Source organism: Chelonoidis abingdonii, chromosome 1 (genome assembly GCF_003597395.2).
Source record: "Chelonoidis abingdonii isolate Lonesome George chromosome 1, CheloAbing_2.0, whole genome shotgun sequence".
Lineage (NCBI taxonomy): Eukaryota > Metazoa > Chordata > Testudines > Testudinidae > Chelonoidis > Chelonoidis abingdonii.
The window spans coordinates 61,049,478-61,183,403 of record NC_133769.1 but is presented as its reverse complement, the minus strand read 5'-3'; the positions used below and the strand labels follow the sequence as shown (position 1 = coordinate 61,183,403).

Genomic DNA, 133,926 nt, shown 5'->3' with positions numbered 1-133,926 from the left:
CTAGGCCTCTTTGCTGTGCGCATTGGCTGCGTTTCCTGTTGGGGAAGGGGGTTTTCGCTGCTCATCAGCATTGGCTTGTTCGGCTGGAACTGCTCCCGACAGGATGTTGGCATGTTAGAGGAAACATTCGAAATTCCTTGTTGAACCATTGGCCTTAGAGCTGCCCTGGAGCCACAGACGGCTTGGAACAGCCTTCCCTGCTCCACCCCTCACGTGTCTCAGTGGGACGAGATCTCGATGCATCCCGCTTGACCAAGAGGCAGACAGCTGCTGAATTGACAGCTCTGGGCTGGCCGGTGATTCCTCCTGCCCCCAGGGATGCTGCTGTCCCCCTCCCCACCCCTTTTGCCTATCCCTTGTTAGTTGACCCTTTGAATCACTTACTGGCATTTCAGGAGGGCGCTGACTAATGGCAGGGCCTTCCCTGGGGAGGGGGGAGCTTATTGTGTAGTCACAGGCTCCGCCCAGCCCCCCTCCCAGCTGGCCGGCTATGATTTCATGGGCTGTAACTTCTCTCCCATCTGTTCCGTATCAGCATATGTAAGGAACAGGTGAGAGAAATGAAGGACAGGGCTTCGGGTCTGGCTCCTGCCAGCTAGACCGGAATGTGAGGGGAGCTGGCTAAGCCCTGCTCTCAGAAAGTGCGAGCCTGCACATCTCCTTACTGCTCCTTTCACTTTGAAGTCTGGAAGCAGAGCCACCGCGTATTTGCATCCATCGCCAAGCACTGGTGCCAGAGGGGGCACCCACCACAGAAGCTTTGCCCAGCCATATCGGTTTTGGTGTCAGGGGAAGGTGACCATTTGTCTTGGGGTTTGAAGCAATGGGGAGTCGAAGACAGATCAAGCTTTGGGAGCTCGCGTGTGCTGTGTCTCTCCTGCTGCTACCAGCAGGGAAAGAGACGCTCTGCAGGGTGGGACTTGTCAGGGAGGTGAAGAGATCCTGGGCGATCACCGGCAACAGACACGCAGGAGGCCAGTGAGTGGGCTGTGTGGAGAACTTTCATGCCCCGACAGAGGGGCAGACCCCCACTTCTCCACGCTCTGGGTGAGGCTCTGCTGGGACACTGCATTCTGTCTTGGGCCTGCATGCGCCAAAGCAGGAGAGGATTGGTCCCTTTCCGTTGGTGGTGGTTGAGCCAGCTGTGTCAAGTGTTGAGGGTACACGTTCCAGAAAGATGCAGAGAGGTGGAGGGAATTCAGCAAAGATCTATTAAAAATAATTAAGGGGTCACTCCAGAGGGGTCCGCTTGAGCAAGATAAAACATCCAAGCGGGCGGGCTGGATTGCTTGGCAACATAATTCACAGTTTAGGGCAGGGGCGCAGAGGGGAAAGAGGTCTGTCCCTGCCGCCACTGAAACTGTGGGGTTTATGCCAATGGGGGAGTATGAGCAGGGCTGGGTCTGTAATTAGGAGCAAAGAGATGAGATTGAATAAAGTCAGAGGGACCAATGCGTGTGGAGCAGGTTCTGAAGGGAAGGAGGTGGACGCACAGCTCCTGCGCTTGCGGGGATACAATAAATGGACCTGTCTCGCGAGCTTGGCTTTATAATAACTAGGAGCTGGGCAAGCTGCTTCCCAGCTCTGCTTCAGCCCCTCAGTCAGTTCCTGACTGGAGCCCCTCCTTATTCCAGCCCTGGGCCCCTGTCTGCTGCTTGGCCAATGCGCTCCTCAATGCCTGACTCTCGCCCCATGCTATTTACCAGTCCAGGTGTGTCTAATTCATATTAAAACAGCCTGGTATTTGTATGTGGTGATTTCAGGCGCTGTTCTTTCTTTCCGTGGTGGCTTTGTTCTGGCAGCCGTCACTGTTCTCCTGGGTGTGTTTGAGCGCATTGCGCTGCATCTCTGTGCCTGCCCTCTGGCTCACTTGCACGGACCAGTTGCGGGCCTTTGCAAGATATGGAGTGCCAGGCAGGAGGCCAAGAATCCTTCCAGCTCTGCATAAGTGTTTAGCCCTCACAGACCTTACTGACAGATGAGGATCACTGTCCGTCCCCGTCTGCTGTTCCTCATCCAGAGCTTGCTAGCACGTGTGCAGATACAGTATTGATTAGAAATGGCAGCTCATGCTCTTTCTTCCAGTGAGCTTTATGCACAAGTGGCCGCAACTCATCCCTCTTGCTGGAGCTGTGGGAGCTGTTGCCATGTTTAGGCTGCATAATAGACCCAGGGAAGGAGAGGAATGTAGCCTCCCCTCCCATACTCCTGTGTCCCTCACCATCGGGTTTGTCAGAGGCAGAGCATAAATCAGAGGCAGCCGATGCTTCATCAACCCCAAGAGGCAGGAGCCAGGCAAAAGAAGCTGTGCGACACCCTTCTGAGGGGGAGGCTGCCATTGGGTCCTAGCGTCCTACCGCTTTAGTGGGATCTCTTTAGAGCCTTCAGCTCAATGGGTCCCTCTATCCAGTAATTTGTCATTCATCTGTAGGGTGCCAGTTGGACAACAGCAGCAGGCCAGTAAGGTGTCTGCAGGGCGGTACAAAGGAGGGCCTGTTGAATTTTCAGTCACTGCAGAGAGTCACGGGTCTAACACGATGGGGATTTGGGAAAGGATGAGCACTTTCATCCATTGCTGCCATTAGCAGCCTGGCACTGGATAGCATGTGCTGCTACAGTGGCAGACAATGATCACTCAGGTACAGAGAAGCAGTGGTCTCTTATGCACATTCCTGTTCAGCTGCTGTCATAGCTTCCTACTAGATTTAAACTTAGCGTTCATAAAATTGAGGAAGCTGCGAAATCTCCAAGCTTAATTTACAGCTGGATTGATATCGCTGCCACCAGCCAAAATTCCAGTGTTTTGCTCACTCTGGTCTCCAGGACCGTTCCCTGGGGGACCAAGACTCAGAGTCCGAGTCTCACACAAAAGGGGAAAACAAGCTCTCCCCTTGTCTCCTCTTTTTCTCCCCAGCTCCCCCTCCCTGGGTTATTCCTGGGCGATACTGTACTTAAACTCCTTGAATGGAAACAGAGAGGCAATTTACCTCCCCCCTCTTCTTCCCCTTGAGGCTGCACAGATTACCTCGTATAATCTAACACAAGGAATTTCCTTCCCTTCGTTCCTTAGCCTACGCAGAAAAACTCAACAGGTCTTAAAAAGAAAGCTTCATATAAAAAGAGAGAAAAACCCATAAACATGATCTCTGCACAAGGGTGACAATACAAAGGCTATTGTCTTAAAAGAAAATATGACTAAACGCCTTATTCAAAGAATACATTAACATTCCAGCAAACTACACACATGTAAAATACCAAACCAAAAAACCATAAAAGCCTATTGTTTCTTCCTTTGCACTCACAACTTGGAAACTGAAGATTTGAAGCTTGAAGATAGAAGATCCCTTCTTCATACTCTGAGAGACAGACAAAAGACACACACCCAAAATTCCCTCCCTGAGCTTGAAAAATCCGGTTCCTGATTGGTCCTCTGGTCAGGTGTGTGGTTCCCTTGTTAACCCTTTTACGGTGAAAGAAAAATTAACCCTTAGCTATCTGTTTATGACAGCTGCATGGGGGCTCTCTGGCTTTCTGAGCAGCCTGGCCTGGACGCTGCTGAATGCAGGTCCTGACAGATGGACCAAGTATTCGGCTGCTGTGGCAATCCTTTGGCTAGCTCCTTGAGTTTCCATGGATGCGAAGAGCACCTCTCTTCTTCTGGTAGCAAGCTCCACCATCGGGGCATGCACTGATCTGGCATTCAGTTGGATCCCTGTGCAGGAGCATGGGAGTGTAGGGTTCTGCTAGAGATTGCATCTTTGAAGCACTCTGGGCTGGGCTTGTGATTGGCGTATGTGGAACATTGCCAGAAGGAAGTGGTGGGCAGTGGGTGGGAAGGAGAGGGGAGATCAGTGTGTTCCTGAAATCCAGGTTTTAAAATTCCCACATGATCCCAGCCAATGGTTTTCCACCCGGCCTTTGTTGGTCTTCAGATCAGTGCAGGGGCCAGAGGGACATCCCTTGAGGGAAAGTGAACCTAGGATCGCCTCTGTCCCTGGCTTGATGTGGGCTTCAGGATTGAAGGGATCAGGCTAAGTTGGAAGGCTAGGTGTTTCTCCACCCCTCTGTCAAAGCTATGGCCTGACATCAGCTGCACCCACCTTGGAAGGAGGGAGAGTGTGAGATCAGCTTGAAGGTGGCCATATGGTCTCTGTGTGGTTCCCAGCAGATATGGGCCTCGGCAAATGGTAGTCCCCGAGCCCAGGACATGTGGGAGTATGGGTCAGGGAGGATCCTAGGGATGACTGCTTCCTCCCCACTTCCTGTCTCTGTCAGGCTCCAGCTTGGAGTGTGCTGTTTTGCTTGGAGCGTGGGGTGCCAAGCAGTTTGTTTCCATTTCCTTTTCTTGGGCTGTGTCTTCACACCGTGTGACTGACTCCCTGTGATGAAGCTTGGGACTCACTGGGATGGCCCTGGTTGAAATGGGTTGAGGTGAAAAGGCCACCCCCATTGAGATGGAATGAGCTTGGAGTCTCGAGCTCTGGAGAGGCTTCCCTCTGTTCGGAGGCATTTGTGTTTCCTATTATTGGCTGTGACGCTGGACTAATTTGCGCCTTTTCAGCGGGGATAGCCCCTGTCCCACTGAAGGGAAAGGAGAGGATAGGGGGGAGCCATGCGGCTGTAATGGAGGTGGGTGTTTCAGATGCAGTGGGTTATAGACATCGCTCGGTGCAGGAAGGGGCAGCTCTGGTATCCAGGCGCCTTTGTCTGACTCTGACCAGCACAGAGAATGATGTCTGCGGATTCGCTCAGGTTCCCTCTCTGAACCGCTGCCTGTTTTAGGAAACCTGTTCCCCCAGTGGATGGGAGTTAGCGGCTTCTTTGGGCCCTAATTGCCTGAGGTGCTTTCTGGCTTCGCCTTTTTTTTGTTTTTCTCAAGTTAGGCATTGCAAAGAGACAAGGGCTGCTGGGTGTGCCAGGGCACGGGGCTAGAAGGGGGGATGGAAAGGGCAGTTGCGTGCTTAGGGTTTTGGGGACAGCAGGCGAATGCCCTTGGATGTAAAAAAAACTTATTGCTGCAACTCGCGGGGGGTCCAAAAGAGGGGACTAAAAGTGATGAGGAGAGAGGACTAAAGTGGTGAGGAGGTTCCCACTTGCAGAAGCGGGGGTTGAGGACAAGCCCTGGAGAGAACAGTGGAGCAGTGAAGTTAGGGCTCACAGCGAGCACTGCTGTGGGGGATGCACTCTGGGAGCTAATAGTCGTGGCTGCCCCTTTTCTGGCCTCTCTTTGCTGACCTGTCTTGGGGAGGTGGTGAATGGGTTGTGGCTGTGGCCATGCTGAGATAATGGTGTGTTCTTACCTGGTTTGGTAGATCACGTTAGAATAGCGTCAAGCCATGGCATCTTGGCTGTTTAACCTAGGTTGTCATGCGTGGTAAATTTTTCCGCAGCGACTACGTCGCCGAAACTAGTGAACCATCCCCTCCCTCCCTCCATGACCATCCGTTTGAGTGTCTTGGCTTCCCGTTACGGTTGTTCACGGCACGCTGTGTATCCTGTAGTTTATTTTCAAATGCTTTTGGCATTTCCTGTTCTTTAACAGAGCTCTGATAAAACAGATTTGTCTCACCAACAGCGATGACATCTGCTATCTCCCGTAAGGTTCATGCAGGAGCTACTTTTGCATTTGAACTGCATCGCCACCCGCGTGGTGATCAGAGCTGGACACGTGAAGAGGAAATGTCACTGTAAAGCCCTCGGGGATTTCCCTGTTTCCGGCACTCCGCATCCGAGGTTCGGATTGCGGACCAGAGCGGTTCAGTGGGCACTGTCCTCCTAGAATAATAGGGAAAGTTGGTTAACAGAAGATCCAGTGTATCAGAGAGCACAGGTGCTCCGTTGTCAGTATCACAGGGGTTGCGCCCTGCAAGAAGCGCACCGTTGCTTCCTCCTTCCCTCAACCTTCCTGGGCTACCGTGTCAGTGCCCTCCCCCATTTGTGTCATGAAGTATTAAGGAATACCAAATAAGAAACAGAGACTTGTTAGTGAGAGAAAATGATTGGGGGAGGCACTTGGAGGCAGGCCTCCCGGGGTTATGACAGTCCAGGCAGAATGGACTCTATTTTTAGACACCATAAGGAGAATTGACTCCTTGCCAAGCAAGTCAATCCCAAATGTGATTGCAAAAATTTCAGCCCCAAGTTTAATGATTAGCTTGTTATTAGCTGTTCTGTCCTATCTACTGCTAGTAGTAGCAATGTTGCCCTCAATGTTGAGAAATTGGTGGTTCTCCTGGTATGTAGGCAATCCTGCAGAACCATCTACCACAAAGAGGAGAGAGGGAGAGGAGCAGATACTGCTCTTCACTGCTGTAGCATCCCGTCTACCAGCAGCATTCAGTACACATAGGTGTGACATAGGAAGTAGTCAAGGAATGATTTCTTACCTTTTTTTTAACTGTTGTGGGGGGGGAAAGAAACTGAGAGCTGTTCCCTGACCACGCCAGACACTGTGTTTGACCCTACAGACATTGGGAGCTCTCAATAATGCAAAAATTTTCAGAGACTGCTGTGGACTGTGGATAGCTGGAGTCCTCAGTACCTCTCCTCCCTTCAATTGAGCGTCCATTTGAGTCTCTGCTTCCCGTTACGGTTGTCACACACGCCTGGTATCCTTGCAGTTTTTTATTCAAACGCTTTGGCATTTCGTGTTCTGTAACGGAGCTGGATACAACAGATGTGTCTCCCCATAACAGCGATCAGACCTAGTATCTCCGTACGGTCCATGCTGGAGCTCTTTGTGGATTGAGACTGCATCGCCAGCGTGCTGATCAGAGCTCCACGCTGACAAGCAGGAAATGTATCAAAAGTTCGCGGGGCTTTTCCTGTTACCTGCCCGCTGCATCCGATGTTCAGATTGCTGTCAGAGCGGTCACTGCGCACTCTGGGATGCCCCCGGAGGCCAATAACGTCGATTTCCGTCCACACGAACCTTAATCCGAGTTATCACTATTGAATTTAGCGCTACTCCTCTCGTTTGGGAGAGTTCCGAAATCGTTTAAGGAGGCGGTTAACTCGATATTAATGACGACGTCGTGTGACGAATACAGCGTTAAATCGTATATCGGCCATTTAAACCGATTTAAAGTCGCAGTGTAGACCTGGCCTAAGAACATAAGAATGGCCATATGGTGTCAGATCAAAGGTCCATCTAACCCAGTATCCTGTCTTCAACAGTGTTCTTTGCAAGCGTCCACAATGCGAATCAACAAAATCGAATTGCTTGCGCTCACAGTCGGCATCCAGAGTTACATCAGCAACTCTTAAGGAACAGCGGGATCTGCACTGTGGAGTAGCTGTTCCTCAAGCACCTATCCCATTAGATTCCCACTTCCCGATGATGAAGAAAGCACATGCTTGATGGGGCAGAAAAACATTGCCGGGGGTGCGGGTACAGCCCTACCCTCCCTTTGTGAGCAGCAGACAACCTTTGGCGCCTTTTTCGCGACGAAGTGCCAAATTGAGCACGGCAACTTAGCACAGCAATCATGAGACCTTGAGTCAACAAACGGTATCACTGACGTTGTTCAAACACTCGAAGTATAACTCTCAGTAGACTGACTATACAAAACTGAAAACCCTGATGCAAGGCAGGGCGAGAGAGAGGAAGGAAGCTATTCCGCTGAGCGACGCAAAGGGACAGAGATGACAGAAGATGGTGACAGAAATTCTCCATAACGCTCGGCACCCAGCAGTTATTAGGAGAGTCACTAGAATATTAACGGGCGGACCTTATCTACCCATATGGAACGCCGAATTTGACGTGCAACGGGAAACAAGCACAGACATGGTAGGCGAAACGCAATTGGTTTTGACGGATGTTGGGACGTATTCCGCAGGTGGCTGACCGAACTCTTCGCATGCGTAGAGCACTTTCTCTAGGAAACTTTGTGACATCGCTTTCCCGCTGCCTGAAACGACCATAATACAACACATAGAAAGCGCCCTGACAGGGAGAAAGTGAAAAGTGGACAAGTAAGCCTCTGGAAGCTTGCAACGCCAGACAGCTACCGTCAGATCCGGATATCATTTGGAGTGAGGGCACATCTACCTTGGGAGACTGCACAGTGAATGCAATAGTAGCCACCAAATCCAAATCAGCTTAAAGATGATCTAGCTCCGAAAAAAGCAAGCAAAAAGGTTAGTGAAACTGCTGGGAAAACGTCAGACGTAGAACTAAGAGAATAGGCTTTGCATGTAATGCCGGTATTTAAACAAACCGAAACTGTGGTGATGGCCCATAGATGGAACCATATCCCTATCTTAGGGCCCCAGAACACCAGAAGGAGAGCACCAAATTCTACGTCGCAACCGCAAGGGGTTACTTAACTTCAATGGAAGTCGCTGCAACACACGCACTGGTGACACAGGGACGTTTACCCATCCCAAAGTGAGAAAAAAAACACGAAAAATTTGGCCCAGTGAGAGCCGATTCATTGACGCTCGACACTCCGTCATCATCAGGAGCACATCGTTGCTTCTATTAACGGCCCATAACCGCAAGACATTACCACTTCCAGACCAAAATACCGCTTGGGAATTGTTCATGCTATAGTATCCTGGTACGAAGTACCCTACTCCACATTGATGCCAAATAGATCAAAAAATAGGACGCAATCCAATAGAGACAGCTCTGGACAGTGGTCAAGGACGACTGTTACAACTCACACGACGAAAATAACGCACAAAATGAGCAGCACAAAATAAAAACCAAGTGCACTCGCACCAAAAATGGTGGAATAGCAATTAAAATATAAGTAACATGTTGCATCTAGAAGCATCAGTTTAAAGAGGCATCAAGCTCGTGCAGAATACACCCTTAACATATACCTCCGCTTCCGACCTCAGTAAAAACAATGCATACAACCTCGCCCATTGCTATATGCTGCTTGCAAATGTAAAAAATACCCTAATTCTCTGCTCTCAATCTTTTGTAGAGACTAAGGGGGAGACATTTATGCTGGGTGGGAGGTCTGAGGCAAATTCAACCTGGCCGCTGAAGTACGCAGCAGACAGAAGAACGGGCGATCTAGAAGAGCACACCTGGAGGCGAAACACTGCGCATCAGGAAGCTTGAACACGAGTTTCAGCACTAGGCCCAGGGTCCGGTTGTGAGTCTCGTTTGCTTCCCTTTGATGACCCTCCGCAGACTTGATGGTGACTTTTCAGTATGTAAGGCAACCCCACCCTCCCCCTTTTTCATATACAGATGTTGGCCGAAGAAAATTATAATTCTGATTTGTTTAAATCTTTATCATTAAAGTAATTATGCATCTGTTACAAATTTTATGAGTTTTTCCTGTACTCGATTTCCCTGTAGCCACCCACCCTCCCCGCTTTTTCGATGTTTCTTTAGTTTACAAGGAACTATAAAAAAGGCAGAGATTAGAGGATGTACCCTGGCTGCTGTGCTTTGGAAGGAGGGGGAAGGGAAAGGCACTTTAAGCACATCTGTAGGTAAGTTTACAGCCTTTTCTTGACCTCTCAGAGAGGTGCCGGAGGAGTAGCGCGGACTGCAGAAAGCCTCCTCCCACGAGCGATAGTCTTACCGTCTCGGGTCGAGGAGCGATTAGGAGTAGGGCTTGCAAGGCGAGATTATACAGGAGGCTGCGCGGCACTTCTGCTGTACTGTGCTGCTCTTCCTAGTCCAGGCGTTGGAGGATTTCGTTTGAGAACGCAGCAGATCCAGCGTTTGCCTCTCTCAACGCTGGTCTTCCTGCCTCGCCCTCTCCAGATCGTTCACTGGATCTTCCTGTACTTTAGCTAACCAATCCTTCAATCATTCTGTTCTACTTCTCCCTCTCATTGCGTACTTCCAATATAATTCAGTGAACTTTATCTCGGATACATATCTTCTTCCTCCGCCAGATATCACAGCAACGCACCTCGTCCACGACTGGCATAGGACTGCAGAGCACGAAAATGTTTGCCAGCTTGCATGGGGAGAAGGGCAACCAGAAAAAGACGGTTAAGTATGTGGAAAGATACCTTTTACAGAGCATATATATACTCTTTACGCTAGACTACTATCCACCTATACAGGCACATGTGATCTCTCTCAAAAATAATACAAGGTATGCCATTTTGTATCGTTTAACATATTACCGTGCTTCTGTAGTCGCACTGAGTGTGACGCACCCACCACACCCCAGGACGCCACGCCGATAACCGAGCCAACCAGATACGTCCCAACGCCCAACAGCGACGATGGTAAGTGGAGAAGCTTTAACATTTGACATTTCTCCAGCCCGTGATTCAACTATTACTACAGTGATCTCATAATTGATGCCTTTGTCAACTGATTACAGAGGACCCTGCACAGACCCAAACCCCCCTTTTTTCAACATCCATCAAACCAACAGCGAATGCTCCCATCATATAACAGAATCGCATGCATAAGTGATCCTCTACAATCAAACCCCGCAGCGCGTGCTGGGCTTAGCAGCGAAGCTCTGGCTATGCCAGACGCTAAATCCGTCGCATAATCCTCCCATCCACTCCCCCGCATCTTGGCCGTAGCAAAATCGCCATGTTTGCCCCCACTATTTTACATTCCTGAATGATTTCTTCAACACAAACAAAGAGTAAACATATGAGAATGCCATATCTCATTTCCTTAAGAAACTAGGCACCGCAGGGCGAGGCCGACTCGTTTGTTATACGCAATAGCCACTTTCAGCCTGCAGCCTTAAATGCTGCCAAAAGTCCCAATGGTATTAGCAAATCGCCATCGGCGCTATAGAAAAGTACCTACTATGGCGGGACGGCAGAAAGGCTGTCTTGGCCAAAGAAATGTTACATCAATATCGCATAAGCGTTTTGGGTTCTCAACGACTCGATTCATAGAACATCTAACATTTGCGAAGGATATTTCGATACCTATCCCAGACATGATTAACGACAAATTTATCCAGTGTACCATAAGATAATTGGGCTGCGAAACATCTGCAGCCAAGAAGCCTGGGTGTTCACTGCCGACTCTACAAAACCGATCTCTGTTTTAATACCAGGGTGTTGGGTGACAAGAATGCGGCCACTTACCCGCAGAGCCGCTCAGCTGTCCATGGCATAATTCACTGTCCTGCGGACAAATCCCTCACCCATCCCTTCTCAGCCCTTGGAGCGCAGGGACTGCTATTCTTGAGGTCTCTCAAAAGATCCTGGCTGTTGGAAGGGTTTCGGGACTGGCTGTGTTGCTATCACCTACGTTCATCTCATTCCTGAAATTCGTCTCCATTTCCCTCGGCTACCATCCTCAGAAACACTTTGTATTTCAATCCAAAGTCCTGAATCCACGGACAGGGGTGGGGCACTGTGGTAGTGCTGAACTCCCAAATTGCATGTTAGGTTCAGCGCATAGAAGCGGAATGTTTCGGGCTCAAGGGAAAAGGGGGGGGGGCCCGTTGTTGTTGGGAGGACTTTCCCGGTTTTTTTGGCTTTTCTTTTTTCTGGCTTGTTTTTTTTTCTGGTAACCCTGTCTAAGTTCCTTCACTTTCACTCGGCATGAGGGAGTCTCTGCTGTGCCCTTTATCAGCATAGACTTTGAAATTCTTTTTCAAAACTTTTTACATTTCGTTCTTTTTGGGAACCGCCAGTGCTGTGAGCACTGAGGTCCTCAACCCACATAGCGATTAGATCGCAGCACTCCTGGTGTGGTCCAAGGCTGGCTCTTCTTCTCTCGATTTTCAGGAGACTGCATTGTGACGAGTGAAATGAGCTCTGTGTGCGTCACCTGTGTGTGTTGATGACCGTCATGGGTGGACAATTAGGAAATGGAATTCAAAGTTCGGGGATTCAGGGCTTTTTCCTGTTTACCTGGCCAGTGCTCAGCAGTTCTTGCCGCTGCGTTATTCCATATGCGACAGTGTTTTCCTCTGTCGATCAATTGGTTCTGAACCCAGAATTGGGTTGTGGTCACTTGGGCAGAGGTCAATCGCTCCCTCTGGTTTTCTTAATATTGGAAAGTTAGTTGTCCTGCCTTGTGACTGTTCTATGTAGCCATGACTCGTCCCTGCCTTTCAATACCCCCCCCCCCCTCCGGTTTAGGTCACGAATGAGTCTATGCTTTCTTATTTTTGTATTCCTCACGACTGACATGACAGGAAATGGTGGTGTGGGCCCTGCCACGGGGGTAGCGTGGCCGAGGGTTTGGGAGAGAGGGTGAAGCAAATGTTTGCGTTCTTGCCGGTGGCGGATCCCTGTTAATTACAGCCACAGAGTAGCTGCGCTCTTCAATACACTTTGACTTTTCCTTCAGAGGAGTAGCGTGTTAGTCTAGATCATGTAAAGCAGAGATCGCCTTTATCTATAAGGTGCTACAGGAATTCTCTGCTGCTTTGACTCTTTCTGATTCAGGACTGCTCTATTTTTTAGACAGCATAAGGAGGGATTGGACTCAGGTGGCCAATTGAATCCAATCCCAGTTTGCTTTCTGTCTGTATTTGCACCCCCGGGTCTGATTTTAGCCAGGGGCACTCATTGATAAGTAGCAGCACAGTTCAGAGAAGAAGGAGATAACCATACATGTTTTACCAGTTTTCTCTGGCGTAGACAGTTACAGGAATGCCTGGGTAACCATCTTTGCTTTCATGCAAAAGCATTGATGCTGGTGTGTAGTCACTCGAGTTGTCACCTCTGTCTCCATGGCATCTAGTACACATGGTGACGGGAAAATAAAACAGCCGCGGTCTCTATGCTGCCGTGCTTTGTTTCTCAAGGGCAATCCAGAGAGAATGTGTGAAGGATTGTCTTGTATGATGTTTTCCCCTAGAGCAAGGAATGGACTGACGACATTTACCAAGACCCCCCGTGACCATTAACATTAGATCGGGCGGGGGATCATGGAGGCGTAAAGGGGTGTGAGGACTCCGCTATCCACGTCACGTATTTGCATTATGGTTACACACCGAAGTACTCTACCACCTAATTTGAATTCATATGGTACTTATCGCCGCCCAGTGTTCCTGTCAGCGCTAACAAAGCCAACCGCTATGGATTATTCATCATAACGGAACGCCCAAACACCACACAATACTTTACTCAGTTTCTTCTTTCCCACGCTACCACCACCCAGAGAAAGATGGACCAAGTTAATACCGGCTGTATTGAAATACACGTAATCGACTGTAAGCGAAATGGTTCCCTCTTCCTGTATGATGCTACTGTTAGCGAGGCAGATCATGCGCCGAGCTGAGAGTTGCACCCAGGCCCAGCACCGTTGCATAACCAATGAAGTGACTGGAAATAGAAGCAGTGTGGATTCGTTGCTCAGTCGGTAGTTGAAGAGAATCTGCTATGCGCTGCTCTCTGCTCCTTACTAAACAAGTGTGGCTTGCAGTTATGTATAAGATTACTACTGTATGATCGGAGAGAAATGTTATCTAATGCGTCTCGCTTACCGTTGTCTGGCTTATCCACTCTTAGTAATGCGCGCAAAGTGTTTACCCTGGTGTGGATCTCTTTGTATAGAGTGAGGCAAAGGTGATTTATAACTCTTCCTTAACCGATTTTATAACATCGGTTTTGTAATATCGGTTTAAACTACTTCGAAATAATCGTGCAGTGTAGACGTACCCTTAAGGCTGAGCCTAGCTTGCTTTAAAATGTCAGCAGCGAGCCTGTGACAGGGACAAACCTCCCACATCCCTCAACTAAGGAATGAAGTAACAATCACTGTGAGCTAAAATTATCCATGAATACCTAGAAATGTACTCCCTCAGGTTCACAATACTAGAAACCAACATACTGTAGCTTTATCATGCTGCTCTAGTATAACGTTTCATGTCATCCTAGGGAAAGTGCAACAAAGGCTAATGGAATAGTGTAAAAATGTGTATCTGAAAAGTTCAGTGAACTAGCAACTGGATTTATACTGGACTGATATTATTTGTAGTAACAATAATCATTTTAGCTTAGCTTTGTTTCCTGTTTGCAAAAAGATATGACTAAAGTTTTGTTTATAGAAATGTTCACAAGCAACAAATTTTGGATCCATAACCAATACCAAGAAATAAAATCAGATTTATAATTCTGGATAGAAGTTTATAAACATTAGGTCATCTAATTGGGAAACAGAAAAAATAACATGAATTAGATGATCAGTAATGCATAGCAGATTTCTAATTATCAAATAATCAATTGAATACCAGCTAACAAAACTGATTGAAATACAAAATATAATTTTTGTGAACATTTTCACACAGATATTGTCCTTGTATTATGAAATTTGAAATTTCAATGAAATTTCAAAACTTTTCAACCAGCTGTAGTCATTACAAAGAATTTGCAAACATTCATTGGTCAAATATGTTCATAAAAACTAATAGACAATTTCTAAACAACAAATAAATCTGTAAAAACAGTGAATAATTTTCAGAGAATTCATAAACCAAAAAAAAGACTTCAATTTGCCAAATACATTGTTTACAACAAAGCTCTCCTAGCTCTAGCAATAAATAAGACTGTCTTTAATAAATATGTACTAGTTAGATTGCATTTTAAGTAACTTTTTTTCCTCATACAACATCTTGATACATGTCAGCATGGAATTTCCTTCCAACACCTTTAATGAAGCATCAGCTTGGAATTTCTTTGCAGGTCTAAACATATGATATATTTGTAATGCATTTTTTTATTTTGTATTTATACAGCACAGGCCCCTGATTCAGGAAAGCAATAAAACACATGCTTAAATCCAGCCCTCCTCAGGGAAGTATTTAAGCACACGTTTTCCAAAATAGGGTTGTTTTTTGAGTTAGGGCCTAGGCTCTGATCTGTTCATATAAGTCGTGTACTTGATTTTTCCCCTCAGACTCTATGCTGCAATGGATTTTTCCCATCTAAAATACTCAAGGTTCCATTAGACTAAAGTGACCAGATGTCCTGTTTTTAAAGGGACACTCCCATATTTAAGCCCTCCTGCAGGTGTCCCAACTTTCTTAAAACTGGGCAAATTGTCCCATATTTTCTTTCCCCCCACCATCAGTACTGGCAGGTCCTGCTGCTGGATGGATCCCTGCTCGCCAGCTGCCTGCCCACCAGCAGTGAGTGGATGAGGTCCAGTGGCTCCTGCACAGTGCTGAAAGGCTGCTGCTGGCCACATTCTGGTCTGAACCCTGGCAGAAATATGAAAGGGGGGGGCATGTGACCCTGCATTCTCCCAGGAACACGCAGCGCCAGGTGCCAGGAGAGATTGGTCTGTCCTGGGGCCCAGCCAGGCATGGAGGGCGGAGAGTACCAGGCAGGGAAGGTTGGGTTGGTTGGTCACCCCCACCCCCTGTGGACGAGAGGTATACGGGAGTGTGGGTGTGTTACCTTTCCCCATGGGGTTGTGTATGTCACCCCTCTCCATGTGAACCCTAAAGACTTAAAGATAAAATAAACAAAAAGAATCCAGTATTTTTTTTAACAGGGGCTCAGTCAACTTGATGGTAATTTGAATGTTTGTATTGCATAGTTCTGACTGATTGCTGTTGAACTCGCTTGAATGGGAGTAATTTTACCAGGTGTCCCATATTCAGCATAGGAAAATAAGGTCACCCTACATTAGACCATAACAAGGAGTAGCTCTATTTCAAATTATTACCCATCTGATTCGCATAGTCCACTTTTTCACTTTAAGTACCATTCCTTTAAAGTTGACACATAACAATCTGCAGATCACCTAATATAGGTGACAAAAAATAACCCAAGTGATCAGAGACATGCTATGTGTTGCTGATTAATTTTATAGACACTCCATTTAGTTTTAAAAGCCAGCTCCAGTCATTAACAGTAGCAAAATTCTTATGATCCCTGTTGGTCAACCACTATGTGTTAATGACAACCTCAAGCTATGACAGGTGTTGTAGTCAATCAGGGTACGTCTTCTACTTCTGCAGCTATGCTACATCACGTTTTTTAGCAAGCCAGGATATGACCGTGTTTAGGGTGAAGAAGTATAGGTACCACTTCCAAATTTAAAGATAATAGGATTTTTAAAAAGCTAAATTATTGGGGAAAAAAACCACATTTCCTTTCTTTACCTCTCCCATAGATAAGAGGCTGTAATGTGTGTTAACACTTGTTATCAACACTATGGGTGAGATCCTGGCCCTACTGAAAGTCAAGGGGAGTTTTTCCATAGACTTCAATTGGGCCAGCATTTCACACTATGGGTGGGTGTCGGCATTTATTATGGCCATTATGGGCCCAGTTTTGCTCTGTGACACTAGGGCAAAGCCAATGGAATTACTCACTGTTTCTTGGTTTATCTGAAGTCTGAATTTGGCTCTACAATTGTATAAATGTTTTTAAATATTATATAAGATTTTTGTAGCAAGGCAGATTAAGAGTGAAGTGCCAGCTTTAACTTTTGAATTTCCTACTTTTGCCATTTCCCCCTCAACTTTATCATTATCAGTAATTAAACTGGTTATATTATATGTGTTATTTCAAATATGCTTCTAAGCTTAAGTTCAAGTTTCTCACTTGACTTTCCTGTATGATGACATTAGACCAAATGTTGAGTTGTTTTACCTGCCAATGCAAGAACCAGAGGCAGCTTAAAAACATGTAAGTCTGCTTCACAGAGGCAAAACAGCCAAGAAGCCACACATCCAACAATCAAGATGCTACTGTGCACTCAACCTTCATCCCTTGTGTTTTATGACAATCTCTGAGACACATCTCTAGTTCTGCATGAAAATGGGATGGAAGGGGGAATGTACATGCCAGGAGCATGGATTCACAGAGTAATAAAACCATACAGGTGGGAGCTGGGGGGCACATTCATTGTTCTTCTTTATGGAACCCAATAGTGTTCTGTATTTGGTGGGGGGGGGGGGAACAGATGACAGTCACATCATCTGATAACACTCTTTTCATTCCTCTAGTATCTCAGGAGGATGTTAAACAGCGTGACTTAAGTTAGACATTTTTAAAATCAGTAGGCCCAGATAACTTGCATCTATGGGTATGTCTATACTGCAATTCAGTACCCATGGCTAGCCTGTGTCAGCTGACTCAGGCTCATGGGGCTTAGGCAATGTAGCTGTTTAACTGTGGTGCAGGCTTTCAGGGGCGGAGCCTGGGACCTCAGACCCTGTGATGGGGAGGCTCCCACAGCCCAGGCTTGAGCCCAAGCCAAACGTCTGCACTGCAGTTAAACAGCTCCATAGCTCAAGCCCTGCAAGCTCAAGTCATCAGCAGCAGTTGAGTGGGGGTTTTGTCAATACCCATGGTACCTATATCTCGGATTTAGGTGCCTAAAGTGGCAGTTAGGCACCTAAGTCCCTTTGTGAATCTAGCCCAAAATAAATTCCACCTAGCAAGGGACATGGAAAGCAATATGAAGAGGTACTATAAATACATCAGGAGCAAGGAAAAGATGAAGGAAAGTGTAGGTCCTCTACTTCGCAGGGAAGGCGAGCAAAAAAATGCACAGCATCAAGAAGGCTGAGGTGTTTTATGCCTCTTTTGCTTCAGTCTTCACTAAAAAGGTTAACTGTGGCCAGATGCTTAACACAATTAATAGCAACAACAAGGGGGAAGGAACACAAGCCAGAACAGGGAAAGAACAGGTTAAAGAATAAGAATATTTAGATAGGATTAATAAAGTCAATTTGGCAGGGCTGGATGAAATTCATCCTAGGGTATTTAAAGAACTAGTTTAAGAAATCTTGGAACTATTAGTGGTTATCTTTGAGAACTCATGGAAGATGGGTGACTGGAGAAGAGCAAATATAGTACCTATCTTTTAAAAAGGCAAAAAAGGGAACCCAGGGTATTATAGACCAGTCAGGCTAACCTGATACCTGGAAAAGATACTAGGACAAATTATTAAACAATCAGTTTAATAATATGTACCTAGAGGATAATAGGGTTATAAATTATAGCCAGCATGTATTTGTCAAGTACAAATCATGCCCAATCAACCTAATTTGCTTCTTTGACAGGGTTACTGGCCTACTGAATAGCAGTAAAGCAGTAGACATGATACATTATGAGTTTAGTAAGGCTTTTGACACATTACATTCTCATAAGCAAATTAGGAAAATGTGATCTAGATGAAATTACTATAACGTGGTGTAGCAAAATGCCAACTCACCAGTGTGGCACCTCCTGCTGGTCATTGGGGAATTAGCTCGATTCCAGCCTCAGAGCACCTGCTACTGGCCGGTGTCTTCCTACTGGAGCCTGCTTTCTGTAAATCTCCACCACTTCTAGCACTTCAGGCCCTGCATCCCTCCCAGACCCCAGTGCCCCTTACCACAACAGTGCCCCCACACTCTGGGCCTCCCCTCCCAGAGGACCCCCAAACCTCTATACCCACTTTGCCTCAGTGGCTACTGCCAGTCATCATCATCTAGCCCTTCAGTGGCAAATTGCAGTCTGTAATGGCCACTCACCACTGGCAAGGGGGTTGGACCTGCTGCCTTTTTAGCCCCAGCTGCCTCCCTGCAGCCCTACTATCTCCCCTGGCCTTTAGTAAAGCCTCAGCCTGGGGGCTCACCAGGCCAGAGCGCCTCAGCTCTGACTGCCTTTCCCCAGCCCTGCTCTGCCTCAGGTACCCTGCTTGCTCTCCCAGGCAGGATGGTCCTTTCTGCTCCCCAGCTGAAGCAAAAGTCTCTCCTCCCACTTTCTCAGCCTGCCCTCCCAGCTGTGCCTTAATTGGGTGCAACCACACCTGTGGCTGATTACCCAACCAGCCTCCCTTGGCTGCTTTTAACCCCTTTCTAAATGGAGCGGGGTGACCGCCCCGCTATAGATGGGTACCAAACTGGTTGAAAAACCATACTCAAAGAGTAGTTATCAATAATGTATTGTCAAACTGAGAGAACATATCTAGTCAGGTACTGCAGTGTCTGTCCTGGGTCTGGTACTTGATAAATTGGAGAATTGGTCTAGACTCAGTGAGATGAAATTCAATAAAGACACGTGCAAAGTACTACACTTAGGAAGTCAAAAATCAAGTGCACAAATACAAAATGGGAAATAACTAGCTAGGCAATAGTACTGCAGACAAGGACATTTCAGTGAATCACAAACTGAATATGAGTCAACAATGTGATGCATTGCAAAAAAGCTTGACATAAGTCTCAGATTTATTAACATGAGTGTAATATGTAAGAAACAGGAGGTAATTGTTCTGCTGTACTTGGCACTGGTAAGACCTCAGCTGAAATATTGGGCACCACTCTTTAAGAAAGATGTGGACAAATTAGAGTCCAGAACAATAAAAATGATAAAAGATTTAGAAAACATGATATTTAAGAAAAGGTTAAAAAAACTGGACATGTTTAGTCTTGAGAAAAGAAGTGAGGGGGGAACCTTCAAATATGTTAAGGGCTGTTATGAAAAGGATGGTGAGCAATTGTTCTCCATGTCCATTAAAGGAAGGACAAGAAATAAGTAATTGGCTTAATCTTCAGCAAGGGAGAATTAGGTTAGAGATTAGGAAAAACTTTCTAACTATAGTTAAGCACTGGAACAGGTTACCTAGGGAGGTTGTGGGATCACTGGAGGGTTTTAAGAACAGGTTAGACAAAAACTTACTAGAGATGGCCTAGGAATACTTGATCCTGCCTCAGTGCAGGGGCTGGATTAGATAACCTCTTGAGGTCCCTTTCAGCCCTACATTTCTATGATTCTATTTGAGGCGGAGGGAATTGGAGTTTTGTAGGAGCTGAGGTGAGGGATTTCTAGTTTTGTGGTCTGACTTTTTTTGTGCAGAGAAAGTTGTTGTTTTGCTACTACTATATATGTGTCTTTGAAATACATTTTTAATTACTTCCCAGATTGCCTAGGTCTGAGATAGGCAATCTTTTATGTTTTATATATTGAAACTGAAATAAATTAATGAATAAATATACATTTTCTACTTCATTCTACTCTCCAGGCCTCCTGCCTTTAAAATAGAACAATAATTCAATTTCCTGTGATGTTATAAATTGTATATTCCTTTTAGAAATGGTATTTCTGAATATTAGGAAAACATTCCTGAAAGAAGAGTCACTCAGTGTCTCAGCCTTTCATTCTCAGAAGGCGATTAGGGTTGTTGCATATCCATTGGTTTTGTCTGGCTCACCATTTGGTTCTCTTAGTTCACAGACCAAAAGTGAACTCTGACTACAAAAATAAATTCTGGACATTTTGAGGGGGGAATGTCCCCATCATATCTGGGTTGTTTTTAACATCTTTAATAACAATAGGGTGCTTCAAATGCTTTGCATTAGAACTTTGTGTTAAAAAAGCTGAATGGATGCCAAAATCAACTTCATTGTTAGAGGAACAGAACCACTGTGTCTAAGCCTTGAATTATTCTGACACAGAATTACTCACCCACCATTAAATATTCATTCTTCTACTCCTAGTATTTAAGTAAACACTGACATAAGCATTTAAATTAATCAGACTATAAATATTAGTTTATATAAATTATATGATAGATTTTATCCTCCTGGTTTATACTTTAATAGTCATCATATATCTATATTTTACAGCGAATAAACATGCATATAATAAATGTTCCCTCTCTATCTGTCATGTGTGTAGAATTAATGTCTGCTTGAGGTCAAGTTTAAAACATGTAAGTTCAGTCTCTCCCACCTTCAGGCTATTCCTTTTTCATTCTGTACCCTCCTTCATTTAATCTACTTCTTTATTCATTCATTCCCTCTCCCTTGACTCACTCGCCCTTCTCATTCATTCCATATCATTGTCTTAAAGAGAAACAGAGGGAATCAAAGGAAGGGGAGAGAACGAGAGAGAGAGAGAGAGAGAGAGAAGGGAGGAAATGAGGCTCATAGACTCTCAGGGAAAAAAATATAAGAAGTTTTTGATTTGCACATACAACAGTGATGGATCATAAATCATGGAACAACAGGAACCTAATATGTAAAAGACCTATTGTTTCAACATTCATATTGGTATATTACCTCACAGCTGGTAATGTTATGAAATTTTCCTCATTCAGGCTGAAAATTTCCATGCTTTGACTGAAGGTGAAATACTGTGCAAAGTTTAAGCAAAAACAATTTGGTTGTTTTTAGCATGAAGAGAGTGGAACCAATCCATTATTCTTGAAAATTAGTACAGCAGCAAGTTCCTAAAGTCTCAAGATTTTTCTACTGATTTTCCCCCAAATATTTTTAAAACAAATCATAGGAAATTCCATGCAGTAAGGTAAGGGTGTATTATAGCTGCAAAAACAAATAAAAAGTCAGAAGTGAGGAAATGTCAAAGTTAATGTTGTGTGTGTAACTTTTGCTCTGATCCCTTGTTCATATGTATTAAGATAGCCTTTACTTATGTGATCATATACTACTTCTAAAGCATTAGAAGATATTATCATACTTTTTCTACCGTTACATGTCAACATTATAAAAAATAAATTTTGATTGGAATTCTACCAACCCTAAATATGTACATAAAACAGTGAGGAACAATGGAGAGTATACTATCCACCCTGCCACAATGCATAGATATTATAGTTTTGTGTAAAGTGTGGTGGTGTTTTATAAAATGTTAAGACAGCAAAGTCAAGCACTGAAAAGTTAGGAAATGCTAGAATTAAGGCTGCACATGCACCTCTAAGTCTTCCCCTTTATGTATGCATTTGGATACCTTCTTTAATTAAATGATCATATACTAGATTTTCCTCAGCAAAATGTCTACATAGTTCAAAGGGCGAATGTACATGTTGTTTACAAAATACTTGACTCAAGTGAAGAATTCAGTGTTTTTGTAAGGGCAACTTGTCAGTACAGACTTTAAAAATGTTGACCTAATCAATTACGGTAATTCAGCAGTGTTAGCCTACCTGTTCTCTGATACTAAATGCTGCCAGGTATTACTGATAAAAAAAATTCTGTGTTAACCTTCTGCAAGTTGCTTCAGGTTAAACAAATCCTGGTTCATAGGTAGACACTGAGTCCCTGTGTTCTCTTCTTGCTATTGTTGTTAAAGGAGAAATTCATCACATAATGGTTTAACTTGTTATTTACTACTAAATAAGCCACTAATGAGTAATATTGGACAAAACAATGCTGACTTTACTCTTATGAGTAGTTCAGTTGACTACTCATCTGAATATGGTGAACAGGATTAAGTCCATTGATTGCTAACCTTCTTTTTAACCCTACTTAAATGGTAGACTCTTTTTTACAGGGAACATCTTTTACTTATGGTTGTACAATGGGACTGGAATCTGTAGACACTACTTCAGTATTATTATTGCCACTGATGATGATAATAATAATTATTAAAAAAATCAAATTAAATTATATTACAATGAGTAGAAGTGGGAAATGTCTAAATTTGAATCCTTAAAACCCAGAAAATTCAGAGTTAAACATGAACTCTGTCCTTTACTCATCACATACCGCAAGTTCTTGCAACAGCTCTTACATAACCGACAGCAGATGCTGCAATACATAAACAGAGCATGTTGAGTTACAGAAAAAAAGCTGACGCCTTAACTCTGAATTTCTTCACTTTTGTGCATTTAGTTTAAGCCACTAATAATAAATTAACTTTGTTTTTGGATGGTTGTTTTTTGCACTAGAGAGTAGTACTATGCCATGGATACATTTTCCAGTGTGCAGACATTATCTAAGTGAAACTGTTTGCCCCCTAGGCAAAGGCAAGTGTAAATTCACATTGCTGTGATTATTAAAATGAAGTCTCAACTTCAGTTTTTAAGAAATAATTACTCAGTGAAAATACTTTCAGAAAAAGAAAAATTAGATGCCATTAAAGGGCCCCACAACACCACCAATGCCAAAATATCTTAAAATAAGAGTGACTTTTTCCCTTTAAAATTTATTATGCATAAATCCTGCTGGTTCACTCAGAGCTTATTTTAATATTTATTTATTTATTTATTTATTTAAATTATCTTACTTGTCTTTACAAAGTATGTATGTGTGGGTCAAAGTATCTAATATATGCACACATTTGGGCCAAATTCAGAGTGATGTGCAAGATGGTAAGTCAGGCTCCAAAATGTTAACTTAAACTCCATTATATTTACTTAAATGTCTTTAAACTTACTCCACCGGTGCCTAATAGAATCTAAGCAAATGTAACCCACATGTGGAGGAGACAGAAAAAGGTGTATGTATACTTTAACTTAAACCAAGCTTAAGTCTACTCCTGTAGGGATGCTGCTAGAAACTCGGGATTAGTACCTCAAGCCTCCAAAACAAACACTGCCACTATATGGTGTCCAACACAAAAGCACCTTGGTGCATACAGTCCAAAGATCCTCTCAGGGGAGTACAAGCATTTCCACTTGTCAGCTAGTATTTTGCTACTGTTCCACCCAGATCACATTGACTTGTCTCTCTGCTTACTTCCAGCAGCAACATCACAATCAAAGAGGTTGACAATACTGAACAGGATTTTTAACACTGCTTTTCCTGGAGTGGTCACCGTAATGGTATCAAATTACAGACAGGAGAGGAGGCAACAGGGGACTGTAAATGGCAGGGAACACAGTCCTTGATTCAATCTCTCTCTCTTTTACAGTGGAGTGTATAATATTAGGAAACGTAAAAAACCCCAGGATTTAGTTATTTTCTTTAAGGGTAGATATACCACTTCGAAGAAAGTTATTCACCATTCCTCAGATAACAAAGTTGCAAGATATTGAAGATATTCCGTCTCACTGAGGGGCCATGGAGCCAAACCTGAATGGCACTGTGACCCCACATGCCAGGGCACAATGCTCAGAGTGGGAGCTGGGCCCACTCCTGAGGAAGGAGCCATAACTTCTGAGTGAGGGTGGGGCAGGCTCGATCATCCTGATATCTGCTGGGAGAGCAATACTGAGCAGTGCACAGACAATCCAGGAAGTTTTTTGGAAAGTGTAGGGGACAATTTCCTGGTGCAAGTGCTGGAGGAACCAAATAGGGGCAGAGCTCTTCTTGACCTGCTGCTTACAGACCAGGAAGAATTAGTAGGGGAAGCAAAAGTGGATGGGAACCTGGGACCCAGTGACCATGAGATGGTCGAGTTCAGGATCCTGACACAAGGAAGAAAGGAGAGCAGCAGAATACGGACCCTGGACTTCAGAAAAGCAGACTTTGACTCTCTCAGGGAACTGATGGGCAGGATCCCCTGGTAGAATAACATGAGAGGAGAAGGAGTCCAGGAGATCTGGCTGTATTTTAAATAATCCTTATTGAGGTTGCAGGAACAAACCATCCCGATGTGTAGAAAGAATAGTAAATATGGCAGGCGACCAGCTTGGCTTAACAGTGAAATCCTTGCTGATCTTAAACACAAAAAAGAAGCTTACAAGAAGTGGAAGATTGGACAAATGACCAGGGAGGAGTATAAAAATATTGCTCAGGCATGCAGGAGTGAAATCAGGAAGGCCTAATCACACTTGGAGTTGCAGCTAGCAAGAGATGTTATGATTAACAAGAAGGGCTTCTTCAGGTATGTTAGCAACAAAAAGAAGATCAGGGAAAATGTGGGACCCTTACTGAATGAGGGAGACACCCTAGGGTATGTCTATATCGATATATCGGGGATCAATGTATCGCTTCTCATCTAGACACGATACATCGATCCCTGAACACACTCCCTGTCAACTGCGGAACTCCACCTGGGACGAGAGGCGGCAGCAGAGTTGACGGGGGAGCGGTGGCCATCGATCCTGTGCTGCAAGGATGCGAAGTAAGTCAATCTAAGATACATCAACTTCAGCTACGCTATTCTTGTAGCTGAAGTTGCGTATCTTAGATCGATTCCCCTCCCCCCAGTGTAGACCAGGCCCTAGTGACAGAGAATGTGGAAATAGCTAATGTACTCAACACTTTTTTTGCATCTGTCTTCACGAACAAGGTCAGCTCCCAGACTACTGCACTGGGCAGCACAGCATGGGGAGGAGGTGACCAGCCCTCTGTGGAGAAAGAAGTGGTTCGGGACTTTTTAGAAAAGTTGGATGAGCACAAGTCTGTGGGGCCAGATGCGTTGCATCCGAGGGTGCTAAAGGAGTTGGCAGATGTGATTGCAGAGCCATGGGCCATTATCTTTGAAAACTCATGGCGACTGGAATAGACAAGTGTAATTAGAAGGAGGAAAGTATGGGAGGGAATATGCAATTCTAAATATTATGCATAAAGTAGTGGGCATGGTTTTTGTAAAGGGAAATCATGCTTCACCAATTTACTAGAATTATTTGAGGGAGTCAAAAAGCATGAGGACAAGAGCAGACGTAGTGTACTCTGATTTTCAGAAAGCCTTTGACAAGGTCCCTTGCCAAAGGCTCTTAAGCAAAGTAATCTGTCCTGGGATAAGAGGGAAGGTCCTCTCAGCGATCAGTAACTGGTTAAAAGATAGGAAACAAAGGGTAGTAATAAATGGTCAGTTTTCAGAATGTAGAGGTAAATAGTGCTCTCCCCCACAGAGCTGGCTCCAGGTTTTCTCCTGCCCTAAGTGGCAGGGGGGGAAAAAAAGAAAAAAAAAAGCTGATCGGCAGCAGCAGCTCAATCACACTGCTCCACTATTCAGCAGCAGTTTGGCAGCGGGTCCTTCACTCTCTCCTTTCCTCTTCAGAGGCACTTCAGCGGCAGCTCAAAGAGGAAGAGAGGGACTGCTGAATTCCCACGGAAGACCCGGACGTGCCGCCTCAATAGCAGGCGGAGTGCCGCCCCTTTGTATTGGCTGCCCCAAACTTGTATTGGCTGCCCTGCTTCCTTAGCTAGTGCCTGGGGCTGGCCCTGCTTCCCAAAGGATATGTACTGGGACTAGTACTGTTCAACGTATTCCTAAATGATCTGGAAAAAGGGGTAAACAGTGAGGTGGCAAAATTTGCTGATTATACAAAATTGCTCAAGCTAGTTAAGTCCAGAGCAGACTGTGAAGAATTACAAAGAGATATCACAAAACTGGGTGACTGGGCAACAAAATGGCAGATGAAATTCAGTGTTGATAAATGCAAAGTAATGCACATTGGAATACATAATCCCTACTATACATATAAAATGATGGGGTCTAAATCAGCTGTTACCACTCAAGAAAGATCTTGGAGTTAGTGTGGATAGTTCTCTGAAAACAGCCACTCAATGGGCAGTGGCAGTCAAAAAAAACTAACAGAATGTTGGGAATCATTAGGAAAAAGATAGATAACAAGGCAGAAAATATCATATTGCCTCTATATAAATCCATGGTATGCCCACAATTTGAATACTGTGTGGATGTGGTCACTCCATCTCAAAAAAGATATATTGGAATTGGAAAAGGTACAGAAAAGGGCAACAAAAATGATTAGGGGTATGGAACTGCTCCCATATGAGGAGAGATTAATAAGACTGCAACTTTTCAGCTTGGAAAAGAGACAACTAAGGGAGGATACGATAGAGGTCTATAAAATCATGACTGGTGTGGAGAAGGTAAATAAGAAACTGTTATTTACTCCTTCTTACAACACAAGAACTAGGGATCACCAAATGAAATTAATAGGCACCATGTTTAAAAACAAACAAAAAGAAGTACTTCTTTACACAATGCATAGTCAACCTGTTGAACTCTGCTAGAGAATGTTCTGAAGGCCAAGACTATAAGAGGGTTCAAAAAAGAGCTAGATAAGTTCACGGAGGATAGGTCCACCAAGGCTATTAGCCAGGATGGGCAAGGATGGAAAACCATGCTCTGAAGTGTCCCTGACCTCTGTTTGCCAGAAGCTGGGAATGGGCGACAGGGGATGGATGGTTCTGTTCATTCTCTCTGAAAAACCTCACATTGGCCACTGTCAGAACAGGATACTGGGCGAGATGGACCATTGGTCTGACTCAGTATGGCTGTTCTTATGACAGATCTTCATATTCCTGACTAGGATTTTGGAAAAAACAATGGAGAGACTGCCTTCCAAGGAATCCATCTCAGGTTTTACGCTAAACTCATAGCATGCTGGAACAGAAGGATGTGAGTTTAGTTAGTGCTATGTCAATACTCATATAATGCAAAAAGGGTCAGTAAAGTGCATAGTTATGTATTTCACTGGGAGTCTCAGTGTCTTGATTTAAGAAGTTGCCCTGTAACATAACAGCATGGGAACTTGCTTTAAAGCACAGCTCTTCTCTACAAACTGACTATAAACTTCTTATCCTACTATTCGCGGAGAATTTGTTTGTTTTGTGTATTTAGTGTTACATCTATTCATTTTACTGACAAAAATATGTGTTATTGCTTTTCATTCTTGTCAGTGCTGCAGAGCAACTCAGTCAGCTGGAGTCTGTTTTGGCATGAGCCACTAAGAAAACAGCTTGACTTTCAGATCCCAGGGTGAGTTTTCAGGGCTAGCAGTCAGGAAAACTGTTTTTATTTATAAACTGAGAAAAGCTTCGTAAGTAAGTCACTGAAAGAAAATAACTATGGAACCCTGCAATGCCATTTTATAGTCACTTTCTGGATGCGAAGCAATGTTTTATGTAATTTATTTTGAGTTATAAAAGTTTTATTGTTTGGTTCAGCCAAGAAAACATTTCATTTCAATAAGGGTTATGGATGTAACTGAACTGTGCGATGTTATTACTTTATTTAAAAATATATTGTAAATTATTGTACTGATGATATATATAGAATGGTTAATTTAGTGATGAGGAAAATGGTAAGAGTAAATGAAAACAAATTACTTAAAATGCTTCCAGTACCTGAAATAACTAAATTTTTATTAACTAACTTTACATTGGATTACCATTTGGAAACTGACTAGCTATCTCAAATAGCTGGTTGGTGCAGGAACTGCCATTTTCTGTGTTTGTGCAACACCTAGTATCATGGTGGTCCCAATCTGGTTGGCCATTAGCTACCTCAACATGAATAATAAAAATAATATACCTCACTTTGAAGCTCATATAGTATATGCATCATCCATGCTGAGGAATCTTAGAAATACCTACTGTAGGAAAGAGAGCTCACTTTCTTAATATTTTGCAATCAAAAGAAATATAAAAAATACAGTAACAGTGATTACTTTTGTGGGTGTATGAATTAAAATAAAAAAAAAATCTGTCATATGTTCCAAAAATCTAAAATGGTAGCTATCATAGTAATGGTGAAAAAGCTGATACTGCTTTGAACTACATAGTGTCTGAAATTTAATTTTAACCTACCTAGAGGTACACTATTACAAAGTATTCAGATAACATGTTATAGTTACCTGAAGAATTTCCTTTGAAAAAGTTGAATCCTAAGGTGGTGAATTCTTTTTCAGAAAGTGAATTGGAATTGAATTTTTGAGAAAAAACATGCATAAAACTATAAAAGAATAACATCATGTTAGATCAAATGATCTGTGGAACAGATTGTTTCCATCAGGGTAATGCAGGTGGAGGAAAAGCAGAGAGGAAATATATTGTTGTGAGGAGAGAGGATATTAAAGCAAAGGGATGCGACTTTTCAAGGACTGGAACTATTCAATTAATATCTACAGCAATACATACTAAGTTGTCATAATGGATCTTAATGGCTCATTATTTAGGTTTCATTTTTTGAGGTAGGATGTGTGGGGCTACTTTTAAAAACACTTAGTGTTGAACGAAATACTTAGTTGAGTTTATAGCAAGAAAAAAAGGGCAAGCTATGTCATGGAGATTGGATTTAACTATCCCCATGCTGTCCGAATTCAATCACAAGAGCCTGCTCTGCTGTTCATGTATAACAACCAAAGTGAAACTCAGGGCTGGATTTCGGGGCAGGTGACCCAAGCGACAGCCTAGGGTGTTGGGCTTGGAGGGCGCCAGGGCCAGGGTGCTGTTTTTGTTGTTAGCGACAAAAGGGAAAATAGAATGTTTGAAGTAAAATGTTTCAGGTATTCCATATGTGGATTTATTTATCACTAATCTCCTAGAATGTTCTGGACCTTTGTAGAATCTCGTGGAACCTTCCAGACTTTCCTTGACCCTTCTAGAATGTTGTCAGCCATGACCTCATGGATATATAAGGGGCGGGGGGCATCACCAGTAAGTCAGTGAGATATAAGAACGAAGTGAGAGCCCAGCTGTGATATTGTGAACCTTGTTTTATTGTTTTATTGTGAAAGTATACTTGTGTTTTAAGACTAACAAAGGTCATATTTAATGAGATACCAGAGATATCTATGTAACCCCTATCTACTCAACAGTATAAAAAAATATTGTTATTTCTTTCGCCATGCTTTACACATAATGTTTGATGACTTTCTAAGACTGCAGAACAAAGACTTTTGCTCTCCCTCATACTGCCTGTCCCCTTCTCCTCCCGTAGAAAATAAAAGATGCCCTGAAGCAGATTTTCCTGAAGATAAGGAATGGACATGTAAGGAAAGTGCTGGAGGGAGGCAGGCACTGAAAAAGCTCTTCACTTGGGGCACCATTTGGTTTAGGGCGGGCCCTGATGAAACTTACTAGCAACTAATCAGTTCCATTGTTTAAACAGAATGAAAAGTTTAACATAACAATATAAACCCTGAAAAGTCGGTTAGATTTATAAAAAATATTTCAGTTTCAATAATCTCAGAAGGCCCTTCCTACAACAGCATTGTCTTCAAGACTGGGTAAGGTCCTGATGTCCTCATTTTGGGGCCAAGCACTGTATCAACATATTTAATTTACATAGTCCAACTAACATGCAAGGGAAAATAAAAACAGAGGCACCGGCTCAAAGAATGACAGCGGCAAACTAAGGGCATGGTGAGCTCATCTGAAATAGCAAAATGGTAGTTTATATTAATAATATGTAAATACTTAATATACTTCTTATTAATAAGATCACCATACTCCAAGGGAGAATATGTAGATCAGTGAGTTGTGGTCCTATATTAAACAATTTGTTACTCTGCCCACAGCTACAATATGCTATATGCCAAACTGTGCTGTCATAAGAATATCAAAAAACAAAAGGGAGCAAATTCAAGCAGACACAACTCTCGCTGTGTTATTTGGCAACTAGTGGCTTTCCTTAAAAAAACAGGTAAGTTTAATGGCATTATGACTCAACAGAGGAATGGTCAAAAATTTATAAATGGGATCAGTTTTAAAGGATTCTTTTAAACGTCTATAATGATAAATAATATAGCCATTGGATATACAGAGATTGCAACTCAGGCTTTGCATCTTGTACATTTCTGTTCCCACTTTTACTGGACAAACAATTATGATGAAGTATTGAAAATGATGTTAAATATACCCTACTCGACATCATTAGGTCCTTTCTTTTGTAAGCCCTGAATATGTACAGACATCACAGTGCATTACGCAAAAAGCCAACATTTAAAACACAACTCCCTAAAAACTGTATATTAAATTATAACAGAATAAAATCACTTGGAATAGAGTCAATTCTATTCTGTTTAGAAAATAATTGTGCTACTTTTCTGCATAGCCATGCTCCCTCTTGTCTCTTTCACACGCAGAACAGCTGAACGCGTCCACCTGGGAGGATGCTGTTTGTTTACATCTCAGGTTGCTAGCTCACTACCATTGGTGGTTTTTTCTGAAAGGGAGGGGTCCGGGTGAAATGAGAGGCTGGGGATGCTGCCCCCTATCACATGATGGAAATTTCCACTCTTTAGAAAGCAGGAAAGAAAAGAAAAGAAAAGAGAGGATCTCAATCCACACTTTCTAACACTCCGCGTAGGGTCGTGCCATTTTCACATATGCTTCGTCCTAAAAGAATTTGTCAAAAACAAGGTGGGTAATTCTAGCTCTTTGAACACAATTCTACGCGATTTCTAAAGACTAAGAAAGGTTGTTAAATACGGATGAAGCTATTTATACATATGGATCTACAGGTATCTCTTACTACAGGGTGTAACACACCCTCACATCCTTGTGTGAGTACAGCCTACGTTTAGGCTTGGCAGAGCGGCTGTTTTTAACGTGTTGGCTTTCACCATTTCAAATGAGCCCGCTTTGAGTGGATTGAAGTGTAATGACCGTATTAACTGTGGGCATGCAGCACGCCACAAACTACCGAGGGCGACTGGGGACAGCTTTTATTGTATGTGTGGGAGTTTGCACTGGAACAGTGAGCCCGCAATTGCAAACGAAACCCAGCGAGTTGTGTCTTGCTCGTGGTTTCATTGTGTTTCTTTGTCATTGTGTACATGTCGAAAGCACTCTACTAGCGTGGGAGGGAAGTTATTCAGGGGTCTGTGGGGAAGAGCTGGAGAGTGCACAGAGCGCGTCGTGCTGCTGTTGGGGGCTGGCGGAGAGGGCTTGATAGGAAGGGTGGCAAAATGTATTAAGTGTGCGGTTTGCGAAGTGCGATGGGGACACGGGGGTGGGGGTTGCACAGTGCATTACGGGAATAGGGTGCGGGTTGCACCCCACAGAAAGGGTGGCAGGCTTCCACTGGGAGAAGACTGCACAGGATCGGATGGCGGCGCGGGGAGAGTGGCCCTGTGCCGGGACTGTGCTAGAGTGTGTGTTACAAGAGGTTAGTGAACTTAGGGAGGGGCGGTAATTCAGCATGTCCGAGAGAGGGGGGCCAGAGGAGGAAGGAGACTGTGCTGCGGGCGGCGGGGAATACGAGTTGCTAGGTAGGAAGGAAGGGATGTAGAAGTTTTCATGTGTATGCAGCCTGGCATAAAAGAGAAAACCCCTGCCACGTTGAGCGTTGAAAACACACACGTCTCCCTACCGCCAGAGCAGCTGCTGTGCCAGTGCCTGGGAGACAGGGCGGGACCCCGCCTGTCCCAGCTCTTGGTGACGCTTGTGACCAGGTGTGTTCACGCTGAACAGCTCCCCGGATGAAGCCAGGGGCGTCGGAGCTGGCCTCGCAGGATCCTGGCCCTGCTTTGCTGGCGCGTGGCACTAGCCGCCTCGCCAGTCTCGCGGCGTGTGCCCTGGTGAGGCGCCGCGCTCCCCTCGCAGCCGCAAACGCAGTGCAACGAGGGGCGCAGCCCTGCCGGGGGCGGTGAATACGGGGGGAGCTACTGTCTGTAGATAGGGGTGCCAGGCGGGGGCGGCTGCTCCACGTACCCCCGAGGGTCTCTGTGCCCTGCTGCCCCACCCACGGGCTTCGGTGGCGAGGTCTGTGCAAGCAGTAACCGCCGGGTCTCCTGGCAGCCAGCGCCACCTGTCACCGGCCCAGGGGGCGCCCGCGGCAGCTGGGCAGGGGCGGTAATGGGAGCCGGAGCGCAAGCCCTCTTTGCCAGGGCCAGGGCCAGCGCCGGGGCTGGCCGCGCCTGCGCGCAGCGCCGCCCGCTTCTGTGGCAGCTCGGAGGGCGGGGCGGAAGCTCTGCTGGCTCGGCTGGGGGAGGGGGGCAGCGCGTGGGGAGCTTTCCATTGTCTGCCCTGGGCGTAGCCTGCCGGGGCGGGGACGGTGCGACCGGGGGCTGCGGGGAGCGAGGCAGAGACTTGGGGGGGAGGCGAGATCCGCTGTTGGCCACACGAGCTGTGAGGGGGAGGGAGCCGCTTTGCAGCGTCAGGCACAACCCCGGCAGGGGGGTCAGTGTTGAAGGGATGCTCCAGGCCACCCCACGAGGAGAGGGGTCTCTGGGCTGTAAGCATTTGTGGCCCTTACACAGTCCCTGGCGTTTCAGCCAGAGAGCGGGGGGGGGGGGGGGGGGGGGGAGAGAGAGAGAGAGAGAGAGAGTGTGTGTGTGTGTGTGTGTGTGTGTGTCTGTGTGTGTGTGTGTGTCTTCTAATATCAAATGTTTGTTCCCCACGTAGGTACTTTACAAGCTGTGATCAAATAATCCATTAATCTCTTTGGCCTGGTCTACACTGGGGCGGCGGGGGGCGGGGGGGGATCGATCTAAGTTACGCAACTTCAGCTACATGAATAACATAGCTGAAGTCGACATACTTAGATCAACTTACCGTGGTGTCTTCACTGCAGTGAGTCGACTGCTGCCGCTCCCCCGTCGACTCCTCCTGCGCCTCTCGTGGTGGTGGAGTACAGGAGTCGATGGGAGAGTGCTTGGGGATCAATTTATCGCAAGGCAGGTTCAGGGGCCACCAAAATAAACCGTGTGAGTAGGGGCCGTCATGTTAAGATTCACTGCAGGTGCCAGGACGAGTAACGCTGAATCCCAATGTCACCTGCCATCAGAGCTAGAAACAAAAAAAGCCTAGATGCCAATTTAGCTTTCAATGGGGGCTCCTGTGCGTGTCTCTGGGCAATTTGCTACTGCTTAGATATTCCAGAATGCCAGGCGCCTGGCTTTTACTCTCCATGAAAAAAAAAATCCTTGTGGCCCACAGGTGGACTCATGGCATTTTTAGGGGGGAAGGTGGGGGGGGGGGGAGAGGGGTCAAAGAAAAAGGTTAAGAATCTGTGCCTATTTAGCTCTGTTTATTGATTTATATGGAGACAAGCAGAATTTAGCTTTGCGCACTGGAGGAGAAACTCCATCTCCTTTCTGTGACAATGGAAGAGAAGATGTAGGTACAAAGACCTGTGTACAAACTAATATTTCAGCCATTTGACAGCAATGTCATTTTGAGCTTAAACGGTCTCAATTAACATGTATATCTCAATAATAATCGGGTTTCTAAGGACAGAGGCAATTGAGAACATTTTTTATTATTGTGACTGTTATTTTACTTCCCTCAGCACTGACAAAGGCAGAGTTCCTAAGCAGTAATTTATTTTGACTGAGACTATTTCAAACAAGTCTACCTATCAACCCTAATGAGGAAGATCCTGTTTCATCTAAGTACATTCACAGCCTTTGAGGAATACCAGAAATTGCAGGTTAATAGGGATCAGTTTTTTATTATTATTACACAGCTCTCTGAACACTTGTTTTACCTGCAAGTATACGGTTTGTCATATTTATTTATTTGTATGAAGTTTTATGGTGTTTCTAGGCATTTCTGTAGGTTTGATGCAAAGCTGCCTGATTTTTATGTTTCTTTTCAGGAGAGAACAGAAATATGTCCATAATTTTAAATTTATATTTTTGCTGATGTGACTGTTTTTATAATACATTACCGGATTTTTCTCTATTCACGCATGAGAAAGATATTTATTTCATGTAGTAATTGTAGCACATCATTTGGAATATTAAAATTAAGTGAGTCAACCTGAAACACTTCAGCGATGTAAATCTGTTGGATATTTGCTAGAAACAAACATTTAAGAGAAATTTCAAATATTGAAGATGCCTGAATATTTTTTACCAGGTGAAACTTTTTGTTTGTGTACTTGTACTGAAAAATGTGTCATTGGTTCACTCTATTATGTATCTATTTTTATCTTTATTTTGTTTCTAAATTTTAGGGGTTTACATTCTTCATGTAACATATTCTATCATGTTTGGGGAGTTTGGGGATAGATTTAAGATGAGAATACTTATAGTGTAAACTCTGCCTCATCATCCACCCATGATACTGGGGTTGCCCATGCTTATTGTTCTAGATTACTTCAACATTTTTGTGTACAATAGCTCTTCTGGGCTGGCTCAAGATTTAACGGCTACCATCTCACACCACTGACTTGTTGCAGGGGATGTGTCACTCTAGTTATGTAAGTGGATCTCGTTATTGGTCTGCTATTGGTAACTGAATAGGCAGAGGTACAACCTTTGTTGTAGTTATCACATCTCCTCCTTAAATTAGATGTCAGGGTTTATTTTGCTCTTGAGGGTAGAGGATCTATTTCATTGGTCTCCATCACTGTCTCTTTCTTTGACCATGGCCAGTTCACCTAACTCCTCAATGTCCTCGAGGAACATTTAGCGTACCCATCTGTAAAATAATATATAAAACTACCAGCTTCACATGGTAGGTATATTGAGCGGCTTAATTAATTCACGTCTGTAAAAGCATTGTAAGAGTCTTGCATGAAAGGCACTACTGAAGTGCAAAACTATTATCAAGTACTATCGCTGATGTTTCATGTGAACCACTGCACTTACAGCTGAAGCTTAACTAATAATTAATAGTGATGATTATGCTATTGATATTTTAGAGCTCTAGCAGGGATGTGATTCTATGGCTGACACATAATGGGGATACTAAGATTCAGTTGGTTTGTGGCAAGTCTGCAAAGGATATTTGTTCATATTTAGAAAACAGAGAACATAGGATTGGAAGAGACCTCAGGAGGTCATCTAGTCCAACTCCCTGCTCAAAGCAGGACCAACCCCAGCTAAATCATCCCAGCCAAGACTACGTCAAGATGGGCCATAAAAATCTCTAAGGATGGAGATTTCACCACCTCCCTAGGTAACCCATTCCATTGCTTCACCACCTCTAGTGAAATAGTTTTTCCTAATATCCAACCTAGACCTCCCCCACTGCAATGTCAGACCATTGCTCCTTGTTCTGTCATCTGCCCCCACTAAGAACAGCCTAGCTCTATGCTCTTTGAAACACGCCTTCAGGTAGTTGAAGGCTGCTATCGAGTCCCACCTCCTCTTCTCTTCAGCAGACTAAATAAGCCCGGTTCTCTCAGCCTCTCTTCAAAAGTCATGTGTCTCAGCCCCCTAATAATTTTCATTGCCCTTTGCTGGACTCTCTCCAATTTGTCCACATCCTTTCTCTAGTGGGGGCCCAAAACTGGACACAATATTCCATATGTGGCCTCCAGTGCCGAATAGAAGGGAATAATCACTCGTTCTGCTGGCAATGCTACTAATGCAGCCCAATATGCTGTTAGCCTTCTTGGCAACAAGGGCACACTGTTGACTCAATTCCACTTTCTCATCCACTGTAATCCCCAGGTCCTTTTCTGCAGAACTGCCCCTTAGCCAGTTGGTCCCCAGCCTGTAGCAGTGCATGGGATTCTTCTGTCCTAAATGCAGGACTCTGCACTTGTCCTTGTTGAACCTCATCAGATTTCTTTTGGCCCAATCCATCAATTGGTCTAGGTCACTCTGGACCCTATCTCTACCCTCTAGCGTATCTACCTCTCCCCCCATTTTAGTGTCATCTGTAAACTTGCTGAGGGTGTGATCCATCCCATCATCCAGATCATTAATGAAGATGTTGAACAAAACCGGTCCCAAGACCGACCCCTGGAGCACTCCAATTGATCCTGGCTGCCAACTAGACATTGAGCCATTGATCACTACCCACTGAGTCTGACGATCTATCCAGCTTTCTACCCACCTTATAGTCTATTCATCCAATCCAGTTAATCCAATACTTTTTTAACTTGCTGGCAAGAATATGGTGGAAGACTGTATCAAAAGCTTTACTAGAGTCAAGATTTATCACATCCACCACTTTCGCCATATCCACAGGGCCAGTTATCTCATCATAGAAGGCAATCAGGTTGGTCAGGCATGATTTGCTCTTGGTGAATCCATCTTGACTGTTCCTGATCACCTTCTTCTCCTCCAAGTGCTTCAAAATTGATTCCTTTAGGACCTGCTCCATGATTTTTCCAAGGACTGAGGTGAGACTGACAGGTCAGTAGTTTCCCGGATTCTCCTTCTTCCCTTTCCCTTTTCCTTTCCCTTTTTCCAATTGTCTGGATCCTCCCCCAATTGCCACAAGTTTTCAGAGATAATGGCCAATGGCTCTGCAATCACATCAGCCAACTCCCTCAGCAGCCTTGGACGCATTAGATCGAGACCCATGGACTTGTGCATGTCTAGCTTTTCTAAATAGACCTTAACATAGAGTTGTTCATAGAATATCAGGGTTGGAAGGGACCTCAGGAGGTCATCTAGTCCAATCCCTGCTCAAAGCAGAACCAATCCCCAGACAGATTTTTGCCCTAGATCCCTAAATGGCCCCCTCAAGGATTGAACTCATAACCCTGGGTTTAGCAGGCCAATGCTCTCCCAGCAGATGTCAGAGTGATTGAAGTCCCCCAGGAGAACCAGGGCCTGTGATCTGGAAACTTCTGTTAGTTGTCCAAAAAAAGCCTCGTCCACCTCATCATCCTGGTATGGTGGTTTATAGCAAATGCCTGCCATGAGATCACCCTTATTGCTCTATATTTCTACAGAAAGTAAACTGGCAGGCCTACTCCAGTGAACCCCAGTGAGCAGCACATCCTGTACACAGCTAAATGTAGAACTGGTATTTTCAAGAAGACTGACCAGTATAATCTTTCACCTTTCTTTAAATACAATAGAGATAAAAAAAAAAAAAAAAGCAGTCGCCAATAGCAATTCAAGTAATTGCTCAGGTAATCAGTGCAAGAAGTTCAAAGTGGAAGGTATGTACCAATATGCATCATCAGCATTTCCTTTGGCAGCCTTATCTAGCAAAATGGGAGCATGTAGGGCTACCAAGTTACCAAGAAAGATCAGACTATGATTGGACTGTCATGTGTGAACCCCACTGCCATGGTTGGACCAAAACAAACTGAGGGCTTCCTTCTCAGTCCTACAGAAAATTCCTCCATGGAGCTGTATGGACTGAAGGTATGTTGATGGCTTGGCAGCAAGGATGTAGTTTGGTTGGATGAGGCTTGGGTACCAGTTTTGCCAAACAGGAAAATGATCAAGAATAATTATTAGGCATAACTGGAAAACAGCAGCATGAATGACTTCATGTCTATGCCAAGGATTTGGGATTTTTTGAGATACAAGATTGTGCCTATGGTACGATACAGTTTGGACCTCATAGATGAAAGTGAGGAAATTAGATTCACTTGGGAAGCTACTTAAGCCTAGCAGATTGAGATAAAGTATGCATACTCCTAAACAAAAAGGAAGAAAACAACTGCCTGATTAAAGGGCAAGGTACAAGAGATTTTTCATTTATGCAAAAATGGAAAGCCAGCCCAATCAAGGCAATTAAAAGGAGCATACAGTATTGCAGGTAAAATGCATGATGAAAATTAGTAGCAGTAAGAGGGAAAATGAACAGCAAGTAGTCAAAGCGTTGTCTACACTAGCACTTTTGTTGGCAACACTTTTGTTGGTCAGGAGTATGAAAAAACACAACCGTTACTGACATAAGTTTCACCGACAAAACTGCTGGTGTGGACAGTACTATGTCGGCAGGAGAGCCTCTCTCCCACCAGCAAAGAGCGACTACATGGGAGACCTTACCGAGGCACAGCTGTAGCAATACAGCTATGCCGCTCTAAGGTCTGTAGTATAGACATAATCAAAGACTTAAAAGTAAACCATACATTCTGATAGCCCCAGTTCTGGAAAAACGTAACGTGCTTTAACTTTACTCCTAAGAGTAGTTCCACTGAAGTCATTTTCCCTCATGGAAGTCAATGGGACTTCTCGCAGATATAAGTCTTTGCAGAATCTCAGGATATCGAGAAGGTGGAAGATTGCAAGAGAAATAGTGGGTGTTCTGGACTGTCAGGGAGCAAAGGGAGCCATTAAGGATCTGACATTTCTGAGGTGCTAAATAATTTATTTGCAGCAGTTTTTACCTCAGAGGATATTGGGTAGATATCCAAGTTTACTTTTTTCCTGACAATAAAGATGAAGCACCGTCAATCAAAGGCAAAGGTGCAAGAACAAACAGATAAATTAAATAGCAACAAGTTGTGTTATGTTGTACTGTTAATATATTTTAAAAACAATTTGAAATTGATAGATGTTTGTCTGAATATATTTCTTCAGAAAGGTTCCACTGTATCTTAGAAGCAGCATATCTGCTATGTGATGCAGGGGTTGCTATGGTGAGTTCACATATCTTATTTAATGCTGTACCAGTGTAAATAGACATTGTAACAATCTCTGTTAGTGCTGCTAGTAGTAAGGCAATGTCAGCATTTTTCTCATAAATACTTGTTTTCATGATGAAACTTGGCCTAAAAGGTCTAAACTAAAGGAGAAAAAAGAAGGCTTTTCAAAACCAAACCTACAGCTTTCTTACTTTTTTTGAATGCATGTGTTTTATATGTATAATATGGATGTATGTGTGCACATAAAATGAAGAAATATTAGAGATATTTTGTTTGTTAAAAAAGATTAGAAGTTTGTGTCAATCCTACTTTTTAAATCCTCTCACTCCAAAATGGCTTTTTTTGTTGTTTTTTGTTTACTTTATTGAAATGTGTAGGCTATTAACACAAGATGTTGATTATAATGTTTTGTATTTAAGAAAACTTTTTTATTATTTAAGGCTCAGTTTTCATTTACACTAATGACTCTTTACACAGCATAAGAAGCCCCTCAAATGGGTGTAAATTACATTATGCTCAATTTACAGCCTCTTTGTACTGCCAGAGAAGCTAAAGGGATGTTTGTGTAAATGAGAATCAGGCCTTTAACTACATAATTACTCCGTTAACTAAATGGCATCAGAATTTAACTTACAGACATGACAGTCCATTGTTTTAGAACAATTATTTCATCTGTATTCCAGGATAACATATAATACAGCAGGGCATTGATAAGAGTAAATCTTTTATAAATCTATTTATTTTTCTAATCTTTAGCTCTGAAAAAAGGTAAATAACTCTGAGAGGACCTACCCTTTGCATTTGATGAGATCTCACGTTGTGTTTAGTGTGTCTCTATCAATGTTTACACATTAGTTTGAAAGGAGAGCTGATTGAAATTTTTCCACCAACTTTTTGTTCTTCGTCTTCTTTATTATTATTATTATTATTATTATTGACAAAATCAGGTTTTCAACTAACTGAAAATTATTGCGGGAAATGTCTTTTCCTCAAAAAAAATTCCCCATTGGACAATCAGAAATTTTGAGCCAGAAACTGCAACAACAACAACAAAAAATCCACTGAAAAGCGCCAACAATTGATTTTCAACTTAAAATCTTCATCTTTCAAGTTTGGGCATTTTTTTTAATTAAAAATCAACATTTTACATGGAAAACCTCTCACCTATTTGTAAGACCTAATTACACCTTATTCTTGTATGTGTAATACTGGGACTTGCATATGAGCTAACATGTGGCACTTGTGGAGTCCATAAGTTAGGAGCAGGAATAGTTCCAATCAATCAGTTAGAGTGAATGGAGTTCTCAGAACCAGAGTGTTTCTCCTGCCTGAACATGTGAGGCTAAGCAAACACATCCCTCCCAGCAGCCAGCAGAAAAGGGGAGGGAGATATAAATAAAAACCTCCAACCTGTCTGCACATCATCAACTGGCAAGGGGTAAAAGCTATTTTTCTGGCTATTCAGTGCCACAGCCAGAAAGAGAGAGGAAATAAGGCATCAGATTCGTCCCTGTCTTATGTCATATGCCACATATAGAAGTTAGGTTTGCTTAAGGTATAAATCAAAGCCTGTTGTGAAAAATAGAATTTTTGGGAGCCTCCAGAAAAATTGTTGTGATGTCCTGGCATTGCAATGTTTGTTTTGAGCTGTTATAATATCAGGACATTACTCCTCCATTATTTGATCAGTCTCTGGAACGTCATTTGATGTATTGGATGTCCTGTGCTACAAGGTTAAATATTACTGGGCTGCGGAAAGATGACGGAGAGAACACTGTATTAAATAAAATATTTCTCCTAGGGGAATTGTGTGCCACCATGCATGCGCAGAATTCCTGTTCCCCAGCATATTTCTTTGCTTCCCTGCAGAAAAATGTCCTTTTGACAGGGAAGCAAAGGGAAGCTGCAAGAGCAGTCACACACCACTTCCTAAGTGCACAGGTACGTTGTTTCAGGCACCCGGAGCAGCCAGAGGAGAGGTAAATCAATGCAGGGCTGGAGACACTCCAGCCAGTGGCTCCTACTCTGAGCCAGGATCAGCTGCTAGTCCCGGGTAGGCTAAAGGCAGGAGAGGACAGGACTTCCTCTTCCCCTGCAAGGATTGTCTGGGGCTGTGTCAGACCCACCCCTGAAACCTCTCCCAGTTGCAGGAAGCTCAGCATCCTCCCCTGCTTCCTGCCCCCATTGCTCCTCAGCTGCAGAGTGAGGGGTCACTGTACAGGGAGCTGATCCCCTGTCTGCCCAACCCCCATGTATCTGGATCTCCCATACCCAGACACCCGCGCCAAGCCTCACTTTATACACCCAGAACCCCCCTAGCCCTCCATACCCAAACCCCACCCCATTGAACCTGAACCTGTGCATCTGGAGCCCCATGCACTCAGGCTTCTGGACTCCCACCCCTGCACCCAGAGAACCCCCCACTAAGCTCCTTACATTCAAACCTCCAATCTGCTAAGACCCACCCCCTGCACCATCCTAAGCCCCCACATCCAAACCCCCATGCCACTGACCCCCAATTAGCTGCACCCAGACCCCTACCCCACCAAGCCCCGCTCCCCAATACCCAGACCCCTTCACTGACCCCCAAACACTTTCACCTGCGCCTCTCTGCATTCACATCCCCTTACACTTAGACCCGCCACTGAGCTGCCTGCACCCAGATAGTCCCACACAGAATCCTCTCACCCCACACCTGGATCCCCCCATCCTGTGCCCCTGCACACTTGGATCCTGCCTAGTTGAACCTGCCTATCTCAGTCCTGGTGCACCTGGCACAGAGGGGCAGGGCCCTAGAGTGTGTCTGGGGCAGGCCCAAGCCTTGTGCTGTGTCAAGGTCAAATGAAGCCTCATCACTGAGTCCATGTTGTGGGGGTGGGGGTGGGGAGACTGCAGGATGATCTCCCATCTCCATACAGTCAGTAGCCTGTGCTCCCCACTGCCATGCTGAAGCCTCTATATTTATTTATTGACAAAATGTGCAGAATTTTAAAATGTGTGCACAATTTTTTGGCAAAGAATGCCCTCAGGAGTAGAATATGCACTGCAGCTCCATGCTTTATGGTCATGGGATTCTTTCATGCTGTTTTCAAATGCAGTGCAGTTTTTGAGAATTCAGCATTCAGAGACCAAGAGCTGCAGCCATATAGAAATAATAGAATATACTTCCTAAATCAATAAATAGGTATAAAATATAGAAAAGAATGGATTCTCTGTTTTGTTGTGCCACTGATCCATCAACAAAGAGTGATTTTTACCTAGCAGACAGTACGCTCTTTAAAAACGACATCACAACAAAGGTATAGGTAATTAGCCTTTTTTTTCCCATAAGTCTTTATATATTCATCAAGAGTCAATTTTAGGATTATTTGTATAGTCGGTAACATTCAACAATGTCATTCTAAAACAACAGGACAATTTGTCTCTCTTTTTCTCATGCATATATAATAGTTGTGCAGCTCTGTGGCCTCCATTTAAGTCTCCATTCAAGAAAATTGGTTGGAATTAATAGCATGAAATCCTGGAATTGAAATCAATTGGAGTTTTGCAATTTATTTTAGTCGACTTTAGTCGGACCAGGATTTTGCCCATAACCTTCAGACATTCCGGAATGGTTAATCAAAGATGTGTGTAAATAAACATGCTATGCATTCTGCTCTAAAGGTTGCCATATGAGGGGATGGGGTCTGGCCAACTGTCAGACAGACTTGATCTCCATTACACAAGAGTCTTCAACTGACTATTTTGGCAGTTCTAGAGAGAGAAATCCCAAGTAGCATCAGCAAGGGCAACCCAGCAAGTCTTGATCACTGTGACAGGGCACAGATAATCCCTCAGATAAGTGGATCCTAGAACATTGAAGTCTTTAAAGGTAATAAGTACTCAGAAACAGGCAGACAAAAGCGCAGAGCATGAAACATCAGGGCAGTGTACTCACAGCAAGCCCATTACCTCTGCTTTCGGAGGCAAGGGGTTGCATATTGCAACAGCTGAAGCCTCCCTTGTTATATCCTTGGGGGCAGCCGGTTCAGGAAGAAATCACTTGAGAGCAGACAGCTAACAAAACTACCATTTATTTACAGACACAGAGCTCGCCTAACCGGCAGAAGCTGGCTGGGCTATCCCCTAATAATCTAACTCAGTTGCCATAGGAACAAAAACCATGACAACCAAATACACAACATATTCCTCCCCCCAATAAGAACATCCCCTAAATAAAACACACACTTAACTAGAGAAAGGGTGGAGTCCCTCTTCCCGGCTAAACCTGGGATATTTATGCCCCTAACCGTTGAGTTGCCCTAAGCTAAAAGAGCAGCCGATAGGAGGGCTCTGTCTCTTATGGTATAGATTATGTTGGAACTGCTCGTTGTTGTGAATTCTCTCTTTAGAAGTACATGGGTCAGGTCTGCCGCACGAAAGGTGAGGTGGTATCAGCTTCGGTGCTAGCAAAGGGATATCTAGCTGCTGGCAGTAATGGAGAGGTTCAGGATCAGGTGATTCGTGATTCCGGTTTGTCTCAGCCGAAGGTGAAATGAAGTCAGCCCTCAACTACAGATGTGGCCCTGGGCTGGAGACTGGCAACAGCTGTTCTACAATGTAGCCGACAGAGCTAAGTTCTCTGTTAGTCGGGCTGTGTAGGAAAAGTCCTGTGGTGAGTTGTGGCAGGGACCCATTTAGTCTGGAATTATATCCGAGCCAACTTGCTGTCTGCTGTCCTGGGCCTAAAGGTGGTTCCTTTTGCTCTGAGATTTTGTTAGAGTTGTGCTTGACCATCTGAATGTCTTGCCTGATTGATTATGCTGCTTGATGTTGCCAATTGTGGGGTTTCAGAAGGTTCAGCAGATCAAAGCAATGCGCAGCTGTTAACAAACGATATATAAATTGACTCTTAGCATTAATTACTAAATCTGACATGAACCTTAGTGGAAAGATCATCTATAAATTATTTGTATATTGTATTTTCTTCTTCCTTGTATAAATCGTTATGAGGCTAAAAAGTGTCACCAAAATTATTTTCAATAGCACAAAATGTTTGATAAAATAATAAACGTAAACTTGTCTTGTGAAACTTGTAGTTGTAACACATTATTATGCATCAAGTCGATCAGGATTTAGTGATTTACCAATATTATCTGTTTAGAAGTTAGTTTCAGGTAAACTACTGGAAACCCGTAGATTGAGTTCAATTTAATAGAGTGGCAAGTGACATCTGGCCATGATGTCCTTTGCAAGTACCTTTTATTCCTCTTTCTTTGCCTTCTGTAACTTCTTTGTTACGACTTAAGATGACAATAAATTCATATCAGTTGTGCTGATGCTGGGCCTGAAGCCTAACTAATAAGTCCCTTTCACGATTCTCACCTATTGTATTGATATAATGCAGGGTGCATTCAGAATATTCCATAATTCATAGCATGGTGGAGCACTAAGAATCAGTTTAGGAAAGCAGTTGGCAGTGGAGGGCTATGACCCACTGGAACAGACGGGCTTTTGGAATTTTTTCCTATGAATGATTGTGTAGAGGAAGTGTAGCAAAGAGACTACCACAATATAGAGAAGAAAGGTTGCCACCAGTGCACATGTTTCTCTCCCTTTCAACCAAACTCTTTCATTCTCACTCTGGCCCCAGTGACTTAAACTGGAGGACAAATCTGAGTGCAATTGTTGCCCCCCCAGTTAGTGTGGTAAAATCTCGCATTCTAATCTTTAGATTCCAAGGACAGAATAATTCATAATAGAGGCAGAGTTGTTCTTCTTGCTTTATCAAGATTATTAGTTATTTACGTTAAAAGTTTTGGACTATTAGAAGTAACAATAAATCAAACTGAGAATTAAATTTGATCTGCAGCAAATTCCTCTTCCTCCTGAACTTTTCCAAACAAAGGTCCTCACTGGTGTTTTTTGTGAATGACTTGAGAGAGCTTCTACTTTTGCCCATTCTCAGTATCTTCCCTTGAATCTGTCTCAGGGTCTCATTCTGTGATTCAGAGCCTGGATAGGGTTCCTTTGGGATGCTACACTTTTTCCGGGTACTCTCATATTCTTGCTGCCTTTATTTCCCATTTCCCTGTGCACCTAAGGTTGTAAGCTGTGGACTCTTTTTTTTTTTTTTTTTTTTTTACAGTTATACTCAGCAGGGGAAAAAACTTTTTAGACACTAAACATCATAAACTTGGTAAAGACAGGATATTATGGCCATTTTATACATCTCAATCCATTAAGCCCACGTAATCTATGATTGCAGAGGTGTTAAAACAGCCACTTCATTTCTTGCAAGTGTTAACCCTGTTTATTAACACATGGTGTTCACCTTGTATTTAGCTGTGACCTCTAAATACTTTTCCTGGACCTGAAGAGAGCACTGTGTAAGCTTGAAACTTGTCTCTTTCACAACACTAGCTGTCAATAAATACTACTTCATCCGCCTTGTCTCCCAACAACTACTTAGTTAAGGTGTGCTCTCAGCCAATAAACTTATCTAAATTAGGAAACAAAAAGTTAAGGACTAAAAGGATGCAAAGATGAGCACTCTGAGTTCGAATGCCTGAATGAACATTGCCACATGCAAACTTAATTTCCCGTGTGTGTATGCATTTGATATAGTTTTTAATTACACACAGAAGTGACTATATGAAATTTTTTGGTGTAAGTGGTTTGTCCAGATCAGTAAGATGAAGCAGGAGTTGGTATAGTCAAGTCTCAGAGCGCATTTACTGCCCTAATCATGAGGCTGTCCTTTTCTCTTTCGCGTCTCGTGCCTCATTCAACTATAAAACCTTCCACCTTCTACAGCAAAGGGCAGGGATCCTACAACACATTAATCCTTCACTCAAATCTCTGGATATCCAGAGTAGTCCATCATGTACATGAATAACTAGGGTGTTGTATTTAAAAAAAAATAAAAAATCTTAATAATTTCATAATGATACTTAGAAGAGGCTGAATTAAAGTGAATGGGCAACATCATTTCTGGCATTTTTAACAAGTGTTTCTTGTACCTTTAATTATTTCCTGATTTTATGGTTTTGTTTATTATTAAAGCAAATTAATTAATGGAAACAAAATTTGTGAATGTTCTAGTTTTCAATGAAAATATTTTATTATGTACTGTTTAAATAGGCACTGCAAATGTTTTGTCTTCAAATGTTGTTTTATCGTTATTGTCTTGATGATGTTCCTTATCTTTAACTGTCAGTTGACCAATGTTTTTGAAAGTAACTCTATTCATGAACAAAACTTCAGTTTTCTTGCAATCTCTAAATATAATTCTTTTAATAGTGTACGAGTGAAAGACTCACTTTTTTTATAATTTCTTGTTTTTAATGTAAATATTAAAAAAAACTATAGCCCCTAGTTTGTAAGAAGCATATACAGATATATTGAAAAGGAGGTGTAATTTTATCTTATTTTCATGTACCTTTGAAGAAGTAGCAAATATTACCCTTTTAAAAGAAACATGTAACTTATTTTAATGACAAAAGAGTACAGTTGGAGTTTCTGAAAACCAATATGCTCATGACAGTTCTGTGACCTTTCTGTTGTATAGATGTTGCGTAGTTGATAAAATCATTATCACAGTCAGCTGTTGTAGACAACCCCCCCATGGCCTAGTGATACTTCCAGATGCAGTGAAAGTGGAGGAGAGTGGACTGATAATCTGTATGTCTCAGTACTGTGCTCAGGAGTGGACTGAGGCAGTAATTGTGCACATTGTCGTGTGTGCAGGGAAAGGGGGAGCCAAATCAGGGGTGATTTCTGTGTTCATTCCCAATTTCTGAAAAAACATTCAGACAAAAATACACACTGAGACAATGCATACATATTATTAATGGCTGAAAATTTGGAATCCTCTGGTATGTTTACAAAGCTTCTGTAAAAAGGTGAAACAGAGGTACGAATTCTGTAAATAAGAAATTCTGAACAACTTCTAACTATTTCTCGATACTGGAGACTAAACATATATTATCAGTTTAGATTTCACTTTGACTCATGCAAGTTTATAATCACATATGCCACAATACATTTCATCATACTAATTTGTCTTGGCACTTTGATTTTAAAGTCCACTAAACATAACTGGATAACAGAAAAGATACCAAAACATGAATCTCTCGTCAATACCCAACTTTTACTGAGAAGCCAGGAAGAATAACAATAGCTCAGTTAAAAGCAGCTTTGGAGCTGAGAGAGAAAAACCTTTCAATATTATTTTGGACCATAGAGGTTGTGCACCAGTGACCCTTGCAGATGATGTTTTATACTATTAATCTGTCCTGCCTCCCCTTTGCCTACATAATTTGCTGTATTGCATTGCTGCATTTTAGTATTTGTATTGCAATATTTATCTAGAGGGTCCGTTGGAAATGTCTCAGTTCGATAGGAACTGTATGCTCATATATGAAGACAGTCCATAACTCAAAGAACATATCTGCAACAAATCTGCAAAGCGCCTTGCATGTTTAACTTAATTGCGTATGAGTTAGTCCATTGAATTAAATAGGAATACTTCAGTGTTTAAGTTAAGCACTATCTGAGTCTTGTAGCATAGGGGCACTAGTACTTGTTTCACATAGATTTCTTTGTAGAAGACTGGTGCTTCTTGTGTTTGTACAGTGCTTTCCACAATGGACCCCCAATCATTGATTGGCCTTTGGGATGCACCAAAACATTTAAATGATGATTTACACCCAACTTAAATATCAACAAGTTTTTTATTTATAAAGTTTGTAAGGAGGACATTTCAACTGCTTTACCTTATCATCTTGTCTGTTTAGTCGGAAAATCTTGGTGAGCATGCTGCATGTTTTTCAATTGACTGTATTAAAAATGTTGAGAATAGAGATTGGAATTTCCTTACATATATAATATTGATAGGTGACATGCGTAAATGGTACTATGGGCCATCTAATATGCAGTTCCCTTAAAACACAATAATTAACCAAATGATCAATTGTTTTTGTCTCTTAGGTACTGCCCTGCAAACTAAGCCAGGTATTCCTCTGATTAAAGCACTGAAAGGTCTGAAATCTTCTACAATCCCTCAGGTTCTCCCAAATTATTTAATTTGTTATGTCTCTTTACCCTCCCCCATGCTGGACAAAAGACCAAGAGCGCACAGAAAAGTGGATATTATAGGTGTGGGTGTCATGTAGGGAATGTGGTGATGACTGGCTCTTGTCGCACCCAAGTCCTTTCCCCCTTTGGTAAAGATGAGAAAGAGACTACTTTACATTTTTATTCTCCTTTACTCTTCTGGTGATTTGCAAGCTTTCAGGATAGAATAAGCGTTAAACTGGTCTTGAGTAATATAATGGTGCAGTTAGTAACAGAGCTGCTGGCCTTGTTATGTATCTATTTCTTTAATAACAGAAATAAGTTTTACTCGTTAATTAGAGCCAGCACAGCTGTGAGAAAGTTATTCTTTTCCTGGCTCATATATATTACATATGTGTGCCAGTCACACTGTGCTCTATCTGAGTATTGTGTAGATGCAGCTGAGGCACTTGAGATTGGACTATCAATATTCTTAATTACAGGAATGTACGACAGAAAAAGCAGAACTTGATCTTTTAAGTGTACCAACTTATTGTATACTATGCCTCAGTGAGTCACTGCTGGTGTTCAGGACGACCTCTGATTTTCCCATAACCGGTGTTGGTCTTATCTATTACCCAAGCCAGTACAGAATAATGAACTCTGTCTCCCGTACACGGAGTGGTTACAAAAGCCTATAATGCGTCCCTTAGCATCCTCTTTTCGCACCCAGAATTAGGACTTTCTGAAAAACTATTTCATCAAATCAGCGGTCTCTCAAGACAATTCCATCAATTATAGGTCCTTCCAATTCCAACTTGCCATGGTCAATACATAATTAGATTTTTGCTCATTCGACTGTGAGTGCATTGCCCTTGATTGTTTCTAGAGCTGGAATGCTCGTGTAGTTGTTCCATGTGATGCATCCTAGGCGTGTGTACACCCACCTCCTGCTTGATCGGTGCTCTTAGCTTCTAAGGTCTTTGTCCATTCTTGTACAAGTGTTTTCTCTGTATGTATATAGTTGTCTGACAGTTAGTCTTTTTTCTTTTGCGGGGGCTCCCTATCCTGGACTGTGTCCAGCGCTGGTCTTCCAAAGGTGTTCTAATGCCAGCGTCTTCTCTGTGACGTCACAAGCATTTCCACTGCTGTCATTATTGTCTGGTGAACGCATGTGACGCCAGCTGCTCTACTTCAACTCGGGAAGCTAGGGAACTCTCCTCGTAGTCGTAATCGTGGCACTGACAGATCTGTGTGACTCGCATTCCTAGGGCTCTGATCTGAGTCGGTTGTCATCTTCCGCTTTCACCATCACCTGTGAGCTTTTGAGGGGCCACCAATGGTCATAATGGTGGTAAACAACAGGCCAGCGGGGAAGTTCAGTCTACCCCTTGAAGGACAAACTTCATCAGGTGGATCTTTCTGGGCATGAAGATCTATACCTCATTGTCCTTACAGATTGTTGATCGCAAATCAACAGAGTTTTGCTGGTCAAGTATGATTTCCTTAATTGGTTCAGTTTGGCTAAGTCAGGGGACAGTTGCCAGACCTCACTGAGAAGTTCCAGGAGTTCATTTGAGAGGTCTGCTTTGTATGGCCAAAAATAGTTCTTGCATTCTGCCCTTGATGTTGTGGAGATCCAGCCTCAGGTTTCTCTCTGGTGGAAGGTTAACTGTGAGAATCATTTGGCTATGCCCAGCGGAAATTTATTGAGGCTCGCTCCATTTATTCTGTCGCCCTATGGCTCATCTCGATTCTTGGACTCCGGACTGTCCTAACAGACGGTTCTGGATTTCTATCGGTCTATTTGCAGCGCTCGGATATCTATCCTTGAAGATAGTGGGGCATCTAGTGTGCACCTAGAGAAGCATCGGTGCTGGAGCGAGGACTCAACATTATGTGACTCCTTTCCAGTCGTTCTCACCAGTGGTCGTTTGCTTTGCACATAGTGCTATCGATGTCTCGTATTCTATCCTCAGCTGTTTCTCAGCGTTTATTATCAACTCACTCCTATGGGGCCATCATCTGTAAGTGATTGTCTGCTATCTCATATCTGGTCTGCGCGCAAATACTAATTACTTCCCCTCGATTCGGCGTGGATTGTTCTCCCGTCCCTCTCCTTTACTTGCCTCAGACAGCAGACAGCTAACAAAACTACCATTTATTTACAGACACAGAGCTCGCCTAACCGGCTGAAGCTGGCGGGGCTATCCCCTAATAATCTAACTCAGTTGTCATAGGAACAAAAACCATGACAACCAAATACACAACATCCCTGTTTTCCTTAAGGGCAGCCCCAACTAGAGTGCATTCCTTTTGAAGTGACAAAGGCATGGATCTCTCTGGCAGGCCCTACAGAACATATAAAAACAAGTCACGGTCTCTGGCTGTATGAACAACTGAGTATGACTCATTGGCTGCAGACCATCTCGCCAAAGAGTGGGACACACACCTCAAACAGGTGCAGCCTTCACCCACTTTGTTTAATGCTTTTCCCACCAACAAATATTGTTTTCATATTATCCAGCTTTAGTTTTAGCTATTTTACATTGATGCATTTCTCTACTTTGTTAGGCACAAGACAGCAGGCACACCACTGAATTGGTACAAGTATATTCAACGGGTTTAGCAAGAATGCAGTCTTGTGAGACTGCACATGTGAGAACCTGCAGGGAGGAAGAGCAATCACTCAACACAATTATCTAGGTTCTCTCATTCCTGTGTGCTGAATTTTTACAGCAAAGGTCAGAGGGACATCCATTTAATAGACAAACAAAACTTACCCAGTCTGTTGGGTTTTGTATGTGCTTTAACATTCCCAGAGTTATAGCTTTAAATGTGATTTTTCCTAGCATGCACTTTTCTACAATACAACAATGTATGCCCCTATCAGATCAAAGAGCTCACTTATACATGGGCAGGGGAGGGAAGTGAAGTAAGCACTGTTCTTTTTAGCCGATGGAGTGATTTTGCCATTTTAAAGAATATATGTTTTTATGCACCAATTAAAATAATCAAACTTTGCAAAGTGATGCTATATACTGGGAAAAATAACCATTTACCTGATCCTCTCTAGGCTAGTTCCATGTGTCAACCAAACTTCATGGCACCTAAAACATAAAAAATTGTACTTTTAAAAACACTTATCTGCTGAAGGCCTCACCTACCTTTGCTCTTTGGAGCGTTCAGCACATATATCTTTACAGTTAACTACTTTTTAAAAATATGCATTTCAAGTCATCTTTACAGCTGAAAGTCTACCCATAATTTGCCTAGCAGTACCTGTGTTTTGCAATGTCTGATGTCATGGGCATATATTACATTTTTGAGGAACAATGGACTGAGTTTAAGACTGTGCCTTAACTACAAATTTACTTGCTCTTCATTTTGTGAAAGACTTGGCATTTCATAAATATAGTAGTTACTTTGGAAGAGTTGCCATTATTTTTTTTCTGTTGTTGATAGATACTTTATAAATGGGTTCTAGAAATACCTGCTCCTCTATTACATCAACAGAGCTGTAGAATGTAGATCTTGAAAGCCATTCCACAGCCACACCTGCTACCTTCCATTAGCTGGAAAAAGAAGATTCTCTTTCAATCTCGCTGAGCCACAATGATTTGCTGACTGGTTTGTGTTCCATGTGCAGATGTTCAAGATATGAGGCTACTGCCTGTAGCATTTACTTAGTTTTTCTGGTTACACAAGCAACTTCCATGCCTTATGGAACTATACCTTTCTCTGCGGAATCAGATATTTTTCTTTCTGATCTGTGCTCCAATTCTTGGGAAAATTTATCATTCTTGGGAGCATTTGTTTATGAAAGTGTTTTTACTCTGACAGGCTGTGAGATATCAAACGTTAAAAATTATGTCATTCTGTTTATTATTTTGGATTTTTTCCACCTCAATTTTGACATGATTTTAGTTGCTATTGAGAACAACTATATCCAGAAACCAGTGATTTATTCTTTTAGGACCAACTTATAATAACTCTACTCATATTGAAACCAATGGAATCACTTGGAGTAAATTTGCTATTGAATGGATAACCCCTTGAGTAAGTTACTGTTCAGTAGGAAGGAGCATCATTTGATCCTTAATGTCTGGAAGGCCAGCTTTCAAACAGAGTAAAACATTAGACTCTAACTTTAGCTGCTTATGAGATATCAGATGCTAAAATCACATCAAAGAGAAAGGGTGTGAAGTTTGAAAAACAAGAGAGTAATCAGCATGGATATTTTAAAGTAAGTTGTCTAATGATAACGAAAGGTCTTATATAGCATTTTTCATGATCAAAATCCTGTACAGGCATTAGCTAATACTCACAAAACCCCTGTATAGTAGAAAGTAAGTATCGTTATACATATTTTATATATAAGGATTGGAAAGGTATAATTCATATTCCATTGAAAAGCTTTGCAATCAGTAATTTGCTTTTAGTCTTGATGGTTCCTACGATGATGCTCATTCTTAAAACTATCACTAATAGTCTTGTTTCTCGTTACTCTCTTAACAAAGAGTAGAGATAATCCAAGGTTTTCAAAATATTGATGGGGGAAAAAAGGAAAGAAATTTTTTTCTACCAGGGGTAATTAATAGCAAGTCCTGAACCACTTTCAGTCTTACCGTACTTCATGCTTTCTGCTCTTTCTTTTTCTTCTTATAATTTTTTAAAAGGACAAAATAAAAGTTGCATATTTCAGAAATGAATGTAAAGTGAATTGCAGAGAAGAGGAGGAGTCATGTGACAAGCTAACAAGAGATAGAAAATTCCATTGAAAGTAAGGGTATATCTATACAGGGATAAAAGACTCACAGCACAGCCAGAACTGGCCCAGGTCAGGTGACTCTAGCTCATGGGACTAAAAGTTGCTGCGTAGACATTTAGGCTCTAGCCCAAGTTCTGGGACCTCCACCCTTGCAGGGTCCCAGAGCTCAGGCTTCAGTCCAATCCTGAATGTCTACATTGTGATTTTTCACAGTCAGGATATGAATCTTTATTTCACAAGCTCGCTATATAGCTACCCTGGTCTAAGATAATATTTCATACCGCTTTTAAAACAAATTCATGTGTGATGACCTGATTAATGTAACAATAGCAAGGAGCAAAACTGCTACCCACTGCAGGACCATAAATTTCTTGTGATTTCAGAGCAAAAGAGTAAATATTTGGGCCCAATCAAGTGATCTTCAGGCAAAATAGAAGTGTAACCTGAATAGGAAATTCAGGATTGGACTCATGGTTTTACGTTGCAGTTTATTGCCTAAATACATTGATGCAGGCACCGAGATACAAAGCAAAGGAGAAAATGATTTTCAGTAGAGTGACACAGGAGTGCCTTTTCTCTGTAGTGCTGGATCATTTTCTGTTTTTAGTTTATATTTGAAAACACCATTTCAGGTGTGCAGAGTGGTTTTTTGTTGATGCGTTTAGTTGCATTGAACTGGGGTCACACCCTCTTTCCTTATGCAGCCTCCCTGAAGTCAGTGGAGCTACTTATATGCATAAATGACTAAGGGCTTGTAGGATCTGGATATTAGCTTGTAGTTAGGTCTTTATCTAGCAAACATAGTTAAGAAAAGGAAGACTAATGCTACAGCTCCTGTGACAGCCCATCATAGGTGCTATGTTCTATTAGCATTAACATTGACTTTCACTGTTTCCAGCTTTCAGAGCTGGAATTGCTGCAGAAGGCATGAATTTATCCTAAAGAGATGAGGAGTGCTTTGGGTTGCTTAGGATTAACTTCTCCAGCTAAATGGCAGATTGAAAAGTGTCCCATCCTAAGATTGGCTGGAGAATGGCTAAAACAGAGCTCAGAAGGGACATGTAAAGTGTGATTGGTTCAGGAGACAGAAACTTTCACCTCTAGGTCACTGCATTGAACCTAGCCCAGAACAGTAATGACTGAAAGTCACTATTACCACCTGGTGGCTGTTCAGTAGCTTATGTGAAATGATTTGATGGCTAGTCCAAGTGCCTACATCATAAAATTCCATGTTATTGTAGATACCTGTTTGCAGTCTTACCTAAACCCAAGGCCTGGTCTACACTACGCGTTTAAACCGAATTTAGCAGCGTTAAACCGATTTAATCCTGAACCCGTCCACACAACGAGGTCCTTTATATCAATATAAAGGGCTCTTTAAACTGATTTCTATACTCCTCCCCGACGAGAGGAGTAGCGCTGAAATCGGTATTGCCATATTGGATTAGGGTTAGTGTGGCCGCAAATCGACTTTATTGGCCTCCGGCTGGTATCCCACAGTGCACCACTGTGACCACTCTGGAAAGCAATCTGAACTCGGATGCACTGGCCAGGTAGACAGGAAAAGCCCTGTGAACTTTTGAATTTCATTTTCTGTTTGCCCAGCATGGAGCTCTGATCAGCATGGGTGACGATGCAGTCCCAAATCCAAAAAGAGCTCCAGCATGGACCGTACGGAGATACTGGATCTGATCGCTGTATGGGGAGACAAATCTGTTGTATCAGAGCTCCGTTACAGAGGACGAAATGACAAAGCGTTTGAAAAAAAATCTCCAGGATACACAGCGCTGAGTGACAAGCGTAACGGGAAGCCAGAGACTCAAATGGACGCTCAACATTAATTCGGCAGGTGTCATCCAATGTACAGAGGCTAGCGTCTGATTTCCGGACGCGTTGACTCTGGCAATACCCCTGGGTTACTATCCCGTAAGTATCTCATAGTACCCCGCAGTCTCCCCGCCCCTGGAATTCTGGGTTGAAGATCCAATGCAAACAGTGTGCGGGTGATTTGGTAATGTCATCACTCAATCCTTCCTCCGTGAAAGCAGCGGCAGACAATCATTTTGCCCCTTTTTCCCTGGATTGCACCTTTGCAGGATGCACCATAGCATGGCAACCATGGAGCCCGATATCATACCTATTGTCTATGTCCACTCGATGTGTACTCGGTGCTGACTGAACAGTGCGGTACTGCAGTGCGAACCTATAGCAGCACATTCATTTACCTTGCAATCGTAGCAGAGACGCGTTACCACCCCTTATTGCACCATTCTGACCATGCATTGCTCAACTGGCGATGATGATGATGTTATCAGTCGTTCTGTACCGACTGCTGTCTGTCTATGGGGCTCACTGCCTGAGCTCGCCTAGCGGTCGAGCCGGAGCGTTGAGTGCATGGACAAAAAGGGATGCACTCCGAGGTCATTCCCTTTGTTTAGTTTTCAATAAATCGAGGCTGAGTACCTACAATCGCCTAGATATTGGGGCAAGTGACTGAGAACGGAGAGAGCACACGCCCATTCATAGAGCCCCAGAGACTAGCCCGCATAGAAATGATGAAGCTGCTGCCCATTCAATCTATGGGGGTGCCCTGCAAACAACCCCACTCCTGTTGCTTGGCCATAGCTTCCTCTCCAACCCTCCTGCTACCGGATGGCAAGATGATCCCTCTCAATTTGTGAGTTGAATGACAGTACTAAGATGGCATAAATAAGAACACTGACTTTTTAGCTGAGATAAAATGAGGGGAGTGAAGCCTCCAGACTGCCATATGATAGTCTCATGGCCAGCGACGGATTAAAGATGGTGGTCCGCGGACGGAAAAAGGAGCCCCAAGCCTCCGCTCGCCTATGATAGCTACAACACCCCACTAGGCAGTACAGTAATCTTTTCTCCTTTAGACCCGAGCCCGAAGGCGGGGATGGGGTGCTGCTGAAACTCGCCTCCAGTTGCGTTATGATTGACGACGGTTTAACCAAGACCAGTTCTAGTAGCCATTCTGCTGGGAATGACAGAGTTATCCATTTTTCCCAGGCGCCCGAGAACCGACCTCACAAAAGCGAGCGGCGCCAGGCCACGACTGGCAGTGATGGAGACAAGATATACTACCTATATACATCTGCCACCGGAAGGCGGGAGGACTGTACCACGCGCCAAGCACCACACCGCTTCTAACAGGCACGCTGCAGCTAGGACCCAATACTAGCACCCTCGTGAATTGAAAAAAGGGGAGAAACGTTCTCCTTCACGGGAAGGGGACGAAGGGTGATATGCACCGCCCTACCCTGCAAACACCCGGGGAAACTCGTTTGACCCCTCTCAGGCCATGGAGAGCTCAAGGCAAGAATGCCAGATGCTTTATCAGGCAGACTGCGGGCGGCACTTGTGGAATGCTGAGTCCTCAGTACTCCCTCCCTCCTCCATGAGCATCCATTTGATTCTTTGGCCTCATTCCTATATGCCCTTGTCAACAGCCACTGATGCCTGCGGCACTACATATCTATCATAAGCCCTGGAGATTTTTTCAAATGCTTTGTCATATTGTCTTCTGTAACGGAGCATCTGAATGTTGTAGAAACAGATTCGTGCTCCCCAGGTGGCTCCCCCATACAGTGATCAGATACCAGTATCTCCCGTTGACGGTCCCTCGCCTGGAGCTCTTCTTTGGATTTGGACTTGCATCGTTCAACCCCAATGCTGATCAGGCTCCTGCTGGCAGCTTAGTGTGGCCATGTGCACTTGACTTTATATAATCTGTTTTACAAAACCGGTTTATGTAAAATTGGAATAATCCTGTAGTGTAGGCATACCCCAAGCCACAGGGGATCAGACACAAGAACTACATCCTGGGTTCTGGCCATGGGTTGGATGAGGGGATCACAAAATTCGCCTTACACACCAATTTCTCCTTCCCTCCTAACACATCAATGAATCTACAGTAACAAACTCATTGCCATTAAACCAACGATTGACAACTAGAGTCCAAATACATTAATACAATTGAAAATAGAAATCTGACTGAGCAATACAACCATACCATGCACCTCCACAAGAACTTGCATGCCTGCCATGTTTTATTTAAATGAGGACATATAATGTAAAAGGTAGTTCACTTACCTTGTAGTGCTTCTTGATATAAAAAACAGATTTATCTTCTGAGTCGTCTTGTTTTGTCAAGCCTGCTGGAATGGATACAAAAAAAATCTCAATGCAGTGCATCAACATGTTTAAATAGTGCCTTTCAGAAAGGATTCAGGAGCAAATATGTACAGTTTCAGTGGGCAACTGCACTTGCAGAGTTCAAGTTAAACAAATATCTATTGCAAGGTATATCTCGTAATGAGGTTGTTCTCTCACATTTTTTCAAGGGTCATGGTCATAACCTGTGAATTGTGTTTTTCAGATTTGTGAAATTGCTAATCAACATTTTTACAAAACTATACAATATTATAATGAAAACCTAACATAAAAGTATGTGGTGCAAAAAAGGGAGAGTTCATTTCCTGCTGAAATTGTTGGATTCCTATGTTACATTTAAATTGTATTTTAATACAGTCAAATTGAAGAAGTAATAACATTTTTATTATATTGAATAAATTATAGCTGGCGGTAAGAAAATAGGCATTTTAAATTAATGAGGACATTTTGCACAGTCAGATGAAATGACAGTTATTAAAGAAAAATACTGAGGTATATTCAGTTAAACACTCAGTAGAACTACTACTCGCCTATGTGAAGTCACTCAGATGCAAGAGTGTTTGCAGGATTGAGGCCCTAATGTTTGGTGTGATATACTTGCTGTGTTCTCTAGAATGTCGACACAGCCAGCTGATTCAGGAACTATGATTACTAATGGGATTTGATAAACATATACACTAACTGCATATTAAAAGTCATGAACTTGTATTTTATTAATACTGACAAAAAGATACTAACAGGTTTTTTATTAGGTGCCGTTTCTACCGGTATGAAATTTATTATTTTAAATAATCAATTTCAGACAGATTAAAAATTGAGACCATTAGGATCTGTATTTCTTTTCTGTTTGTGAATATTTTTCTAACCTTTTTGTCCAGAAAGGCCTTTCAGACTGAAACATCATTAGCATACAGTACACTTTGTGATTTGCAATAGTGTGCTCCACATCTCAGTGTCTTTGTGTCAGTTTTTAAGTGGCTGGTCTATGTTAAGAACATAGGAACATAAGAACATCCATACTGGGTCAGACCAATGGTCCATCTATCCCAGTATCCTGTCTTTCAAGAGTGGCCAATGCCAGATGCTTCAAAGGGAATGAGCAGAACTGGGAAATTATCAAGTGATCCATCCCCTGTCGTCCAGTTCCAGGATCTGGCAGTCAAATTGTGAGGTATGATTAGACCTTGACTGACAAAATCTCTCTCCTTGAAAGAAGCCTGATAGTTGGGCAATCCTAAATTCTGTAGGCTCCTCTGGAGCATTTTGCGATAAAGGATCACTTTGCCTTGCCTTGCCTTTAGCATTGTTAGTGGGATCAGTGGAAGAAAAAATATGTGGTCTGACTGGAAATTCCACTTACTAGACTGAGCATCCATGCCACACCAAAATCCCCATGTAAATTGCCTTCCCAACACCCAGTAGATGAAAGCCACCAGCTAAAGACACTGTCACAAGTGTCAGTGGCAATAACCACCTTGGTTTTTGTTACTAAAAGAACTACAGCCTGACATGCAAACAAAACTGTAATTTTTAAAACTGTGACAAAGAACAAGAACTGAACAGAAACATTTGATAAAGCAAAAGAATATACCTTTCGTGGTGATAGCCCCAACTTCCAAATAAATATGTGCTCCCTCATCGCTGCCTGTCTGACAGCTTGTTACATTTTTTAGAAGGCCCACCAGTCCATGTGCACTACCAACGTTATTCCTAGATTGCAAGGGACTAGAGAGGCCATTGAAGAGAAAAATAATATAGATGGAAAAGCTAAAACATTACAGGTCTAATTTAGATTATTCCCTAATGGCTGATGATGTTACTTTTTGGATAAGAACAGATTTGCACATCTCCAGGAAGTCACAGCATTAACAAAATTCCAAAATCAACTCTCTCTCAAGAGTTTTGGTGAGCACGGACTTTGTTGGTTTAGGATTAGAGAGAGAATGAAAAACAAATAATGAAGGCCTTTTGATAGCAGTAGGGGCTCACTAATTAAAAATGTGCTTGTTGTGGACAAAGAATGTAACTGCCTAAATAAACCTGTCTTTAATTAATTAGAAAAGCAATCATCTCAGTCACTGTGCCAAAATACTGCAGTTAAGTTGAAGAATTTTATTAAGTGAATTGATGTCATTGTTTTATATAATGCTGTTGTACTGATCATTATTCTTAATATAACTTCCTGAAACTTTAAAACTTTTATGAGACAAGTGATTTTAATGTTAAAACAGGTTGAGACAACTTTGAGTTAAAAGACCAGTTTGGCTGGATCATGTTTCATTAGGAATTACTGCTACATAATTTTGAATATAATCATGTATAAGATAAAATATGTTATGAATTAGGTGCACTTTAGCAATACATAAATCATTTTCAACAATTACATTAGCATTTTCTCTATTTCAGACACAAAGGCATTTGTAAATTGGTCTGATCCTATTCATCTAATCCAGATGTAATGAGCTAGATCCTCCAGTCACTAAATCCATGTTATGCTGTATTGCTCAGCTGGTGGAAAGTGGACTCAAATTGCTCATAAATAGTCAGCAGAGAGTTCCCCCAGTGCTGGGAAGTTCCCCACTAGTGCAAAGCTGGAGAAGGTAGTAGAGCCAGCTGCTGTGCTGGATACTTCTATCCTCCTGGGGTAAGGTCACGGAGGGAAACTTTTGTCAGTGGTGTAAGTTGGAGCTGCTTCTGGCTGACACTCCACTGTATCCAGCAGAGCTCAGATGGGGCAGAGAATCCAATATCCAATGCAAATACAGTAAAGTTTTAAAAATTTAAACCATTTGACTTAGTATATTAATCACATGTGCAATAAGTCACTTCTGCAAGTTAGATTTGTCTAGCTTCAACTTCAAGCTGGAAATAAGGCATAAATTGAGAGTAATTAACCACTGCAACAATTTAGAAGGTAAATTCTCCATCACTGTCAATTTTTAAATCAAGATTAGCTGTTTTTTCTAAAAGATATACTCTAGGAACAGCAGTGAAAGCCGGTACAGCCCGGTATGGAGGACTGGTAAAAAAAGGTGCAGTAGTGTACAGCAAGTAAGTGGAGCATTCAGTACTGGCTTACTTTCACCTCTTTTGGCTGCATAGCAAAAAGTTCAAACTCAAAGCTAATAAAAGTTTGGAAAAGGAAAACACATTTGTTTGTTGTTTCTCTCCGTCTCCTCCTCCAGCCAGGCTGCCGACAGGGCTAGGCTCCCTGTTCCCCCGACCCCACACTCAGCAGGGGCTGCAGCGGCTCCCCTTTAGCTTGTAGCAAGGGGACTGACTGAGGGAGTAGCTTCCCCGGGTAGCCTGCTGCCTGCATAAGAACAGTTTAAACTTAGCTGTTCACTCCACGGTCTGAACAACAGAATTCGGGGCTATTCCTGCCATCCTTGTTAATTTCACTCTGGGTTGTTGGGGGTGGGGGAGAATGGTGAGATCAAGGCAGGGGCAGAGTACAATAGCCTTAAATCCATAGCTAATAAAAGTCAGTAGAAGGGGAAAACTCACTGTCACATTAGTTTCTCTCCTCCCTCCTCCTCCAGCCAAGCTGCCGACAGGGGTAGGCTCAGTGCTTCCTCCAACCCCCACACTCAGCAGGGGCTGCAAGGGCTCCCCTCTAGCTTGTAGCAGGGGCACTGGCTGAGGGAGAAGCCTCCCCAGGTAGCTTGCTGCCTGCATAAGAACAGTTTAAACTTAGGCCTGGTCTACATTACGTGTTTAAACCAAATTTAGCAGCATTAAACTGATTTAACCCTGCACCCGTCCACACAACGAGGCCCTTTATATCGATATAAAGGGCTCTTTAAACCAATTTCTGTACTCCTCCCAGACGAGAGGAGTAGCGCTGAAATCGGTATTGCCATGTCGGATTAGGGTTAGTGTGGCTGCAAATCGATGGTATTGGCCTCCAGGCGGTATCCCACAGTGCACCATTGTGATCGCTCTTGAAAGCAATCTGAACTCGGATGCACTGGCCAGGTAGACAGGAAAAGCCCCATGAACTTTTGAATTTCATTTCCTGTTTGCCCAGCATGGAGCTCTGATCAACACAGGTGGCGATGCAGTCCCAAATCCAAAAAGAGCTCCAGCATGGACCATACAGGAGATACTGGATCTAATCGCTGTGTGGGGAGACAAATCTGTTCTATCAGAGCTCCGTTACAGAAGACAAAATGACAAGCATTTGAAAAAATCTCCAGGCTATGACAGATAGAGGCCGCAGCATAGTGCTGTGTGACAAGCATAACGGAAAGCCAAAGAATCAGATGGACGCTCAGGGAGGGAGGGAGGGGGAACTGTGGACTCCAGCTATCCCACAGACCCTGCAGTCTCCGAAAAGTATTTGCATTCTTGGCTGAGCTCCCAATGCCAGAAAGGTCAAAAACATTTTCCTGGGTGTTTCAGGGTATATGTCGTCAATTTACACCCTTCCTCCCTCCCGAAAGAAAAGGGAAAAAAAAATGTTTCTTGTCTTTTTTCAATGTCACCCTATGTCTACTGTGTGCTGTGGTAGACAGGGTGCTGCAGCACTGAACACCAGCATCCCCTTCCCGGTGGCAGATGGTACAATATGACTGGTATCCATGTATGCATCAGCCCTGTGAGTGCTTGTCAAGGTTTTTTTCCCCCACTTTGAACTTTAGAGTACAAAGGTGTGGTACGCTGTCGACCAGCCGAATTAGTGTCTGGCACACTTTTTGTTCCCATCAAAACCTTCCCTGGGAAACCAGACCCAAACCCCTGGGTCTTAAAACAAGGAGAAATATAACCATCCCCTCCTTTCCCCCCCAGACTTTCCCCTCTCTGGGTTGCGTTGAGAGGCTTCACACCGATCCAAAACTCCTTGGGATCTTAAAACAAGGAGAGAATTAACCATTCGCCTTTCTATCCCCCCACCAATCCCTGGTAAGTTCAGACTCAATCCCTTGGATTTTAAAACAAGGAAAAATCAATCAGATTCTTAAAAAGAAAGCTTTTAATTAAAGAAAGAAAAAAGTAAAAGTTCTCTTCTGTAAAATCAGGATGGAAAATGCTTTACAAGGTACTCAGATTCATATAGACTAGAGAGAACCCCCCACACAGCCTTAAGTTTCAAAGTTACAGCAAAGGAGGTAAAAATCTTCGCAGCAAAAAGACACATTTACAAGTTGAGAAAACAAACATAAGTCTAATTCCGTCTGCCTGGCTACTACTTACAATTTTGAAACATGAAAGACTGATTCAGAAAGATTTGGAGAAGCCTGGATATATCCCGTCCCTCTCAGTCCCAAGAGTGAACAACGAACCAAACAAAAGCCACAAACAAGACTTCCCTCTACCAGATTTGAAAGTATCTTGTCCCTATTGGTCCTCTGTCAGGTGCCAGCCAGGATACTGAGCTTCTTAACCCTTTACAGGTAAAGAGACATTAACTCTTAGCCATCTGTTTATGACAGTGCTCCTGGCTGACCTCATAGGTCGGCCCGGGGCGCCTGGGTAAAAATGGGAATGACTCCTGCTCATTCCACGGCAGATGGTACAGAATGGCTGGTAACATCTGCCATCATAGCAACTGGAGGCTGAGCTCCATCAGCCCCTCCCCTTTCATGTCTAAAGAAAGATTCTGTACTGCTAGACTCAATAGCAGTGGGATGCTGGCTCCTCTCCCCCGCCATCCTTTAATCTCCTGCCTGGACTATCATAGCAGCTGGAGGCTCCCTCCCCCTCATTTTATCTCACTAAAAAGTCAGTGTTTTTTATTCCTGCATTCTTTATTATTCATCCACACAAATGGGGGAACACTGCCACGGTAGCCCAGGAGGTTGGGGAGGAGGGAAGCAATGGGTGGGATTGTTGCAGGGCACCCCTTAGAATGGCATGCAGCTCATCATTTCTGTGGGATCTCGGGGGCTCAGACCTGGAGCAGCTGTGTTCTCTGGTTCTCTAGTACACTTGCCCCATATTCTAGGCACGCTGACTCTGTTTTAGGACAAAACATAAAGAAGGGAATGACCCGGGGAGTCATTCCCATTTTTGTCCATGTGCCCCCGGCCGACCTCAAGCGAGGCCAGCTAGGAGCAGACCCATGATAGCGCAGAATTGACGAATGACTGATACTGTCATCTCATCTGCAATTCTGAATGCGCACAGCAGCGGTACAGAACGACTGGTAACCATCTACTGCTACCTGCAAGGTAAATTGATGCTGCTGTGATAGCACTGCAGTACCACTTTCCTGTCAGCAGCAATCCAGTACACATACGGTGACAGTGACAAAGGCAAGACGGGCATCCAGGGGAAAGGCGCGAAATGATTTGTCTGCCGTTGCTTTCACGGAGGAAGATTGAGTGACGACATTTACCCAGAATCACCCGCGACACTGTTTTTGCATTGGGATCTCAACCCAGAATTCCAATGGACGGGGGAGACTGCAGGAACTATGGGATAGCTACGGGATAGCTACCTAGAGTGCAACACTCCGGAAATCGACGCTAGTCTCTGTCCATGGACGAACACTGCTGAATTAATGTGCTTAGTGTGGCTGCGTGCACTCGACTTTATACAATCTGTTTTACAAAACCGGTTTATGTAAAATCGGAATAATCCTGTAATGTAGACATACCCTTAGCTGTTCACTGCGCGGTCTGAACCGCGAGATTCGAGGTTATTTCTGGCATCCTTGTTAATTTCACTCACAGTTGTTGAGGGGGGTGACCAAAGCCAAGGCAGTTCTTTTCTGTCCCTTGGATGAGGCGATGTTCAATAATATAATACACAAAAAATACAATCAAAATCCGGAACCGTTTCCAAGTTCAAATCTATCCCATTCCCTCCCCAGCAGAGTATCATGGTTGTGATGTCCAAACTGCTTGCAGATCCTCTTTGAAATGTTACTATTTTAAAAAAAACACATGGAGAACATGGTGGAAAGATGTGTTCTGCTGATCAGGGTTTATTTTGGGCAAAGCAATTTTGGTAAAACAACTAGAGATTCACAGGGAAAGCAAATAGCCCGATAGACAAAAGCACAAAGGGATTGGAGGAGAAAACTGGATATTCAGGGAAATTATTGTGCCTCCTTTGAAAGAAATAGTAGTTTTCATTCCACCCTCTTTATATATTGAATTAAAACACCTGAAATGTCCTTAGGATATAGGGGCTCACATCTCTTTTTGTTTTGATGGTGTTGGTGTCCTGCAGAGTGCGGAGTCTGAAATTGACAAAACTTTCTCTAAGTATCTTGTATGTTTCCCCCCAACAACCCTGAGTGAAATTAACAAGGATGCCAGAAACAGCCCCCAATCCTGTGGTCCTGGAGTGAATAGCTAAGTTTAAACTGTTCTTATGCAGGCAGCAGGCTACCTGGGGAGGCTTCTCCCTCAGCCAGTCCCCCTGCTACAAGCTAAAGGGAAGCCGCTGCAGCCCCTGCTGAGTGCAGGGGTCGGGGGAACGTGGAGCCTAGCCGTGACGGGAAGCCTGGCTGGAGGAGGAGGAAGGAGGACAAGAGAAAAATGTGACAGAGAGTTTTCAATTTTTCAGGCTTATTTCAATAGAAGTTTTATTACAGACAGTACTGGTAGTAGTAATAGTAGCTTTATTTTCTATATCTAAGTCATGCAATGGGAGGGATCCATGCAGCATGTAGGGGAGGTGGGTTGCATTTGTGTTTGGACTGGCCTCACCCCTTCCGTCTAAGGCCCCGCCCCTCCCGCGTGTGGAGGCGCGAGTGGAACCCATACCGGTAAGAGCTGGATTTTACTTTCACCCCTGTCTAGGAATTACCTTGGGGAAGTTCAGTGGCCTGTGTTGTACAGAAGGTCAGACTCACAATGGTCCCTCTTGGCCTTGGAATCTATGATCTATGACACCTTTTGTATGTGTGACAACATCAATAGTTAATCATTTTACTACAAAGCCAGACAAACTTTTTGTAGTCATTTTGTACCAGAGTAATCTGTGGACATGCATCTAGTAAAATCCCATCCTTCACCAAATACTGCATAATTTTATAGATGGTTTAGCATCCTTTTACTAAAGTTCTTTGAGATAAATTGGGATGCAACAGTTTTAAGAACTGATCATTTGAGACTGGGTTTCCACAGTGTGCTTATTTCTACGAAATTTCTTGCATTAAGAAAAAACGGCAGAAGTTCTACATTCAGGTTGTTAGTTTAGCGCTGGTGGCCCAATCAGCCCAGAACTGCGGCCCATGTGACATCCTCAGGGCCATAGAGGTAGTATTGGATGCAGCCCACATAAGACATATGTGGCCCACAATGATAAATAGGTTGAGAACCACTGGTTTAGTGGGAAACAGAAATAGAGTACAGGTTTAATGAAGTGTTTGAGACCTTTTGCTCAAAAGTTCTATGTAAGTGCAGTGTATTTGTAATATATTAAAATAGGATTTTTATTACTTTGTTGTTATTTATTTGTTTAATATGTATATTGCAGTATCTCCTACAGGAAAACCTGGGGCAGCACTGTGATAGTTACTGTACAAACATACAGTACATGAGAGTCCCTGCCTCAAAGAGTTTTAAGGCCCTGTAGTATAGAAGGAACGAAGGAACACGCTGGAATACAATTTGATGTTTTGGGTCTAGGAACCAGGAATGAACTTGCCCCCATGTCGAGCCTCCCAGAATTAGGGGAACTACTAGATCTTAAGAGCAAGATTGCATTCTTCTGAAACATCAGACATTGGCAAATGTCAAGGTAGGTGACTGAAGTTGGTGGATCAATAGTTTGATCAGGAATGGCAAACCTCACAGTACGTTCAGTTTGATCAGAGCAAAAACATGTTTTCACAGATTAAGAAAAGGAATACAAAAAACTCATTAGTATACTAAACAGGATTTAGAGTCTAAATTGCTGAGCCAGATTACTCTTTTTAAAGGGAAAACATGCACATCCAGGCATAGTCTCCTATGATAATAATAATAATGAGCAATAACAATAATATGAATAATATTTTGTTATAAGCCATATGGTTCTGTTATTGCTGTAAAGGCTGATGAAGCATTACATAAAGCAACCAACCAGGGGGGTTAGGGGATGTCGGAGAATACAAATATATGGAACTGACAAGAAAAAATACTCTTTCCAGAGCTGAAATTTTAAAAGTTTAAACAAGACACAGAATAGAATATTTTCACATTAGGCTACATTTTCTGGGGTAGTTTTTTTCCCCATTGTATTTTGACAAGACTTTAAATTTTAGCTTTAATTCTGTTAATTAATAACCAATCTATCTTTAGTATTTACATGGCCCCCATCTCCATAGTATGTGAGCACCTCACAATTTTTAATGTATTTATCCTCACAATATCCCTGTGAGGAAATATTATCCCCATTTTACAGATGGGGAACCAAAGCACAGAGAAGCTAAGTGACTTGTCCAAGGTCCCACTGGAAGTCTGTAGCTAAGCAGGGAATTGAACCTAGATCTCCTAAAGCCTCTGTTAGTGCCCTAATCACTGGACTATCCTTCCCAGAGTATAAAGATCAAGAGCCTGAATCTCTTGCACTAAGGCCCCTTTGAACTGCCAAAACAGTGTAAAGGAGTTGTGCTGTAAATGAGAATCAAGCCCCACTTTCACCTCTCTAATTATTAATTTAAGTAAACAAGGAAACCTTGTAAATTGCCACAATCCACAAGTCTCCCAGGCCATATGCCTGATACAGAGCTGAAGCACTATCATTGTCTATGTACCCAGTCTGCTCTCCCTATATTGACTGGGTACATGTCATCTCAGGACACAATGCAGAGATAAAATTTCTAGACACCATTAATGATTGCATCCTGAAGCAGCTACTCCTGGAACCCACAAGGGGAGAGGCAATTCCTAATTAAATCCTAAGTGGAGCACAGGATCTGGTCCAAGAAGTGAATATAGCTGAATCACTTAGTAGTAGTGACCATATGTAATTAAATATATCATCCTTTTGGGGGGGAAAGCCCTCAACTGTAGCATTTAACTTCAAAAAGGGGAACTAGATGAAAATGAAGAAGCTAGTTAAATGGAAATTAAAAGGAATAGTCATAAGAATGAAATGCCTGCAAGCCTCATGGAAACTTTTCAAAAAAGCATAATGGAGGCTCAAATTAAATGTATACCCCAAATTAAAAAAATAGTAAGAGGACCCAAAAAAAATGCCACTATGGCTAAACGCATAAAAGGAGGTGGTTAGAGGCATCCTTTAAAAATTGGAAGTCAAATTCTACTGAAGAAAATAGAAAGGAACATAAACTGGCAAATCAAGTGTAAAAGTATAATTAGGCAGGCCAAAAAAGATTGGAAGAGTAACTAGGAAAAGACACAAAAACTAACAGCAAAAAAAATATAAAAAGATCTAAGTACATCAGAGACAGGAAGACTGTGAAACCGTCAGTGAGGCCACTGGATGATTGAGGTACTAAAAGGAACTCAGAGAAGACAAGGCTGTTGCAGAGAAGCTAATGAATTCTTTGCATCCGTCTTCATTTCAGAGGAGATTCCCACAACTGAGCCATTCTTTTTAGGTGACAAATCTGAGGAACTGTCCCACAATAAGTTGTTGATAGAGGAGGTTTTGGAACAAACTGATAAATTAAACAGTAATATGTCACCAGGACCAGACTGAATTCATCCAAGAGTTCTGAAGGAACTGAGATAAGAAATTGCAGAACTACTGACTGTGATATGTAACCTATCACTTATATCAGCCTCTATAGCTATTCTCCAGTCATCTGGTAATGTAACTTCAATTTTTAAAAAAGGCTCCAAAGGTGATCCTGGCAATTACAGGCTGGCAAGCCTAACTTCAGTACCAGGCAAATTGATTTAAACTATAGTATATAACAGAATTATCAGATACACAGATGAATATGATTTGTTGGGGAAGATTCAACACAGCTTTTGTAACGGGAAATCATGACTCACAAATCTATTTAAAATTTTTGAGGGGTTCAGCAAACGTGGACAAGGGTGATCCAGTAGATACAGTGTACTTGGACTTTCAGAAAGCCTTTCACAAGGTCCCTTACCTCTTGAGAAAAGCAAGGAGTCATGGGAGAAGATCGTCTCATGGATCAGTAACTGGTTAAAAGATGTGTGGAGGGGAGGGGATGAAGGGTAGGAATAAATGGTCAGTTTTCAGAATGGAGAGGTAAATAGCAGTATCCCCCAAGGGTCTGTTCTGGACCCAGTTCTGTTCAACTTATTCATAAATGATCTGAAAAAGGGTAAACAGTGAGGTAGCAAAATTTGCAGATGATACAAAATTGCTCAAAATAGTAAGTTCAAAGCAGACTGCAAAGAGTTACAAAGGGATCTCACAAAACTGGGTGTCTGGGCAACAAAATGACAGCTAAAAGTCAATGTTGATAAATGCAAAGTAATGCACATTGGAATACATAATCCCAACTATATATACAAAATGAATGGGTCTACATTCGCTGTTGCCTAGTTTATAGTTCTCGGAAAACATCCACTCACTGTGCAGCAGTAATAAAAAAAAATTAACAATATGTTAGGAATCATTAGAAAAGGGATAGATGATAAGACAGTGAATATCATAATTCCAATATATAAAACCATGATACGCCAACACCTTGAATGTTCCCTGAAGTTCTGGTCATCCTGGCTCAAAAAAGATATATTAAAATTGGAAAAGGCACAGAGAAGGGCAATGAAAATAATTAGGGGTATGAAACAGCTTCCATATGAGGAGAGATTAAAAATCCTGGGGCCATTCAGTTTAGAAATAAGACAGAGGGCGGAGAGGGGGATATGATAGAGGTCTATAAATTCATGAATGGTGTGGAGAAAGCAAATTAGGAATCATTATTTACCCATTCATATAACACAAGAAATAGGGGGCACTCAAAATTAATAGCAGGTTTAAAACAAAAGGAAGGACTTCTTCACGCAAGGCACAGTCAGCCTATGGAACTGGTTGCCAGAGGATGCTGTGAAGGCCAACATTATAACTGGGTTCAAGAAAGAATTAGATAAATTCATGGAGCATATTCATCAATGGCTATTGGCCACGATGGTCAGGGATGCAATCCCAGACTCTGGGTGTCCCTAAGCCTCTGACTGCCAGATGCTGGGACTAGAAGACAGGGGATGGATCACTCAATAATTGCCCTGTTCTGTTCATTCCCTTTGAAGCATCTGGCATTGGCTGCTCTCAGAAGACAAGATACTGGGTTAGATGGACCACTGGTCTGCTCCAGTATGACCATTCTTACCATTGATCGATTTAGATCTCGTCTCATCTTACCTGGTTTATTTGAAAGTGTCATTATTCTCCTAAATAGAAAAGGTAGATCAGTGTCTTCAAGAAGAATGATCAGACTAATAGTTATCTGTTTTAGTAAATTGCAAAAAATTATCTGATTCACAGTAGGATTAAAAACTGAAACAGAAAAGGCCAGTTTGTGGATAGCCTGAACATACATGGGCTAGTGGATGACATGCAGGCATAACTGCAGTCCTTGCATTCAGAGAGGCACAAGCACTGCTCAGTGTAATAGTCTGCCGCAAAATTAGCCCTTATAAATTGCGTGGGTGAGGTTCTGTGGCCTGCAATGTGCAGGAGGTCAGACTAGATGATTAAAATGGTCCCTTATGACATTAAAGTCTGGTGAGTCTATGACAAAAGAGAAAATATTCAGCTATGATCTTGTCACTTCTCTACCAGCCAGCAGACTTTGCCCCACCTGGACAGGAATGCAAGCTGCACCCTTTCAAAAGGCATAGCAGCAATTTCCCTTCTGCTCTCAAAGACACGGGGCTTGTGTAACCCACACACCTCCTGGGTGTGGTGTTCTGTCCCCTCTAGAGGCACTGAGACTATTTAGATCAGGGGTGGGCAAACTTTTTGGCCTGAGGGCCACATCTGGGTATGGAAATTGAATATCAGACCATTCATGCTCACAAAATTGGGAGCTGGGGTGTGGAAGGAGGTGAGGGCTCTGGGGTGGAGCCAGAAATGAAGTTCCTGGCCAATGGGAGCTGTGAGGGCGGTGCTTGGGGCGGAGGCAGCATGCAGAACCCCCTGACTGCCTCTACGCATAGGAGCCAGAGCGGGGACATGCCGCTGCTTCCAGGAGCCACGCAGAGCCTCAGCATGCAAGAGCAGGGCAAGCCCTGGACCCCACTACCCAGCGGCAGCTCAAGGGCTGGATTAAAACATCTGAAGGACCAGATATGGATAGTTTGTCCACCCCTGATTTAGAGAGAGAGAAAGCAATTAATGAGTCTGCTCTACAGCCTTAGCTAACAGCCAATTGACTTTTCGCTCATGTAGTAGAGGCTCATGCACTAAGCTCCAGAGGTCCCAGGTTCAATCCTGCCCACTGATGACTAGGTTCTGTCAGCGTTACACTTGCATGAGACACAATGCCCCAAAATGCTCCTGCAGAGTTACTGGGCCTGTACATGACTCACTACCAAGGACACTGATTAAAAGCCACCATTTAGCCCAAAATGTCATTACAAAAAAATTCATTTATCTAATAGTCCTTTCCCGTCAACTGCTGAAATCATTACTTCAAGTTAGCTTTCAGCCATAACTATTGCATGAGTTTGGGAAAGGGGTTAAGGGAAAAATTTAGGTGTTCTCTTATTACAACAACAGGGAGCTCTCTGGAACAAATACATGGTGTAGTGTGAAGTTTGGTGAATGGGGAGCAAGAGCATCATTTCAAAGTAGATCGATGTAAAAGTCTTGTAATATCTGCAAGTAAGGATCATGTCATGGCTATAGGGTAATTTGGGGTTCCCTACACATCATATCCCAGTATTTCTGTAATTATTTTATTTACATACCTTTGTAAATAAAATAATTACAGAAATACTGGGCTATGACCAATTACCACCCAGCTACACTACTTGTTGATTATTCCCATACCTTACAGCTGTCTGTTTTTTTGTAGAATAAGCAATGCTTTCTTTCTTTTTTTGTAAAGCACCTAACATATCATGAGAACTTAATAGAATACAAATAATAGCCAGAAGCTTGCAATGAGAATCCCCTGGGTGGACCCCCTGCATCTGTGCAGTTCTCAGTGCAGGATCAGTGCCAATAATAATCATCAAACACAATGTAGGATGTTCTTGAGCGTGTTGGGAAAAGAATATATTTTTGTAACAAATTATCTGAAAAATTGGCTTCACTGAAATAGTCTTTATTATTTTAGGGGATGGAACAAGAAGAAGCCCTGAGGTAAAGCCCAGAGAGTATGTTTATGGTCATTACTGGAAGCATTCAAACAAGAACATGTTTTGCATTCAGTCACAATTTATTTTCTGAATATTCTTTTAAATATTTTGCATTTATTAACATATGTCCCAACTATCTGCTTTTAACTTCTGCTTGAAAAATCTAGCAACAATAAATCCTTATAACTGGTGACATCATGGCTCATTACAATGAATTGACACTGTAATATCATAAGCCAATATTGTAGGCCATCTATGTCTCCACTTAAAATGGAAAGCTAACTGCCAAAGGTCTATTGGCAAACACATTAATATATATGAAATTTAACTATAATAGCACAATTCAGAAATTAGTGCTGAATATGAAGAATCAGCTTTCTTAAGTAAAGGTGAATCACCCAAGTTTTATATTATCTGTTGTAGACATTCCTCAGTGAACTTTGGAATATTTCTGGATATTTCTTCTTTTAGCATTTGCTTTGTGAGACCTGTTATAAAGGGACTGGTGTAAACGTGGAGATGAAAAGACTAATATTCTACAGTAGACTCTGAGTTCCACCAAAGTCTCTCACTTTTTCGATGTGAGAAATGCAATGTTGCTGCTTCGCTCAGAATATCTGAGGGTCATTCTGCTACAAAAAAGCTAGTGAACCTTGTCAAGTATTCTTGATTTTGTTCAGCAAAACTGTAAATATTAACAAGTGTTCATTTAAAAAAGTATTTTTCCCTCTCACTGTGTGGGTCGTTATGTATATAACTATATAGATCAAGATCAGAAGACCTGTTGTGTCCAGTGATTCTTTCTCAGGCAAAACTCCCACTGAAATCAATGGACTATTGAATTCCTCAGTAAGGAATACATGATTTGGCCCGCCCTTTGTATATTTCTTGACATAAAGTATAGAATGGGATTTATCTAGGACTGAACCAATCTCTAGAGAAAATGTATTCTAATCCTTTTTAAATGTGGATTGGGGGCGGTGTGTATGTGAGAGATCCTTTTATTACATCTGTACTAATATTCAGACAGGCTTATAGTGCACTAATGAACAGGACCAATTATTATACAAAATTAAAATCTGCTTTTTCTTTGAAGTTTTATTTTGGTCATTTGTGTGATGACAATTGTTAGAAAGTGGTGGACCAATTCTGTGGTCCAGTGAAACCTTCTGTGACTTCAGTAGAAATACGGCTAGTGCAAAGAACCACAGACTTGGGACTCAAGTCTTTATCAAAATGGTACCTTACTTAAAGTAACTAATGACTGATTTTTATTCTGGGTCAAATGTTGCTTGCCTTGCACATACAAGCAGTTCTGTTTAGCAATGGGACTACTCATGTGAGTCAGAAGTGCAACATTGGCCCCAAATGGGCATATTGTAATTGAATTTAAAAAGAAAAAGAAATTATAGGTGAGAGTGGATTGTCCTGTGAAATTGCTAATGAAATAATAGTTAAACATTTAACAAAATGCAAAGTTCTGGAAACAAGGACAAACTGTTCTGTATTTTGGTGAAAAAATCTCCGACACCATTAGGATCACCACAAGCTCAAACTACAATGTGGTTTATCCCATCAATATTATATAGCACCATCTGTCATCAAAGCAAGTTTTGATTGGCCAATGGTTCATCCAAATGATGGCACAAATTCTTGTCATATTAAAAATGGCTGTTAGGTTTTATTGTGAGGTCCTTTATGAGGTTTGGCCTATATAAACTGAAAGGCCTGGTAGTTGTGAATGTGGGAGGCATTTTGCTTGCACTTGCAAGCCATTCCTTATTTCAAGTACTGCTAATATCGGCTGAGAGGACCCATCTGATCCTTCACCCAACTGAAGACTGTACATGCTGTCAAGTATTAAGGCTTACCAGCTGGCACTGGCTACCACCACTAGTACTAACTCGGTTCTCAGCCAGAACATACAAAACCTTGTAAGTATAGAAGATAGCTGAGCTGATGCCTCTAGCCTTTCCATGTTTGAGGGCCCACTGAACAGATAAGATCTGTGATGGATATTTGGATGGTTGATGCCAGGACCACCAGACTAGCTTTCCCTGAAAGGACATCTTTTCAGGGTCGTATGCAATATTGTTGTAGCTGTGTTTGTTCCAGGATATTAGAGAGGCAAACCTGAAGAAGAGCTCTGTGTAAGCTCAAAAGCTTGTCTCTCCTACCAACAGAAGTTGGTCCAATAAAGGGTATTACCTCACCCACCTTGTCTCATCTTTTCAGGAATAGGTCCGGGAGTTGGTCCTGGAGTTAAGTGACCAAATGCTGTCCTAGGGGCTCCATCCAATGGCAATGCACCCATTAATAAAGGCAGGCTAGCATTGCTATGATTGTGGGAGAAAGAAAAGAAAGTCACTCTTTTGAGTCCGCCTAACTTGGCTGTAAATAGGTGGTCATGGCAGATAACTAAATGGTAGAACTCATGTTCTTGGTATTTAAAAAATAAATGAAAGCTAATCTTTATATAAATATTTTTTCAGTTAGATCAAAAAATAATTAAAAGTAATTTTTACAGCTGCGCCTGAGTTGATACTACATTTATCGCTGAATTCCCCTGCCAGTTTTTGTGGTTTGTGATCACATTTTCATTTGTTTAAAAAAACGTTTTTTTCTCCCCTGTTGCTGCACAAAACACCATACAAACAACAGGGGGAAATGATGAAACTGACTACACCCAGTTTACAAAGTAAACAAACTGAAAATCAATACGTTTTTCCTCTAATCTCTTTCAGTTACAGTAATATTAGGGTTTACTTACAAAAATAGTAGTTACAACATTTTGGGGAAGAATTGTGACTTTTAAGTTGACTGGGGCCTATTTAAATTTTTTAATGACACAAGCTCTTTTGGACAGGTTTTCAATAATGGTTTTTATTTGTATGAATTAGCTCTCCTCCATTAAAAAATGACTAATTGTGTATGTGAGTGTGTGTATTTACAAAGCCAATTTTAATTGAGTGTAATCCTTTTCATAAAATTAAAATAATGAAAAACCATTCTAACTTGCATCTTCTCTAACATGCAATCAGTGTTTTAATCATTATGCCCATACAGTTTATTATGAATTATTATAATTATTATTTAGTTAGATAAAACAGCACAAATCCTAAACTATGTAATTGATATATTGAAATGTAGCTTTTCCCCAAGCACGTTTCAAATAAATAAATATTTAACACTTCCCATATACAGTGCACTACATATATTAGAATGAATCCTTGCAACAGCCCTATGTGGTAAATAATTACAGTAAATAGTCACCATTTTCCAGATGGGAAAACTACCACAAACACAGGCCAAACAATATGTCAAAGACCATACCCCGTGACCCCAATCCTGCCTAGGTAGAACTCAGTTAATGATCTGGACCTAATTCAGTGGTAGATTGGGAATGAGAACACAGAAGCCCTGGCTATAAGTCCTAAACCACACTGTCACTCACTTTCATAACTAAATTGTGTTACTGTCACTTTGATGCTGATGGAAAAATTAATTTACAAATATTGTATCTCTTCCTTGAACATCCAGATTAGCAAACTAAAATAGCAAATAATCTACATCATCCTGACTATGACACAAGTCTAGGTAAAACTTTCTGTAGATATGCATTTTGTTAGAACGCCAAGCTCAGAGAGCAAATACCTCTGATGACTGATGTTTGCACCAGTAAATTGATTTACCTTTTTTTTTAAAAGAGCTGATGCAAGTTTGACAAAGGGAGGTGTTGGGGTATCGTTGTTGCTGATTGGTTCATCCAATACACTCCCATTTGTCTTTAAATGATTGTCCAGCTGCACAAGGTCTCGTATGAGCCAACTTTCTATTACAGGTGCAAGTCAAGATATTACTTGCTTAGAAAGCAAGCAAGCAAGATTACGTGTTTGATTTGGAGGTAAACCTAAAAATGTAACTTTACAATGTCTATTCATTTTATTGTATATTTCTTCCACCTAACAAATTTTAAACTGAAGAATTTGAGAAATAACTTTGTGCAAATGTAATTCATTTGTAAATTTAAACAAAGTGTGAAGAAGTGGCAGTTAAGATTTGATATACTGTAGTTGTAATTGGCATTAGCAGGTGTATTGGTTTTTACATCAGGCATGAAATTCAGTCCCCTTTTTTTGGACAGAAAATCAAAATCTAAGAAAGAAATGAAATAGCAGGAGGTCTAAAATTGACCAGATAATTAGGAGTGATATGTTTGTGTTCTTTTAGGGCCTCTGGTTAACTACTAAGAATTTTTATCAAGACTCTTGGCTTACCTGGCTAACATCCAAGTAAGTAAATGAATATGAAAATAAATTGTTCATTTTAATTGTGTGTTTACTTTAAGGTAGCAATTATGGCACTTTTTGTCTTCAAATTGCTTTAAAAACAACATTTATTCTTTAAAAGGATTGTCATTGAGACAGAGTCTGGAAAATCTATAGATTTCTAAACTGTGATAGGACATAAGAATACCAGCCATTGCAAAATGCGTGAAAATGCAACTGTTAGGCAAATAAGCCAAGGTCACAGATAAACCTAAATGATAAATCTCAGCTTATTCAGAATCCTAGATGCAGCGCAGAAAGTAAATCAAAATTACTATGAAATAAAATGGAAAAACAAGTTCATGTTTTTCTTAATTGTTTCATTACCTATTAAAAAGCAGTTATTTGAACACATTTTCTGAGTCCCTTTTACAAAACTATGTTCTATTCTAAAGCAAAGCAGATGAACATAGCCCTAGGTTTTGAGAGAAATATTGCTTTAGAAGGGTAATTCTTTGTGCATCCAATATTTTCATTTTAATGTAATATCTTAAAAGAAAAAGTCATCCTTTTGTTTCAGCCTGTCTTCTTGTTCCACAAGAAGCAGCAAAAGCCTATGCATGTTATAGCTGAATTTAAGGAACATAGTTAAGCTATTAGACTTTTCTGACATGTATACCTAAGGGAAAAAATAGTAGTGGTCTAAAATAGAAAAAGGAGCTGGTGTATAATATTGCCGTTTAGCACAGCATTTGCAGTTCTTCCCTTTTTTTATGTTTGTGCCTTTAGAATTCTTTGTGGGGAAAAGACACTGTTTCTAAACATTGTAGCTTGTACTTCTTAGGGTAGCAGTAGCAATACCCAGTGGTGGCTGGCAATGGAGCATGTGAAATCTGCATTACATCTTTGATATATAGGCCACCTATTGGAAGATTGGAATTTTATGTGAACAGTGTGTTTTATGTGAATAGATTCTTTTGAAGGTGAAGTACATCAGAGATTTTGAACGCAGGATTTTTTTTCCACCCTAGATACAAGTTAAAAATAGGTTTGCCTGTACTTACTTGTCTGAGGTGATCATATTTCAGAAGTTTGCACAATAAATAACTGATTCCACACAGATTTGGGTAAGATTAACTAACCATTTCAATGCATTCACTGCCTTGCATAAAATATGCTTTGGAAATATTTATATGTTTCTGGAAAAAAAAATGAGCTTCCAATTATGTGAATAAATAACATAGACCCTGCTTCTACAAATACTTATGCAAGTGTCCAAGTTTACTTATATGAGTAGTACCAGTGATTTCAACAAAATTTCTCATATGCGTAAAGTTACATATACATATTTGCAGGACTGGAACCTAAGGATTGGACTGTAAAAAGTCTGTAATCTGTAAAATACATGGTAGTAATATCTGAACAAAATATATATGCATATTAATTAGTAGTCTTTTTTATTAAATAAAAATGTATACAATTTCAGAGAGAAAAGGTGAGTGAAGTAATATCTTTTATTAGACCAACTTCTGTTGGGGAAAGAGACAAGTTGTCGAGCTACACAAAACTCTTCTTCAGCTCTGTACAGCTCTAAAGCTTGTCTCTTCCATCAACAGAAGCTGCTCCAATAAAAGATATTACCTCATCCCTCTTGTCTCTCTCCTATCCTGGGACCAACACAGCTACAACAGTACTGCAAACTACAATTTAAGATTTCATTAGGTATGAGAAGTGTTCAGAGTAAGGAACACTATCCTGACAGAGTGACTGATTAAAATTTTTCCAAATAAATGATCATGGAATTGAGGTGAGCAATGTGCCAGTCTTCAGTTATGCCCTGATCCTGCAAGCCCTTAAGCACAAGAGTAGCTTTGGGCATGTGCATATTCCCACAGAGTCTGGAACTACTCACATTGAGGGCTGTTCTTACCCACACACAGAGTACACAGCTGCATAGGGCACCAGGAAATTTCCTGGTGCCCTGTACAGCTGCATGCTGCTCCCGCCCGCTCCCCTGAGCTCTGCAGCAGGGCCGGGGCACTGCACTCACCAGCAGCGGGAGTGCAGCGACCCAGCATCAGCCACACCACTGGTGAGTGCTGGGGGTGGTTCCTCCCTGCCCTCGAAGTCAGTCCCTTCCCTCTTCCCCCCCATCCCAGGAGGCCTGCGACCCACCCCCCTACTCCCCTTCCACGGAAGCCTGGGGCCTGCTCCTCCCTGAAGAGGCCTGGGGCCCTACACCCCCGGCGGGGGCGGGTGCATAAGGCCCCAGAATAGCTAGGGATGGCTCTGCTCATATAACCAAAGTTGCTCGTGTGTCTGCAAGAGTTTGCAAGACCGGTGACGTGGAGAGAAGGATTTCAACAAATTACGGTCCCAATCCTCCAAACACTGATGAAGATCAAGGGAACTGCTTGTGGTAATAAGCACTACACTCATTAGTAAGTGTTTACAGGATTGGGACCTAAAATTAATGATGATTCAGTACCAAGCGCCTGATCCTGAAAACAGTTCCACACATGAGTAATTTTATAGTCCTTAAGACAAGAAGTAAAATAAGTCACTTAAATAACTGTTTGAAGGATCAGCCTTTAAAATAGTACCCACAACCTAATACATATTTTTCTGTCATATTCTTCTTTCCTTTCCAAATATAGTACAGACTGTGCAGTACAGAATTTCTCTTTTAGCCTAATCTCTCTGTAAATTAATCCATGGTAAAGTTTCTGCTACACTGTTCTCTTTGTTCCTCAACACTAAAAATGTCAGTATAGCAGTGCTGATACAATTGGAAGAATATTTCTAAAGCGAGCATTTATTAGTGTTCACAACAGAGATTTTCTTCATCACTAGCAGGTTGTATGTTCGATTGCCTCATTTATTTGTCTGATTTTCTTAGATATAGATTTAAAATAAACATCTGGATACTATATGAATCTGCTTCTTGGAACACAAAAAAGTTTGGTTTTAGAGATACTGCTATGAATGAGTTTACCATTGTCTCAGGAAGGACCCAGTTCTTTTCATTACTTCAGCTGGAGTTATTCATGTCCTCATTGGGCAAAATCAGATCCTTGGAATGTAAGCCTGCCTAGCTATCTCTGACCTAATGCCAGATTCAGTAATCAGTCTCAGTCTAAGTCCTGGAGTGGCAGCAGAAAGGAATAAACAGAGCAGCTATCTCTGGTAGGAAATTGGCAAAAAACACCTTGATATTCTTTTACAGTTCAATTATTAGATAAAAATAAATGTTACTAGAGCAAGGAAATTTATTGTAGTTTTTGACACAATGTCAGTTTTAGCCTCCAGTGTTGGTGTTTAAAGTTTACATTTACATTTTGCACACACACTTTAATGTTGCGCTGCTAAAAATAAGTTTGAGACTGCAGATATTAGAAATGGCATATTTGTGGCTATATAGACTAGTGAAAGTTTGGTAATTAAGTGCAGAACTAAACATTCATGAATGCAAAAACTGGAGAATTTTTAATAAGTAGTTGAAGGCATAGGGCTAGAGTAAAGCAAAAATAGAATTTTGCTTGCGCTGGGTTTTTTAATACTAATTTTTATCCTGCAATGTTTCTAGGCATTTATAGCATTAAGAATACAGTATTTTATTTTCTGGTACATAACTCAGGAAATATATGGTGGATTCTTTTAATGTGTTATACTGGGAGGCACAAAGATAAAGAGTCAGGGGTCCATAGTTCAGTAACCAGCTATATGACTTGCAGCAAGTCACTTCATCTCTCTATGCCTTTGTTTCTCCTTCTGTGAAATGGGGGTATTATTATTAAGTCATTTTGGTAAAGTACTTACGGAAGGAAAAAAATGCTGTACAACTGCATAATATTAGTGGTTTATTATCAAACACGGGAACGAGTAAGCAGATGTAAAAGTGTATCTGTAAACTGAGATTGTAAAGATCAACTTATGTTAATGCCAAAGACAAATCATCATAGTATATATTTTATAAAGTATATAGTTTATATTGGGCCATATAAAAAGATGATTATATATCCAGATTATTATTATTTATCCAGACCCCCCTCTTGTGAGAGTAAAGGCATATTAAACTGTGTAAATATGTAATAATTCTGTTTGAGAGATAGTTTTAAATTATATAAACTATCTAAAAGTTTTGATGGACAAGTATTAAACTGAGATATGATAGGGTGAAGTGCATAGTGCAGCCAGCAGCAGCTTGATTATTTTTAACATGTAGCCATACTTATCTAGCAATATACGTTTCAAAACGCCAAGTGTTTCCTTCAGAAAAATAATCTTCATACAATGGTCAATAAAGTTTATATATAGCATTTCCTTATCAACAACCCAACCCTGATGTATTTAATCTCAGGTGAAGGGTGCATCTTAATGGTTATCCAGGGTATCAATTAAAGAGAAAGAATTTAACAAATTAATTGTTGCCAGATTTTACGTTAAATCTGTTTACAGTGATAGTTATTTATAGATAGACTATATATACCTGTGTTTTATTATTATTCTAGAAGAGGTTGGAAATCTATTGTGTAGGTCTGTCTTCTTACATTTTGAGAAAGACCGAGTGGAAAGATGTTGTATAAAAAAAGAGTATTGTGCTTGTATTTATCCAGAATTGTCCCAATCTGCAGCAGTTGCCTCTCTTAATGTTATTACAAAGAACAAGCACAAACAGAGTGAATCACACTCATTTATCTAATTTGAGGAAAATCCTAATGAGTTATTTTGTGATCTGTTTGCAGAACAGAGTGTTCTGAAAGTTAACACATGGTGGAGAGAACCTGTAAGCAGAAGGTACAGTATTGTTTACACTGTAGAAGCTAGAAAGCGCTGACCACTCAAATGGATCGCATGGAACTGCAAAATGTCAACATCAAACTTGATGAGGAGAGCAATAGCGGAGAAAGCATTGAAGACAGCTACACTGATATAATAGATCCAGAAAAGGCTACTATTAGCAGGTATGTACTTAAATAAAAAGTTCTTTATGTTCAGACCAAAAAGAGGTAATCAAAGACTAACAGATGCACCAGACTTTCACTTATAGCATCCTGAAATTAAATTCAGATTAGGTCACAAATTAAAACTAGTCTGATTGTTTAGTGGCTATTCCCCAAATCACAAAATCACTGCACTCTTTGACATGATTATCATCGTGGGTAGAATAGCTGAGACATTCCAGGTCAATAACGAGGTGCATTGGTAAAATCTGTGCTGAGATTTGCCATCACTGACTCTCCAGTTCATGACTCTGAACACAAGCTGTCCAATATCATAAACACTCAGTTCTCATAATACCTGTATATTTATAAAGGCAGTTGCAGGGTTCTTTCACTCAGAATTGTTTGTTTGCAATTTACATGATCAGAGGTCTCTTAGTTTTAAAACCTGTAGTCTTCAAACTAATTTCAAGACAAAGCAATGGCCTTTTAAACATGCAATTCCAATGTGAAAGTTTTATACAGAGAAGCAGTTTATTTCTTCTTTTACTTTACTCATTAATAGAAAAATTTCTGGAGAATGTCTCCGTTAAGACCAAGAAATCAAATAGAAATCCAGTGATTCTCTGAGCTAAACTTAATATTGACTGTTAAGAAACATCACAATTTTAAGTCCGGCTTTACTGAGGCAAAACTTTAGTAAAAATCAATAGGAATAGGGGGTTCTGAGCAACACTGAAAATCAGGCCACGTCATTAAGTACCTAAATATGGAGTTAGGAGCATAACTTTGAGAACCCACATTTGAAAATCCTGGCCATTGCTCTTAGATGACACATATGGCTCCAGAATACAATTTAACTCTTAAAATAATATATTTCTTCAGTGCCCCTAAACACAGCCAGGCCAAAGTTCAGATCTGGATCCAAACTTTGGCAACCAGGGGAGAACTAGGATTTCACACTGATCCTCTGTAAAGATAAGGTTTACCTGGAAAGTCAACTCAAATATTCCCCGGGTGTGCTTGGATCCTGTAGTTCCATTTAGGTTCATATCAACCTCTTCCTGTTTAAGGTCCTGGTCTTGCAATTAAATCTGCTAGTGTTGATCCTGCACCTCCAGAATGTTCTTGGGGTTCCATGCTAGCAGATCTGAGTACAGGATCGAGGTCTAAAGACAAATAATACATAAGAGTTCAGATATGGTACATAAAGCACTGAGTGACCAGTAGTTGGAATTATTGCATTGTGGTGCAATAGGCCTTTTTGTTGGTGGAAAGTGGTTTTATTTTATATGAGTAAATAATAGCAATTCTTCCGGGGCGGAGTTAACAGTGATAGGGTTCACAGAAATGTCTTTTGAGGAGGGATTAGAAATGGGAGAGGTGGATACTTGGTATACAGGGCTTCTGAGGTAAAGGATAAGGGGTAGCCTGCAAGAATGTAAATAAAATGAACAGGATGTGTGATATTGGGAAGGAAAATTCTGCTAAGGAAGGCAGCACTGTTGACAGAAGTTGGGAGATGTATTCAAAGCTATGAATCTGCCATGTGTGGTTTAGACTTTTTTAAAACTAAACAAAGTTTGTAGGCCCAATCCTGAGTGTCTCATTCAGTTTTAATGCAGTGCTTCCTTCAGTAAAACTCCCATTGACATCTGTGGGAGTTTTGCTAGAGGAAACACTGAATAAAAGTGAGTAAGGAGCTTTGAATACAGAGCCTGACTGTTGCAGTTGGAGTCTTTCCAGTGGTTCCAGTGAGCACTGAATTGGACCATTAGTCTCTTGTGTGTAGTAAACTTTATTTATTGTTTTTTTATTTTGCTGTTTCTTTGTGTTCAGTCAATTTGCTAACGATGATGCAGAAAGTCAGAAGTTCCTTCCAAATGGATTTCTGGGCAAAAAGAAATTGGCAGACTATCAGGAGGAATATGTAAGTTTATTATTAGTTTTTAAGTGTTAGAAACAGAAATATTGGAAAGTAGGGACAATCTACATGAGTCTCTTTGAAAATGTAAACAATGTTACTGCAAAACTCACCAAAGCATCTAACCAGCATATTCTGTTTATTCCTGCTTTAGTAGAGCGGTTACAATTTGGCTGCCTTGATCATTTAAAGTATGAAGTCATGGCTCTACTCTGACTATAAACATGGCACCACAAAGTTCAACATGGATTGTGTCTCAATGATTACTAGATAAAATATGCTCTGTTTACATGTAAATAAGCATTTTCTTTCCAACTATCAGCCCTGCAAACTCACTCTAGCATCTGATAATTAAGCTGGGGTCTTTCTTCCCTGCCAGCCCCAATAGTAAAGGTTCCTTTGATTAAATGCTGCCCTCAGTAACTCAGTTCCAGCCCATTGTTCCAGTTACAATTATTAGCTTTACATTGACTTACACAGGTGTTACTCTGAGGGTACTGTTTGGCCCACAGAATATCTATTACTGCTAATGGTAGAGAAGCTTGAATTTTAAATCCCAGGTTCAAGCTTTCAGGTAGTTTGAAAAAAATCTTGTAATCTGTAGATGAAGCAAATAAACATGCACCCAGCAGTGCCAATTTTAGTCACATTTCAGTTTACAGCCGGACTTTAATGTGATCAGCTTAAAACAGTGGGGCCAGATGTGATCTTATTTACACCAGTCTTAGGCTCCAATCATGCAAGTGTATACATGCTTAGGTTTACATACAAATAGTCCCACTGAACTCTAACGGACTTCTCCCATGTGCAAAGTTAAGTATGTGTCTAAGGCCTGGATGCACAAAAGGAGTTAGGCATTGTGACGCTGAACAGCACAGCACCTATATTTTAGGCATGTAGAAAATCACAGGAACACACTGCAATCCAGAAAGTCTGAGTTAGGTTCTTAGACTGTGATTCACAAAATCCAGCATGGTAGACAGGGAGCCATCTAAGCTAGCCAGTGGGACATGCTGATCAGAAAGGTATGCACTAAGTCCCGCCTCTCTCACAGAGATAGGTGCCTAAATCCAGACTGCAGGAAGGCCTTTCTCTGCTAGTGATTCGGAGCTGGGGAACCCTCTTTGGAGTGAGGCACTTGTTCCTGTTTTTGTAAGAAGCTGGAGCGCAGAGGAGAGAGCACCTTCATCGGGCTATGAGATATTCTGATGTGTGACACCCTCAGTCTCTCCTATTGAGCCTATTCCAATGTGGATAAACAATTAAAGCGTCATTGAGGTGGAGGTGGAGCCGAGTGAGCGAGAGAGTGAGAATGACTTTTTAGCCTGGTGGTCAGAGCATTCACTCGCGATGTGAGAGACCCTGGATCCAGTCCCTTGCTCCACTGACTCTAATCATTTATTCAGAGTGGAACAGCTTCAACAGGAGAGACTGAGGGAGCCCTACATCAGGGTATCCTATAGCCCAGTGGTTAGAACACTCACCCGAGAGGTGGCAAATCCCTTTTCCCCCTGGAGTGTCCCACATCCTAGGACAGGGATCAGCAACCTTTGGCACGCGGCCCATCAGGGAAAGCCCCTGGCAGGCTGGGCCAGTTTGTTTACCTACCGCGTCCACAGGTTCAGCCAATTGCAGCGGAAAGGGCAGCCAGCACATCCCTTGGCCTGCACCGCTTCTCACAGCCCTCATTGGCCTGGTGTGGCAAACCATAGCCAGTGGGAGCTGCGATCGACCAAACCTGCGGACACGGCAGGTAAACAAACCGGCCTGGCCCACCAGAGGCTTTCCCTGATGGGCCACGTGCCAAAGGTTGCCAATCCCTGTCCTAGATGAATACCCTAATTACTGGTCTAAAAGCTAGAGAGTGAGGTCCCAGCTGTTTGTGTGATCTCACTTGAGGGGCCTGATCCCAGATTAATCCCTGCACATGACTTATCCAGGCAATGCTTATCTTTCCTTGCTTAGTGAATCATTCTGAGACAGGCACAGGACAGCTAGAGGGAGGCTGCAGTGCAAATGCCCAAAGACAGAAAGACAGATGACTCATTAACTTTTACTGGAGCAACATGGGTGCCAAGGGAGTTCAGTGGGAGCTTTGTGAATCACAGTGGAGCCTAAAACTGGATTTTAGGTGGCTAAACCCAGACTTAGGTGCGTAAGTCTGGGGTTTAGCCAACTAAATACTTTTGTGAATCTAGGCCCAGATTTTTACAGGATCAGGACCCTGTATCGTAAACTTCTGTGAGCAGGATTTTTCCTTCATGTGGGTTCTTTCATGTGGGTTTGTGGTCTATAAAACAACCTGAACTCTACTATAGTATAAATATTTAATAACAATACTAAATCATTCACTGCACAGTGAAGTTACTCCACTGGTGTAAATGAGAATACAGCCCAAAGAGCTAGTTTTTTCCACTTTTGTATGTTGGTGTTTTTCTTTATTCAGGCCTGTTATGACCAAAAAAGATGACATTTATGGTTCTTAGTGACACAGTGTAACTGTAGTCGTTGCTGGCAGTTTTATTTTGATTGGTTTTTAGTATGGACATAACTCTACACCCCATTTGAACAAAAGAAAGCTATTGTGTTGATGCTGCAAACACATACTACTGTGACAATACTTGAAGTGAGGGGAGTTCTCATAATAGTGCTATTCTTGTATGCCCTCTGAGGTAGCTAGGGATCCTAGGCACTCTGGTAATACAAGTAATAAATGGTAAATACTAGTTCTGTGGTAAAAAATGTTGGTAGGATCAGGCAGTGTGGCAAGACAATATTCATAGTACTCAACAGAGGAAGGGAAAGCCGGCAACTTGAAAAAGCACAGTTTTACACTGCACTCATTAAGCCACAACTTAACTACCATGTTTTTTGTTGTTTTCAATAGAATCCAGGAACTACTTCCTTTGGAATGTCAGCATTTAACCTGAGCAATGCCATCATGGGGAGTGGCATCTTAGGGCTGTCATATGCCATGGCCAACACAGGAATTATACTTTTTGTGTAAGTATTCAAAAAGTGGCTCAGAAAAGTAGGGAGAATATAATTAATGAGCTAGCGTCAGTGATTCTGTGATTAGAAAAAAATGCTTAAGTGAAGAACAACATTTTATAGATAATGAGATTTTTAAGGTCTCCAGTAATGAAAACTGTTTAACAGTATTGCAAGACTCCGTCTAATGATGATAAACGATCCTAATGTCAGTTGTGTTTTGTATTAAATTCATTGCTGGGAATTTATACTGTCTAGTCAAAAACCAAATTGGAAGGACAGTGTACTTCTTTCTCCTAAAATAACAACAGCATTCCCACTATTTCAGTACAGGCAATTCCACACAAGCAGTAAAGTATACATTTATTTATATGTTTATAATTATAACTTTGTAGAGACAGAAGAAGAATGCTTTGTGCCCATATAACTCTAGCCCTGAAACAAAGTGGGGGCTTAATGCAAATATGGTTACAGATTTACCAATATTTAATGTCAGCCACTCTCTCTAAAGTTGGTCTGTACCACTGAAGACAGAAATGGCATGTTGCTGACATACAGTATGTACACAGCATATGCTTTGATAGACACCAACAGGCATCTATGTGCAGACATCCCTGGCTACCCCTATCAGATTGAGAGACAACATTTAAAAGTTGTCCCACTTTAGTAAGTGGCTTTAGTTTTATAATCTGGTTGTTTATGTGGGCCTTAATGCTAATCCTCCTTTGTTTAGTAGAAAGCGTAGAATGCAGTGTGGGTGATTGCTTTACATTACCGGAAAAAATTAAACCTTCAGACCAGCTTGCAGAGTTTTCTCTGTGAGATTCCTCTTGACTTTTGAAAGTTGTGTAACAAAAACTGCAGCAGGCTCTGAAACTGTATACTTAGGTCCCAAGAGAGAATGGCATCTCCTATTTTTGAATGCAGAGTTTTTGCCTGAAATTAAATATAAGGGTAGATGCTACCACTTTGACAGCTAACTACCTGACAGCACCTACAAATCAGGTAGTTAAATGTCTTAGTGAGAGCAGAAATGGAAACTGGTTTTAAAAGGGAGTGCTCTAGAGCCAAGAAACTTTGAAAGGCTTTTTAAAAAACTTTTTAGAGTTCAAAACTCTTCTTCTTTAGGGTGTTCAGTAATAACCAACCTGGCTATGAAGTATCTCTATTCCATTGTATATTAGCCCTGGCTAAAAAAATTCTACTATATCTTCTAAATCCTAACTGATAGGGTTCCACACATTCAAAACTATGGCTAACAAATCTTAAATTTAACATAAACACTATCATGAGCCAGTCACGTTAGCTTTGGCAGAAATAAAAATTGTCACCCTTAGACTGGGATAATGTTTAAATAGTGCCATCTAATAAAAAATAAACCTAAACCCCTTTCTTCACCCAGCAGCTCACTTTCTGTCCTATCATAGTTTCATACTTTTGGGATGAGAACATCCTCCCTTCTTGTGTGGCAGAGTCTCATTTAAAAGCAGACTAGTTTGTGGAGGATATCATTACTTCGGTGTCAGGCATCTACTTGCTATACATGATCCTTTACTTATAGATTGTGACTTAAGCTTTCAAAAGGATTGCAAAATTCCATTTGCCAAATGAAAACTACTGTACTAATCCTAATTCAGGTTATATTTACTGTCACTAATGTATTGTTCAGAGATGGCCTGAATGCTCCCTTTCAGTGAGATTTTCCACAGGAGGGGAGAAATGTTCCTAAAGTTCAGAAGGTATAACCCTGTAGTGGCCTCCCTGCTTTCTCCCCACACAGGGGAATGGTTTGCAGCAGCATGGAGGGGAAAGGGGATGTGACCTTGAAATTCCACAGCTCTACAAAATCCACAAGAAATTCAGGTCCCAACCCCACATGGATCTACATGGTGGACCAGCACCTTTACACTGACCCCAGTCTCTCTTTCCTCTTGTACTATAGCTAATTCAGGAGCCTTGCTATCATTCAATTCCTTACGTACCTTTCTGCGTGGGGTAGAAGGCCATGGATTGCTGGCTTCATGCTGCAATAATCAGCATTAACTCCCGTGTGGATTTTACACCCAAATCTTCTAGTTAATAGGAGAGTAGCTACATAGAGTACCCCAGAATATCTCCCCCAAAATAAGTACAACTCAGTCATGCAGTGTTTATGGGAGCTTTTCACAGGCTGAAGGCAAGGGGGTGAGCAGTATGCTACCCAGAATATAGTGACTCATAGACTTTAAGGCCAGAAGGGACCATCATGATCATCTAGTCTGACCTCCTGCACATTACAGGCTACAGAACCTCACCCACCCACTCCTGTAATAAACCCATAATCTTGGCCGAGTGACTGAAGTTCTCAAATGATCATTTCAAGAGAATCCACCATTTACACTAGTTTAAACCTGCAAGTGACCAGTGCCTCATGCTGCAGAAGAAGATGAAAAACCCCAGGATCTCTTTCAATCAGACCCAGGGGGAAATTCCTTCCAGATCCCAAATATGGCAATCGGTTAAACCCTGAGCATGTGGGCAAGACCCATTAGGATGACACCTGGGAAAGAATTCTCTGTAGTAACCCAGAGCCCTTCACATCTAGTATCCCATCACCAGCTGTTGGAGATATTTGCTGGTAGATATTTGCCCTGAAAAAGTTACATAAAGCATTAGTTTCTTGCATCAGCAGTTCTCAAATTACCAGCCACTGAAATCATGAAAAATTGAAATAGTATGTGGAGGAAGCTTGAGGGTAGTCAGAATTATATGAATTCAAGAATCAGTATCTCACAGTCTGTCAGCCAGGGTTAGAAGCTAGTGCTGTATGCTTTCAGAAAGAAAGATTTCCAGTGTCATACAGTGGTCTTTGCTATCTCTGATCATTACATGAGATCTCTCTATATATCTATAGTTTCAAATATGAGCTCCAAAGCTCAGGCTCCATGGTTCATAAGCAGCCAAATACTCTGATTTTCAAACATAGGGGGTAGCCAACAGCTCCCATTGAAGTTGTTACGGTTTTTCAGATGGTTCAGAGGTGCTGAGTAAGGAGACAGGGTTAAGTTACATGTCAGTAAATGGGTGGGAGTCTAAGGCCTTGGATGCTGGAAGGTCTGCTTATGCGGAGCCCAGTTAACTTCACGGGAGCTCTGTGTGGGTGCAGGAATCTGCCTTCGCGGGACAATGCAGAATCAGAGCCTTAGTGAGTCTAAGGAAGTCTATAGAGGCAAGCTAAGATGGTGTAACATGCATGTTCAGGTCGCCAGAGGGTGTATAAATAAATTACTGCCTAAGCTTACCTCTGTCTTATGGCCAATGACTCCAGTACTCAAACTGATCTGGGGACAATGTACCTGTTAAACTGATGGAGAGCAACTCAATATCTGTTCTGTTAAGTCAATTTATTATCTCTATTGTCAGCTTCAAGATTCTAATTTCTGTTATTCCTTACAGAATCCTACTCCTCAGTATAGCAATATTATCACTCTATTCAGTTCACCTTTTACTGAAGACCTCAAAAGAAGGAGGTATGAGGACACTGTTGGTTAACTGAATGTTCATGTTGCATGCACATATTTCTCCTTTAAATGTGTTTAACAATGTGCATTTTTACGGCCCACCGTGTTTTCTTTTTGCATCTAGGCTCCCTAATATATGAAAAACTAGGTGAAAAGGCATTTGGATGGCCTGGAAAATATGGTGCTTTTCTTTCGATTATAATGCAGAATATTGGTGGTAAGGACAAAATGTTCTTATAAACAAATATTTTAAAGCTTAATATTTTTCTCCATAATGAAAATAAACACTGGTCTCCCTTGGTAGGACATGTCCTCAGACTGATGTGGATGCCATCATGGATTGAGCACAGTGGAGTATATGGTTTCCAGTGATATGCATAGGAAAAAAAGGCAGACACATTAGTTTTCACAGTAACAGAAAAAAATAGGAGAAAGGTGCTCAGCAATTGATTTTCCAGCTCAGTTATCTCTTGTCGCCACATTTTATTTTGGGCCTGATCCTGTGAGATGTTGAGCATCCTCAGCTCCCACTTCCTAAGAGCTTGATCCTGCAACCATCATTCACACAAGTAGACTTTACTCACATGAGACATCCCATTACATGTATAACAGTCCCAAGTTATTTCCCATGTGAGTAAAAGTTGCAGGATTGGCCTTAGCTCACTGGAAATGAAATGTAAATGTGTATGGTCTCAGTGTTTTAAAACTTTGTACTGTTTGGAAACCTCTATAATCTGGCTGCCAATTGCAATCAGCCATCCAGAGCAAAAGAATCTTGTCAATCGTGTAGCAATTTAATAATTATACTAAAATAGTAGCCATTCAAAACAGAGAGAATTGCACAATTAGTCCTTCTCTTCTGATTGGCTACTATGACTCTTCAAAGACCCATCTATGAGTGCATAACAAACATGCGTGTCTCAGCTTCTGTCCTTCCTTACTGAAGCCCAGATATCAAATACAGTTTAACTAGACAAGGGATTATACTTCGTTGATGAGAGAGGAATGTAACACAGGGAAAACAAAGGTTAAGTAGCTAGACAGTTTGGGAAGAGGGGAGTCAGAAGTTGAGGCAGCCAAGTTTATTATTAGTAATAGATGGAGAGTTCTGAGGAAAATAGGCCATCAGAGCAGCAGGATTTACAATAGCAAATAAAGAGATGAGGTAAGAATGTATATTTCAGAATAACAGCAACTCGAGTGCACTGTTAATTCAATAATAACTATATCACATTCTAAGGCTGAAAGCTACGTTTAGTTCAGAATATGGCTCTTACCTTATTAATAGGTAGCACTGTCAAGTTATCATCTGTGTATTCGCATTGCCAGTTATGGTAGGTAAATGGTGATTTGAGCACCAAAATACAGAACTGTCTAGGTACCATAACTTAGACACCCAATTCTGAAAACTTGGACTCTGTAGTTCATTTCATCTGCATGTTCACAGAGTTAAGCAGGTTTGACTAAAATCAATGTATATATTGAATTTTCAAAATAATATATAGTTTGTTGTTTCTCTTATTTTTTTAAAGAATGTTAATAGTAATGACCCTGCATTGGGATTATATTATTCTACTTTACTTAGCTGATATGTTTGTTTTTTCAGCAATGTCAAGCTACCTCTTTATTATTAAATATGAACTTCCTGAAGTAATCCGAGCATTTCTGCATCTTGAAGAGAATTCTGGGTATGTCTGTTTTGCACAACCTATGACTTCAATCAAAATATTCTAGTTAACCTCGGCAGAAATGATTAATATTGGTTTGATTTGTTTTTCCTCCTCTTTAGAGAATGGTACCTGAATGGTAACTACCTCATTATACTTGTGTCAGTTGGAATTATTCTTCCACTATCCCTTCTAAAAAATTTAGGTAAAACTATTTCCTTACTTAAAATATATTATTTTGTTTCTTATCTTGATTAGTCATCTGAATTTATATGTGGTTTAACTGCATGCTTATTTTTTTATTTTTTCTTTGAAGGTTACCTTGGTTATACGAGTGGATTTTCACTTACCTGCATGGTTTTCTTTCTCACTGTGGTATGTGACTATATGAAATATATCAGTAGCTATAACCAAAAGCAGGAAATACAGAATCTGTAAATAATTAAGAAATGTTAGATGTCTTCTCTGTACTTAGTTATTATTACTAGCGTTTAGAGGCCGGCCTGGTCAAAACCCTATAGCGCTAGGCACTGTATATGACAGTCGCTATCCCAAAGAGCTTACAGTCTAAAAAGCAAAACATAACAGGAGGATGAGACAAAAATCAAGGTGGAGGCAGAGTAACAAAACTAATAGGATATGCTCAATTCCTAGCCAAGCAGGGGCAGTAATCACAACTTGCCACCTTAAAACATTAAGTTTTCAGCCACTAATGTTTTCAGTCAAGGGTGTAAATAGAAGCCACCTTTTCAAATCTATAGACTTGTGTTGACATTTTCTATTCTTATTCTAGGTAATCTACAAGAAATCTCAAATATCTTGCCCTCTCCCTGTCCTGGAAAATAGTGTTGGAAACTGGACCTACAACAACTCAGTTCCAATGCACTTAGTGATGTTACCAAATGAGTCTGTTAATTCTAGAGTGAATTTCATGATGGACAATACAGCTGGGCACACCACGGGTTTTGAGGAGGCAAAAGACTCCCTACGCACAAGTGGAGTGGAATATGAAGCCCATAGTGATAGTGATGACACGTGCCAACCCAAATATTTTGTGTTTAACTCACAGGTAAGGGAGATTCCACAGAATCTGTCTATAGCCATTAATTCCACAACTAAACCGCTGCCAAACACGATAAATTCAGATGATTCAGTAGTGAATACTCATATTAAACACCTTTGTTTTTCAGACTGCCTATACAATACCCATCCTGGCATTTGCATTCGTATGCCACCCTGAGGTGCTACCAATATACAGTGAACTTAAAGAGTAAGGCTCGTAACTTTACTTTTAAAAACAATTGTCACACACTTCCATAGTTAACCCAGTAGCAATTATCAGATCATGAAAAGCAGATATTGATGATAAAACATACATCAGGATTACTGACCTGAGGTTTACCTTTGTCAGTACTTACCTTAAGGACCATAAATCTTGGTATTCTTCTTCGAGTGATTGCTCATATCCATTCCAGGTAGGTATGTGCGCGCCGCGTGCACAGCCGTCGGAGAAACTTTTACCCTAGCAACACTCAGCGGGTCAGCTGGGCGCCCCCTGGAGTGGCACCACCATGGCGCCGCATAAATACGCCAGCCGACCCGGCCACCCTTCAGTTCCTTCTTACCGCCCGTGTCGGTCGTTGGAACAGTGGAGTGCAGTTTACCTGACCTCCGCATTTTCCCTAGCTAATCGTTCTTGTTTTACATAGTTAATTAGTTTATTGACAGTTTAAAGTTATAGTTGTTAGTGTATTTGTTAGTAATAGTTTTCGCGGGGTCTGGGGCTCTTCCCCTACCCCGCGCCCGGTACCGTAGCCATGCCTGGCTCGCCGGGCTTTAAGCAGTGTTTGCCCTGCAATAGGCCCATGCCGACAGGGGATCCCCACGACTCCTGTCTTAGGTGCCTCGGGGAATCGCACTTATCTTCTAAGTGCCCCATTTGCAAGGCATTTAAGCCCCGCACGAAGAAGGAGCAGGACGCTAGACTCAGGCAGCTCCTTATGGAAGCGGCATTAGCACCCTCGCCGGCACCGAGTACAAGCCAGCAAGTGAGTGACGCCGCCCCCTCGGCACCGAGCACGGTCAGCACCCGCGAAGGCTCCTCGGCACCGGGCGCCGACGCCGAAGGAAACCCCACGCCGCTCCCTCTCTCCGAGGTCGAAGTCGGCTAAGCCTCGGACGGGCTCCTCTACGCCCGCACCGCAGGCAGAGACTGCAACCAAGGCAGACCGCCCGGCACCGGCCCCGGTTGCGGCGCCGCCTAAACCGGCCCCGTTGACTCCAGCCCCACGAGGGCCGTCGAGTCCGGCGGCCTGGAAGCTCCCCGGCACCGGCCGTGGTCGAGCTAACCTTGCCTTCGACGCCGGAGACTTTTTCAGCGGCAAGAGACCTCATTGCCCTGACGGACCCGGCACTGCCCGTGCCCTCGGCACCGCCGGTCCGTGCGACTCTCTCCAGAGGCAAGCCGCTCTTACCACAGCCGCCCTCTGTCACAGCTCCGGATGGCCGCCGCTCGAGGTCCCGCTCCCGTCGCCGCTCCACATCTCGGCGTCGCTCCCGCTCGGCGCACGCTCGCTCCGCGGCACCGCTCGCTCACTCGCGGCACCGCTCGCCGTCGCACCGCGGCACCGCTCACCACGACGCCGGTCCTCTCGCTCCCCGTCCCGCTATTCGCGGCACCGGTCGAGCTCCCGGCACCGCTACAGGGACCGTCGTTCACGGAGCCGATCTCGCCATAAGGGCTCGAGGTCCCGGTCGACCTCCCGGCACAGAGCTGGTCGCAGGTCCCGGTCGGGCTCGCGGTACCGATACCCGTACGGCACCGGTCCCCAAGACCCAGAGCTGCTCGATCTATTGGCACTTCGGTGCCCACGTTTGCGGCTCCTCCGTGGCCGGCCGGTCAGGAGTCGGCCTCCTCGCAGGCCGGTAGTTACTATAGCCGGGACCGAGATACTGACATGGCGCGGGACTGTTTCAAGATGCACGTCCCCCGGATGCAGGACAGCAGCAATGGCCCTTCTGGACACCCTGGGCATACCATCAAGCCCAGGGTGCTCCCCTGGTCCCGGCCCCTACACTTGTTTCGGAACGCAGGGCGCCGGAAGCCACCATATCCCGCCCTCCTCCGGCAGAGTCAGAGGACCATGTCATCCATCCTCCAGACTCCCCGGAGCATCTCGAGCAGGAACGGCCACAGGAGCACAGTGCCATTCAGGACCCACTCGTTCCCGGGATATCCTCCTCCTCTTCCCCGGATGAGGCCGTGGCAGGGTCCTCTTCTTCGGGGCCGCCGCCGCCAATAGATCTGAGAGCCCACCAGGACCTTCTTCGCCGGGTAGCTCTCAACATAAACCTCCCGGTAGAGGAAGTGCCGGAGGTGGACGACCCGGTGGTCAGCATCCTGGCCGCTGACACCCCGACGCGTGTGGCCCTGCCATTTATCAGGACCATCCAGGCTGCTACTGATACCCTGTGGCAGACTCCAGCCTCGATTCCGCCAACGGCTAAAGGGGTGGAGAGGAGGTACATGGTACCCTCCCGGGGGTACGAACACTTGTACGTCCACCCCCCCCTCCTTTTAGTCGTACAATCTGTCAATGACAGGGAGCGCCACGGCAACGCCAACAGGCGCCTGCCCGAAATCCAAAGAGGCTAGACGGATGGACCTGCTAGGCCGTAAGGTGTACTCGGCAGGTGCCTTACAGCTCCGAGTGGCCAACCAGCAGGCTCTGTTGAGCCGCTACAACTTTAACACCTGGACGGAGGTTGGCCGCTTTACTGAGTTGCTGCCCCGGACTCGCGCCAGGAGTTCGCAGCTTTTTGTGGAGGAAGGCAAAAAGGTTGGCAGGACCTCCCTCCAAGCTTCCCTTGACGCGGCCGATTCGGCTGCCAGGACTGTAGCCTCAGGTATCACAATGAGGCGAATCTCCTGGCTCCAGGCCTCCAACCTGCCACCGGAACTGCAGTACACCCTACAAGACTTACCCTTTGAGGGCCGGGGTTTGTTCTCGGACAAAACGGACCCTCGGCTGCAAAGCCTAAAAGACAACAGGGTGATCATGAGGTCCCTCGGGATGCACACGCCCGTGACCCAACGTAGGCCCTTTAGGCCCCAAACCCCGCCGCCCGTACTTTCCGCCTCGAAACCGGCAGGACTTCAACAGAAGGCGAGGCGGGGTGGGCGAAGGCGCCAGTCTGGCCCCCACGCGGGGCAGTCTCAAGGTCCCTCTAAGGCCCCACCCCGGCCCAAGGGCAATTTTTGAAGGTACGCCCGGGGACGGTCTACCAGACTCAGTTCAGGATCCTTTTCCCCCTTTTCCAACCGCCTCTCCTACTTCCTTCCGGCGTGGTCACATCTTACTTCCGACCAGTGGGTGCTACGCACGGTGAAGCAAGGATACCACCTCCAGTTTGCTTCATCCCCGCCTTCCCACCCCCCTTCCCGGTCCCTCTTCAGGGACCCCTCTCACGAGCAAATCCTCTGGCACGAGGTGCAATCTCTCCTCACTGCAGGAGCCATAGAGGAAGTTCCGCTACCCGAGAGGGGGAAGGGATTTTACTCCGCTATTTCCTCATCCCCAAGTCCAAGGGAGGTCTCCGACCTATTCTCGACTTGCGGGGACTCAACAAGTGGCTACGCAAGTTGAAGTTCCGCATGGTCTCCCTGGGAACTATTATCCCGTCCTTGGATCCTGGAGACTGGTACGCCGCCCTCGACATGAAGGACGCGTACTTCCACATAGCGATCTTCCCCCCGCACAGGAAGTACCTTCGGTTCACAATCAACCAACACCACTTTCAATTCGCTGTCCTCCCCTTTGGCCTGTCTACGGCCCCAAGGGTCTTTACAAAATGCATGGCAGTCGTCGCCGCCCACCTTCGCAGGCAACAGATACATGTCTACCCGTATCTGGACGACTGGCTCATCAAAGGCGCCTCGCAAGCCCAAGTCGTCATCACGTTTCCGTGATCACGGACCTCTTCGGCCGCTTGGGCCTCCTCCTCAATGCGGAGAAGTCCACTCTCATTCCAACACAGAGACTGGACTTCATAGGAGCGACCCTGGACTCCTCCCTCGCCAGAGCCTACTTACCGCAAGCCCGCTTCCTGGCGATCACTTCACTCATACGGCGCTTGCAAGCCGCTCATCTAACCTCAGCTCGCACCTGCCTCGCTCTTCTGGGACATATGGCTGCATGCACTTATGTCACCAAGTACGCCAGGCTCCGCATGCGGCCCTTTCAGACGTGGCTCCACTCGGTCTTCCGCCCGCGCAGGGACTCCATGGACGTGCTGCTCACGATCCCTCCAGGTCCCCTACGCTCCCTCGACTGGTGGTTGGACCCGTCTCTGGTTTTGTGCGGGGATGCCATTTCATCCGCAGCAACCGTCACTAACCCTTACGACGGACGCGTCATCCCTCGCTCGGCTGGGGAGCCCATCTAGGTCGCTTGCAGACCCAGGGCCGTTGGTCAGCCGACGAGCTCAACCTCCATATCAACGTCCGAGAGCTGAGAGCTGTTCGTCTAGCCTGCCAGACATTCCAACAGCACCTTCGTGGCCGTTGTGTCTCCGTCTTTACGGACAACACAACGGCCATGTACTACATCAACAAGCAGGGAGGGACCCGCTCGTCTCCCCTGTGTCTGGAGGCTATTCAACTGTGGGACTTCTGCATAGCCCTCCAGGTGGACCTGGTGGCATCCTTCCTCCCAGGAGTCCGGAACACCCTGGCGGATCGGCTGAGCAGGTCCTTCCTCTGCCACGAGTGGTCGATCCGGCCGGACATCATTTACTCCGTCTTCCAGAGGTGGGGGTTTCCCCTCGTAGACCTCTTCGCCTCCCACTCGAACAGGAAGTGCCAGGAGTTCTGCTCATTCCAGGGCCTCTCCCCCGGATCGCTGACGGACGCGTTCCTCCTGCCCTGGAACCACCGCCTGCTTTATGCCTTCCCTCCGTTTTCCTTGGTGCACAGGGTCCTGCTCAAGCTCCGCAGGGACAGTGCGCATCTTATCTTGATCGCGCCTGCGTGGCCCAGGCAACCCTGGTACACCACGCTCCTGGATCTGTCGGTAGCCGCTCCGATTCCCCTCCCCTGTGTCCCAGACCTGATCACACAGGACCACGGGAGACTTCGTCACCCAGACCTGCGATCCCTCCACCTCACGGCGTGGCTCCTGCATGGCTGAACGCTGACGAGTTGCGCTGTTCCAATTCGGTGCAGCGCATCCTCCTTAGTAGCAGGAAGCCTTCCACCCGCCGGACGTATGTGGCCAAATGGACGCGCTTCACGGCCTGGTGCGCATCGCACGATGCTTCTCCCTTACAGGCGTCAATCCCGACAATCCTTGACTACCTCTGGCACCTTAAGCAGGAGGCCTGGCGACTTCCTCCCTTAAGTGTGCACCTGGCAGCGATATCCACCTTCCATCCGGGAGAGGGTGGTTACTCGGTGTTTTCTCACCAGTAGTCTCTCGCTTCATGAAGGGCCTGGAGCGTACTTATCCCCCCGCTCGTCACCCAGCCCCCTCCTGGGACCTGAACTTGGTCCTAAACAGACTTATGTTACCGCCCTTTGAGCCGCTTGCGACTTGTTCGCTTCTCTACCTTTCGTGGAAGACGGTGTTCTTGGTGGCGATCACCTCAGCACGCAGGGTCTCGGAGATCAGAGCCCTCACTGTGGACCCTCCGTACACTGTCTTCCATAAAGACAAGGTACAACTGCGACCTCATCCGGCATTCCTCCCTAAGGTGGTGTCTGCCTTCCATACTAGCCAGGACATCTTTCTCCGGTTTTCTTCCCGAAGCCTCATGCTTCTCGGCGGGAACAGCAGCTACACACCTTGGATGTGCGCAGAGCGCTAGCTTTCTATGTGGAAAGGACCAAGCCCTTCCGGAAGTCTCCGCAGCTCTTTGTGGCCGTTGCGGAGCGGATGAAAGGTCTACCAGTCTCCTCCCAGAGGATTTCCTCTTGGGTCACGGCCTGTATTCGCACGTGCTACGCGCTAGCTCATGTTCCCCTCGGACGCCTTACAGCGCATTCCACCAGGGCGCAAGCTTCCTCAGCGGCCTTCCTGGCGCACGTGCCCATCCAAGAGATTTGCCGTGCTGCGACCTGGTCATCGGTCCATACTTTCGCCTCACACTATGCGTTGGTACAACAGTCTCGAGACGACGCAGCCTTTGGAGTGGCGGACTCCAGGCTGCCACGTCTCACTCCGACCCCTCCGCCTAGGTAAGGCTTGGGAATCACCTACCTGGAATGGATATGAGCAATCACTCGAAGAAGAAAACAAGGTTACTCACCTTTGTAACTGTTGTTCTTCGAGATGTGTTGCTCATATCCATTCCACACCCACCCTCCTTCCCCACTGTCGGAGTAGCCGGCAAGAAGGAACTGAAGGGTAGCCGGGTCGGCTGGCGTATTTATGCGGCGCCATAGTGGCGCCACTCCAGGGGGCGCCCAGCGGACCCATTGAGTGTTGCTAGGGTAAAAGTTTCTCCGACGGCTGTGCACCCGGCGCGCACACACCTACCTGGAATGGATATGAGCAACACATCTCGAAGAACAACAGTTACAAAGGTGAGTAACCTTGTTTTCCTTGAAATGAAGTGAAATTTTACGAAATATCGATCACCAGAAATATTTGGAAACATTTCTATTATGGTAATGAATTCAAGTGTTGCAGAACATCAAAAACATCTTCATGAGTGAGGGTCCAGTCCTGCATCTGTATCTGTCAGTGCTCACATTTACATCTCTCAGCATCCCATTGACTTTAGGTGAGTGCAAATATCTTCCCTGCAGGATCTGGCTGCAGGAATAAGGACTGTATCATGTAGCAAAGATCTTCTCATACGGTCTGATTGAATTCTCATTAGTCAGTAATTATTTCTTCCAAATTTATGCTACAGCCAATCAGATGCAGTAATTTATCACACATGTTCATGCTAGCCAGTTTACATTACTCCATATCTTAGCATTGTTGAGTTTTGAGGAAGTAAACATTGATGCTTAATGCCCATTTCCAGCCAATCCTAATTCAGGACTTTCTTGTAAAAATATTTAACGATGTGCATTTTAAAGAAGAATTGACTTTACCTATTCTTCTGTTGGTCCTTGATCCTCAGTGAAGCTCTGCATTGACACAAGCGTGCGTTCATGCAAAGCTGATGGTAGGCTTGGGGCCTAGAGTTAGGAACAATGCTTTTATATTTTAGCACCTACATTTTTACTTAAAAAGCCTCAGCCTGAAGTTGATGTTATATAAATACGTAGTTATAATACATTTACATTTTAACACTATCAAGTTAGCAATTGAATATAAAACCTTAATATATACAAAATGTTCTGAGCTGTTCTGTACAGTGTGATACTGGGCTTTGAAACTCACTTGAGTTTGTTATAACATTGATTTAGGTTTGAATTCACTAACTAGTGACAATGTTAGCAGAATACAGCTTGGACTGTTACTTCACTAGAAGGTACGTACAATATAAACTTTATAAACTATTTACACTGTTATTCTTCCCTTCTTACCCAGCCGGTCACGAAAGAGGATGCAGAATGTTTCAAACATCTCCATTGCTGGAATGCTGATCATGTATCTGCTTGCTGCTCTCTTTGGTTATCTTACCTTCTACGGTAAGTCAGTGAATCAAAGCCATATTCTCTGTAGAAGTCTCTCTCTTCTTTTAGAGGTTATCAGTACCTGCTGGTAAGAATGAACAAGATGCTGTAGATGTCACACTTTCCATATGGCCAAAGGAAGCCAAGCTGGCGATACTCTAATGCTCAGCAGGTTTTCAAAATACAATGGAGCACTTCTGTCTCTAGCTCTTACACCACTGCTACACCACTGTTGCAGCTTCACCTTTCCTGAGAACACATGCAATACATGCTAGTGTACAAAAGGCCATAGGGAGGGACTACCTGGTATAACTTAATCTGTAGACGGAGTAGACCATATGTTATTGCTGCTGCTGCACTCAGCTTAAACTTGCACTGCTTTTTACTTTATTAGTTCCTCCCTTATGTCATGGAAGCATATGGCACGGAACAGTTAGTGCTGCACATTACTGAATGTGGAATATTTTCAAAACACAAGCGTCCACTGTACCTTTTAGAGAAGCAGTTTAGTCCAGTGGCTAGAGTGCCAGACTGAAAGCCAGGAGTTCTACACCCTTTGGGGAAGTCAGTTTGCCTCTCTGTACCTCAGTTTCCCCATCTGAGGTTTATATAGCACATTTTGTAAAGTAATGTGAGATCCTTGAATGAGACGCATTATATAAATGCTGAATGTTATTACCACCAATATTTCTACCACAGAGGGACTGATGTTGAGCAAAACTGCATTTTTGTGTCTAATCAGTAGCATGTGTCTGACCACAACTGCAGGGACACACCCTCTTTCATCTTGCTAAGTTATAAAATCTTAGTTTTGAAAATATAGATTGTGCCTGTATGAGCTTAGCTTGTTTTAATTTTCTTTTGTAGGAGAAGTTGAAGATGAATTACTTCATACATACACCAAAGTGTACACCTTCGACACCCCTCTTCTGCTGGTTCGCCTGGCAGTGCTTGTAGCGGTCACCTTGACTGTGCCCATAGTCCTTTTCCCTGTAAGTAAATACAGCTTCTGAAGATTAAATCTGAGCAGCCTATACACATGGACTGTAATTATCTATTTTTACATTAATTTTGTCATACTTTAACATTTAAGAGAACTAAGCCCCAGGATTTTGTGACATTTTCTGTTTTCTCATTTATATTTCACCCGAGACAAACAGCTGCACTTTTGGGCAACTTGGAGTACTGAACATTTAAAAACTGAAGCATATCAGAGCCAAAGGATTATTGCCAAGTATATCTGTGGTCTCCTGTGTATTGTATTTAACAAGATTAGCAAAATTAGGCTGGCATGTTAGTGATCCTGAGCACCTTCTTGGGACAAATATTCGTAATAAAAAAATAACAATATAAAGTGAGCACTGTACACATTGTATTCTGTGTTGTAATTGAAATCAGTATATTTGAAAATGTAAAAAAGTCCAAAAATATTTATAATAAACTTAAATTAGTATTCTATAATTGTTTAACAGTGTGATTAAAACTGTGATTAATCACAATTAATTTTTTTTTAGTTAATTGCTCGAGTTAACCGCGTTTAATTGACGCGGTTTTAATAAAAACCTACTTTTTATGCTCATATTTGAAGTAGTGCGTGTACTAGCTTCTGGGACGCCATACAGAACCAAATCCAACACTGTTATTGATCGAGCTCCGACTGTCTGCATCACATGCTCTAGCAGCTCCTGTGCAGCTGACTGATCCTCTCAGCAGTTCTGGGCTTCTCAGAGTACTGCTGCATGATAGCCTTTGCATTACAGCAAGGTTACATTTTGAATCATAAGTCCTGAATGTGTATTGTTTACAGACATACTGATGTGTATTTAAAAGCAATGATAACTGCTCAGGTAATATAATATATGCCCTTAGAAATATCTTTGAGAGGTTACGGTGTGACCCCAGCATAAAATACACACAAAGTGATCAGCTCGGCTAGCTTGGACTGAGTCTTGAAGCTGTGGTGTAAATATCACTTTTGTTTTCACAGTTAAATTATTAACCACGGTGATCATTTTGCAGTTGAAAATAGGCTAAAAGGCAACACCGTTTTGATTACCGCTTAAAAAAAAAACACATCTGCCAGATTTTTATCAAATAAAGTTTTAGCAATTAGATTCCATGGTCATAAAGTGCTCCATTAAGGTAACTCCAAAGAAGCAGTGTCAGATATTGTAAAGCCAGTGTACTGAATGATTCTATATGGGCAATCAGCCTAGCCAGCTCAGCATTATTGAAGTATTACTTCAGATGAACAGTGTAGAATGAATCATGAAATTTATACCAACAATTAGTTTTTCTCTACATTTTTAATTTTGAGAACAATATTTGTAATTTTAATTATTTGAAGTATTTGGCATTTTTATTCTTTTACAAAAAAGTATACTTCACATATCAGAGTTTTTAAATTTACTTTTGTATGGCATTAATCATCAATGAAAGTTATATACAGGTTTAATTTGAAGTGGAACCACATAGCCAGATATAACATACTGGAAATGTCACATAACGGACAGAGTATGGAGTAGAGAGAAAGAAACTAGTGCTTTAGCTGGTATAAATCAGCATGAGGGCCTGGCCTAGAATTTTTAAAGCTGTTCAATATTAAATTTAAAATCTATTATTTTAAAGCCACTTATCTCTTCACAACACTTAGACCTGAAACTCTAAAATGCAGATCTCTCAGTATTTTTTTAAAATGTAAAGACTCCAAGTTTGACACAAAATCATACTCCTACTAAATTACTCACCTAGTTCAGAATCAGCCATTATTTTAAAAGATGGGAATGATTTGGAGCATATGTTTTTTAAAAGTATATGAACATGTACTGTTCTACTCCCACCCTGAGGATCTCTTCACCGCTTTGCAATATTGCAATGTAACACTATCTGCTGTTGCCAAATGGATTTGCTGTTGACCTTTTACCTACTTATCTCTGCTTGTACAAAAGCAAAGAAACTATGTTCAAATCCGTGATGAAGTCACAATGAGCAAAGAGACTCTGTTCTCTATAGTCTTATAAATACAGTTTTGACTGTTATAATCCTCATATCTGCTTAATTTTTATTTTGTTATATATTTTAAAATGGAAATAAATTACAGCTTGATCTTCCTACCACTGAAGTAAGTGGTAAAGCTCCCACAGAATTCAGTGGAATCAGGTTCAGGTCTTAAATAACTCATCTGATTATATTTCATACATACATACATACATACATACATTTTTCCTCTGCTGGTTAGTATTTGTTATGGGATTCTTTGTATTTTCCTGATACCAGCACCTTTTAGTGGAAGAGACTTTTTTTCTCCCTAATTTTTACACCCTATTTCCTTGTCTTCTACCTGGTAAATATTTGAGCTTCTGTAATAAACTGTGAACCCAAGCCTCAAACTACATCCATATCGTAAAAGAGATTGCATTAAGGGAAGAAAATGAATTTAAAATATATTTTTTTGTTTAAAATTTCCCACTGGAAAACTAGCACAGATCTTAAAAGAGCAACGAGTTGCAAAATCCACTATCTTCTGCTTTTCTTTTTCCTGTTACAGATCCGCTCATCAGTCATCGCACTGTTGTTTCCCAAAAGGCCATTCAGTTGGATAAGGCATTTCCTGATCGCAGCAGTAATTCTTGCATTTACTAACACACTTGTAATTTTTGTGCCTGCTATTAAAGACATCTTTGGATTCATTGGTAAGTTTCATGAATATTTTCAGTTAATTATGTTAATCTGTATCAAAACAAAATGCCTTACTTTCATATATAGGAAGTGAATTTTGTCTCATTTACAATGCAGTATCTTCAGTGCACTTATTCCTGATTTTGCACTGGAAGGGTTAAAAGAAAAAAAAGAGCCTGATAATGACTCATCCAAACTAAATGGTACCAGACTTTAGTTGGCAGCCTGTATAAGTCACAGAGAACAAAAAATGTCAAGAAGTTTCATTTCAAATTTTGAGAGTTAAGAAACTCCACCATCTATAGAACTGGTCGAGATGTATTGAATTTCCAAATTTGGATTAAAAAAAAAGAATTAGGAAAAAGATTTCTCTCCCTGACCCCCCAACACACACACACTTGTTTTCTGTCAAAGTGTTGGTTGAGGAGTCAGGAGATCCAAATTCTCCTGGAGGAAGTCTCCCCTGCATTTATAGCACTGGTCTTCTTTTCATTGTTTGTTTTTTACCCACTCCTGGTCTATAAAGAAGGTCTATGTCACTCAGCAGAATTGCCAATATAGTTTATGTCTCTTTTTTATTATATTATTGGTTAGAAAACTTTCTACTCTGAATGAATCTTACTATGCAATGACAATAAATATGAATAATTGTATAGTAAGTTAAACCACAGTGGATAGAACCTTGCCAGGGATTAAAAGAACAGCTTTCCTGTCCAGAGTTTGGGAACTGTTACTCACTGAAATAATCTGAACTGAACTATCTGATGGAATTCATAGCACAAGCCCACAGTTAATTGTAATCTTTTTAAACGAGTTTGACTTTTTGTAATTTTCAAAGGCAGAAATATGTAGACTTAGGGAAATACCACAAAACTGCTCTTTTGTTGATAATTTATTAGGATAAAGAGAATGTCTTTTAGTTGTTCTAAAAAACAAAGGGGGAAAACATGACAGTCCAAAGTGACTGGCATCTCTCTGATATGCAGCTCATTTTTGAAGTCAGATAGTTATGGGAAAAAAGCAGATGATGCCTCTCAAAGAGATAACAACACTGCTATACCCTATCCTTTGCTCCCAAAGGGGATACTTTTTTCAGTCTGAAAGGTGAACATGTAAAAAAGTTATGACTAACTGAAAACATGATGTTATAATGAAAACCCTTGCACAACCTGAACTATAGCTGAGCCTGTAACTAACACTCCAGGTATACTTTCTTTTTCTGTAAAATGCTGCACATATTAACCAGAACTCAATTATGGTTTCTGCTCCAGGTGCATCGGCTGCCACAATGTTGATTTTCATTCTTCCTGCTGCCTTCTATCTACGGCTTGTCAAGAAAGAACCCTTGAGGTCTGCCCAGAAGGTTGGGGTGAGTAAAGTAGGGGGAATTACAAGAGGAGTTTTTTTTGTTTGTTTTATTTTGTTACAATTAGCTCGTTTCACATTGATTGTTGCAATCATGAGCCCAAATTGGCTTCATTAGAATTAATAACCAGTACCAGGTCTGTGGGATTTTGCCCTATATTGTGAGCTGCAACTCTAGCTCTTACACAAGGGATGAAGCTGACCAGTAGATGGTTCTAAAGTCCCTCAAAAGAGCAGTGGAATCCTACCATCCTTGACTAGCATTCAGGACATTAGTGCTCTTGAGAAATGCCAGGCTTGTTTACACAGGGAGGTTAAACCAGATTAAGAAAAATTAATCTGGTTTGAAAATGCTTGTGTACACAAGACACACTTAATTGTAGGTAGGCTTGGAAGGATTAGATCAGAGATGGCCAACCTGAGCCTGAGAAGGAGCCAGAATTTACCAATGTAAATTGCCAAAGAGCCACAGTAATACAACAGCAGCCCCCACATCAGCTCCCCACCCTCCAGCCACCAGAGCCTCCTGCCCACCAGCAGCCCCACCAATCAGCACCTCCCGCTCACTCCCCATACATCCCGCCCACTTCAGTCATTTGTTTTGTGTGTGCAGGGGAAGGGGGAAGTGGTGGCATGGGGGCTGAGCAGTGAGGTGAGCAGTGAGCACTCCCTGGCACATTGGACAGTTAGTGTCTTTAGCTCCAGCCCCAGAGTCAGCATCTATGCAAGGAGCCGCATAGTAATCTCTGAAGCGCCGCATGTGGCTGTGGAGCCACAGGTTGGCCTCCCCTGGATTAGATTCTTAATTGGTAAATGCCAATGAACATCAATTTCACCATACACACACACAAACCACTATACAAAAAATTTCCATCAATAATAACTGAAATTTACAGATAGGCAAAGTCAGAAAAATGTCACGTAAGAACTTATTGGCATTTGATTTAAAGATATTTGCTCTGTATATTTTGACAATTTGTGTTTTAATGGTTATAAAGCTTTAACTTTTTGAATCGCAACATCTACCATCATTAAGTAACTATTGTCTGACACCCTGCCATTGTGTGATTCCCCCATAGTTTCCCACAACTGTGAAAATGTAAATGAACTAAAATCAAATAATGCTTAAAAATAAACTGATATAATCCATCAAAATTATATTTAAAAAAACTGAATTCTGCCATGCCTAATTATAAAACACTAAATCCGCATTTATTGCAAACTGTGGAGTTCTCCTTCAAAGTGAACTGAGTTCAATGCAAATTAAATTAGTTCAGTCCATTGTTCACGTGCACGCAATGCTGCTATCTCACACTGCTTTGTGGGCAACTATTACTGAGCTGTCTTTTTACCTGTGTGTCCCCACCTGCTCTGGTGTCAAGTTAATTGGATGTCCTCCTCCCCACCTCCATTTAAAAACTGGATTGGGGTCAGAATTTGCCTATTTAATGCTGGATGATAGTACATCAGCACTGCTGCGATATTACTTCAGAAGCCCTGCCACATGTCTCAAACAGCCACTTGGAGCTGTGCTGAGCTGTTTGCCATCTGGAGAGAAGCATTGCCACAGCCACCAGAATAGAGATCTTTTTATGGAGATTTCTAAGCATATGTCCACAAGGAGTCATTACTGGGGATGCTGACCAGTGCAGGATAAAGAGAAAACAGCTCTGGAGAATGTACAAAATATATTAATAAAAGATGAAATCCTATTGAAGTCAAGGGCAAAATTCCCATTGACTTCAATAGGGCTGAGATTTCACCCTTAGGGTATGCCTACACTGCAGGAAAAAGAAAAGATGTAGTCTTAACCTGGGTTAAAATGGCAGTGAAGACATAGCAACTTTCAGCTCAGGTTAGCAACTCCAGGCTTCTCTATTGGCTTTACCTTGAGCTGCAAATCCAAGTTAAAAGCCAAGTTGTCTTGTCATCACTGCTATTTTAATCCGAGTTAAGAACACTTTTTTTTTTTGCAGTGTTTGCATACCCTGTATTATTTTAACAATAGAGGGCTCACGTATTGCTCCTAATCTGGGCATAGTGCTTCTATTCATATTTTTGAGAGTCTAATGTACAAGCTGAAGGCAAGGTGTAGCCTACAATGTCACCCACATTGCAATGCGAATACCTGCAACATGGTTAGTGAAGAAGCAATATTTGGCTGCTGGAATCCTGGCTGGGCTGGGGTAGTACTAGCCATTATAAATGAAATTATTTTAGTTTGGCTTTAGATAAGCATCATAAAATTAGAACAGAACAAGATTTATCACTGCAGCATCTCCTCCAGAGCGGCGAATAATCAAGCACGCAAACTTGACTAGATTGTAAGTTGTATATGCATGAGTCTGTCTCTGACCTTTTCTGCTAGAAGAAATGATCAGTGTAGGCATAAGGAGGACTGGTAGGACAGTACATGGGACCCTGTACCAATGCTACTTGTGTTAAAACTGCATCTATCTGTTCATAGCATAGTGGAAGTTACCTTTGTAAACTGCTACAGGCACCTGTTTGAGAAACATTAAATGGACAATCATTTTGTGATGGGCTAAATGGCAATGTGTGGCTGCATTAACATTTGTTTTAAACCACATGTAAAAGGCATTTATTCATTTCAAACAGTCCCTAATTAACATCTAGACATAGCACACAACTGCCACATACTTTAGAACAAGTGACTGTCTCTCACAGAAGTAGTGAGCAGTGGACTAGGAGGGAGATTACACATCATAGTTAACAGGGATATTGTAACACTAATTAATAGAGGAATTTAAGATCCTGCTTGAGGTAGGTTAGTAAACATACAGGAGACATGGCATATATATCCTCAGCAGGTATCCATATCATGCTAGGCTCTAGCCAGTGATATCAATGTCTTCTTTTCCCATGGAGAGGGGAGGGATAGCTCAGTGGCTTGAGCATTGCCCTGCTATACCCAGCATTGTGAGTTTAATCCCTGAGGGGGGCCATTTGGGGAACTGGGGTAAAAATCTGAGGATTGGCCCTGCCTTGAGCAGGGGGTTGGACTAGACAACCTCCTGAGGTCCCTTCCAACCCTAATATTCTATGAACACCAACATCTGTAATTTCTTTAAACAAGTATCTTTTGGGAAAGTATAGCTTGAAAATTAATCAGAAAAGATTTTGATAATATATACAGAAATATAATTATTTGAAATATTTAACATGGAAAAAGTTTCATCTATACATATTAAATAGATAAAAAGAATAAACATTTCAATAACTACATTACTACGTAAAATATATTTTTGCAGATTTTTGGAGCAAAGTTGTGTCTATTCACTGCTGTTTCACTTGGTGTCTGCAACATTCAGAATTTATCATCCTTCACTTAGATTGAATACAATGTTAATTTTTGTGGCAGGAGTTGGAATGTCCTAAGATTATGCTCATTAAAGGTCCCAATTCAGAATCTGAGAATGTAAGTCCCATTGAAGTCACTGGGACTTAAACCACATAATTAAATTTAATCACGTACGTAGTGCTGTCCTGAATAGGGACGGACTGAAGCACATTCATATGTGCTTTCCTGAATCAAGGCATAAGGGCTTAATACTAGAAGCTGTTCTTGCTATCCGACCATGTGTGGCCATTTTTAAAGGTAGAACAAAACCAGAAGATACATAAATCATATTAGTGTTCATACTAATGAAGCAAGAAAATACTAGCAAGTAGTTATTTAGGGCCCATTCTGCAAAGCCTTGCTCACATATGGTGACATTCACCCCTGTGCGGAGGCACTTAAATTGTGAACTGGCTTCATGCTGGCCCTCTGTACAGGAGTAACTTTCACCCAGATAGGTTCACTGAGGTCTGGTCTACACTGGGAGGGGGAGAGGGAATCGATCTAAGATACGCAACTCAGCTACGAGAATAGCGTAGCTGAAGTCAACGTATCTTAGATCGACTTAGAATCACTTACTTCGCATCCTCGCAGCATGGGATCAATGGCCGTCACTCCCCCGTCAACTTTGCTTCCATCTCTCGCTGAGCTGGAGTTCAGCAGTTGACGGGAGAGCAATCGGGGATCGATTTATCACATCTACACTACAAATGATAAATCGATCCCCGATAGATCGATCACTACCCGCCAATCTGGAGGATAGTACCTTGAGGAACTATCAAAGATTGCTCATGCAAGTAGAACTTCATAGGTTCAGGCCCCTAGTAGGGGACAGATATAGAATGTGATTTCAGTAGAATTATTCTGTGACTTAATATATTTTCCATATAAATATGATTTTTTCCCCCAATTGCAGGCTCTGATATTTCTCATAGTTGGCATAATCTTTATGGTCGGAAGCATGACTCTAATTGCATTGGACTGGATTTACCACTCTTCAAGTTCCAAACATCACTAACCTGTGCAGCCGTGAAAGTACATTTCAGACAGGAAATGCTTGGATACCATGCTCCAAAAGACTCTTGACACCTAGATGGGAGTGTTATTCCTAGCTAATAATTGCAAGATTCCAAAGACTGTGACTAGTAATGCCACTAGAACCCTATGGAATACTAAATCATCCTTCTTTCAAGGGATAGTTATTTATACTTTAAACACCTGTGCTGAACATTTCTAGGCGGGTTATACTAAAATATGTGTTGTGAATTTTTTCCCAAAAGCACAATAAGGGTAATTGTGCATATAGTCTTCAAAAATTGATTTTTTCCCCTATTATTTTGATAACTACAGTTCCTAGATTACTGGAAAACAAAGCAGTTTTCAAAAAATCAGCTAGTGCCTTTTTATAACTGAAATACATGGATATAGCTTAAAAGCAGGGCAGAAGGTAAGAGAAAGGCCTGGAACTACCTAGGTGGTCTGAAATCTAAGTATCACTGTTCTTTCAAGTCAGGAAGATGACAACTTTGACCAAGCAGTCAACAAAGCTGAATGTTAAATTTGTTGTTACCTGTACTGTCAGTCATCAGGTGTGTTACAGCTGTTAAAACCTCATTCAAAATAAAGCAAGAAAACATGCCAACATGGGCCCCAGTCCTACAATCAGATCTGAGTGAGCAGACTCTTGCACGGATGAGACTGCCCTATAAGGCAGGGTTCCACCTGCATAGATCCAGTTGCAGGGCTGGGGTCTGTATTTAAATAAGACTTCTACATAGCTATTGTTGTGTTATTGTATATATCTGTGCTGGGAGCTGCAGGTGGTTCTGGTGTGGGGTTTGGGTTTTTTTGTAAACAGGTGTGAATTTGGGTCACTGAACAAGTTGTATTCTGTCAATAAACTTGTCTTCCATTATAACTCAGAGATTTAAGGAGACCACAAGGCATGTGAAAGCACACCACCCAGTATTGTTTGATACATTTTTATTTGATGTGTTCAGTGCAGGAAACTGTGATTTACTATATATATATTTATGTATATATTCTTTTTCTCTACCTGTCAGAATGTTAATGTATGGTACATTATTTTTGATTTTTTTATATGTGTAGGTCTTTGTTTTTATAGCCACAAACTTTATACTATTTTGAAGAAAACAGATTGGGTTGTTGGGTCTGTAAAAAGTTCATTTTTATGTATCGGTGCTTGACAGATACCAGTGAAAGCCCAAGCTGTTACCTGTGTAACAAGACACTCTAATGTTGACTTCAGTTTCATAAAAAAATTGCAAGAATTCAGGCCCCTGTTCTAAGAATTGTCAATATATGCTATACAATTCTGTATTTTTGCCCTAGATTACAAAACTAGGTAGTTTCTACTGTTAATATATTTTAGCTTGCATATGTATGCATTAGCATTAAGTCAACATATACAATTAAGCTATATAATTCAATACAAAGGAAAAGGTATTAATTCAAGAGCAAGTTTATCATTCCAGGCAAAACAAAGAGAAGTTACATATTACATACATGGGTAGTTAGTTAGCATTCACTAGCTTAGGGGCTCTGGCTGTTTACTTAATGACGTCTGGGGTAAGTTCTGATCTAATTCAGACCACACGATCTCTCCATTCTTACCAGTGCAAATCAAGTCAGTGGAATCAGATTAGATCGACACAAAATGTGACTGAGTGGAGAATCAGGCCCACTGATTTCAGTGGGATTACATAAGTTAGGGTACAATTCAGCCAATTGTTTAAATTTGAAAATTAAAAACTATGGTGTATTCAGCCGTGTATTAATTAGTAAAGCCATGCAGAGTTATGGTTTGTCTAACTAACGTATTTAGTTTATTCTAGAATTGACTGTGTCTGTGTGTGCACACACACAGAGCTATTAATGTCTCAAAGAAATGGTCCCAATTGAGTTATATCTTTTTGTGTACTATTTTATTCTTATATAAAAGTACTGTAACCTTGGTATTCTGGAGCACATTTCTATGTATGTATTCATTATTAAGAAAAACATGCAATATTATTTTGGTTAGGATCTTTAAGGGGATTAATACAAACAAGGGAGTGCATTGCACTGATACAGACCATCTTTAACATCAGTGTCTGATGCTATAATCCTTTCACACATACAAAATTCCCATTGACATCAGTGAAAATTATGCATGTAGAAGGACTGCAGCATTGAATTATAATTGTGTTTTGGTTTTGGAGGGACTGCTCATCGAGGACTTGGAAATGCATTCAGATATTTGGTAATCATTTAATCTAACTCTCCTGAAATAGAACTGCAGTAAAGATACAACTAGAAAAACTATAGGGAAATAGTGCAATCTGCCGCCTTTTCTCTGCATGACAGTATTTGGTTTCACATGAAAAATGAGTGGTTAACTTGAACCTGCCATAACTGTGTTCAGAAACAGTTTTCAAATTCATTATAAAATGTCAAACATTAAAGCTACAGCATATTTCCCACTATATGCAGAGTTAGCTGCCACACATATTGCGGGATAAGCATAGCATTATATACTAATTTATTTATCATCTCTTGGGGATGGCTGAAGTTGAATTTTCTTGTTCATTTTGTAATATTTAGGCCTTGGGAGGATTTTTATGACAAAAATGTATACTGATGCATAATAAATTAACTTTTCAAAAAGACTGCTGATTTTTTTTAAGTTGGTATGATCTGATTTGTTTGTTTTTTTAAATGAGGCAAAGAGCAAAGATAGAAGCAGCACTCTCTAGTGGTTAAAGCAGCAGCCTGGAGGTCAGGAAACTTGGGGTCTATTCCTAATTCTTCCACTGTGCTGCTAGGTGACCTTGGAAAATCAATTAACTTCGCTATTTATCAGTTTCCTCCATATGTAAAATAAGGATAATACTTAGCAACTGTTGATAAGTGCTTTGAGATATTTGGATGAAAGGCACCATATAAGTGTACAGTATTATTTTATCAAAATCACAGGCCATGCTTTTCAAAAAAGACTAGTGATTTTGACTAATGATTTTGGGTGTCCAACTGAGACGCCTAAAAGTGGCCTGATTTTGGGAAGCTTAACACTTTCTGAAAATGAGACTTCTTTCAGGTGTCTCACTTTGGGCACCCCAAATCACTAATCATTTTTTAAAATCTTGGGCATATATTTAACTGAATCTTTGTGCTGCTAATAGTATACAAAAAATATTTATGACTTTATTGGCCTTTGGGATGCACATACAAGGTTGATCATTTATTTACTTTTTCTGCTTAGTTAACCCAATGGATTGTGTGACTGAACATCCAATGCAGTAGCATAACCATGCCGCCTACCATGACTTGTCCTCTTGTGGAACATTTGGAGACTGAAACTAAACAATTTTTCCTTGAACTACCAGCTCAAGCTGTTATCCAATAATAAATAATAATTAAAATACCCTTCTCACATTAAAAGCCTCTATTCTTCTTCTTTTATATCAGGCTTTGGGAAAATTCTGCCTTCTACTCTTGTTTGCAGCATTCTGGCTGCTACTGCCCTTTCCTTCCTCTGCATCCCCCATAGAGAATATTACTGCCTTGCCTACTGGATCACTGTGTCATTATACTTCAATATCAGGCTGCGGGTATGTGTCACTCAGCTAGAGATGTTGTCTACCTTCACCACTAAGCCACCTCAGGGAAATTGCTCTGACTGCTGATTTTGCTTCTTGCACATGCTTTATTTATCTATCTCTCTTAAGTGCTCACTGCGCTCAGAAATAAAAGTCAGACTCTGATTATCCAGATGGAATCAGGAATGCTGAACTTACTCAACTAGACAGATGGTCTCATGTGATTAATAACACTGGGTGATATTGCTTCTTTTTGAATAGAATGAAGCTTACGGATCATCTAAATTCAGAGAATCAAGGCTTGAATACAACTTTTTAAAAGTTAATGGGCTATTCATATTAAATAAAGATTACTCTAGTGGATAGAAATCGGCTAGGTTTGCCTCCATACCTACAGTATTTCCAGCATGCATTACAAACTCTGGTGGTCAGATGGATTTGCACATAGGGGCATCACTAAAACTTTAAAAATTCAGCCCTCTCTTGGGAGATTTATATCTCCACATATATTACAAACCAAAAAGGCAGCAAACAGTGCCACCTCCTTCATAAAATAACTTCTTCACAATCCCCACTTTTGCATCTGTTCATAGATCTGTGCAGTTTCTACACTGCAAAGAGAAGTTAGCACCTAGAAGAGGTTGTGTGGCTATATGCATGTATATTACATGCGTTGTGTGTTCGATTAAGATAGAGTCATCCAGGATACTTACTGGGATATCCCAAATACAGTAGCTATTTGGAGTGGATAGCATATGGTAATTTTCTGTTTAAAAACTTTTAAATTCGAGCTGGAGTTTTAAAATGTCATTTGCTGCTAGCCTTTCTTTTTGACCACGCATGTTTGTCTGAGGAAGAACATAGCCCAAAATATGTTTCTCCATACAAACTGTTGGAACAGAAGCACCAGATCTTCAGACTCAACCATGACAAATGGCTTTTAACACAGTGCTAGCAAGGAATAGCAGACACATATCCCTGCTTCCCCAACTTCCTGTAGCTGTGCTGCAGTACGTGCTGTAGAGTAAGTTCTCCAATTTAAGCTGTATATGAACAACGCTGGGGCAAATCAATTTGGGGATGAGCAAAAGATTGCTCTTCTCCTAACAATGGCAGGCACAGAGGCCCTCAATGTCCTCAAAGCATTCCATGCAGATGGTGGTGGGGACAGAGAGTAAAGTTTTGCAGAAATAATGAAAGTTTGAGGAATACTGTGTTGTTCCTAGGGGAAAAAATGTTTTTTATGAGAGCTGTTCAGGGTGAAGGGGAAAGGCTAATAGAATATCAGAACCATTCAGTCATGTATAGGGCCCTACCAAATTCACAGGGTTCACTTTAGTCGATTTTACAGCCAGAGGGTCTTAAAACGGGCCAATATCACGATTTCAGATGTTTACATGTTTCATGTTTACATCTGAAATTTCACGGTGTTGTAACCGTGAGGATTCTAATCTAAAAAGGGGATTGTGGGGGTGGGATCTCAAAGCTGTTGTAGGGGGTTGCAGGATTGCCATACTCACTTCTGTGCTGCCTACAGGAGTTACCTGCAGCTGGAGGAGGCTACCACAGGTGGAGGAGGGTCCGATCTCCGAAGTGCTTCTGGGAGCATCCCAAACAGTGGCTCCTAGCTTCTAGTCAGGGCCAGTGGTGGATTAATGCATGGGGTCTGTGTCCAGGGGCCCTGGACAATTTGAAAAATGGGTGCCCCAGCCCTGGCAGGAGCCATGGGGGAGCGGGGCGAGCAGCAGCCCAGAGCTGCAGCAGGAGCTATAGGCAGCAGAAGCAGCCCCAGCCCAGGTGTCCTATAAGCTGATCTACCTGGGCATTCAGCTAGACATACTAATGGATATATCTTAACTCCCTCAGGATAAGCCTTGAGAGCTACTGGGCTTGATTAGCAGCTGTGTAAAGGCCAAGAAAGTTACATTTAATGAGCTGCAATCTATTATACGTCATCTTAGCTTTGCTTGTCGGGTGGTAGCACTTGGATGGGCATTTTGCACCCTGCTTTCAGAGGCCACCACAGGAATATCTAGGCCTCACCATTGTATAAAAGTTACTAAAGAAATGAAAAAGGAATTGGGGGTTTGGGAACAATCTGAGCCATTTCAGTGGGATTTCCTTGTGGAGGGAGTAATGGACACTTGAATGGACACACTAGTTCACAGACAAAGGCAAAAATCTTATGAACATAAGAACAGCCATACCGGGTCAGACTAAAGGCCCATCTAGCCCAGTATCCTGTCTACCGACAGTGGCCAATGCCAGGTGCCCCAGAGGCAATGATCAAGTGATCTCTCTCCTGCCATCCATCTCCATCCTCTGACAAACAGAGGCTAGAGACACCATTCCTTACCCATCCTGGCTAATAGCCATTAATAGACTTAACACATCGCAATGAATTTATCCAGTTTCTTTTAAATGCTGTTATAGTCCTAGCTTAACAACCTCTCAGGTAAGGAGTTCCACAAGTTGATTGTGCACTTCATCGAGAAGAACTTCCTTGTATTTGTTTTAACCTGCTGCGTAATTAAGTTTCATTGGTGACCACCTAGTTCTTTGTATTATGGAAAATAGTAAAATAACTTTTCTTATCCAACTCTCCACATTATTCCATGATTTTATTACCATCTAAGTCACATAATCCCCCTCTCGTCTCCTCTTTTCCAAGCTGAGAGGCCTAGCCTCTTAATCGCTCCATAATGGGACCATCCAAACCCTAAAATCATTTTAGTTGCCTTTTCTGAACCTTTTTCTAGTCCTAGTATCTTTTTTGAGACTGAGGAGACTCACATCTGTACACAGTATTCGAGGATCTGGGCGTACCAGGGATTTATACTAAGGGCAATATATATTCTCAGTCTATTCCCTCTATCCTCGTTTTTAATGGATCCTAACATCCTGTTCCGCTTTTTGACTGCCTCTGCACAACTTACGTGGAACATCTTCAGAGAACTATCCACAATAAGTCCAAGATCTTTTTCCCTGATTGTAGCCCCATCATATGTATAGCATGTGGGTTATAGTTTCCAATATGCATTACTTTGCATTTATCCAACATCTCGAATTCATGTGCCATTTGTTGCCAAGTTACTTATTTTGGTGAATCTTTTTGAGAAGTTCTTCACAAGTCTGCTTGCTCCGTTAACTGTCCTTGAGCAGTTTTAGTAGCATACTGCAAACTTTGCCAACTCACTATATTACACCCTTTACTCGGATCATTTATGAATAGATTGGTCCATAAAAAAAACAAGGACTGACAGCCTTGGGGAACACCAACTAGTTACGCCGCCTTCCATATCTGAGATTTACCAATTAATTCCTACTCTTGTTTCCTGTCTTATTAACACCAGTTCTCAATCATAAGGACCTTCCCTTTTAGCCATCCATACAACTCATTTACGAAGAGCCTTGTGAGGGATCTTGTCAAGGCCCTTCGAAGCAATCTAAGTACAACTACATCCACTGGATTCCCCTTACGGCAATGTTTGTTTGACCCTCAAAGAAACGTAATAAGATTAGAAGACAAATACGATTTCCCTTAAGAATACCTATGCTGACTATTGCCAAGTTTATGTTTTTCTATGTGTCTGACAATGTTATTCTTAACTATTGTTTCGACAGAAATTGGCCCCGTACTAGACGTGGATCTTACCGGTCTGTAATTGCCGGGATCACTCTAGAGCCTTGTTTAAATATTGGCGGTACATTAGCTAACTTCCTAGTTCGTTGGGTAAGAAGCACGGATGGTAAAGGACAGGTTACAAACCTTAGTTAATAGTTCCTCAACTTCACATTTGAGTTCTTTCAGAACTCTTGGGTGAATGCCATCTGGTCCCGGTTACTTGTTAATGTTAAGTTTATCAATTAATTCCAAAATCTCCTCTAGTGACACTTCAATCTGTGACAGTTCCTCAGATTTGTCACCTACAAAAGCCGGCTTAGGTTTGGGAATCTCCCTAACATCCTCAGCCATGAAGATTGAAGCAAAGAATCCATTTAGTTTCTCCGCAATGACTTTATCATCTTTACGTGCTCCTTTTGTATCTTGATCATCAAGGGGCCCCGCTGGTTGTTTAGCAGGCTTCCTGCTTCTGATGTACTTAAAAAATATTTTGTTATTACCTTTGGAGTTTTTGGCTAGTCGTTCTTCAAATTCCTCTTTGGCTTTTCTTATACATTCTTGCACTTTATTTGGCAGTGTTTATGCTCCTTTCTATTTGCCTCACTAGGATTTGACTTCCACTTTTTAAAAGACATCTTTATATATGAAGAAATCAAAAGCATCTGCTCTAGATACATGACAACTTGGCCAGCACAAGTGAAATGAAAGCAGACTTACAAGGCAAAAACAATTCACAAACTGAACCTGTCATTGACTATGAGACTGAAGCGTTTGTCACAGACAAGGACTTGTCTCCTAGAGGTTTGCAATAAAGCAGTTTGGGAATACCCTAAAAGACTGATGGAGACACATTTAAAGTTGTGTTAAAGCAACCTGGAGAGCTGGTAATTCAGTTATTTTATTCTATTTGTTAATTAATGTTTGCTGTTATTTTAATTTAATAGCATTTTAATTCAGTAAAGGGATCTTAAACAGGAAAGATATGCTATAGAGTAAGTCCTCCAGGAAGCATAGAGATGCCACATTTCCTGTATACGCTTTATGCACTCTTTGGTTTCCTGTGACACTTCCTGCTTGAAGCAGGAAAAAAAAGAAGCCCAGGATAGGGCAGTGGGAGGGTGTAGCTACACAGAATAATAGGAAGTTTTGTTACCTCATTTCTATAGGCATTTCCTATTCGTAATAAAGGTTTTACCTTGACACCAGTCTGCTTGTCAAAAAAAATCAAAACAACAACAACCCACAGTGGACTCACCTAGTGCAAACATTCATTCTCCTCATCTTTAAATCACCCCTAATCCTCCACACACAGCACAGAGCTCCACATCTCTGCTACTGGTACTATACACAACTGCAAACTACTCACAGTTATTTGGGCCTCTTGCTGGCATGTAGAGTATCCATGGATTTGGGCCATAAATAGTTATACACATAAGAAAAATAAGTAGCCCACTGTGATTTGCCACTTACCTAAGGCAAATATTGAGTTTCAATTCAATGAAGAGAAAACAAGTGTGATTAAAGCCATATGAAAAATCCTCTCCCTTTCAAGTCTTCTGGCATCATCATCTTTCAAATTCCTCCCTCACACTTCATGCAAAAATTTTTCCCAGCTTGTTCTCATCACCAGTGACCACATACACTCCCTCACCTGAAGTTCTGTCCTGTGGTCTGTCCTGGCTTGGTGCTTCTTATGGTGTAAATTATTTGGAGCAAAGAAAGTCTTACTTTAGAAATTGTAAGTTCTGCAGCGCAGAAGATTGATAATGGAAGTTAAAGTTATCAGGGAAAAATCCATGTCTGGTAGGATTAAGGACGAGGAGTTTAAGTATATTAGGAACCAAAGAAATCTTAGCAATGGTATAGGCCCGTTAGTAGATGGAGATGGTAAAAATGTTAATACTTATGCATGAAAGGCAGAAGTGTTCAATAAATATTTCTGTTCCTATTTGGAAGGAAGTAGGATGATGTACTCATAGCATATGAAGATGATGAAGTACTTTCCAGTCCTCTAATAACCAAGGAGGTTGTTAAATAACATCTACTAGGATAAACATTTTAAAATCAGCAGACCCAGATTTCTTGCACCAAAGAGTCCTAAAAGAGCTGACTGAGGATATCTGTCTCACTGATCATAGAATCATAGAACCATAGAGTTAGAAGGGACAGCAAAGGTCATCTAGTCTAACCCCCTGTCAAGATGTTGGATTTGTTGTGTCTAAACCATCCAAAACAGATAACTATCCAGCCTCTTTCTCAAAATGCCCAGTGAGGGAGCTTCATGACTTCCCTAAAAAAGTTTGTTCCGTTGTCCTACTGTTCTCACAGTTTGGAAGTTTTCCTTTGATTTAATCTAAATCTGCTATGCTGTAGTTTGAACCCATTGCCTCTTGTCCTGCCTGTGTGGCAAGAGACAACAATTTTTCTCCAACTTTTTTATGGCAGCCTTTCAAGTATTTGAAGACCACTGTCATGCTCCTCCCCCCTTAACCTCCTTCTTTCTAAATTAAACATACTCAGGTCCTTCAGCCTTTGCTCACGTGACTTGCATTCCATCCCTTTGATCATCTTTGTCGCTTGCCTCTGAATCCTGTCCAGTTTCTCTACATCCTTTGTATCAGGGGTGACCAAAATTGGACACATTACTCCAGCTGAGGCCTAACCAGTGCCAAATAGAGTGGTACTATCACTTCCCAGGATGTGCATTTTATGCCTTTGTTAATGCAGCACAAAATTGCATTTGCAACAGCATCTCATTGTTGACTTATATTGTGGTTGTGACCCAGCACAACTCCAAGATCCTTCTCAGCAGTGCCGCTGCCAAGCCAGTTATCTATTCCCCATTCTGTATTTGTGCATTTGGCTTTTCTTCCCTAAATGTAGCAACTTATATTTGTCTTTGTTGAATTTCATTTTGTTGTCTATAGCCCAGTTCTCCAATTTATCAAGATCCCTTGCAATTTTAGCTCTATCCTCTATCTCCAGCTTTGTGTCATCTGAAAATCTGATCAATATGCTCTTTAGTCCTATATCCAGGTCATTAATAAAGATGTTCAATAACACAGGACCCCGAACAGATCCGTGTGGAACCCCACTTAAGACCTCCTTCCAATCTGATATCATTGCATTAATAGTTACTTTTTGTTTGTGGTTCTTTAACCAATTATGTATGCACTTAATGATAGTTCTACTAAGCCAACATTTCTCCAGCTTACTTATCAGAATGTCACGTGGTACTGTGTCAAAAACCTTGCTAAAGTCCAGGTATATTATGTCCACCCCATTCCCACTATTAACCAAACCAATTACCTTGACAAAGAAGGAAATCAAGCTGATTTGGCATGATTTGTTCTTAGTAAATCCATGCTGCTTGGTAGTGATCACCCCTTCAGCCTCCAGGTATTTGCAAATTGAATGTTTTATACATTGCTCTAGTAGCTTTCCAGGTATCGAGGTCAGGCTGACTGGGCTAAGTTCCCTGGCTCCTCCTTTACCCCCTTTTTAAAGATGGGCACTACGTTAGCCCTTCTCTAGTCTTCAGGGACCTCTCCTGTCATCCATGAGTTTGCAATTATTATTGCCAGTAGCTCCAAGATTTCTTCAACTAATTCCTTAAGCACTCCGGGATGAATGGCATCAGACCTCACTGACTTAAATTCATTCAAATTAGTCAGAAGACCTCTGATGTGTTCTTTACTTATCCTAATCTGTCCCTTTTATTGTCTATGATAACTTTGTTAGTTGTCCTGTCACGTTATTTTTTGTGTGAAGACTGAAGCAAAGTAGGCATTGAGCGGCTCTGCCTTTCTATCATCTTCTGTTACCAGCTCACCTTCTCCATTGAGCAGCGGACCCACAGCATTCCTGATCTTTCTTAAGATGCTAAGTTTCAATAAATCTTGGAATACTGAGGACATTCTAGAAGACGGCAAGAGTCCAAATGTTCTAAAAGGGCAAGCAGGTAACTAGAGGGAGGTCAGCCTGACATCAATTCCCTGCAAAATATTGGTAAAGCTGATCTAGGATTCAATTGATTAAGAATTAAAAAAATATAATTAATGCCAGTCAATGGGGTTTTATGGAAAATAGGTCTTGTCTAACAAACGCAATTTAATTATTTGATGAGATTACTAATTTGGTTGATAAAGGTAACTGCATAGATGTAATGTACTTCAACATTTGTAAGGCTTTTGACTTAGTACAGCACAACATTCTGATTAAAAATTAGCACTATATATGTAATATATGCTCTACTGATGTTGAATTAAGAACTGGCTAACTGACAGATCTCAAGAAGTAGTTGTCAATGAGAAATCATCATCAAATGAAGGTACTGCTAGTGGGGTTCCACAGGGATCAGTACTAGGCCCAGTACTACTCAATAATTTAATTAGTGATCTGGAAATAAATATAAAATCATTACTGATAAAATTGTGGATCACAAAAATTGGCAGAATGGTAAATAATGAGCAGGACATGACAGTCATACAGAGTGAACTGGATTGCTTGATAAGTTGGGCCCTATAGCATGATGGCTATTTACTGCCTCCTGCATGCTCCCTCGTGACTAAGGTTTCCTCAGTGGCCATCCTGCCTCTTTCTCCCCTTCATCTGGGCCTCTTCAACAACTCTCAGGCTCCTTCTAAGATCAATCCTTTAATTCAATCAGTTTTCCTCAGGCTGGCAACAGTTTGTCACAAAAACAGAACTCAAAATCAAAAACATACAGAGTTTTTCCTTTTATCTTCACTTCTTTAACTTACAGGCTTTATCTGGGTAGGGCTCTGCAGGAGCCAAACTTAATCCCCATAGCTACTCCTTCTGCCACTGAACTTCCTGCCTCTGGCAGTCTCAGCTCCTCTCTCAACAACCCCCTTCCCTGAAACTTCCTGCAGCCTTTTTTATTGGAATCCCTGATTCCTCTCAGGCGATGAAACATCTAGTAATCAAGCTTGGCTTAACCCCAAGCAGGCTCCTCTGTTACAGGCCCATTCAAACAATATGTGTTTTAATACAGCCAACTACTAAGTCAGACATCTAGGAAGAAGGAATGCAGGAATACAGAATAGGGGACTGCATCCTGGAGAACAGTGGCTCTGAAAAAACAGTGACATCCTGGAGAACAGTGACTCACTCATTGGTGAGATGAATACTGAATACATTTTTTAAAGGATGTTGAAAAATTAGAGAGGGTGAAAAAAGAGCCACAAAATTATTCCAGGTCTGGAGAATATGCCTTTCAGAGAGAGAGAGAGAAAGAGAGAGAGAGAGAGCTGTTCAGTTTATCAAATAGAAGATTGAGAGGTGATTGGATTGCACTATACAAGTACCTTCATCGGGAGAAAATACTGGATAGTAAAAGGCTTTGTGCAATAAATCTCATGGTTCTAGTTTTCTTTGTGTTGATTTTCAACCCTACTAATTATGCCTAGGCTTAGAGAACATTTGTTTTGGCTTGCACACCTCTATGGGTTATAGCAAGTAGATGTCATCTGTAAAGTTAAGGTCTTCTAACTTGTATGATTCTTGGTTGTGCTGTGGTCTCTCTCTTCACCCAATCCATTACCAGTAAAAAGATCATGGGTGACATATGACATCCTGATGCCAATAGTAGCCTCGAATGTCTTAGTCAGCTCACTGTTATGTATTACTTAGCATGTCATTTTCAAAGAAGCTCTGAAAGATGTTCACAAATTTCTGAGAGATTCCACAGTGGTGTAGCAACTTCCATAAAACTGTTGTATCCACTGTATCAAAGGCTTTTTGAAAAATCTGTAAAATTCATGGAAAGTAGTGACTGCCATTCAATCAACAGTTTTATGCTGATATGTAGTATTACTCTTTGATCTGTACATGATTTCTCCTGTAAATACCTTACTTGGGATAGACAGCATCCAGTTTTTGCACTGACTGAGGTCTCCTTTATTTCTCAGCTTTATTATGACATTTTTCTACTCATTTAGTATTATTTCTTCGTCCCATTTATTTTGATATCAGAATGTCTACTGTGTTCTTCAAGTCTGCCTTAAGAATCTCCATTGGGATGTTATCCAGGCCTGGTGCCTTTCCATTTTTTAACCAATTGACTGCCCATTCTACTTCTACTCTGGCAATAGGACCTATTTTCAGATCCAGATTTTTTTCCTCTCTCTGGGGGATTGGCTACTGGCTCACCATTCAGTAGTTGACTAAAATACTGCCTCCATCTATTTAATGTTTCAGATGTCTTCCTTGTTAAGTTGCCCTCGTTGTCTTGAACCGATTGGTTGATATTGTTTTTCCCCCTGACAACTGTCTAATCATGTTGTACAGTATCTTCATGTCATTCTGTGCTGCCGCAGTTTGTGTATCTACAGCCATTTCGTCTATTAAATCTTATTGCATTCCTAGCACTTCTTTTGGCTTCTTTGTTCTTTATAGTATATTCCTCCTGGAGCTGCTTTATCTGTGTTCTTGCTTGATTTAGTTTCAGTTAATTTTGCATCTCTACTTTCTGCCACGTATTCTCAGATCATCGTTTGTTGTAGTGTTTCTTCCTGAATCCCATCACTTCACAAGTTTCATTTTCCTGTTTCTATTTGCCTTCTACTGTTCCATCATCTTCAAACACCTAGTATCTATTTGCTAAAGCAATTCTGGACTTTTATTGCATTGTCATCTGTTTTAGCTTGCAGATGTTATAACATGGGCATCTCTGTGGTTCAGATTTCTTTTCTGTTCTTATTCTTATTCTCAATTTAGCTACCACTAATATGTGGTCTGTTCCCACATATGCCTCATTTCTGCTACGTACATCTAAAGTTCTTCTCCATTTGTGCTGAACTGTAGTGTGACCAATTTGGTACCCTCTTCTGTGATCTGGTGACCTCCACATTATCTTATGAATAGTATTGTGAGGGAAGATAGTTCCTTCAATGACCAGGTAGTTCGTTCCACAAAAATCAGCAAACATTTCTCTGTGCCTTGTTTCCCCATAATTACTTCCCTGCCAGTGTTGCTGCTCCCTACTTTAGCATTCATATCTCCAATTACTTGGAGGACACCACCAATAACACTTTCTGGGGCTGACATAGAAGTGGTCTGATATTTCACACATTTTGGCAGCATTGTAAGTATGACAGGTGGAACAGACAAAGACATTAAAGTCAGAATAGCAAAAACCAAGCGTGCCTTCATAACTCTAAGAGAAACTGAAATTTTGCCCTTCAAATGAAACTTCAACTATCTAACACAATTGTAAAATTGATCTTACTATATGGTGCTGAAACTTAGAAATTTATTAAGATGTCAATAAACTCCACATTTTCATAAACAGCTGCCTTAGACAATTCCGCAATATCAGATAGCCAGGAAAAACAAACAACAAATAACTCTGAAGGAGGGTGAAACAGGACATTATGGAACAAAAATGGAGATGGTTAGGATATACATGGAGGAAGGACCTGAACAACATAAAGCAGGCATTGGACTGGAACCCCTAGGGCAAGAGGCAATGAGGTATAACATGGAAATACACAACAGAAGCAGAAGTAAAAACCATCAAAATGGCATGGGAAGAAGCGAAGACTGCAGCGAGTGACTGTCAAAGATGGAAGGCAATGGTGAAGGATCTATGATCTGCATGGAATAAAGAGGCATAAATCAGAACAAAGGACTCTTTAATCTAGCAGAGAAATGGCATAACAAGAACCAATGGCTGGAAGCTGAAGCCAGACAATTTCAAATAAGAAATAAGGTACACATTTTTAACAGTAAGTCATTAACCACTGAAACAAAATATTAAAGGAAGTGGTAGATTCTTCCTCCCTCGATGTCTTCAAATCACGACTGGATGCCTTTCTGGATGATATGTATTAGCCAAACACACGTTTTTGAGCTCAGTACAGGGGTAACTGGGTGAAATATAATAGCCTGTGATATGCAGGAAGTCAGAGTAGATGATTTAAGTTCCCTTTTGCCCTTACACTCCCGGTGGAATTCTGCACCACTGAGCAGGCGCGGAATTCATGACTGGCACAGAATTTTTCCCTTGCAGAAAATACATTCTGCCTGAGAAGTGCTGCAGTTCTGCCTTTTACCCACCAGAGGCTGCTGTGACACCAGAATAGCCAACAGCCATCTGCATTCATCACAGCACCTTACCCGCAGAGCCAGGTCTCTCACCAAAGGCTCTTAAACAAAATACACTCTCATGAGATAAGAGGGAGGGACCTCTTACGGATCAATAACTGGTTAAAAGATAGGAAAGAAAGGATATGAATAAATAGTCGGTCTTCAGAATGGAGGGAGATAAATAGTGATGTTCCCCAGGCTTCTGTACTGGGATCAGTCCTATTCAACATATTCATATATTATCTGGAAGAAGGGGTAAGCAGTGAGGTGGCAAAATTTGCAGATGATACAAAAGTACTCAAGATATTTAAGTCCAAAGCAGACTGCGAAGAGCTACAATTGGATCTCACAAAACTGAGTAACTGGGCAACAAAATGGCAGATGAAATTCAGTGTTGATAAATGCAAAGTAATGCATATTGGAAAACATAATCCCAGCTATACATATAAAATGATGGGGTCTAGATTAGCTGTTACGACTCAAGAAAGAGATCTTTGAAACATGGATAGTTCTCTGAAAACATCCACTCAGTGTGCCGCAGCAGTCAACAAAGCTAACAGAATGTTGGGAGTCATTAAGAAAGGGATGGATAATAAGACAGAAACTATCATATTGCCTCTGTATAAATCCATGGTACGTCCATGTCTTGACTACTGTGCCCAAATCTGGTCACCCCGTCTAAAAAAGGGTATTTTAGAATTGGAAAAGGTTCAGAAAAGGGCAAAAAAAAATGATAAGGGGTATGGAACAGCTTCCATGTAAGGAGAGATTAATAAGATTGGGATTTTTCACTTGGAAAAGAGACATCTAAGGGGGAATATGATAGAGGTCTATAAAATCATGACTGGTGTGGAGAAAGTAAATAAGTTACTCCTTCTCATAACACAGAAACTAGGGGTCATCAAAATGAAATTAATAAGTAGCAGGTTTAAAACAAACAAAAGGAAGCATTTCTTCACATAATGTACAGTCAACCTGAGGAACTCTTTGCCAGAGGATGTTGTGAAGGCCAAGACTATAAAAGGGTTCAAAAAAGAATTAGATTAATTCATGGACGATAGGTCCATCAATGGCTATTAGCCGGGATGGGCAGGGATGGTGTCCCTAGCCTCTCTTTGCCAAAAGCTGGGAATGGGCAACAGGAGATGGATCACTTGATGATTAACTGTTCTGTTCATTCCCTCTGGGGCACCTGACATTGGCCACTGTCAGAAGATAGGATACTGGGCTAGATGGACCTTTCATCTGATCCAGTATGGCCATTCTTATGTTCCTGTTAAAAATAGTATTGTAATTCTCCCAATAGTATGTAGTACTGCTCTCTCTCGGATGGAATCAGAACTAGATAACTGTATGTTCTAGGTCCTGTACTACTAACAGTTATGTAAGCATGTCCTTTAACTCAGGTATTAGGGGCTTGGACTTTAGACCAGCAAGATTTGGGTTAACGCCACACTATCACCATAAAGTTTGAGCATCCAAGGTGTGCAGCATAGTGATAACCATGAAGTCCTGAGCCACTGATTAATAACAAAAGCTAGACATATATCTTTCTGTGACAAAAAATAAACAATGACAAGCTAATAACCTGCTTGCTAAAACACTGAAGTCCAATCATGTATACAAAACCCTTCATTTAGCATTTAATTTCTGATGCAATACCAGCTTCCTACATCCTCAGATGAGGACCCACCAAGGGTGACCAGATGTCCTGATTTTATAGGGACAGTCTCAATATTTGGGGCTTTTTTTTTAATATGGGCTCCTATTACCCTCTACACCCTGTCTTGATTTTTCACACTTGCTATCTGGTCACGCTAGACCCACCAATTATGTGCATACCAGATAATTGATTTTAGAATAGTAAGAACAGTTTAACAGAGTTTGTGGTTGCTTGACAATTTTCTTCAATTGTGGAAAAAACAAATAATTAAAACAAGAAGAGAAGAGTTTCCTATAACAGATGGGCTAATTAAATTGGATTGTTTGCACCCACGTAGAATATTATTTTAAGTTTCTTCTTTACTTTCAGTTTTCATTCTAAGGATTTATGAATAATGAAAAAAATTAATTCAATAGCGAGTATGAAATGACACTAGACATCGTACTCTATCATTAGAAGGGCCCCAAAGGGGTATTAATATTCTCCTCTGGCACCATGAATCCCCATGTGGAATTAATTTTGTCATCTCAAACTAGTGCCAACTGAAACAGCCAAGTTTTGCCTGGTTTGGAGTCAAAACCAAATGAAGCTGAACGTGAAACTATAAATCAGCACAGGTTCATTGTAAACTCAGCTGTGGTTCACCATAAAGGTTGTTAAAATTTCAGGTTTGTAATGAAGTTTTCCCTGATTTCAGATTTCGTTACAACATGATTAATTTGCACAGCTTAATGAAGATCTCCTTTAATGTTTCAACTAGTCATATATTCACTGCTTTACAAGTTAGTCCCTAAAATTGCTCAAAAACATGTATCACCTAACCAAAACCAAAAATGAAAGTGATGTGTGACCAAAGCAAAATATTCATAATACCTTCAAAATGGCATTTTATAAAACTTCCTCTTTCAAGCACTCTGGCACTACTCCTACAAGAAGAGCTCAATAGCACAGCCTCATTGCCAGCATGTCTGAACATTCCCACTCCTGTTTCTGTTGTATATTTCCACTCTTATCATGGTGATGTGTTATCATCGTCTGCTTACTGGGAGATGCAATGAAGTGCAATGTAAATTAAATCTCGAAACAATGACTTCCTCTTTCTGTGAGACAAGACCTGTAGTTACTTTTTCCTCCACCCCTAAAGGCTTAAAATAATTTTCTACAAATCAGTTCAATAAGACAGACACTACAGGACTGTGAAATAGGGAGGACATTTTGTAAAATATATAGTGATTTTGGGGGACCTTTTTCAGTTCATGCAAAAGTCTGTATTTCAGAATTAAATATGTGGGAACCAAGACTTCCAATTGTTTTGCTTTTCAGGTTGTGTGTGCTGTGGTACAATATTAGTAACAAGCTTGCTTTCACCTAAGTAATGGAAATTGAAACTATTCTGTCAGCTCCTCCTGGCCTTTCTTTGCCCATGGTTATTACCTAACATTCTAATCTGAGGTCCATCCCATTTACCATAGTCATCTAATCAGCATTTCAAAGCATGTCTATAATAGAGGTCTCCAGAAAACCCATAATTAAAAAGGCCATTTTTACCTCTGCTTCCGCATGAAAAATCCAAATGAGTAACATGTTCTTTTGTATATTTGCTTTATTAGAACTATTAATACATAGAGCTACACTGTTGTACTTGTGCTGGTGAATAGTTACTCACATGAATAATCCCAGTTAAATCAATGGGATTACTTGCAAAACTAAATACTCACCAATGTGAGTAAGGATTCTACAATCTGACCCTTAGTTTAGAGACAAGAACTGAAAATTCTTTACACCCATTATTTAATAACAGTCCTCTTTCAACTAGACGGCTTAGAGGTCAGAATGAGTAAAGCTGGGCAAATACTGAAAGTATTTAAACATTTGTTCAAAAAAACACCAAAAATATGTTCTGGTGATATTCATGATGCCTTTTCTCTGCTTTACAAAAGTTTGCAAAAGTGCAATTGTTTGTTCACAAGAATTCTATCCACCCCACACAAGCCCTGAGTGAGTGAATATGAGCCATAAGGGACTAATTAACTGTATATGTTGCACCTGGTGGGAAGCCAGGGCTGGATAAAGCCTAACTATAGATGAAGACCAGCTGAGGGAGAAGCTGGGATAGGATTATAAACCCAGAAGAATCTGCAGAAATAAGGTCTGTTGCCACTTGCTCAAGGGAAAGGACAGGGACAAGGAGGTGATCCAGAGGGATAATGAGCCCTGGGGTCGTGCACACGACTGGGCATCTTACAAGAGGATTAGAGGGGTAAAAGAGCCATGGGGAGTAGAGGAAGTTCTGAGGACAACTCTAGAGATTGGTAAGCAGATAGAGAGGTGGGGTAGGAAGGAGCTCAAGGAAACAGCAACAAAGCCTTCTCAGTCTCAGACCCAGGTTGCTAGTCATAGGGTCCCTGAGCTGGAACCTGGAGTAGTGGGTGGGCCCAGGTTCCCCTACCAGCCAATGGGACATGCCACGGAACCTGAATATGTGGAATGGAAGGCCATCTGGGATAGTGTCCAGACAGCTTGTCCAGTGGGACTTTGTTACTCTGGAAGGAAAGGACTATAAAGTGACCTGGCCAGAGGGCTAAATCATGAAGCGGGAGAACTATAAGTTATAGAAAGAGGGGCTGCAATGTGAGCAACGAACAGAAAGGTGTGCCAGATGGGGTGAGAGTTAACTCCCAGACCCATCCACAAGGAGGCATACAGAGTGAAGGGAACCTGTCTCCACTTGGGAATGCTGATGTGGAGATGTATTTACTAGAGTTACCACTATTTGTTTGGAAATGCACATGCTCCTTGATGGATAGTATGCAAAAAAACAGACTGTCCCTGTTCCAAAATAGTATCATATAGTAACTAGATCTGATCAGGAATTTTTTGACAAAATGACTTTTCATCAGAAGATGCCAATTTGTCAAAACTGAAACTTTTTGTAGGAACTGAAATGGCTGACAAACTTTCATGGGGAAGGCTTCTCCGGTCCACGATGGAATTCATGATCAAGATAAGAGAGATTGGCCCAACCAGGGGCGGCTCCAGGCCCCAGCACGTCAAGCGTGTGCTTGGGGCGGCATGCCACTGGGGGCGCTCTGCCAGTCGCCAGGAGGGCTGCAGGCAGCCAGCCTTCGGCGACATGCCTGCGGAGGGTTCACTGGTCCCACAGCTCCGGTGGACCTCCCGTAGACGTGCCTGAGAAGGGTCCGCTGGTCCCGCGGCTTTGGTGGACCTCCCGCAGGTCCACCAGAGCTGCAGGACCGGCGACCGGCAGAGCGCCCCCCACAGCATGCTGCCGTGCTTGGGGTGGCGAAATGTCTAGAGCCGCCCCTGGGCCCAACCCCCAAATTAGGGTTGCCTGAAGTTTCTAGTAATTAAAGATTATGCCATGTGACGAAACCTTCAGGAATACGTCCAACCAAAACTAGCAACCCTATCCAGAATACCCAATAGCCCTCTGGTTAGAATGCTCACCTGGGAAAAGAGAGGTGCAGAGTCTAGACTCTGGTCTACCTGATTCAGAGCACGGACTTGACCCTGCATCTCCCAGGTCAGTGCCCTGACCATCTGGCTATCCTGGGGTTGGTCTTTCTCAGTCGCTTCTGTTGGAGCTGTTCCATTTTGTATAAATATTCATTGGGCCAGAGAGACTGGAGTAGGGTGCAATACTTTTCCAATTTTTTTTGGAAGGTCTTAAGTTTGTCATGATGTGGAATGATAAAAGTTCTTGAAATCTCACATTTTTGCAGGCCAGGAAAACCATGTTCTCACCCACCTCCATTTCTAGTAGTGACAATACAGAAAATATGGTACCTCTTAATGTCATGCACAGTTAAACACAGGCCAGAATTTTAGCATAACTTAGACATGTTTTAAAGCCTTAGGCCTAACAGCAGATGCTGTTTGTGTTTTACACAGGTTGAGTAACTACAACAGCTAGCAAGCTAGGCTTAACCAAAACTTCTTGCTAAGTTGTGAGGTAGCTTACTCGTTTACCTTTTTCTTCTATTTTACATTCAACCATGGTGAATTGTATTACTGATCTGTGACAAAGGTGTGTATATATATCAAGGTATTTGTTTTATATTAAGAAGCTGATATATTTAAGGGCATAGGTTGAGAAGCCAATGTGAATAGTTTTTAAGCTGAACCCACCAAAATGTATTGGGTCATAAGGCTTAATCAACTGTATAATACGGCAGCTGCATATAAATATATTTATAAACATATAAAGTGATCCTACTAACTTTATCACTGAGATATAGGGAATAATAAATAATAATAATAATAATAATAATAATAATAAAAAGACAAAAACACCCTATCATCTATGGGTGAACACTTTTCACAAAGCGATCTCGCTATATCTGACCTCTCAGTACTCATCCTCAAAGAAAACCTACACAGCTCTTTCACAAGCTGAACCTGGGTGCTTAAATTCATAACTTTGCTAGAGACACTAAAAATCATGGTCTTAATACAGGCACTGGATTTACGGCCTTTATGGTCTTACAATCTGTAACTCACTAACCCGCCTTCTTGTCCTATGACTAAAGGAGTGTTAACAGGCCACTTTTCCTTTCATGTATCAGAGGGGTAGCTTCAGTTCATCTGCAAATTTGACACCATCAGCTCTGGACTAAACAAAGACTGTGAATGGCTTGCCAATTACAGAACCAGTTTCTCCTCCCTTGGTTTTCACACCTCTACTGCTAGAACAGGGCCCCATCCTCCCTGATTGAACTAACCTCGTTATCTCTAGCTTGCTTGCTAGCATATATATACCTACCCCTGGAAATTTCCACTAGATGGGTCTGACGAAGTGGGTATTCACCCATGAAAGCTCACGCTCCAAAACGTCTGTTAGTCTATAAGGTGCCATAGGATTCTCTGCTGCTTTTCCTTTCATGGTTCCTTAGAATATGTGCTAACTACTTATGTTAAACTTTCTGTTCAATCTTGTATTTAGCTGTGACACTCTTAGTATGTTTTCCAGATCTGAGGAAGAGCTCTGTGTAGTTCAAAAGTTTATCTCACCAACAGAAGTTGGTACAATAAAATATTACCTCACCCACCTTGTCTCTCTAATATCCTGGGACCAACACGGCTATAACAAAACTCCTTTAAATCACATACAGTTCAGATATACCCAAAATTCAGCTACAGCCTAAACTATGCCAGGCAGCTTTCTGATCAGAGAAAATCAGACAAAAATGAGAAGTTTTAACATTTCATGAAATGTTGCCCCCTTATTAGAAAGTACTTGGAACAGAAAGTTACATTTACCCTTCGTTTATATCCATCGATTTCATCCTCATTAGAGATTGCACAGGTGTAATTAAGAGAAGAATTTAGACCACTGAACTTACTTCTAAAAACCACATAGTTCAAAGATGTTTTCTTTGCACCCTTATTCTTTGCAACTGTGGAAATGGGCCAAGCCGCACCCTGCTATTCTGTAAAATCCAGATTGGCTGTAGATGCGGTGAGGAGTGCCACTCCAAAGCAAGGACACAGAATGAACTGGCATGCGGGGAGGAGGTTGAGCCAATGAGCAAAGGTGGGGATGATCTCGGGAAGATTTGAAGAGAGAACAAAGAAAGAGCCAGAGCAGCAGCAGCCCTGAGCTGGAGGGACAGAGACAGTGTCTGAACTAGAAGTTGCTTGGTGGAAGAACCAGCTGGTGTATTGGTGCTTGCAAAAGGGGACTCTTTCAAATGCATAGCCATAAGATGACAGGACAGCTGAGACTGACCACACAGACAGACCTGCCAGTTTGAGCACACAGCAGCAGCAGAGTGCAGGGCAGAGAGTCTGTGTGTGTCTATCTAGGACAGTGGTGGGCAACCTGTGATTCACAGGCCGCATGTGGCCCATCTGGGTAATCCGCGGGCGGGCCACGAGACAGTTTGTTTACATTGACCATCCGCAGGCATGGCTGCCCGCAGCTCCCAGTGACCATGGTTTGCCGTTCCTGGCCAATGGGAGCTGTGGGAACCGGCAGCCAGCACGTCCCTGTGGCCCATGCCGCATCTGAAGGAAGGAGGCAGAAGGAGACTCCACCGACTGGAAGGCATAAGATGCACTGTCTAGGAATGGAGGTTCCATGACCTCCATTCCCAAGAGAAGGAGGTGGTTGGTGGTGGTCGGGGACTCCCTCCTCAGGGGGACTGAGTCATCTATCTGCTGTCCCAATCAGGAAAACCGAGAAGTGTGCTGCTTGCCAGGAGCTAGGATTCATGATGTGACAGAAAGACTGCCAAGACTCATCAAGCCCTTGGATCACTACCCCTTCCTGCTTCTCCACATGGGCATCAATGATATTGCCAAGAATGACTTTGAGCAGATCACTGCAGACTACATGACTCTGGGAAGAAGGATAAAGGAGTCTGATGCACAAGTGGTGTTCTCGTCTATCCTCCCTGTGGAAGGAAAAGGCCCAGGTAGAGACCATCAAATTGTGGAAGTCAATGAATGGCTACACAGATGGTGTCAAAGAGAAGGCTTTGGATTCTTTGACCATGGGATGGTGTTCCAAGAAGGAGGAGTGCTAGGCAGAGATGGGCTCCACCGAACAAAGAGAGGGAAGAGAATCTTCACAAGCAGGCTGGCTAACCTAGTGAGGAGGGCTTTAAACTAGATTCACCAGGGGAAGGAGACCAAAGCCCTGAGGTAAGTGGGGAAATGGGATATCAGGAGGAAGAATAAGCAGGAGAATGCAAGAGGAGAGGACTCCTGCCTCATACTGAGAAAGCAGGATGATCAACGAGTTATCTTAAGTGCCTATACACAAATGCAAGAAGCCTGGGAAACAAGCAGGGAGAACTGGAAGTTCTGGTACAGTCAAGGAATTATGATGTGATTGGAATATCAGAGATTTGGTGGGATAACTCACATGACTGGAGTACTGTTATGGATGGATATAAACTGTTGAGGAAGGACAGGCAGGGCAGAAAAGGTGGAGGAGTTGCACTGTATGTAAGAGAGCAGTATGACTGCTCAGAGCTCCGGTATGAAACTGCAGAAAAACCTGAGAGTCTCTGGATTAAATTTAGAAGTATGAGCAACAAAGCTGATGTTGTGTTGGGAATCTGCTCTAGACCACCAGACCAGGGGGATGAGGTAGACGAGGCTTTCTTCAGGTAACTAACAGAAGTTACTAGATCACAGGCCCTGGTTCTCAGAGGGGACTTCAATCACCCCAATATCTGCTGGGAGAGCAATATAGCAGTGCACAGACAATCCAGGGAGTTTTTGGAAAGCGTAGTGGACAATTTCCTGATGCAAGTACTGTAGGAACTGCTATACTAAGAAAATAAAAAACAGCAGGATTTTATTGAAGGGTATAAGGCAATATGCCACATTTATTGTGAATGCAGAAAGAATCATAGTAAGCAGTCAGTTATATCTATAACATTCCATTCAATTCCACATTCATTTATACATTCATTCATACACACACACAGGTTCTGCAAAGTTATTATCATAGTTACCAGCCTTAGAGTTGCTCATGCCAAGCCACTGGCCAGGTGGCCTGGACACAAGAAGGGAGCAAGGCCTTATCAAATACACATCTGATGCTCATGGAAGTTGGTTTGCAGAATCAGATCCAAAGTCCTCAATCTTCAGGGTCTGTTCTTATAGGGATCCATCCTCATGTGTTTGCCTCATCATGCTGTTCTCATGTTTGAAGTGATAATCAATGACTGGTCTCATGTTTTAAGTGATAGTCAATCACGCAGATAGCACAGGAATGACAGTATGTTGTTATCTTGTTCTTCGATTCTTCCGCCCTCCTGTCTTTGAGGCAAGTATGCCCTCAGGGTTATCAGGGTATCTTGTCCGCTGTTTTCTTCAGCCATACGGTCTTATTTTAAGGCTGGTACCACAACCTTTAATCTTTCATTCCTCATTCAATCATACAGACAATAACACTCAAAAGCAAACGTATATCCTGTCACACTGCATTTTATCAGCTACCCATCCTTTAACATAACCATTCTAAAATCAGTGGAACATGGCAGACTTCAATAAGTCTATTCATCCCACTTGTTACATCTAAAAGGAAACAAACAAGATAAGCATGCAGGAGTGTGTGTGGGCAGAGGTGGGGGGGAAGGTTCACAAATCTTATTCTGCAATTCAGAAAAACAAGGTTGTACCAGTCATACTTTTAGAACAAACTCTTTTGTCTCTGGAAGTTTTTCTACAATTAGCACAGACTTTGCAAACTGGCAGGCCTGTTTCAATTACACAAACTCAGCAGGTTGAGAGAGCAGGCTGAGAGACATATTTCTTTGCCTAATGGTCAGGCCAAATCCGGGGTTTGTTCTGGAATCATTCTTTCTTACATTTTCCACAACATAAATGTATTAATTATTACTTTTAATCCAACATAATCAACTAGAGGCAGAGCTCTTCTCAACCTGCTGCTCACAAACATGGAAGAATTAGTAGGGGAAGCAAAAGTGGATGGGAACCTGGGAGGTAGTGACCATGAGATGGTCAAGTTCAGGATCCTGACACAAGGAAGAAAGGAGAGCAGCAGAATATGGACTCTGGACTTCAGAAAAGCAGACTTTGACTCCCCTAGGGAACTGATGGGCAGGATCCCCTGGGAGGCTAATATGAGGGGGCAAGGAGTCCAGGAGAGTTGGCTACATTTTAAAGACACCTTATTGAGGGCACAGGAACAAACCATCCTGTATTGTGCAGAAAGAATAGGAAATATGGCAGGCGACCAGCTTAGCTTAACAGTGAAATCTTCAGTGGGCTTAAACGCAAAAAGGAAGCTTACAAGAAATGGAAATTTGGACAGAAGACTAGGGAGGAGTATAAAAATATTGCTCGAGCATGCAGGGGTGTAATCAGGAAGGCCAA

At 42.2% G+C, this 133,926-nt stretch overlaps 1 protein-coding gene across 4 annotated transcripts; it reads left to right on the top strand.

Moving 5' to 3' along the window:
• Positions 1–30,563: 30,563 nt before the first annotated feature.
• Positions 30,564–111,461, top strand: SLC38A4 (solute carrier family 38 member 4). Of its 4 annotated transcripts, XM_032802449.2 has the most exons (17): positions 74,557–74,632; positions 74,959–75,020; positions 79,742–79,960; positions 81,779–81,869; positions 84,751–84,866; positions 88,290–88,363; positions 88,479–88,571; positions 89,961–90,042; positions 90,144–90,226; positions 90,338–90,396; positions 90,815–91,090; positions 91,212–91,291; positions 98,565–98,665; positions 99,518–99,642; positions 102,198–102,342; positions 103,600–103,697; positions 107,971–111,461. In XM_032802449.2, exons 3-17 carry the CDS (start codon positions 79,842–79,844, stop codon positions 108,070–108,072), a joined length of 1,644 nt encoding a protein of 547 aa, XP_032658340.1. In that variant the 5' UTR covers positions 74,557–74,632; positions 74,959–75,020; positions 79,742–79,841; the 3' UTR covers positions 108,073–111,461. The 4 variants fall into 4 exon arrangements, with proteins under 4 accessions (XP_032658343.1, XP_032658340.1, XP_032658341.1 ...); XM_032802452.2 differs by lacking the exons at positions 74,557–74,632; positions 74,959–75,020 and adding an exon at positions 30,564–30,659; XM_032802450.2 differs by lacking the exon at positions 74,959–75,020.
• Positions 111,462–133,926: the final 22,465 nt, after the last annotated feature.

Excerpts from the sequence above, each read along its gene's own strand:
- SLC38A4 (XM_032802452.2), top strand. The coding sequence starts at position 79,842 with ATGGATCGCATGGAACTGCAAAATGTCAACATCAAACTTGATGAGGAG. Across the intron at positions 81,870-84,750 it reads CAGACTATCAGGAGGAATAT|AATCCAGGAACTACTTCCTT; the intron begins GTAAGTTTATTA and ends TGTTTTCAATAG. Across the intron at positions 90,227-90,337 it reads ATCCCTTCTAAAAAATTTAG|GTTACCTTGGTTATACGAGT; the intron begins GTAAAACTATTT and ends TTTTCTTTGAAG.